Consider the following 144,179-nt stretch of genomic DNA (forward strand, 5'->3'; position numbering starts at 1 on the left):
AAAAAATAAAACAACTCAAAAAAAAAAAAAAAAAAAAAAAAAAAGAAAGAAATAACACATGGGGTTTTCAAGCCTTGCAGAAATACTTGAGTTTTAATTGTTCAGTAATGCAATCTAAGCAACTTCCTGGCATCCCAGGCAAATGGTTTATGGAAGGCTGGGGAAGAAACTCTTGTGGCAAAACACACAACACCCAGGTCTGTAATCCTTTTTCCTACAGAATTCCTGCTTGTTTGAGCTGCATTGCTTAGTCAGCAGAATTTATTTTACTGCATCTTAAAATCATTATATTTTTTACTTTCAGTTTAATTATTTTCCAATATAAAAAAAAAGCACTTCATAGCTTTTACCAGTATTTACCAAAAAAAAATTACTGTTTTGAATATAAATGTATTTGACTATCTGATGTAGGAAATAGCTGACAATAGAGCAGATGTTCATCATGTGCAGTAGGACACTTGAAGCCAAGTTTTTCTTATATCATGGCTGGTGAACAATTTTAGATAAAATTGAGTAGAGCCAGCTGAGGTGAAGTATATATATATTCTTGTGCATCTCTCAGAAATAACAGATTCCAATAGGATGCTTCTTATGGAATATCACAATAGGACAGGAAAAGAAGGCTTGGACAGAAGATAAAGTATTTCAGAGTTGAAAACAAAGAGACCTCCATTCTTGAAGGTGCCCAGGTTCAGTACCTGACTTCTCGAATCATGAGTAAATGGAGATCAGTAGAGCTAGTGGGGCCCTGGTTGCAGTCGTAGCTGTGAAGACCCAGCTCATTTTCCAGCTAATTAGAGCTACCAACACCAAGCAGATCTACTGGTTCCTAATCATTGGAATTTAATAAGTAGATTATTTTGATTAATTTTGATTTCAGAGTATTCTGAGTCCTGCAGAAAAATGAGAGTTCAAATACTGTCATATCAAATCAGGATGCCAGTTTCTATCAGCATTAGTACAAAGAGATGTAATAGCAAAACTCAGTTAGCTCTGTGTTGCAAGTTATCTTCAAAGAAGATAGGTCATTCCCATCTAAAGCTATTTGTTGTTTCACCATTACTTGCTATCTAAGTTGGCAAAGTCTTATTAGAAGGCAAAGATCTGACATAAAACATACTAAGGTTACTGTGCTTGTCCCCACTAATTTCAACCAGCTGCACAGAAAAATTAACTTAGAAAGTATTTGGCTAAACTTGTAATTTGAAAGGGACGGATCATTAATCTTGGGATCTCTGAGTCACATGATACCTTAAGGTCAGATTTCATTCCTAAAAGTCTTAGTTTGAAATTGTAGTCTGCAGCCTTTTTTGGTAAATTGTCAATACAAAGAGTTTTTATGTCTCTTGTTCATTTGTTCTATTAGAAGTGACATAGAGTTTTCCTAGTCTCATTACTGAAGCTTGTGCTGTCTTAATAACCTTTCTCCCAGTTCTTCCTCAGCCTTTTCCTTAAAGGACAGAAAACAAATTTGCAAAGACAATGCCTCATTAATCAGATTGATTCTATGTTATTAATGACTGCTAATCACAAAGCAAGAAAAGAGAAATATATTCACTCAACCATTTTGCTTCCTTCCAGAGACCTTTTGAAAGTTATTTCTAACATAAATGTGTTCAAGCTCATAAGAAATATAATTTAATTCTAATATAATATCATTTTAGATCAAAGTTCCTACAAGAACATAACATGATTTTGCTACAGTAAATGGCTTGTGTTTCTGCTACATTCATATTCCATTTATTTTCTTTTGATTTTTAATGTGGCACAAGATAGCTTATTGTTCATTGAAACACAAATTGCTATTCCAGTCAGAGCCCACTTGCCCTATGTATGAAAAAATTAAAACCTTTTAAATACTTTGTGAAAATTGGCATCTTCCTTTCCTCACCACTTCCTGAATGCAAGAACAAAAAATCTTTACTTCACAGCCATGTTTCATATCACATTATTAGAAACCTGCCAAAGCAATTAGGACATGGAATTCTGATAATGTTAAAGCTGGAAAGTAAGAGCATCACCAAATTCAGATATTATTGCTAAAGAAGGAGAACACAATAACTTCCACACAAATATATTAGATATCTGTCTATCTGCTAGAGTCCCCATGGTATTTAAAACTCAAGAAGACTCACTGTTAAAGGACTTGCTAACTTCAGTGTGTCAGGAGGCACTCATAGGAAACTCTTAGTCTTCCTTTAAGAAATGAAGAACACAACTTGCATTGGTAGGCTCTTTATACTCCTTAATTCCTATGTCCACAGTCTGGCTCTTATCAAAGATTAGAGCTTTATATATGGGTATTATTGGGAATGGTCCCCAATCCTCACCAGAACTTTTTGATAGCATACTGTTCAATCTTTCCTCATATAGGAATAAGCAAGAAAAAGCAGAAAACTTCTGCCTGCAGCTTACTGCTGTTAATGGAAAAAATATTACCTAGCACTATGAAGTATGCAAGTTTTTAATATTATGGATGGCAAAGAAGTGGATTTTTAATGAGAGAGATGAAGTTTTCTGAAAAGTAAAATAAAAAATGCTATAGGGTTTTGTATCAACAAATACGAAAAATCATGCATGGATTTTAAAAAAGAAGTCTGCTTTTTCATTTAAAATCATAGGAAAGAAAGCTGACAGGACATATGATGTGGGAGTGAAAGCATTATTGACTGTGAGATGTAGATCACAGAGGGAGAGGGGTAAAAGAGAAAATAAATGGAAGTTTTCCCCTGATAGATTGGTAGTTGTCTATATTCTGTCTGTGAATAAATAAACAGTGTGAAAAGAAGTGTTAGTCTGAATTGCATATCCATGTTAGAGCAATACGTTATCTTAAGCTTTTTCTTTTATGGCTTACCCTTCAGGATATATTTTTGGGATTATTCAATCAAAGTTTAGTTAAAGCACGATGGCAACTGCAAATACAGAAAAAAAGGAACAGAGAATTATAATTAAATCACTCAGAAAAAAAGGCAAAGTTCCAAGTAAATAATGATGGCCTTAGAGGAGTTGCTTGGGAAATGGAGTGTGTGTGGTGTTTATTTAGCAGAGCATAACTGTTGTAAGGACTGATGTGAGCACTGGACAGGAGGGAGCTCCAACATTTTGGGGTCAGACAGAGAAGACACTGCAGGCAGCAGGAACTGAATTTAATGGCATACAGGTAACTGAGATCACACTGATCAATGGCATGTGACAGGAGAGTGGGAGTGGGAAACAGCTCCATAAAAGATGATTCCTGCATATATTGCTCTTTAAAGGGTGATACATTTTTCCATGTATTCACATCCCAGTTTAAACTAAAGAGAAGTCAGTGTGAAAGTAGAGACCACAAGTGGCACCAACAAACATTTATAGAGAAATTTATATACATTTGTGTTAAAACAATCCCCAAGATATATCCTTTCTGGGCAGCATGAAAGAAAACATCTGTTGCAGAGAGCACGAGAGCGCTGCACTCAGATGGTGCTCAGTCTTTTATGCACAATTTGGTCTTTTATTCATATTACGGGACATTTTTAGTGGTACCTCACATAAACTGTGTCTCCCTTGTGGAATCTCACATTGGGGTAGGTTATTGGAAGCCAACAGCCATTACAGTGGTAATTTCAGTTGGGACAGAGTAATGGCACAACATTATGAACCAATAACGGGATGCTAATGTTTGTAGTATGCTCTTGCAGCGCATAATAATGAAGGGGAAGTAAAAGTTTAGAATCAATCCTTAATTAGGCAGATGACTTTCTGATTCTGACAAACACTGCAACTTGCCCTGAACTTCAGCACAGACTGCAGCATATCTACCCTAGGATGCCCAGGTCCCTACCAAGCAGTACTGCAGGACCTGTTTGCTTTAGCTTTTACCAAATAAAGCCACCTGATCCTCTAAGCAGCTTTTCCAATCCCTTAGATTTTCATACAGTTTTATTCCTGCAGTGTCAGTGATCTTATGCCATTTGGCAGCACTTACTGCTGTGGTGAACACATGTCATGATTTCAGCAGAGTGAGAATGGCAATGAAAAATAAAAATGTTAGCATTTGGGGAGCAGTCAGCTTGCTTTTGATCAGTGGGAGGCAACGGACACTTATGATGTTTCAGGGGCTAATGAAAATTATTTCAGCATATCATCTAAGGTTTCAGATGTCCTCTAAAGTTTCACATAGAAAAGGCTGAGCACCTTCCCAGAATAGTTCATGACTAGCTACAGGACACCTTGTGTTTGCGGGGAGCGGGGACGGTGGCAGGGAGGGCAGTGTTTAAATCAACCTCCTGCATTATATCCAGTGTGAATGTCAGCCACAAGCATGCTATGAATACAGCTCTTTTTGCCTCCTGTAAAGCCTCAGTGTTGTGGTTTAGTCATATGTGGGTGAGGAAATGATAAAATAAACAAACATATGGAATGATTAAGCCTGCCACAGTACTTACAGACTGGCCCAAATTCCCTTCTGCTGCCCAGTGGTCTCCATCAGCGTTTATAGCAATGAATGGGGAGTGAAGTTGGGCTCCTTAAAGCTGAACTGCAGAACATTTATTTTTCTTTTTAACTTCTGTTTGTAGTTCTGTTTTAATAAGCTTTTTTTTTTTTAATTTGGAAAATTGTTTTAGTTATTAACTTTGCATAAGACTTCTGTCTGTGCTCTCAGGTTCAGCTATACCTGCTTCATAGTCCATTAAACTTAATGTCCCTGCTTTTATAAATGTGGTGTAAAGTTAGGGAACTCTAAAAAATATCTAGAAAACATATTAAAATCTGAAGATCAGAAACACTCTACATGGAGCATGTTCATCTGTCCGTGCCTTCAAGCACCCGTGACAGCTGACTGACTGCATGCCAGGCCAGCATGCACAGCACAAAAGAGACAGGAGTTAAGTGAAGCAGGAAAGCTGAGCAGCCAAAAGAAAGCTGCCCATTTGGCATTTCCTGACTTATATGGTTATATTGGGAACTCCTTCATTTAAATTCTTATTAGAAGCTCCCCTGCTGAAGCCTCTGGGTCTTCCTAGAAATTAATGGAAACGGATTTAAAATGGTAATCTTCATTGGCTAGGAATTATTAAATAAATTATTTGTATTTTCTATAGATAGGCATATTCTTTCAGAACACACATCTATTATCAGTGCTTCCAATTTGTTATTTACTGCCTGCTCACAGGTCAGGTCAACAAATTTAATTTTTTGTTGTCTGATCCTGATTTTAGGTCATTTAATTTAGGGCAATTAGGAAGTTGCCAAAAATTTCAGCACATTCCAGGTCAATTCATTAAGTTTTATAATTCTTCTGAAGTTTAAATTAACACTTTTCTGCTGAATTACAACTCTAATTAATTATCTTCTATGCTACTCATCAAAAGGACTCCTCCAATCTTAACCTGCTAATAAATGTCAGTGTTTATGAAGAGAAAGGTGCCAGATTCTCATTTGCACTAAGGCTCTTCACAAGGAATGACAGGAAAAGAGGCAGAATAGGCGTGTAAGATGCTTTGTCTCCAGTTTTAAAAACCTCTCTCTATTGATAGAACGGCCAGCTATACTGACAGTGTCCAAAGGTGCAGAGATATAAGATTTTGTGAGTAGAACAGCAAACGGTCAGTGAATGACAAATGCTGGTTCTAGGATTTAGAACTCATTACGTGAACATACACTATGACCTGTTTGCTAAACTGTTCAGTTATTACAGTAAGAATAAGGGTTTTTTGTCAATAACCCTAGGGATATGCCTAATGCTCTCCCTGTTGATAAGACTTTTTAAGGCCTGTATTTTTTCTTCTACCAGCTCCACTGCTTTTAAAAGTCAGTCTCAGCAGTTACATAAATTGAAGGGGAGAGGGGCAGAGATTTTTTTGTTTCTCTGACAAACAGGTATTTCCAGGAGCATGCTGACATTTTATCATCCTCTGGACTATTGTATCCTGGAAGAAGGGCTATATTTTGTGGGTGATTGCTTCCAATACACAGTTAGAGCTTCATTGCTGTCCTGTATTAGTTGAAGCACATAACCTATTTGTCACAAAATTATTATGAGCTGTTTCAAATGCAAGGAAGTAGAAATAAGCAGTAAGCAGAACTGTCCGAGGCAGATATTTGCACAGTTTCTGTTCCTTGTCCTGAAAAATATAGAAAACTTGCAGGAAAGAGATTACTTTTAATCTACCACAACTGTCAGAGGCATTGTTGTTGTTGCTGCTTCCTTTTTGTGAATATTTCTTTATATTTTTTTTACTACTTTAGTATTCCAATCTTATTTCTCTTCCTAAGAAGACATATCTAGTTGAACAGCTGCTGTATGCATATCCACTTTAGGAATTGTGGTGGCTCCCTGGGGAAAAGCAGTGCAGGAATGGGCAGCCAGGACTTGTCCCCCATTCCAGAAGGGCAACCAGGGCACAGGGACAGCCCCAGCCCTGAGCAGTGTGTACCTCCCTGGGGATGGAGATGGACAGAGGCCACTGAGGGGGATTTGTTAAGAGGCAGACTGGCAGCTTTGCTTACAATCCACACATCCTAAACATCTGTCAAACTGTATCTCACCTGCTGCTCAAACCTTCAGGTATCTGTCCATCCATCATCACCTACCTACCCAAATGCTGCAACCCGAGTACACACCAAATAGTCACACCCCAGCTCTTGTAGACAGGAACCATCCACAGCTCACCCAGCAGAAAATCTGGACAGTCACATCTGTCACATCCTGGAACTGCTCTGCTGCTCTGGATTTCCCTGAAAGACTACTTTTTTATTTTTCTTTTTAATGAGGTGAGTGACACAGCTATTATACTGCCAGGGGGGCTCAGTTAGTGATGCTAGAGCTGAGCAGCTGTTTTCCATCATGAATCTGTGTCCAACTGCAATGAAATTGGTCAAAAGATAGCTGGTGAAGAAAGCACTATGAGCCTCTGGGAGGGGAAGGGAAAGGCAAGGTCTGTGCTGGGAGGCAGTTATCAGTTCTGTGAAAATGTGGATTAATAAGAGAGAAAGTTTTCTGGACCAGACAAAGCTGGCAGAATTCAGAAATGCCTCTTTTCCTTTCCCTACTATTCAACTTTATTTCCTTTGGAAGGCCTATTTCTATCCTCCACAGCTTGTAAGGGATGAAATCACTGCTTGCCATTCCTCCCTCATCATCGCCTTACTGAGCAGCCGCTGCTTTTTCTCATGCCTTTGATTCCAGTCTAAGCTCCTTTTTGCAGCCTCTCACAAATGGCACAGAGGTGATTCTGGCCTCCCCACAGTGAATATGTTGATGATCCCTGCCTCAGCCTAGGAAAATCATGATCTCTGAGCACACTGTGCCTGCTTCTGCTCCCTCCAGGATCCTCCTCAGCCTGTCTCACGCTGGCCTTGCGGCAGACAGGGAGAGCCTGGCCCCAGCTGGTGCGGGGGCTGTAAGCCCTCTCATCCTGCAGCTCTCTTCCTGTAAGTTCAGAAAAAGCCAAGATCCCTTTACTGCCATCACCACCTGGCCTCTGCTTGGCAAGGGGCCACACATCTGCAGGCTCCTGTGTCTGCTGGGATGTTGTTTAAGGCTCCTCCTCTGGGGCAGCATTGCTGCATCTTGGGGTTTCATTACATGGTTGACATAAGCTGCTGTGTGATCTTCCACTGTCCTCTCCACACTTCCCAGTAGCTCTGTCTTATTTTTATTCAAGGAGAGACAAAGTTGGCTTCCAGCCCAGATTTGCAGCTGGTGTCTTTAGAAGAAAGCTTACAGAGGGGAAAAAAACTACAAACCAGTAAACAAATAACCCAAATTCCATGCTGAATCTGCAGACTATGCAGTTGGATTCATTCAGCCTTATAAGACATAAGAGGTAAAGAGAGAGACTGAGAGGAGGTAAAGGCTATAAGTGCTTTCTCCATGATGGGAAGAGCAGTAGCAGTTGCTCTCTCTCCTCCAGTGGTGTCCAATAAACTGAGGATCCCAGGTGGGATTTTAGCAATGCTGTGCAGTGCAGGAGATAGAGCCTGTCAAAGGAGAAAGAAAATAGGAATTTGCTGTGATGGCTTAGAGAAAAGACACTGTGTCACTTACAGAAAATATCCCTACTGCCAGAAATGGTTCTCTCTTTCAAAAAACTTTCAAAAAATGTAGCTCAGGTGGGGACCTGACTTGCATACAGAACAGCACAGCACACAGATAGGGTGATTCTCCAAAGAGGAGAATGCACCTTTTCTACCGTGCAGCACTGCACTTTGGTAACATAAATGGACTCACAATGTTATAAGTTGGAACAATTAATGGCAGTGATGGATCATCAAATTGTTTCAGACAAGTGCCTTCTGCACAGTCTGGGCAGCATCTTTTCAGGTTTTCCTTTGAGAAACTTTGGGTGGAACATCTGTTACAAAGAGCAGAAAATTGCACCTCCAGCTACCTACCCCAGTACTTCTGCCTGATGAATGGATTTGGAGAATTCAGCTGTGTGGCTTCAAGACGGAGAGATGGCCTTGAACCTCTGGAAATGTCTGGATCTCCATTCTTACAGGTAGATTAGCTTTTATGTTCCTTTTTAGAATAGTTTAACCAGTCTTTCTGAGGAACATGGTGCTCTTCCATCTACCTTTCTTCCATGAGATAAGGTTCCCTGGCGTCCAGCTCCATCAGAATATTGCTCTGCACTGATAGGACTTGAACCGACGGTAAACTTAAGGGCTCAATTTTAAGACATTAATCTTGCAATTGGATACCCATGGAAAAGAACCCAACTCATATGAACAGACCTTTGACAAATCACAGGATCTTACTTAAACATTAGACTGCAGGGCCAAGGCCTGTGAGGAAACACCCTCAGCCATTCACGAGCTTTCCTGCCTTGTGGCACAAGATAAAATTTCTCAGCTACCACACACCAACCAGAATCTTAAGAAGGGGAATTGGTTATACATGAGAACTCTTTTTTCTATTTTGTATTCTCATTATATGATTTCTAAGTTAGTTGATCACACAGTTGATGAGCAAACAATGGAGCAAACTAATTTGATAAATCTTACAAATATGAAGGTGTCAAAAAGGAAGATGGGCAATCAGGAAGACTTGGTGCAGAAAAAGCATGCTCCAGCCATTACTTGATTTAATTCACAGGGGGTTTAATTGATGTAAAAACAAAAGAATATGAAGAGATTGTGAAATACTGTAATAAAATTTAGACAGAAGCATTCTAAGTAATACGAGTAGGAATTACAATCTCTTTGCATTTACGTTACATTCATTTCAGTGGTCCCAGTTCTTGCTTTGCCATTTTCAATTGTCTTGGGACAGGAGACAAGTCTCTATGCTTAACTGTACAGCATTAAACATGCAGCTCATGCAAAATAAATATAAAAGTAAATCATGACAGGCATTCTGGGATATTAAGTAAATCAGCACATACCTACTGCATAGTCATTCTTATTGAATGCCCGTGGATGACTGAGGAGCCTGAAGAAAATGACACATCTTCAGACCTGTGAGAAAGCATCAACTGGATAATCCTGTAAGCATGGGACAGCTTAAGACCCTGGTATCTTACCAGCTGAAAAGAATCCTTTGATCATTTAATGGTTACAGTAAATACAAGATATAATTCTTGAAATGGGCCCTGCATAATATTGCAGTTTTGCTGAAATTTTCTGCCATCAAGATCATGATGGGATGTAGCACACATCCAAAGAGTATTTGTGGGAGTAATATGACCCATGAATTTACAGCTATGCTTCCTACGGTGGGGCATTGATGTGGTTCTGGAGATGAGGCCCTTGATGGCTGCTATGAATTCAAGCAGGATCTCAGCTCCTGAGCACCAGCTGGGAACAGCTCATTGATCTGGGAGCCTCAGTTCCCAGGATGGCCATCAGCAGATCATCAAGGTAATCATGTGGGGATGATGAATTTAAAGCACATAAAGATCACATTGATCCCCAGGTACTTGAAGATGGGGGGAAACCACTCAAATAATTTTCAAAGCAATGGAGAAGTTTTTTTTTTAATTCTGTTCTTGACTTAATTTCCCTCTCCTTCATGGCAGTTTCACTTTGTGTGAAGGCTTACAGAGGGACACAGAAGACTTTGGAAAACTTCTGTAGCTTTTCAGAAACACTGATGCACAGCTAATTTATCGAAAGCTTGTATGTGTAAGAGTTCTTCTTGCTTCTGTAGCTGACAGAGCAGCATCACTACTTGCCACCTGGTGAGATGCCTATCACAGATTGGCTCAGACAATTGCTGTTTACCACTGTCTGGGATTAAGACAGACTCACGATGAGTATTAAAACATAGCTCTTGTCAGGCAAGCTTGATTCATTATTCCTTTCAAATGCACTAAAGAATTAGTGGAAGAAAGGAATGGGACAGCATAATAATTCCTGATTTCAGTGTCAACAAAGCTTACTTTTAAAATGAATTCAAATTGATTTGGGGTGGAAGTAGGAAGCTGGGGAAAGATGATGATCAGTTTTACTGAGATGAGGGGAAGGGCATAGGGATCACTGCAGAGATAACATGAGTTTTTCAGAAAAAAAAGAAAAGAGTTACATGCTCAAGTCTCAGTAAATGCCACAGGGAATTTGAGATTTCTTTGTGCCTTTGAAGACCTCTTTCATATGTTTTGCTTGCCATCTTCTCAAAGTTAATGTTCATGAAATTTGATTTTTAAAAAAAAAGACTCAAAAATAATTAGAACCTGAGAGAAAAGTAAAATATGACTGAACATTTGAATAAAGCAGCCTGGTTAGAAATAATTGAAAATCTGGGCTGTATATTTCCAGGAAAAAAGTGATGGGGGAAAAAAGTGAAAGAAAAAAGGTAACATGATTTGCAATATAAAAGCAATTAATAATTCTATATATGGAAACATCCCACCACACTGCAGGAAGGGAATAATCTTTTTTCCTACCTCTGTCCTTCCGTTACCGACCAAAACTAGAATATGTGCATCCTCTTTCCCAAAACACTATTGAACAGTTGGAAGAAGATCAAGAAGAGTCATGAGACCCATTTGAAACAACAGTCCTTAATTTGACACAGAAGCTTCAGGTAATTTTTCACATTTATGTAGTGCATTCAGTGACAAAAATAGAAGTCAAGCCTACATTTTCATCAAAGAGCAAGAAGGTGCTCTTTAATTTTTCCACGGGGACATTCAGGATTGGCATCATAAAACCTGTGGAAGAGCAACTTTTTTCCTGAAGACTGGTCTTAGTTCTGCAAGATGGTGAAAGCAAGCTTGCCCTTGGCAAAGGATGCACAAGGGCCCCTCATCCATCCCACTACAGAGAGAGAAGTACTACTTGACATGTCCTGGAGGGGCTGGGGCTTTGAATCCTTTGGGATGCCTCCAAATCCATAGTGGCATGGAGGACTACTCTTACCCTCATCTTCTTTAAGCTCATTTCTTGACTGTGTGGCAGGTGTTCAATCACTCAGCAGTCACCTAAACTGCTCGTGTCAGAAGCTTACTAATGTAATTTAAATCAGGGGTAGGTATAAATCAGAACAATTCAGGGCCACACTGTCAGTGACTATTTTGTGCTGCATTGAAACAAATACTACCTTCAACAGAAAAATGACACCATATGAAACACACAATTCACCTAAATAGGAAGAGAAACAGGGAATAAAGCTTTTAAGGGTCATTGATTGATAGTTTTCACAATTCCTCCTAGGACAAACTAGCAATCCAGCAGGGATGAAAAATATTCTATCAGGTGTTGCCTGCTCTCAAAACTTTACATTTACTATGGACAGTATATATTTCTTAAGAAAACAATCTTTCAGCAATATATCAGGAGGAATCTAAGTTTAGAGCACATTATCAATTGATTTGTGTTAAAATAATGAATTGCATGCATGCTAAGCAGATAAGAGGTAAGTGATAGTATTTTAGAATTAAATGTTGCTTTGGAATCTGGAAAGATTATTTATTGCATATTTATGATTTCCATTCCTTTTATGTAAATTTAATTTACTTCTTGTTACTGGTACTCATCTGTTCTGGGGTGACTGCTTGCTAAAAATTACACTGCACTGTAATTGAAACACTTAACATGCTCACTGCTAGAACTTCATCTAATATGTCTATGAAGGATTATATGAACTAGGGTCTTAGAACAAATTCCATCAAGCTATTTCTACATTTCTTTTTTATGTATATAAAAGAACATAAAGTAACATTAACATGGTGAAGAAACAGAAATTTTAATAGGCAGTACAACACAGAGACATGGATATTCCCACTATATCCATCTGGTCAATTATTATTTTTTGTAATTCCTTTTTCTTATTATCTGAGGCGAAGAGATGGCACAGTAAGAACAGGAAGAGTCCCTAGGGGAGGAGAAAACTCTCAAATACTTTTTCTGTTATATTCATCACTAGCTGTATTGAGTCCATTTGTGCTTTTCCCCGATGTGCCTTACACAACCTAATGCCTGCAGCTGAGGATTGCCAGGGTGCCAGGCTGCAAACAGATGGGAACACAGTCGGTGCTGTTTCTCTTCTGGGCACTATTTGTACTCTCTTTTCTCAGCACACCATTTCATGCTGTCACAAGCCCAGTTTCAAAGAAGGAAGAGTTTGCTAAAGCAGGAGAGATTGCCATCTTTTTCCTATGGTTCTACACATAAGAATACTGGGGTTTGGTCCACTGAATGGCTGTTTTCTGTGCTAACAGTAATGCTCCACCCGAATAAAACAAGAATCCCACTTCAGATAGCGATACAAGGTGTTCTAGTAAGATGGCAAGCACCTGCTACAGCCTGAAACAAGCTGTATATCCTCATGAATGGGTGTATGGTGTGAGGAAAAGCTATTCTAGCTCTTGCCTGCAGCAGCCTTCTGGGTGTCCCTCTCTGAACTGGGGTGTCCAATTTAGCTGCAGTACCAACACACAGCAGGTGTAGGGGGCCAACAGGGCACTGACAGCAGCAGTGGTTCATTTATCAGTGAATAATGACTTTGTGGCTTGTTTCACTGGAGGACTGGTCTTTGCTAAAGGAATATGGCACCTGACAGTCAGAAACAGAGCACAAGCTGGAGGGCAATGTGACTTTGCCTTCCAGCTTGTACTTTGTGCCAGCAGTGCTGAAGTTATTCAAACCAGTAACACTGCCAGTGTGTCCAGCTTTCCCCATCAGTTTCCAGTGTAGTCTAATCTCTTCTGAATTTGAACATGTGTCTTCACGCAAGGAACAGATAAGCTCTTAAATAAAAGCGTATGGATGTCCATGGTAACAATGAAAAAGAGAGGGGCAGAGTAGAAAATATGAAGCAGGGTGGAAGCCTCTTCTAGAGAACAGATCCTAGAAAATGAGAAACTACTTGCTGGCCTGTAATATATAAGCTGAAGTAATGTGTGAATGTTATTTTTATGATGAGCCACACCAGTGGTGCAATCCTGCAGAAACCTGAAGATTTCTTGGTAATTTCTGAGCATCCTAAAGAGCCTGGTTCAGGACATGAGTCACTTGTAAACATTGCCCTCTCGTTACTAATTTGGGTTTTCCACCTCCAGTAGGAAGTATATTTTTAAATATCATTATTTGAACGAAGACAGCATTAACAAGTCAAACTATATTGCGTAAGCACTATTTTTTTTACAGGAGCCCATAAAATTATGCATCTTATGCAATTTATCATATTGTATTCATTTAAAAGAAATCAAAGTGAATTCTGAAATTCTATTTTAGAATTAATTTCAATTATTCTAATACATAAACATTTTTGTTAATGCACTAATCCTTCAGTAACAGACTGGTTGAGCATGCCATTCTGAGCTTTGCTCACATGTTTTCAAAGGTAAACATCACTGTATGGCAAAACTATCTCTAGTCCTCATCATTCAGTTAGAAAAATAAAAACTGCTGCATGTAACATCTATGATGAGGGCTGAAAACTGACTTGTCTAGTGAATAAATATGAGCAATATTAACAACATTACTTTAGCATCAGATTCTAATTAATTACTCTCATGAAATATTAGCTTAACTGGGAGATTACTTATAAAGGAAGATTTTACTTTTATCAGTTTCAAATGTTTAATCTAGACTATACCATTCCATATTTCTGAACATGTTAAATATTAATAATTAAACTAATTGGAAAAACATAATGGGATATTATTCCATGTTGAGTTCTCAATAAGACCATAATGTAAGGAATTGTGTTGGTTTAGAAAGAAAATCTGCAGAAGCAAGAATTCTATTGCTTTCCTTCCAGAAATGTGCTTGCTTAATTTACATGTTAAATTACTTCTTTGCATTTTTTTCTTATTTAAATTTAAAAATAAATTTTATCAAAGCAATTATCACTTAAACCTATCACTAAATTGTTCACTAAAACCTGCCTAGTCTTTAATTACACTGAACCAAATTTGCACCCATCTTTGAAAACGATGGAAAGGAGGTCCCTGGGAACTACTGACCTGTCAGCCTCACTTGTTTGTGCGGGAAGATCATGGAACAGATCTTCTTAGAAGGTGTGCTATGGTAAACAGCCAGCACAGCTTCACCAAGGGAGCAACATATCTATCTGCACTTACGTAAGGCCTTTAGTCCCCACAACATCCTCCCCTCTGACCTGGAGAGACACAGATATGATAAGAAGAAAATACAAGATTATAAGAAAGATGCGGACAAAGGTTTAGTAGGGCCTGTTGTGAAAGGAAAAGGCTTAATGGTTTTAAACTAAGAAGGTAGATTCAGACTAGTTATGAGTAAGATATTTTTTATTATGAGGGTGGTGAGACTCTGGAAGATGTTTCTGAGCAACGTGATTTAGTTGAAGATGTCTGTGATCATTGCAGGAGGGTTGGGCTAGATGACCTTTGAAGGGTCCCTTCCAACCCAAAGCATTCGATGATTATAATTGAGGATCAACCAATATCAGTATTTGGATTTGTTTTGGGTTCTCTTTTTCAGAAAAACGTTATCTTCATGAGCTTCATACAGAGTAGATATTTAGAGGCTGACTACCCAATAAAAGGCAGAGATTGGCTGAAACCCAATAAAAGGCAGAGATTCCCATGGTAGACTATTCCAGTGCATAACGAAGTGAAAAGAAGAGAAAAAGAAGACTAAAATGAAAGAAGAAAAAACAGCTATCATGGGAAAATTAGAAGAAAGTAAGACAATAGGAAGTAATCAATTCTCCAAGTGCTTCTAATATACAATTCTCTTGTAACACCTGGGAGCTTTCAACCAACCATAGCCATCTCAACACCCACAAGCTCCCCTGTTCCACTGAATGTCTCAGCTTGTGTTCTCCCTAATTGTCTGAAAACTGTAGAATAATAACTACATAGACAGGGTTGGAGCTCTAACTGGGTGAACTGGACGAAAAGTGTGATGGAATTAGAGAATACAAACAAAGGATTCTCATGACCTGTGTTTCCTCCCCCCTCTCTCTGCCTACAACACATTGGAATTTTTCACTCTGAAAGAAGGACAGTATACACTGTCTAATTCCAAAACCAAATCACTTCGTCTTTAGATGCTACTGTGGTTACCAAGTAGCAGTAATGTCATTCACGTGCCACGTCACTCACATGCCTCATGAACACAAGGAAAGTGGTTATCAAAAATCTTACAGTACTTATGCATTAAAAACACATATCAACATATCCGTTCTCCTCAAGAATGAATCAATATGTTTTGAGAAATTTTAGGCAGTATAATAAAAGAAAAAAACAGCTCATAAAAATATTTATATACTGACATATTAAAACCAATAGACAGGTGAAAAAATCACCTAAGCATTCCTCAGGGAGTTACTTCCTGGAATACTGAGAATAACTAGGAAGGCAAAGCAAACCTCCAAATTCAACAACAAGGTTTACTATGAATGCTCAAGATGCTGTCCACATCTAAAATGTATAATCCCAGGTGGAAACAAAGCTCTCAGTATTAGTCTTACTTTGGAATAAGTAAAACTAGAATTGTATCCACCAGAGGATAAGTGATGATTAAACAGCTGGAAGTTTCATCAGGTAAAGAATAGGAATCCAAAGATTAGAAAAGATAGAAAGTAAATTATAACCTTGTCTAAGAAACATTAAACTTTCAAAAGAAAGAATGGGACTTTTGGACCAGGAAGAAGTAAGCAAGGAACATAAAGACAAACCTGAGATGCCAAATGGTCTCATATTGGTCTGTATCAGTTCAGACAAGACCTACCCCAGACATGATTCTTCAAGTTATTAAAATGTAGTCAAAATATGTTGAAGCCAACTAATTATCTGAATAGGAGAACAACTAGTTCTATATGGGCTGATAAAAGAATTGGTGAATGAAGTTGCTTCTAAAAAACTATTAGAAGTTTTTTTTAAAGTGGCCTTTTAGAGGACTAAAAACTAACACAGGTATCAGGAATAACCCTGGAAATTATAATTCAAGAAGTCCTCTTTACTTTAGCTAAAACCATTTAAAAAAGTAAAACCATTTTAGTCAAACCATTTAAAATTACCATAAGACATAAAACATCTATTCTGACACAACTGCGCAGTTAGTGCTATAGAACATGTATAGAGATTAACCCTTCTAAATGTGGATGTGTACATTTGTGTACTCATAGTAATAATTTGAAATCTGTAAGAACTCAGCAGCTCTTTTGTGAACTCCAGCAGTCCTTACCCATTTCAGCTGTGGCTGTCTGAACCACAGCTGTCTTCTTGGTGTTCCTGTAATGAGAAAGGAATTTATTTTCCCGTATCTGGGCTGAGATAACAGGTTTGCCATACAGAGCTGACTATTCACAGAAACTTTTCATTTGTAAATGTAGCACACTCTGCTGTGGTATTCTAAATTTTCTATTTCTAAGCTGATTTTTGTGAACTTGTCAAATTGGAACTGCTTTCCGCTCTGCTAGTAAAACCACTCAGTTTTTTAGTTTATCCTCTTCTGCTTCTTAGCATAACTCTCTTTCTCTTAGGGTCTGTATGGCAGTTCCAATTAAACTGCCCTACCCTAAAGATTTTCTCCCACTCTTGAAATATGTTTTTGTTTTGTTTTTTTTATTTCCAGCAGAGTAGTTACGAAAATACTAAACAAAAAGTAAAAACTTGCTTGATTCTATTTAAAAAGGAGAAGCAATAACAACAGCCAAGAAAATCTACTAGATGGTTCTTTTAATAAATACATTAAAGTCTCTTTTATTTTTCTCCATTTTTAGTGACTAACATAACAAAAACTTTCAGACCATCAAACCAGTTTTCACAATCTGCCATAAATTTGCATTTCACAGAAATAATCCTGACAAGCACTAATAGATGAACGTTGTTGGTGCAATAATAAACAATATAAGGCATATTTACACCATCCTTACATACAGAAAGAACACTGTACACACAAAAAAATCACAGATCCAGAACAAAGTAAGTTCAATCCCTTAGACATTTTACGTTTATAGGCTTGGTATCAAACAAGTAATTCTCCAAGCAACAGACAACCTCTTGCTCTTGTGTGATTTATTTGTAATATTGTGCTCATGCAAAAAAGGTATTTGATTTATTGCATTAACATTGAGAGAATGTTGGGAATTAGTTCCAAAACCAGTTCAATTGAATTTTAAACCCTGTTTGTCTTCATCCTTAGCAAGTCTGAGTCATTTTTAATGGTGACATAAAATGAGGTGTTAACTGATGATTGAGATTTTTATTTGTTATGTTCCAAAATAATAATGAAACTCAACTGACCGTGGTTCAAAAACCATCTTTCTTGACCATGCAATTTTTTTCTTTGCTATTATGAAGTGGTTTAGATGAGACACCTTTTGCATTTTTAAAGTTTCTATCTTCATATATATATATATATGTATATATATTTAAAGAAAAACATGTACTATCCAACATCCACTGTTCACAGAAAGAAATAAGCAGCAGGAATAGCTCTGGTGGCAGAGTCGGCCAGGAGGAGGACATCAGTAAGAGGCAATGTAACAAACATCAAATGCCTCAGAGATACGTCAGGAAACAGTTGATTACTATAACCCATATTTCTGTAAGAGTTCAGACTGCCAGGGACGTTTGCGCTCTGGAAAGTAATCTGGAATGTGGATTTTTTTAAAATCTTGAATACATTTTCTCATTTCTTCCTCAACACTCAGCTTCTCACACACCTTCTTTTTGGAAAGGTTTGTTTCTCTGGACTTGCTAATGAGAGTTTGAAAGAGTTCACTGTTCCTGCGTTTGTCTGGTGCTGGCATCCACTGCACCGGGGCCTTCTTGGATGGACGATCCAATGTCAGAGTATTTGGCTGGTGGGCTGTGGATGGCTGAGTGCTGGTGGCATTGTCTTGAGGGGTGCTCGCTTCTGAGTGGCTGTCGCAGCTTGAGGTGGACAACTCATTACAGGAAGTCCCACTTTCACTGCCCTTGTCCAAAACTTTGTCGTGCTTCCTTTCTTCATGGTCTTGTTTGGGGGAAATGGTTCGCTGGGGGGGCCCTAATAAAAAGTAGGAGAAAAAAGTATTAAGCAAGCACTGCTTTACACATAACACTGATCAGATAGCATCCAGAAAAACACGATTCAGAGTCTCAGCTGGCAAAAGTTGGTCTCATTTCCTTGTAGGCAACAAAACTATACCCAACTGGGAAAGAAATTGAAGGTCTGGTCCTCAAAATTCTCACTCCTAAAAATGTTTACAGCAAAAATAACTTCACTGCCTGCCTCAGAATCCAGGTAACAAAGCGTGCATGATGCTCACAAATTAGCTGCGCTGGAAATCCTCGCACGCAAGTTTAAATGAACTGGTTTCCTGCAAGAAGTTTATTGTGATAATTAGATTTGGTTGTATAAGGGAAATACTACTGTACAATTTGCAAACTCTTCACTTGAATAAAAATATTCCAGGGATTTTAGTTTTAGATTTTAATTTTTTTGGAAGCTCTTAATTCACCTTCCCTGAACAGTCTACTGATACTGTGCTCTGCAGATGTCAAGTCTGCAGAAGCCCTAGAAAGAGAAAGGAGCATTAGTCCTAGGATAACAGAGAGATCGCTCACTGCTGACAGAGTCTTTAGGGTTTGGTTTTTTTAATCCAATAATGATTGCACTGCACTTCTTACTGTCAGTTGTTGCCCAGACTTGGTGCAAGCTCAGAATTCAGCTGTACACCTCCTACAGCACAGGTTGGCAGGGAAAAGCAGGTTATGAATTTATGAGAGAGGCACTCTGCCATGGCAGGGGGAGCAGCCCACCAGCCTCTTGGCAGGCACTGCTCAGCAATTCACATGCATGAAAATCAGATCTAGGCTCTTATTCCCTCCATATATCATTTCTGCTTTGAAGTCTTATGCAGAATACGAATGTGAAAAATAAGTGGTAGCCACTAAATCTGTACAAGCATTTTCAATTTTGAAGACTTATTTGAAAACTCCAGCTGTGAAGTGAAATGATGCTATGCTGACATCATATAAACGTCACAAGCTTAATTTAGGACACTATCTAAAGATGACTGAAATATCTATGGAGTTTAAGGAGTGTTGAACTGGACTAAAGGGAAAAATTTCAAAGATGTTTAGGGATCTGAATGAAAACAGAGTGGGGATTTAGTGGCAACTGTGTGTTTGTTATAAATCCTAAAAGCATCCAAACAGGCTGGGTATCTAAAGATCTTATGAAAACTATTTTATTCCTACAGTCTATCCAGACACCACCAGCATCAGTTTAGTGCCATTGCCAGTACCGAAACTCAGACTATGACAGCTCTACCTTGGGTCACTGGGACAGAATTGCAAGATTTTTGATTCACTTAGCATTTTGTTGTTCAGAATTACAAAAAATAAATGCAATTACAATTACAAAAAAATGCAGATGCAATATGAACACCCCAGTGGTCTTTTTGACAATGCAGTTTTGTGACTCAAAGGAACGTAAGAAGATTGCAGTATTTTATATGAGATGGGGAAAAACAAAACAAAGGAACACACAAAGGAAAGGAAAGGAAAAATTAGTCTAAACCAAAGATTAGTCTAAAAGAAAGATTAGTCTAACAATAGCAGCATTCAACAACCTGCTTTTCTTTTGTTTTAGCCAGCATCCCAGGATGCTGTGTCCCATTTCTGCAGTCCATCTAGAGAAACCCATGAATAATCAAGAGCCAAAGAGAGACAAGAATCCTACAGGGCTTGTACTTACATTATGTGGAGTGAAAAACAGAAGCAATTTTCTACTTCATTATATTCAACCCAAATATTTAACACATGGCTGCAGCGATTTCCCTCCTCCTCTTCCAGAAGTTTGATCACCTTCTTAAATAGATTTACATGCCTTCCTTCTATTGTTGTATCTAGCATTTCATTTCATACCTCAAATGATTATATGAATATGCTAAATTGAGAGTCAAGCTGGCATTATGGAACTACTCCGGCTTTGCAGCATGTAATTATCAAACTGAGTCATTAATCAGACAGTGATTTCAGTATTGTTACTCTGATTTTCAGTAACATGATTAACATCAATATCTAATCTAGTTTACAATCTTGGTTTCTTCAAATATAACAACACACTCTATGACTAAGAAACTAAAGCCTTTTGTTTGCAAGACTCAGTAGTCTTCAAATCTCTTTCCTGCCCATTTCTTTTGCTGCAACTTCATATATCAAGATGTTATTTCTTGTTGGTTGCTTTGTACTTAGTTCTTTATTGGTACTCCTTCCTTCTCATGGGCTCAAACCCGCAATGTACTAAGGATCTATTTCAGAAAAGCACATTGAAATACACCTTCAAGAATATAAAAAGATCCATCTCCTGCTATAAGTTTATTCAGGAGCATGACAATAGGCAGGTATTTAAATGCTTTTTTGGATCACAGCCCTGAGGTTCAGTATCTTACAGCACTGAGCTCCGTATGCTCCACTGAATCGCCTAAATTCACAATGACTTGGATTGAAACACAAGTTTCTCCCACATCTCTCCTTTTAAAAATTAACAAATCCTCCCTCACAAAGAATTCTTTATATACCTATGCACTGCTTTCTCAGTAGTGTGTTATTAACAGAAGTTAACAGTTCTGCTAGAGGGGAGGTTTTCCTCACAGTACTTACAGTATTTTCTGCCAGCTGAAACCCAATAGAATTTTAAAATATATACAGAAGGATGTACAAAAGATTGGTTGAATTTTCAACATCAGGGATTATTGGATAAATTTAGCTACATTTCTAATTCAAAATACATCTCCTTATTGCCCTTTGTGCTGCCACACTTTTCACTGTACCTCCTCAGCCATTCCAGGATAACATCAAAGACATTCAAGTAGTTCAGTCTATCTGAAACTACTTATTTTCCAGGAGTGCAGAATAGTTCTTAAAAACTCAGAGAAGGTATATTTTCTCCACTGTGCACATAGAATCATAGGATCATTTAGACTGGAAAAAACCTTTAAGATCATCTTATATGGCTGCATCTCTCATAGAAATATAGAAAGCGAGCTAGCCCTTTACCTGGGCTTACTCATCACCTCTGCTACAGTGGTGTCATGGTTTAACCCCAGCCAGCAACCAAGTACCACACAGCCACTTGCTCACTATCCCACGAGCAGGATCCAGGGGAGAATCAGAAAGGTAAAAGCCAGGGAACTCATGGGTTGAGATCCAGACAGTGCCAGAGGGAAAGCAAAAGCTGTGTACATGAGAGAAGCAAAACAAGGAATTAATTCCTGCTTCCCATGGGCAAACCCATGTTCAGCCACCTCCAGGAGAGCAGGGCTCCATCACAAGTAACGGTGACTTGGGAAGACAAATGCCATCTTTTCCAATGCCCACCCGCTTCCTTCTCCTTCCCTCCACTTTATGTACTGAGCACCATCTCACATGTCTGGGGTATCCCTTTGGTCACTTTGGGTCACCTGTCCTGGCTGTGTCTCCTCCCAGCCTCACACACACCCCCAGTCCCCTCACCAGTGGGGCAGGATGAAAAGCAGAGAAGGCCTTGGCTCTGTGTAAGCCCTGCTCAGCAATAACAAAAACATCTCTAGGTTGTCAACCCTCTGTCAGCACAAATCCAAAACACAGTTCAAGCCACTGAGAGGAAAATTAACTCTACCCCAGCCAAAACCAGCACAGGGGGCTACTAGACTCTAAAGACTAATAGACTTGAAAAAATATCTCAAAGACATTTCTATGATCAGGAAGGCATATTACATTTACTTTGACTGCATTTACTCCTCATCTGTGCTGCTCTCTGTGCAGATTTTAGCCAACATTTCCTGATAACCAACTAATAAAAGAATCACTCTCAATCGCTAGAAAATATGCATGGAAAATTATCTAGAAACTTATAAACTTAATTCCCTGAAATGAAAACCTGCTTCTATCAGTTATGACAAGCAAAACAGAAACCAGAAGAAATTCTCTCAGATGTGGTCAAACAGTAACTGAGCAACAGAGCTCCAGTCAGAGAAAGAAGAGGCCAAAAACCACAGCAAATCATCCAGAGGCCAAAAATTATTGGTTGAAAATTGTAACCATGTATTTACATAAATTGCTGCAGATATTCATAAAGTGCAGTCTGAACAACTAGTCAAAGACTTTTTGTAGCCTATCTCCTGCATCAGAGAAAAATACCAAACTGGAAACATTAAAAGCATAAAATAATGATATTCTGCTTATCTATATTTCAGTTTTTGTATACACTTATTTTCTTAAATATTTGTACAACAGTCTTAAAACAAAAGAAATCATATTCAAGCACTGTTACCACAGAAGGACTTTGTCAAGAGATGGAGTGACAGGATGGAGTGACAGGATGGCACTGACTCCAGGCCTGGTGGAGGAAGGTCTGGTTAGCACATCCTGGGTAATGCATCCAGGAAAGAATTTCCTCTGGGGCAAACTGTGTAAAGAAGCAACTTCTCATGTGCATATCACATATGCGCATCAAAGATCATCCCAATGGGGTGATGGGACAGATGGTATCTCTGACCACCAATAACCACCGAACCCCGCTGCCAAATATGCCTCTGTGGATACCTGGAGCTTGGACAGTAAGATAAGCCACCACGGTGGGAACTTGAGATAACACAAAGGCGGTGCTCCTGTCCACGTGTTACCTCAGACTGAGGGGCAGGCTAACAAGGCTTGGGGAGAAGGATGTATCACTAACAATGGGCAAAGAGAATGCAGAATTTGGAGGACACAGGGCAAGCCAACTCAGCAATTATGTTGAAGTCAGCTCCGACAGGGTAAAAGTTCTGGCAGGGGGAGATTGTGACTGCCAACTCATGGCCCACCAACCCAAAAGAAGAGAAAGACTGAGCATGGGACTAATTAGCATTAGAAGTGAGGAAATAATTTAACCAGTAGAATAAGAGTACTGTGTAGACAGTAAAAAGTGTTTAACCACCTTGGGACCCTCACCACCAAGAAGTCCAGGGTGAAGAAGGGCCAACAGGATGATGCTGGATTTATGGGTGGTGACTATCTTCTGCTTGACCTCTCTCTCTCTCCCCCCGCTACCCCCTGCCCCTCTTTTCTATTTATTTCTATCTCTCTACCTCACATTTACTGTTAAATAAAATCTGTATTATTGACGTTGGCATGTGGACTCATGTGCATCCTAATTTGGGCAGAGGCATCTCTCATCGGATCTTAACAGGCTTGTAGCTCAGAAAGTCAACTACACCCTGGGCTGCATCCAAAGCAGCATGGGCAGCAGGGCCAGGGAGGGAATTGTGCCCCTCTGCTCTGCTGAGATCCCACCTGCAGTGTAATGCCCAGCTCTGGGGCCCCCAGCACAGGAAGAACATGGACCTACTGGAGCAAGTCTGGAGGAGGCCACAAGGAAGGTCAGAGGGATGAAGCACCTCTCCCAGGCAGTCAGGCTGAGAGAGTTAGGGTTATTCAGCCTAGAGAACTGAAGGCTCCAGGGAGACCTTTTGCAGCCTTCCAGTCCTAAAGAGACTACGAGATAGATGAGGAGAGGCTTTTTAGCAGGGCTTGATGCAATTTGACAAGGAATAATGATTTTACACTAGAGAGGGTAAATTTAGACTAGATATAACAAAGGAAGTTTTTGCAGTGAGGGTGATGAGGCACTGGAATGGGCTGCCCAGAGAGACGGTGGATGCCCGATCCCTGGAAACATTTAAGGTCAGGCTGGATGGGACTCTGAGCAATTCAATGTAGTTGAAGATGTCCAGCCTTCATTGCAGGGTGGGGTTGGACTAGATAGCCTTTAAAGGTCCCTTTCAACCCAAATAATTCTTTAAGATTCTCCTTTCTTTGGTCAAATGCCTGGTTTTCTTTAGGCACAGTGTCAGATGGATGAATTAATTTCCTCACTCAGCTACTTTATTCCTACAGTGTCTCAAAGATAATTTTTTTTGTTTATAATTCAGTTTATTTTTACTGCAAAATGTAAAAAAGTTGTGAACATATGCACAGACTGCTGCAGTTAGCTATTTTAGTAACTACTGTGTTGAAATGATAACGGAAAATCTTAGCTCTGGAGTACACTGGTTATAGCTGGATGCAAGACATGTAGATGAGTTGAAGCTGATGTACGAATGGTCATTTGGGAAAAAACCATAGCCAACACTTTATATGTGTTCAATATACACTACCTCAATCAAGAAGGATGAAATCTGCTGAAAAAATGGAATCTTTTACTGTTGTTTCAGAAAATATGCATAAAAGAAGTTAACTGATTTGAGTTTTATGAATTCCCTAGCTAGCACTATAAAATAAAGCCTGTTTGTTGATTTAAGTAGAAACCTAAACCAATTTAAAAAATCAAACCAACAAAACCAAAATCTTGAGTCTTTCTGTGATGTAATTTTAGTAAGAAAAAGTTCTTGAGGGTATTTTATTTTCATACTTTCCTGTTTCTTCAAAGGTACTTAAAAACCCAAACTCAGCTGTACTTGTTACTTTCTATTGAATTAATTAAATAATCCAATTAATTAAATAAGTTCATTTGAAATGATAGAGCCATAAACAAAACTAACTCCTACATAAGCAATAAATATTATTTCTTTATATTTATTGAGAACTTAAAAAAACATCTTTAAGAACATTTTTTCTTTCAAGAATATCTTTAAAAAATTGCAACAAAATTGTTATCAAAATTATGATGTAAAATACTGAAACAGTAAATAAATTTCATATTTCTAGTAGATTTAATAAAAAATGAAAATAGGAGGGCAACAGAGTTTTAGACTAACATTATATTGGATGGATCAGAAACATAATAGCAATTATTGCAACCATAGCAATGAGAACAAAAGTTATTTTTATTTATATCTAGAAGAAATTATATCTAATTCAACAATATTATTTGCAGTTTGATTCATAATTTTTGCAGTATGTGAGTTGTACATGACTTTGTTTAAAATCCAATTTTTTCCACATTGTTTCACATAGTGAAAAGTCCTTATTTTTAGAGGCTACATAGGACCTTTAGTCTGGAACGCAGATATGTTAAACTCCTGAATTAATTTCTCATCCACCTCTTCTCTCAAAATTACCTTATAGACAGAGTGAATGTGAGATAAAACCTGTTGCTTTATGATTTAATATTTAGAATTTAAATAAAATTACCTATAATTAATATAAAATTACAGAAAAGAATACTTGTCTAATCTCACATTGATGACTTACTCATCTGATATATCTAGGTTTTTTATTACCTTTCACCAAGACTGGAAGTATTACACTAAACTGAAAGCTTAGAGAGAAGTCACCTGTGAAATCTGATGACAGATTATGGCTACTGTGGGAACACTTTCATTTCCATAAGTTTGAGTACTTAATATCACACTTCAATGGTAAATGATTACCTTTTATGTCTAATTTCACTTTATTTATAAAAATGATTACTTTTAAGAGCTGTGAAAGGATAGCTCTAAACCCCTGACATTTTCAGTGGCACATTAATAGAATTTCCAGTTTTAGAAGAAAATCCTGTTCTTAAGAGCTCAGTTCAACACATGAATTCACTCCGAGACCTGCACAGGACTCTGCTGGACCCTTACCACTAGATCTGTAGGTTAAAACTGTACCTACAGATCTAGTAGGTAGATCTGGCAAATTTACAAGGTGCTTCCTGACTACTGCACTCTGTCCTATTTATCAAAAATCAAAGCTAAATCCACTCCTTGGACCCAGCAGTAAGAGTTTATGTGGGTTTTACTCCATTCAGTTTGTCAAGAAAACTTCACTACTAAGTTTAGTTACCACAATTTACATCTCAGTTAGTTCTGGGGGACAAAAGGAAGGCCATGTCCCATTGAATGTCCATTTTAAGGCTAATATGCAGGCCTACAGATGAATTAAGTGGTGCACAGTCCTCGGCTGTGCCTCTGGCCATGGATGAACTTTATAAATTATGAACATACCAAACAAACAATACTAATAACTAAATAACAATACTAATACATAGTGTGAGAAATATCTAATATTTTATCTTGTCAAGCTCTGCTCTAGACAGCTTATGGGAAAAATTGAAGAGCTCAGCACAGAAATTTCCATGGACTAAAACTCTGTATAGGAGTCCTTATGCTGTGTGGCATCAAATTGCTTCAAGTAAAAAAGCATTCAGTTTCCAAACCGGGTTTCATCTGGTGCAAAATTCCAAACCACTTCTTCAATTAAAGGCTTGGTCCAAAGAGTGCTTAGTATATTATAACAAAATATTTTTTAGAAAGGAGGACTGAAATTCAGCCTTTCCTATTTTCTTCCTCCTTTGGGATGAGTGATGCATTGCTATGGATAGCCAAATGCTCACCCTTTTATGTTTTTTGACCCAACTGGGTCTTGGCAATAGTCAATGCAAAGTAGAATAGCTTCAAAAAACCTGAAAATAATGTCCCTTTCAATTACTTCAGGGTAAAATATTCATTTTGAAGAAGTAACTTACTTCCCTCAGGCATAAGGGAGAATTGGTATCTGTGAGGCTTTGACTTATTATGTGCTAAGTTCTGAACTCTTGGGTAAAAGGCCAGTGCTGTTGACATATCAGCTTCAGGACTTTGAGCAGAACCTGAATTTTATGTGATTTAAGAAAGCCAAGCATGTTGGCCTGCAAATGAGACTGCCACAGAGAGGCTCGTGAATCTCAGCAGGGCTTCTCTGACATGAAGAACAGCACTTAGGTTACTCACACTTAATCAAAACAGTTTTGTAAACATGCCCTATGTTCTGATAAAACTTCAAATTCATATCTACAGGGCATGTAAATTGATTTGGCTTCACTAATAAGATGATTCTGAGCTATGAGTCCAAAACTGCAAAAATTTTAAAGAAATTTTTAGACATAACTGTTGATCCCATTTAAAGACAACATACTCTGTGACCTTAAGTTAAACAAAACTTATTAAAAAAAAAAAAAAAAAAAAGCCTGTTCATTCTAGTGTGAATGAAAAAAGACCTTATCAGAAAAACAATTTAATGGAGAAAATAAGGTGAAAAAATACTGCGTCTTCTTAAAAAAAAAAAAAAAAAAAAAGAACATTTGTATAACTTTTCTGTACTTTGCTCAGAAAGCATATTTTTATTGGCGTCCCTAGACAATTAATCTTTAGATGAAACAATGCAAAATTACTGCAGATAGAACTTTAGTCCAAATGTTTGAGCAAAAACATATGAATATTATGTTCTAAAGAAAACTTCACCACAGACTTAATTATCAATTTTGATAGAATATAGAACCCATAATAATATAGAAATTATGAGAAAATTACAAATAAATCATGATCATTATAAGAGATGAAGGCAAAATATACTCCTTGATTACTTGGAACTGCTTTACTACATTCAGAATTCAGAATAGGACATGCAAATTATCCCACAATATTTCCTGTCCTCTCCAAGCCCATGATGCATCTCACACACTTTGATTTCAAAACAGAATTTCAAAGTGTGAACTGTGCACTGAAGTCTTCTTGGTAATGTTTTGGAGTACTAAGATTTTTAGGAGTGTTTGTTTTCTATTTCATGGATATTTCAATAGGAAGAATATGTCTGTGATTGCACTCTTGATGAAGCCTCTTATTTAAATCTCCTTACCTGCCATGGAAAGATAAAAAGACACTGTGTAGTGACAGCATCTGTACTGGGCATAGCTCCCACAGGGGAAATTACCCTTTAATAGTGTTAAGCTTGATGGTGTGTGAATGGTTATGTGGTACTTGAAGTGAATGAACCAATTCATCTTTCAGATTAGGGCCACATGCCTGTAAGTGATAAGTGTTTTGTCTCAAAAGAAAAAAAAAAGAACACAACAACATAAAAATATTTTACTGTCACATTTACTACCACCTGATGTTAAACTAACTTCTAGAAAGGGTGCAGTAGAATGAGTGAAATAAATCAATGAGGAAAATTTCTTTGCTTCTTTCCAGTCAAGCTGTATTTTAAATATTATCATTATTCACGACATAGAAAGACTAATTAATATATAGAGAGGGAACTATTTTTGTTATATGGAATGACAGAATAATAAATAATAAATCCTCTGTGTCCAGCTTGAATTCATTAGATATTTCACCTGAATCTTATTTTGAACAAAGAACCAACCCACATTCTTCCATTTGTTACTTTTCCAGCTCGGTTTTGTGCTAGGCCAAGCAGTACTTAAATAGGAGAAAGACAGGGAAATTCTGACATAGGCAGTTTGTTGCATTCCAGTAAAACCAATGAAGATACCACAGTTTTTTATTAAATACATTAATCTGAAAATTCTGAAGTCATTCTGCAAAGTGTCTTTTCTAGACAGATAAGCTAAAGATGACAGGAAAGACCACTGGTTTTCATATCCAACTGCAAACGCTGAAGACGGTATTTTTACTTGTGAAGTTAGAGATGGCTATAACATTAATGCACTGCTGGACATACAAGAAGAAAATGAAAAGTTTGGAACAGGAAAGTTTGGAATAGATGAGGCAAGCTGAATCTGTAGCAAAAGATTCAAAGTCAGGAAACCACCAATACTGCCAACATCCATCCAACAAAGTAGTATGTGTGACAGATTTAGCCATTTCTAGATTATATCACTAGGTCAATATTTTGCAGCCAAAGATGTCAAACCTTCTGTTTACCCTTGAAGAAAGCACTGTTTAGCAAACATATTGCACAATCTTCTGCAAAATCCTAGAAGCAAAATTAAAAAGTCTATCCCAGCTAAAGGAATATTGCAAAGTCACCTGCCAATTTCCTAGCAGGCAACACAAACTTCCAGAGCCAACCAGATGGTTCACATTTTCCATGTTATGTTCTGGGTAAATCATCACATTCTTCAGTGGTGGTCATGTGCTATATCACTCTCCATTAACAGCAGAGTAATAGCAATAAAATACAAATATTATACTAGCAGCAGTATGACTGAGTGATTTGGCTATTTTACAATGAAAGTAATTTGATATAAAAGTATTTGACATGTAGAATGGTTTATTTTTTTTTCTCTCTCCACCTATTAAAATATTTTTCCCTTGCCCAAAATCTGAAAATGTAGGTACATAAAATAATTTTGATGCTTGAAGGAGAATCTCAGAAATGAATGCATTGGTATACACAACAATGAGTACAGCTTTTATAAAAAGCATGCTTCTTTCATAACTTTACTTGTCACAGTGAATAGGCCCAATTGCTTTATTTCAGTAACATCTTGGCAACATCTGGCAGATGTTCTTGTCATTCATTTACAAACTGTAGTTGGTTAATGTTCAGCTCTGATCTTGTATTTTTTTGACTCATTATTTTTGACTGGTTTTCAGTTAAGAACTAAAATATTTTGTTCTGATCATGAGCAATGCTTATTAGTTACCTTTTAGATGCAGTATTTTCCCTAAAATAAATAGCTAATTGATATTAAATGCCACCAAATTATAAATTTGGCCTTTGGAAGTCAGTAAGACTTATCTAGTGATACTCTCAATACACCACAAAAAGGAGTTAAGGGAATGATCAAAGGCAGGATATTTGATTGTGTTGCTCTTGTAAATTCCCTTAAGATTTTGGTGCTTCTTTCCTTAACTAGTGCTGGGAGTAAGTTTACTTTGCTAATGCTGATCACTGGGAGAGTTCTGTGACACAGACCTGTCTTCCAGCTTCTACTTGAGCCCTTGTAGCTAAAAACAGAGGTACCTTCTTTTATCTTTCAACATCTAGGATACTGGACAGTGCAGAGAATCTCAGGGGCAAGAATGTTCAGTGTTTTTAAGCTGCTGTTTCTTAACCATTTCCTTCACCTCAGATGCAGGCTTGAGTTACAAAAAGAAAAAAAAATTGATTAAAAGCCTTCAGCATACTTGCAAAAGCTCTAAAAGGGCAGAAGTGACAAAAAGACAATCACTCCACATTACAGAAACACATCCCAAATGCATCTCCCTCCCATGACTCACAGGACAAACTATAAATGGCTGCTTAACCTGTGGGTTTAGATTCTCAGTTCGATTTCCTATTCTATTTGGTATCCTCAGATAACATTCAGAGGAAGTAGCTGTTGAGCTGGGGAGGGATACTGACTTCTATATCCCTGTTTATCCCTGATGTAGGGCCCCATTCCCTGGGGGTGCCTCTGAGGTTGCCCACTATTATCATTCCCCTTTCTCACCTTCCCCTTTCTTCTAAGAACATATTTATCTGCTGGTCAATCAGGCATTTCAGTCTGTAGTCAACCACATTACTGGCTGCTGCATTCTGCTTTGTAAATATTAATATTGGTTGGGCATCTGCTCAAGTGTGAAATAGTCTTTTAGCCACCAGGTCTGTGCTTGGCAAAGCCCTTATCAGACTTCTAAGCAATGTGAAGCTGAATCTCTTTCCACTCAGATAAGCAAGACTCTTCTTTGAGCCACTCACATTTCTTTTTTCCTAAATTCATTTTAAATTCTCAGCTGTCAGATGTGGCTCCCTATGTGGCCATATAAATGTTTGTGCCAGAACAACAGGCACCGGAGGGAGGATGGGAAAGTGCATTGATGGGAAGGACTGTACCTCCCAGTGATGCCTTACAGCAATTTGAAACATCCATGAAGCAATTACTTGCCTTCTTCTCACACACACACACCCATTAAATACATCGACTTTATAATGCCCCCAAAAATACAGTTTACTTTCAATAAAAATTGAAAATGGAATGTAAAAAATGCCATCTCAAATAAGGTCTAGCAGTCAGAAACATATTTCAGTAGAACTTCAGGGATTCAGTCATGTTCAAAATCACTGCTTCTGTTAAAGGCCACAGCATGAGTTAAACCAGAGGGAGAGTGACCAACACAAAGTTTCAGGAATATTTGCTTTGACAGTTTCTTTGAAGGAAAGTTTATTCATAACTTATTGGTACAAACTCTCTTCTTTGGGGATTGTCAGTGGCCTCAAATACTTTGTTCCAGCAGTATGAGCAAGAGATTAAAAAACAATAAAAAAGACAAGATCAATCATCATGTTTGTGGCTTGTTTCCCCATTCAATTTCAGATACTACACTAGCAGTTTAGTTTTCCCTGATAATTTTTATTTCTGTTTTTCTCAGTATCATCTCACATAACTTTTCTGCGTCAATTACACTGTCAGTTGCTTTAAAAAATAGGAAATCTTCATTTCTTCCTTCCAGCTCTTTCAATTTTCTTTTTTGTCTTTCCTACCAGCATGCAAAATAAATTAATGCAACTTTAGAGAATGTGTATAAGACACAACAGTAGGAAGTTGCCAAAATACCATGCACTGGCTTTGGCCTTAGAAAAAGGCTTATGTTAAAGAAATATTTCAGACATCAGCCACCTTGGTGGCTGATACAGAATGATAACAGGCAATAAGCAAGTGCAAAACAATGGGAAATGCACACTCAGTAAAGTTTGGTTACCAAGATCTAGCAGTGAATATATGAACTGGGCAAGAGTCCACAGTGAATTACCCTAAGGGTTGAAGCATTAAGACCAAAGCAATTCAGAACATGCACAAGATCATATTTGTATAGTTTGTGCCCTTCCCTGCTGGTCCCTGGGATTACAGAAAGTTCTCAACCTGCAAGAATTCTGTGAAAAGACCAGAAATGTTTGCTGAAAGCTTTCCTTAAGTAGCAGTGCTGGTCATCAGTGAGATCCTTCTCACTTCAGTGTATGCAGCCTGAAGCATATTTGAGACTTACATTTCAACTATAGCAGTGCCATTCACCTATTTTATCATTGAGGTCCAGTACATGAAAAATAAAGTAACACAAAATTATATGTGTGGGGCATTCCATCCTAAACCATGTAAACACATCCCAGTAATAACAATTCACTAATTTAGATCCAAATTCCTAGATCACCCTAATGGAATAATTCAAAGCATTTGTTCAAAGCTACAGAAGATATGAACATGCATGCAGAAAACAAAAATTATTTATATGGTATATATTTAAGTAAAAAAAATTAAAATTAAAAAAATTAGGTAAGGGATAATGAATTCACTTAGCACGGAACACCTCATTTTTCCTCTATAAAAAGCAAAATAGTTTGTAAATAATTTGTATGTTAAAGTATTAGATATGCATATGAACAAAGTATTATGACTATATAACATAAGCCCACAAACAGATAAAAAAGCCCTAGAGGCTGAATTCATTAAATGAATTCTTCTTGGGAAGCAGTGAAACAACACAGCCAAGCAAACTGAAATCTGTTTGTGATGACAGCTGAGGTGGTACTTCTTTCCTGTCACCAGCCAGAGGTGACAAAAAAAGACCAGTGTTTGTGCCTTAGGACTGGCAGGGGAGAACAACTTCAGTGTCACTCAGATTTCCAAGTACAATCTCTACAGTGATATATCAGGGAAAGGGATGTCTGTTCCCTGCTCATTTTTAGTATTCCCCAGAAAGGAACCCAAGATAAAAATACTCCTCTCTTGCTATATTCACGGGCCTCAGTCTTCCAAAAGTGTATTATTCCAAAAGTGTATATTCTGCTTCCTACATACTTGTTTTTCCTCTGTTTTGGTTCCCTTATAAGCTAAAACAATTTAACCAAGCTTTATCAATGGTATTGTATCTTTCCTATCCAGCTGTACATTGAGCTTTCAAATTCAAGGCAGTTACCCTGAACAAATTGGTTTTCTTGCCTGAAATTGTAATTTTCTTTTGCTTTTCAATGTCAATATTAAAGTCAGAGTTCTTCTGTCTCACTTCCCAAGTTTCTCCACCTGTAAAATGTAAGCCATCCTTTCTGTAAAAAGCTTCAAGACCTGCTGCTGAAAATATTAAATAACAACTGGATACTAATAATTTATTAGATTAAATTGTGATGGTTTCTTACAAAATAAATTCCAAATTTATTTTGGGGTTATAATGTACAGCTGAACCAAGAGAAATTAAAATCCAAACCATAAACTAGGTAACAGTTTTATCTCATGTGACTGTAGAAGATGTCCCCCTTTTATATTCATACTACTATTTCTGGTCTGCTAATGTGTGTGGTATGTCACAGTACTACTGTGTATTGAAAAATTTAGGAGAGCAAAGGAAGTCAAAATCCTTAGCAGAAAAGATTAATGGAAGCCCAGGGATGACAAGTTTGACTCTCCAGGATGCTTCTGATTGACTTTGTCTAATTTTCACTCTATAGTCAAAAGTTTATTAAATTCTTCCAATTTTTTAATTAGACTTAAAAATTGTAAGCAAATGTTGATAAAAAGAAGAAAAATATGCTGATATAGAGTCCTACATTCTTCTTACAAGATACTGTAATTTGCACATTTCAGATCTAGCTTTTGTGTCATGCTTAATGTGCACAAAGGGCAGAGCTTTAGAGCTGCCTGTATTCCAGGCAAGGTCACAGATGGGAGATTTGCACTGGCAGGGACTTTTAGTGATGGAAGAAAAACTTTGATATGTCCTTTTATTTCCCCACAACCAAGCTTCAGGGACCCACAAGTGGGAATGGTGCCTGCACTATGGCGGTATTCCATTGCTCTAGCTGGGTACGGTTTTGCTAATTATACTAACATGAATTAAGAGGCACAATCTTGGCTATAAGTTCTATTTCTTTAGTGAAAGACTTTGAACTGGATTTTATGAACCAGTCATGAAGTGCTTTCTGACACAAATACCACCAACTGTTCCTTGGATCAGAACAAAGACCTCTCTTCACAGAAAACTTAATACCTTTTTGACTGTACTTTTTAACCTACTGCCAGTGATAGTTTATATTTTACACTCCTCAGCAGAAGTTCATAATAAGAAAAGAGAAAACACAGGGTTTTTTTTAATTATCCAATCATAGCTGATATACTGCATTTTTTAAAATATATTAGGGTCCAGAGGACAATTGTTTCTTCTCTTGCTCAGGGTGCGTTTTGACTTCTGTATTTTGTTTTAAGATATGTTTTTTTTTTCATTCCAGCAAGTGAAATGCTTGTATTTTTTAAAAATAATGTAAAATAAATGGGGAAATCCCTGTAAGTTAAAAGAAAAAAAACCCTGAAGTTATTTAATAACTTTCAACACTTTTGGAAATCACCTGTTTTTCTTCTTAAAACTACCTTTATTTCTCTAGGAAATAAATTAATTTAAATCTATGTACGTAATGTACTTTAACTTTTGATGAAATATATTTTTCACTGAAAAATATTACAGTGGGTTTTTTTGATTTTTAACTATATTTTCCACATCTTACATCACTTTACAGTAGTCTGTGACACAACTGAAACAATAACTCCACAGATCACTTTTATGATATTTGTCTGAAGCTCTTTCAATGTCTTTATATGAAAGAACAGAAGGCAGAAAGGGACAAAAATTGCAGTAATTTTAACGTGTATGATAAGGTAGTTAGAATAAGGGTATCTCTTGATTATGCAGCACCTATGGTTAATACAGATGCAGTACTAGAAGTATAGATGCAGAAATACATTTCTACTAATGGCAAAATATTATATATCCATATAACAAAAAATGACACTTATTTCCTCAGCAGGTAGAGGCAGCCAATATTTCACAATTATCACCTCCTTGCTTCCTACTGCTATTGTTGCACTCAATAATGAGATTTTCAGTTCATATGGTTACCTTTCTTATAGCATGGCTCAGATCCTGAACACAGTTACCCTACTGTGAATGCAGCTTCACACCAGCAGTGTTGATGAAGGTGCTCTGGTCCTCACCATGCTCACACATAAGAAGACAAGTTAGGTGCTGCTGTCTCTTTTATTCCCATACATTAACCTGAATATGTGCAAGACAGACATGCTCCTATATTCAGCAATGCTACAGCTGAACCTGGAGGTTCTCAGCTCCGTTTTAGCATCTGCTAAAACCTCTTGGTTTCCAAAAACTTGGAAATGTTTTCACGGTCATCATCAAAAAACTCTGTTAGGATTATATTCTGTACTGGAGCTATTGTGTTGCCCTTGCAGTTTATTTTTTATAGTTTCTTTATTTAGATATGTTTTTTAAAACATAGCTGTTAGAAAAGGATTCATCTTTTAGATCATTTTTTAGATGATGAATTATTTTCTGCTTTGTGGAACAAACTCAGTAGGCAGTCCAGGCTCAGACATATGGACAGCTAAAAGCCTTGAAAGAGGGAAACTCTGCTAGAGATTGCAAGTGTTTCCAGAGTCAAGTGATAGCTGAGTTGAGTTTCTTAGGATGACATGCTGCACTTAGCTATCTAAGTTCAACCACATATGCCTAAATCTTCTCTTTTTGATGTGGATTTCAGTTTTTCCTTAGCTGGAATACAGCTTAGAGATATTTGCCACTCTCCTGTCATGTAAGCAATGAAAAATTTCAAGGTTTATCCTCCTCATGTTTTTTTTGATAAAGACTTTACTAAGCACATCAAGCATTTCAGTTTAATGATAAAGTACAGGCGAAAGCTTACGGCTGGAAGTGAATGCGTGAAAGAGGTTTGGAAATGGCATATGCAGTACCTGATCAGAGACAAAGCTAACAAAAATAGCACTGGATGAAATCCACACAAAAATCCTTCTTTAAGCAGTACATAAGTGTCCACAAGAGTGTGCCATGCTTCTTTTCTGCCCTGCCTGCCACTGCAGGTTCCTCATGTCACTGGAGGGTGCCTGTCCAATCCTGCTTTGATGAACATCCATGTAGGAGAATGGGCACCTGCTTCCTGCAGAGAGGTCCACTGCAGTGCTGACCCTGAGGATGGTGGGGCCAGACATCCTGCCCATGTTTCACACATGGCTCAATGTGTCAGGACACAGCATCACCCAAGGCAAGAGCCCTCAGGGAAGGGATGGGAGGTAACACTCTCTAAGGAGAAGCATCCATGCTGACCTTCAAGACATGTGGCAAACCTGCTTCCCACTCCCTTCTGCTCAGGGACACAAGCTAGACAACCATGTCAGTTATACTTATTGTTTTTACTTGAGCGTTTTTTCAGAAATAAATGAAATTATTTCGTATCAAGGACACGCTGAGAATGGGCTCAATTTATAGAGAAGCAAGTATTGTCTGATGTGCATGACTTCAAATGAAAGAAACAGTGATAGTCACTGAATGGCAGTCTGCAGCATTAAACTTACCCCCTCTGTGAGCAGCATGTCTTTCCAGGATTAACAATTTATGAAGTTAATGCACATGTAAGTATGCAGCTGTCCTTTTCTATTTTTAATAACCAAAAAGAAAATGTCACCAAGTAAAGGAGAAAAAAGCTGTTTCTCAGTTGGGACTGTACAGAAAACAGTGGCAGTTATTCTCTGTGCTGTAAAATGGTACTAACCAATTTCGTCATGGAGCTTAAAAATAGCAGATAGACCAAAAAATTTAAACTCTCTTAATTTTGCTTTTATGTTATTGTTGAAGTGTTCTTTGAAAGAACTTATTTTAACTTCGATTGTAAAATGATTCCTTCTCTATGTGTGTAGCTTTGTATAAACAAGCATTAAACAAAGCTGCCTGAGATATTTCACTACTTAGTTGCATTTTCTTTCTGTTTTACACAGACAATACAAACAATCCCTTACTTTTCTGGCATGTATGTATGAAGAATCCAGAAGTGCTTTGCAAAACTACATATATGAAGGAAAAACTGTCAGTGTTTAAATGCAGCTCTCTGAGGAGGTTTATATATAAGTGTGTATTTTCTGCTTGCCACCAGTTTCTAGATGTGCTATAAATACTTTGATAGGAATAGAATCTGCAGCTGCATGAAAAGACGAATTTTGAGTAATAAATATTTTGCTAGGATATCAGTACAATTTCTCACTCATTTGAAAAGTATTGTGAAACTTGTGCAGTAATGGTCTGCAAAAAGCCAGACAAGAAGAGGACTTATACAGGAATACAAGGGTGGCCACAGACTTGACTACATGGGAAGTGAAGATGAAATTGAATCATTGAACTAGAGAGAAGTGGGTTATTTTGTTCAGAATCATACTTGAGAGGAGTCTCATTTCATATCTGTAGTAATGACCTTAACAAAGAAGCATGCTACAGAAATGTGGCAACACAAAGTTGTAAAATATTACAGAGGAAAAATCATACTGAAAATAAGGTGATGCTGATGACCTAAATAATAGAAACAGGATGAAAAGGTGATGGAACAAAAAGGCATCTTGGAAATTATCAACAAGAATTTCTTCTTTAAGCGTCTGAGTGGAAAGAAAAGGAGAGCAAAGAACTGGTTGTGCTAATTGATCATAGTTCCCCTGAACAAAGTAATACATTAATAAAGAAGAAGTTTTATGCAATTCCAGAACATAACAAGTGAGGAATACCCAGAAGGAAAAACTGTACTGCTCTGCAAGGTACAGGTAAGACCTGACCCAGAATACTGTGTTTAATTATGGTTTCTCAAACTTATAAAAGACAATTCGTATTAAAGAAAGTGCTTCTGGCTTTTTTCCTCTTTTCTTTTTTTTTTTTTAATATATTTTTTTTTATTTGAAAGCCCAAAAGAAGAAAAAGCAATGTAAACAGAAATCACAGTGTTTGTACAAAAATAGGTTGATTTTAACCAATTATGAGTTCAGAAACTTTCTAACAAGCCAGAACAGCAAGGTTTTGTAGTTTGATAAGTTTATACACATATGGTTGCTTGAGATAGTTCAAATTCAGTAAATTGGGAATTGCCTTCCAGTCACATCTATGATGATATCCCCAAATTAGCTACAGCTTCGGGCTGGATCTGCACAGATAATTTTCTTATAGGTACTTCTCAAAATCTTTTGATAAATTAAGGCAAAAGAGAAGAACAAAATCAAAACCAAGTTTTCCTTGAATTGCTTGTGCTGTGGGCCGACAGATTTTCTTTCTGGGAGTTGCACACTTAGAGCTTTGCAGCTCACATCCACTCAGTGCACCCAGGGAGGGCACCAGACAGAAGCAATCGTGCCTCCCTTTGCCCAGCCTACACTGCCTACAGTGCAATGCACCAGCTTACAGAAAAATGAATGCAACCTGCTTTCTGTCATGACTCACAATGAAGCTGGTCAGTTATAAAAAACCCAAAATTTTATAAGCCTGCATTTCGCCCAGAAAAACAAACAAAAACCCCCTACCTAGCAGGTCTTCCCAGGAATGTGCTCTACAGTTGGAAGTAGCGCCTGCATTGTATACATGGTGCTACAAACATGGTGATTAACAGCCAAGCTCTCAGCAGAGCATGTGGAGTCAAGACAGTGTGCCACTGACAAGACAGGGCTGCAAATTTTGGATGCAGATGAGAATAATAATCCAAACAAAAAAAAAAATATTGCACAAACTTTATACTGGTAGGAGACAGGATGAGACTGTGTTAGAAAATCTGCTAGATTCAAACAACTTTTATCATCTATTTAAAACTATACATGCTGCTCTTGATCTTTTGGAAACTGTCTTAACAACTCTGTTTATGTGTAACGATAGCAGGACCACCTTTCACTGAAACCCTGTCATCATAATTGGAGAGTATGTACCCAACATGCTGTTGATTTCATAAGACTTCATCACTTCCTTGGCTGTCAGTCTCAGCAATTGCAATGTTATGTTCCTTCCTCCCACACTGTAATTGCTTTAGCACAGGGCAGGCAGTAGAGCATGATGTTTATGCTGCTATCTCCACTGCTGCTGCTACTTCATCGAATGCATCTGTGATACAAGTTGCTCAACCATTATGAGAATAATAATGTATTATGAAGCAGGCTACTTATTATGCTAGAATTATTCAGTAATGGTATTTTTAATGAATATTTAATTTCCATCATCGCTACAGTTTGCATAGAGCTGCCTATAAGTCTCAAACCAAAACAAATAATTGTAATCCAGAGTCATTAGTGCTACAGTTATGAAGTCAATTCATACACATATGAAAACCTTTATTGTTTCAGAAAGGTAAGACTTTTGGGGTTATGTTAATAACCTGCTTCCTGAGCTTATCTGCATTAAGGATCAATTACTGTGTTTAGAAAAAATAGTAAACTGTGTTTACTTTTGGGACAAGATGTAACATACTTTTCTCCTTTGAAGGTCTCAGCAGCAACTGAAGAGAATATTCACTGCCACCAGACCCTAAATATCTGTCCATTGAAGAAGAACCTTTAAGGTTTCTTCCATATTCCTCTTGAAAAACATATATTTGTATTTATACACCTGTGTTATGGTTCCAGGAGGGAAAGTTAAGAGTTAAAATCCCTCTGGAAGCCAAAGCAATGTACCTTTTTGTAATATATTTATAAGGCAGATACCTGGCACACACCAACAGGAGTGGTCGTTAAGAGGAGCAAAATTCAAAGGACATATATAAGCAGCGAGGGCAGACACCATCTGATAGATTTTGCTGAAGGGGGACAAAAGATCTAAAGTTTAAACACTCTGCTGTTCTCTTTGTATCTCTGGAAGAGGTTATTGCTCCCTGAAACAATAAAGAAAATAATGCACTGGCACCTCTGCTGCCTCAATTCACAGCCCTATAACCAAATCTATTAATAAAACAACATTTCAGTGTTGCATTAATAGATATCACTTTTGTTTGGTTCTGACACTGCAGATCAGACACGTTCCTTTTATCACTGAGATACCATGTATTTCCAATATAAACAACAGTGCCGCCTTTTCATTTATATTTTAGAAGCTGTTTTGCTCAATAATCCTGTAGTCTATAGATAATATTCTTGGTGAGCAGGTTTCCTGATATGTAGCAAATACTCTACCCATAACAGAATATATTTAAGATGATGACTTTATATTCTCTATTATTTCATCATTAACACTTACTGAAAATTAAGAGAAAATGTAGATAGGTACAGTGTGGCAGCAGCTCTCTGGCCACAGAGAGGAACACATAACTTTCCCAGACCTTTCTGGGAAAGGCTGTGAGAAAATCACAGCCCTATAACCAAAGAGAAAAGAATGAGAAATTCTTATCTTCACTTACTATACCTGTTGTTGTGAACATGTGGAATGTGTTATGGAGATTTGTTTACCAAAGGGTAGTTTCTTAATTAGCCAATAGTGATAGTGTTTAGATTAGAGGACCAATCAATTCAACCTGTATCATAACTGTCTAAAAAAGCAATAAGTTTCTTAAATAAATAATATAATATAATATAATATAATATAATATAATATAATATAATATAATATAATATAATATAATATAATATAATATAATATAATATAATATAATATAATAATATAAGGATTAATCAACCTTCTGCGAATCACAGAGTCAATGCTAATTATTACCCGGCTGGGGGGCCCACTACAACAACAGTGTGTGTGTGTATATATATACATATATATATATATATATATATATAGGTTCTGACACTGCAGATCAGACACGTTCCTTTTATCACTGAGATACCATGTATTTCCAATATAAACAACAGTGCCGCCTTTTCATTTATATTTTAGAAGCTGTTTTGCTCAATAATCCTGTAGTCTATAGATAATATTCTTGGTGAGCAGGTTTCCTGATATGTAGCAAATACTCTACCCATAACAGAATATATTTAAGATGATGACTTTATATTCTCTATTATTTCATCATTAACACTTACTGAAAATTAAGAGAAAATGTAGATAGGTACAGTGTGGCAGCAGCTCTCTGGCCACAGAGAGCAACACATAACTTTCCCAGACCTTTCTGGGAAAGGCTGTGAGAAAATCACAGCCCTATAACCAAAGAGAAAAGAATGAGAAATTCTTATCTTCACTTACTATACCTGTTGTTGTGAACATGTGGAATGTGTTATGGAGATTTGTTTACCAAAGGGTAGTTTCTTAATTAGCCAATAGTGATAGTGTTTAGATTAGAGGACCAATCAATTCAACCTGTATCATAACTGTCTAAAAAAGCAATAAGTTTCTTAAATAAATAATATAATATAATATAATATAATATAATATAATATAATAATATAAGGATTAATCAACCTTCTGCGAATCACAGAGTCAATGCTAATTATTCCCCGGCTGGGGGGCCCACTACAACAACAGTGTGTGTGTGTATATATATACATATATATGTATATATATATATACCCACAATAGTGTAATTAATTAGCATCACAGTCTGCAGAAAACACGACATAAGTGCAACATATCATGTACTATGGAAAGCTATTGTGCAGATTATCTATTATGACTTCTATTGGTACACTAGATACAGTATACAAGATGGTGCCCATGTAAAGTAGTTTTCATTGATTTAACTGATATCAATGCTGTTATAGCTGCTGAAAATATCCACTTGGACTTATTTTTCTTTTTCAGAATTTTTTGTAGCCCAGTCCTACATTCAGTACTCTGCACAGAGTTAATTTTCTTCAGCCTACAACCTAAATTAATGGAATACAGTGAAATCTGTGAATTGTAGCATAAGGCTGAACTGTCCAAAGAAAACCTCTACAGAAAAAAACACATTAATAAACACAAGCAAACTCATGGAAAAGTCTACTGGTCAAGGATTGGCCAGATGCTGTTAATTTTGGCAGTGTTCCCTGAACAATGATATACAATGCCAACAAGCTCTTTTTCAGTGTTCAGTTTTCAGTGTTCGGGCACAGCTCTAACAAGAGTGAGTCAGGGTCTGTTCCGACCTTCTCACAAGGTCAGTTGCACATGGCCACAGTGGTTTTGGGTGAAGAGATGTTTAGTGTATAAATGGGAATCTTTTGTCTCAGAAACAGCTTGGGTTTTTTTTAAGTTGGTACAAAGAACACAGTAAAGATGGCCAAAATTGACTTAGCACTCACTTCTGCTTAGCTTTCTTCTATTTTTTTGCTGAGAAGGTTAAGAAATAGTTCATGAGGGATCAAAACCATACAACCTAACTGGTGCTGGACAAGCACTTCTGCCTGTATCTGCTTTGCAGCTGTCCTTCACTAGTGACCAGCTGCAGACACAGGGAGCTAACAGGCATTACATAACCCTACAGTAGCTCTGACACTGAGTTAAGCTTTCCACGACAGCCCCCCATGCCTTCAGTGCTGCAGTGTGCTGCAGAGTCACTCTTCTGAAGACTAAAGACACCTACTGGTACAAGACACTCAGGACAAGAAGTGAGGGAACAGCCATTTCTCCAGCAGTACCTCCAAATGCAACACATGTGCATTACAGTTTAGCAAGACATTACAGGTGAAATCATTAGGAGTTTCTTGTTGCAAAATGGTTTGGAAATCTGCTTGAAAGCAGATTTACATACAGGAATTTAATTTATCAAACTGTGGGATGTATTTTTGGAAAAAGAGAGAACACAAACAAAGCAAAGGAGAAGCAAATTTAAGATGATTATGCCTTGCAATTACATACATCTTTACGCCCTGTACTTATCTTCTGACATGTAGAGCTTCTATATTCCAAATAAAACACCTCAATACCTTAATTGAAAACAAGTATGTTGAAAAATAGAGGAAGAAGCATTTCCTAATCCTGTAAAGTAAAGTGATATAAAGCCTAAGAGCACAATAAGATAAGGAATATGGACTAATTGGTGATAAAATGTCAATATTCCAGTAGATGAATACCTGCAGTCCATTAGATTTAATTAGGCTCTCTCAGCAAGTAATAAATCATGTAAAAGATTAATTGAGAAAGAAGTCAGCTGACTGCTGGGAAACACTCATAGGTTGGTGTATCAAGGCTAATCTTTAGAGCAAATTAAGAACTAGCACAGACATGTTAAGCAGAGAATTCGAAAAAAAAGAGCAATGTCTAATATTAGTACAGGATTATGAGATTACACAAAGGTACTGTTGATCTACTCAGGTTTTAATTATGATATCACTTATTGCTATAATAAAAAAGTATTAAGAAAGACTCAAATGAAAGGAAGCGCTAGACTGGAAAACTGGGCCGGTTACACCCAGCCCCATTCTGAACACCAGTAACAATTATTGTGCAGCATGTGGACACTGCAGCTTCACCCTGTGTTCAGCAGGGCTCATGGAGCTGCCCCTCTGCACTCCATCACCTGGATTAAAACCCACAGTTTACAGGGTGTGCATGGAAAATGAAACACTAATGAACTGGTGATCACATCTGCAGGATCAGGGTAGAAGAGCAGCAAGTGCAACACACGCTGGCTGAGCACACAAAACCAAACACAAAAAGGGAAGATGATAATGAGAAAATAAATGCAGTAGTTCTTGCAGCACTGAAGAGTGAAAATGCAACATAATTTAACGCATCTGTTGGAATAAAAACTTTTTTTGCTGAGATCAATGATGGGATTTTATTTTTTCCATGGCTCTTCTCAGTTCTTCATTAAAAAGATGTCTGAAAAAGCATGTGACATTTTAAAAAAAGTTTAAAAGCACCTGAAATACAGCGCACATGAAGGAAAAGTAGGGGAGGTTTTGGGTTAATTTTTGGTGGCGGCCAAGGCACAATAGATATAAGATGATACAAAGAAACATATTTTTAGATTTGCTCAGAAACTAACAACTAATTTTTAAAATTGTTTTGTTTTAGCAATTTAATCACAATGTCAATTCTACTTATTTAAAATTGATCCAATGAAACTTGAATAGAACTGACACAAAGTGTCCACAGGAGAGACCTTCTTTTGTCATGTATAAAAAACAATAAATACTCTTCTTTTACTCAAAAGCAATGCTATGACAGTTTGCATCATGCCTTGAGATAGGCATTTAGTTGCACATTACAAACAGAATGGTACTCACGAGAGGAGAAGGCTGAAGACCAAGTTTCTATGATAATTGCCTTTCAGGAAAAAAAATCTGTATTTTCTTAAACTTCTGCTTTTCATCTGCCCTTGTAAGACTTTATAGTGGAAAGGAAGAGAGAGAAGAAAAGTCCTCCAAGTGTTTGTAGATTCAACAATTATTTTGCATTTGCCATTTTAATATATTATTACTCTATGAGATCAGCTCAGTGGTAGGTAGGTAGTTAGTTAGGTAGGTAGGCAGGAGCAGGGATTTATTTTCTTAACTTAGGTACAAAACCTTGGCTTGTTCCGTGCTACTCTTCAGTTTGAGACCATCCAAGTTACTGACAGCTAACACATTACATCAAGAATTATCCATGGCATATTTTCAGAGCTGCACCTGAGCACCAGGGCAGCAGTAACACACATCAAGTGTATCACTTCTGGCATCAGACAAGCTTCATCAGCACTTGCTGGAGATGTGCTCCACTGCCCTGTGTAGACCTGTCCTGTGGGAGGTATAGAGTGTCCAGGATCCACTATGCCTTCAGCAGCTCATTCTTCTTCATTTTGTTTTTTATTAATTTGGAGATGTCCTTTTTATTTTCAAATTTTAGAAATGGTAGCATATCCACGCAACCTCTGCATGTTTGCTGTGTTTAAATGCACTATTACTGCGACAACATCCAATGTGTCCACATGGCAAGGGGAAATTTGCTCAGTGATTTCTTTTGTATTGTGCAGGTTTTGGAAGACTGGAGCCTTTTCCTGGCATTTTCTGATAAATAAGAGCTGCTAAATGTCTATTTTTCAATAAATTACCTGGTAAAAATTGGCGGGATTTCCCCTATTCGATAAATATTTGATAAAGGTTTAAATCTCCATGTAAATTTATTTGTTGGATTTTTTTTTTTATTATTACCCTTTAGAATGTAATTCAGATGTTAGATAATAGCCTTCTGGCAGTACTAAAGCACTTACTGTTCAAATTCTTTAGTGAAAGAACCCTCAAAATCATTTAGTTAGTATCTGCAACCCAGACATGCAGCCATATCCTCAGACTCATATAGAATGTATATAGAGATAGAATATTTTTGGTAATAACCTGAAGATTTGTTTGGTTAGCTAATTCTAGTTCAGAAGAGTTGACCTTGCTGTGACAGAGTGCTTGATATTTGCTCAGTTCAAAATTATGTACAGTAGCCGAGGTTTGCTGATGTGTTTTTGTGTTTTATTAATGCCTACTAATACTGTCACATTTTGTAAAATAAATAATTTGCTTTATAAATTTTGAGAAAAGGACATCAAACTCTCACCCAAATTAGTCTTTGTTTCCTGCAACAACCTTGCACTGAAATTTACTTGACAAACTTACAGAACAAGAATTAAGAATAATTTGATTCTTGCAAACCATCCTGTAGATTAATTAAAGAAAATTAGTCATTACAAATCATATGTCTAACAGAAATTGGTTATTTCAGAGAGAATTTGGCATTTAATTTTTGTTTCAAGCTGTTCATGTAGGAGAAAAAAATAAAAACGAACAGCCCCACACCAGATCAATACGTAATAAAGTAACCCAGCTGAGGAAGCACTTTGGTGATGGTTACCCAAAACTGCTTATACACTTCTGTTGACGCATACATGGAATCTTTTAACAATCACAGAAAAATAAACTTTATTTGGTGTTTTCTGACACTGAGTCTGTACTTGGACAATAAACAGCATCGACCTCCTACATCACCTGTGTTGGTACCTTTAAAGAATTTGCTGGTAATAGAAGAAAAGCTGTTTATGCTACAGAAAGCTCAACACTGAATGACAAGTGTATCGGTATGACCCAGAGCTATTTGGCTAACCCTTAGGTCTTACCTTCATAATCTCTGGCAAGGCTAAAGTAAACATATAGGATTGCTGAGGTCAGAATGGGACTCTGGGGATCACCCAATCCAAACTCCCACTCAAACCAAGATCAACTACAGCAGGATGCCTGGGACTATGCCCAGTCAAGTTTTGAGTATCTCCAAGGATGGAGACTCCACAACCTCTCAGGACAACCTATTTCAGTGTTCAACCATGCCCACAATAATAGGGTGTTTTGTTTGTTTAAATAGAATTCCTTCTCTTACAAATTGTGCTCATCATCCTCATCCTGTCACTGGGCACCTCTTGGAGGGATCTGGTTCCATCTTCTTTACTTTTTCCCAAAGATATTTATACACATGGATAAGTCCCCTCCTGAGTTTTTTACTCTCCTGACTAAACAGTCCCAGCTCTCTCTGAGTCTTCCTATGTGACACAGGCTCTAAGCCTTTAATAATTTTTGTGTCTCCAGTATGTCCATGTCTTTCTAGTATTGAGGAGCCCACCACAAAAAACAGCACTCCAGATGTGTCTCACAGGGCTGTGTGGCTGAGCAGTGCTCAGTATGAATCCTGGGCATTCAGGCATGAAAGAAGCCTGCTATTTTCTTTTTTCAAAACAACACCTTTGAAACTCTCATGACATTACAGGAGACATTAGGTGATTCATTGGGGACTGTGAAACAATGCTTAACAAGAAAGTGTGAAGATGCAGACATTAATAGATTTTATTCTAATTCCCTCTCTTTCATTAGTTTTGCAGTTTGAGTTAATTAATTTCAAACTAAATGACTGAAAGCACATTATACTTCTTCTACCCATGTTGCCAAAATGCTGTATCACTCTGGCAAGAAATTTTAGATTCTCTGAACTAAGCAGTAAAGGTACAGGGGGAGGCACCACTTTTCTTATACAGAATGGGAATCATCTAAAAGTATCATACAAACAACTTCCAAAAATTGATAATAACTTGTTATTACATTTTCTCTATCAAGAGCTTTGCACAGGATCCTTCTAGAGGGAACCATGTGAAAAACCAGCAATGACTCAAGGAAGAGCTGTCAAAGCTCCCCAGGTAACACCTGAATCACACAACCACAGTTAATGCTTCCCAATCACCTTCTGGGTTAGAATGTGGCTTACTGAAATTCTTTTCAGAATGAGCTTTGTTGTGGGAGGAGGGTGGGTGCACACAGCCTCTGTGTCCAGCCTGGTCTTCTGACCCCATGGGGAAGATGAGTGTCCCGGCTGTAGCCTTGCTGCAGCATGCGGAGAAAACCAGTGGCACACGGAGCCTTGGCATTCCCAGTGCAGAAGATGCACCCAGAGCTGCCATTAGTGCAAGAGCTTGGACAGGGGAGAGAAATGAGAGCTTTACTGACTCCTTTGTCATGGAAATTCACAACACAGTTGGCCAACAAAACAGCAGCTTCTTACCATTTTTTGGGCTGCTGGAAAATTCATCAAACTTTACAATTAATGTATGCTACTTTTGGGGAGACCAGGGTGAAGCAGGTTATTTTAGTCTCCATTTCCAGTACAGAACACAGGAAAGGGTAGAAGATATAGGAGGGTTGTAATAGGTTATCACATTTTTGTACCTCAAGAACTTAACAACTTCGTACATAGGGTCAGAGTTACTGTGTCTACTTCAAAGATTTCTGTACCTCTATTAGTATACTCCCCATCACCTGTGCTTTCCTTACACTTTCCTTACACTTTCCTTCAGATAAAGAAGTAAAATGCATTGATACTTCTAGTAATTAATAGTTATAAAGCAGAAAAACTTCTTTCAAATTGTCATTTTTATCAAAATATTAAACCATTTGTAACAGCCATGCCTGCTAAATACAAAGATGAGGAAGATGATGTATTTTCCTACCCGTACATTTCTGTGTTTCATCAGAAATTTGTTCTTCAAAAAGGAATTCAAAGTACCTCTGATTTAAGTTTTTTTTTTGCTATCTATCATACCATGTGTCACTGCATCATGGCCTATATGGCATTACACTATACTGTGAAGAAAAGTGTTTTATTTACTAACAGAGGAACATAGGCAATAAACATCTATTTAGAAAATGGAAAATAAGTGACTCTGAATTCAGTACCTATTGGAAATATTTTGAATGTTACACATAGCAGTTAATTTCTTTTATTCATTGACTGTTCATCCAGATAATATGAGTATGTTCTAATGAAGCTAAATTTAACACCTATAAGTGTTCAGAAGGAAAGTGCTTTTCCTTTGGGATGCATATTCATTCATTTTTTCTATCTAACTAGTATCAGCATCCAGACAAATTCCATGATGAGAAATTGATACTAACCATGTGTGGCATAAAGTTGGTGATTTGTGACTGAATACTGATTTGAGTTTTGCAGATATGAGACATCAATTTCCCAGTAGTGGTCCTTCTATAAGAAGCTAAATAATTCTGAAGGTTACTACTTTCTAAAGTTCAGAAGATTTTAAAGCTTAAAGAATTTTATTTTTTTTTAAATTGTAGAGTACAGGAAACCTGAAGGAGGTTTTTTAGGCTGGATGACATGAATCAGGCAGTGATGACTTCAAAGTTCTATATACAAGGCTGTAAGCACTTAAAGATCACAGTTCCCTGTCTCAAAACACTGCCAAGGCAACAAGAGGAACTTGTCATAAGATAAGCCCTGAGAGCAGGAATTTGAGATAAGCATAGATAGGAGAAATTTTCAACAGGATGGCACTAGTTTCAGGTCTAGTGGATGTGAGGTCTGGTTAGCACATCCTGGTTAATGCATCGAGGCAAAAAGTTCCCACTGTGGCAAACTGTGGGAAAGAAAGCAACAGTCTTTGCTTTAAAAACTGCTAAGTTGAAGAAGTACGAAATCTCTGTCCCTCACAGCACAAACCAAGAAAAAATAATATTTAATAACAGCAACAAATAAATGTCCTCTAAGGGGCTGATAAACTGTCTGACAATAGAAACTTATAGAATGAATCCTAGTGAGCTTAAATTACTGAATTTTACAGTGAATACTATTTATGAAAAAAAATCTAGTGTCTAGTAATAATAATTTGGTCTTCTCCTCAGGAATTTTACAGTTACTGTGGTTATATTCTGGGTGCTGAAAACAGCAAAATAATAAAACCTAATTGGACTGAAAGGTAAAAATGCTAAGTCCTTTATTCTAACAGCTGAACTCAGTAGCATGAAAAGCACTAACTTATCCTAAAGGCTTATTCTGGAAATAATTATTTCACTTTTATATAAAACAAAGCAATTAAAAATTATTTTCAAATGATCTCACTTATACGCACTTATCCATTTCATTCCTGCCACTATATTGTGCCAGTAATCGGCAGTGGCAATCATATGTTTTCTGTTTCCATTTAGATGCAGAAGTCTTTTCAGCCTCTTTGATGAGGTTGTGTGAAATACAACCTTCTCCTCACCTAACAACCATGTCATCCCAACAGAGAAGCTTTATCATCCTCTCAAGATGAAGAAATATGCTTGTCCATATGACTGTCTTTGATTGCATTTGGTCACAATAGGATTTTTTAATGACGAGTCAGAGAATATCAGATGCCTTCTAGACCACAGCAGTGATGGGGAAATTAAGCTCAATAATCTTATGCTTTTTGGAGTCACCAAAATGCTTAATTCCATTTCTCCCCACTATTCTACCGGTTGCCAGAGTTCACTCACAGCAAGAAAGCTGTCTGGAAATAAGAACATAAATGGGGAAACAAGTACTGAATCTCTTCCTGAAGAGTGGCTACAAGTGAAAGTAAAAGGTACTTTGCCTTGTTCAAAATCAGGTTATTAATTAAGAGTTTGAATTTTCTGCACACAGCTTCAAATTCTAAATTCCCTGTTCTTTGAATCCCATGACCTCCAGTCATGGAACAATCTCTCCAGAACAGAACACGTTTCTTCAGCTATATTTGCAAATATACATCCACGTGAACAAAAAAACCAACCAACCAAAAATAACCCCACTTCTTCTACCTGATGTAACCTAATAGCAAACGTGACCTACAGACTGAGCTGTCAGGCTGACTCAAGCAACTTTGCCTAAGACACAGGTGATGCTCAACACTGCAAGGTGATGGGGAAGCCATCATTAGAGATCAATACCAAAGTCAGCAGTGACTGCTGTAGTTAACTTAAAGCTACCAAGATCCTATTCCACTAGACATTTAATTACAGGTAGAGCTGAGCCCAGGCTCACACCTTGAACAATGCTGTGAGCCTCACAGCTACAAACTCTGTCTTGCAGCCAGGGCAAGCAACAGCAAAGACTGCAAAAGAAATAAATCCTACTCCTGGAAGAAGGCACTGAAGGTGTGAAGTTTACTAAAGCAATGAAGATTGATATAAATCTTGCAGCATCATTTCAACATCTTCAGTTTGAGAGGCAGGGAAAAAACAAATTAATTTATCCTGAATTTCCTCTTGCTCTTCTTTATGGTGTGGAAGAGACAACTGTTGACTGCAGAGTGCTGATAAATGAAGGACTAGTTGTGTTGAAGTCTCTGAAATTACAATTTCTGAAGTAAATTCCAACTTGTATAGCAGTCAGAAGCAAAAGAGCTGCCAGAAAGATTTACTTCTCAAGAAGCAGTGTTTGGTAGGATGGTAGATCAAGTTTTATGTTCTTATCAAAACACATGAATTCAAAACTGATTTACACTTTAGGGATGAAAAATTATAGACAAAGAATGTTTAAATTATCATAAGTAAATAAAAACCATAAAAGATGAATAATTCACTTTCATTAATGCTTTAGGCTATCTTTCTCTTGAGAATTCATTCAGGAAGAACAGCTATTTGTCCACTCCAGCCCAGTACTACTGAGTTGGTTCTTCCTATTCAAGCAGTAAGGAAGCATCCTCTCAGATCAGGCAGTACAATCAATTGTCTTTTGAAAAAAAAAAAAAAAATCATTAGTTTCAGTTTGTATGGGCAGGTTTTGAAGAGCAAATAACAAATTGATTTTTTTCTAATTAATATTCTAAATAAGGAAATTGCTATGTATAATTTATAGCCCAAATGATCAAATACTTGGTAGACAGCTCTGAAACAGTGTTTTCAGGGTCTCTCTCAACTTTTTTTTCCTGATGCCCACTGTACCTCAACCCCAAGCACAGAACACTGTCTCAGGTCACCAATACATTTTCTCTCCTAAGTCAGACTCTTCATGAATGCCTACAGCTGCTATCTCCCCTTAAGGAATACAGTCAATACATATTCAAATTATATTAAAAAAAAATGAATTCTAAGCCAATATTCACATAATCAAGCAGTTATGTCATTTTACCAGCTCAAGAAATGTATTTTACTTCTTTCTATAAATATCATTACTATTATTATTATTATTATTATTATTGTTGTTGTCATTAGTTCCAGTTTGTATGGGCAGTTTTGAAGTGCAAAGGACAAATTGATTTTTTTCTAATTAATATTCTAAATAAGGAAATTGCTATGTATAATTTATAGCCCAAATGATCAAATACTTGGTAGACAGCTCTGAAACAGTGTTTTCAGGGTCTCTCTCAACTTTTTTTTCCTGATGCCCACTGTACCTCAACCCCAAGCACAGAACACTGTCTCAGGTCACCAATACATTTTCTCTCCTAAGTCAGACTCTTCATGAATGCCTACAGCTGCTATCTCCCCTTAAGGAATACAGTCAATACATATTCAAATTATATTAAAAAAAAATGAATTCTAAGCCAATATTCACATAATCAAGCAGTTATGTCATTTTACCAGCTCAAGAAATGTATTTTACTTCTTTCTATAAATATCATTACTATTATTATTATTATTATTATTATTGTTGTTGTTGTTGTTATTTTATTATCTTTAAAGAAGGCATAGAAAAAGTCATTAAGTAGCAAACTTTAGAGAGTCTTGCCATTTTTTATTTAAAGCCCCTGATGGTTACAGGTACTGTAATCATAGAGTCTGATTAATAAAAGATCTTTTTATCTCTTGACAAATAATATTATGGCAATTTTTAGCAACTTCATTCTAAGGAAGAAGATTAACAGAGTGCATGATTTTGTTAGAACTGGTGGATCTGTGAATTCTGTCTAAAAAGGATTTTATTGCAAGTGGAATGAGAAATATTTCACATCCTCTGCTGTAACATGAGAGGAAAAACATTTTAAAGGAATAATATATACACACAAGGAAAGAATCTCCTGAAGAAAAAAAATCAAACAAAAGTCTCAAACCATTAAAATAAAACAGGTATTAAGTGAAACTTAGGATTATATCCATAACTCTTGAATGGATGATTCTGGAGTGCATTGCCTGTAAAGAAGGGAAAAAAAATTAGAAAAAAAAATAAAATAAAAAAACCACAAACCACCCAACTATTGGTACCTGCAGGCCTCCAGCAAAGCCAAAGCACTATGAATTTGTTAATCTAGAAATGCACCATTGGATACTGATTTTCAATACACTATACATGACTTGCCTATTTTCTCATGTGAAGCCTCCCTGTAACAGATCAAGAACCACTAATGATAGACTGGGAAATTTCCTACAGATGGAACAGTTCTACACACACACACACACACACACACACACACACAGAGAGCACTTGTCACCTGTGTTTTGAGACAAAACCAGGCAGAAAACTGTGGCACGAGAGGAGCACCTGTCCCAGGTAAAGAGCTTTGCTGAGAGTGCGCATTCCTTGAAAACCAGGCTCAGCACACGTTGCAATGCCCAACTCTGAGCAATCTGGATGGAATCAGAGTTTGGATCAGAGCTTGCTCAAAACATGGGCTGGTTTCATCTGCATCAGCCTGAAATGCAGCTCCTCTGGCCTCCAGGGGAAATTACCCTGGTGCAGAGACCACCTGCAATAGGGTGTGCAGACCAGAGGCTCTTTAATGCATCTTGCAGGGGCCTCAAGCTTCTCAAGTACCTGAGTCACCACCAGCTGCCTTTGAACAGCTTCTGAAAATCAGCACCTCTACCTGTACAACCTTCAATACCAAAATATACAGTGGTAAAGATTTTTCTGTCAGAGCAGTTATGTGAGTATTTCTTCACAGAAAATTAAGAATTCCCAACTGAACAGCAGCAAAAGATATAAATGGAGACCAAGATGTTAACCTAAAGTCTTCATATGCTTTATTTCACTAAAGTCTTAGTATTTTTCTCTTCATTTTATAAGAAGATTTATGTGCATCCCTGATAAAATATCATTTTCAGAAAAATTCTATCTTCATCTACTGGAACCAGAAGACAAATAAATTTTAAAATCCTAATTACAGGAAGAGAGATACTAGTCTAGACGCCAAATCAAACTCAAAAAAGCAATAAGGGCAGATGGCCTGAAGTAAGAATTTTTTCAAGCAATGAAAAATCTCTTTAATCCTTAAAATGGAAAAGCCCCCAGGGCTTTCAGAAGTTTTTGGCCTAAAGAGTTATATTTTTAATGTGTTAACTACTTCTGATGTTTTTCTTTATACAGTGTTCAGTGTAGGTTGTAATGCATTTTCAAATATCTGCATGCTAAAGTGGGAGAATACTTTACTTAAAACATTTTCTCTGCAATAAGTGGTTTAACACTACTTCATTGTATTAAAAGAGCTCCACCTCAGATAGCCTTTGTTAAAACTGCATTTCCTTTTTGGTAATATTTCCTATATAACTTCTTTTTAACCTCTTCCATTTGGTGACATCCTATTAAAATTGCAAAATATTTCATGAAGACAAGGCAAGATGCATTCTTGAAAATTTGGGATTTTCCCTAAGAAATGTACACAGTGGATGGAGGCAAAACATAAAAGAGGACCACTATTTTCTGTGTCCAGCTTGGGACAAGCTTGGGAAAGTAATGGATCCTTAATACAATGCAATAGAATGGTGTAATATTTGTTTTTTTAAAAGCTATACATTGCTTAAAAATCATGGCCTAAAGATTTTCAAGCTTTTCAATCCATACCATATGGCTCTGGATTCCCAAAAAACTTCCAAGGAAGTTTTAGGTGAATTAAGTTCTTATCAGGGTCTAAAGTTTATGACAGCAAAATCCCCATAAATAAACCCCAATTTACAAGTCCTGTTATATTAACTAAATAAAGTGAATAGTAATTGCAACTGCTTGCTTAGCTGGGAACTGCTCTATTGAATCCTTCCATCTCTTGAAACAAATGGCTGTGATGTGTTAAACATGAATCAAAAAGGTACATGACTGTTTCAGATAATGAGGGCTTAAATGCTTAAAAAACCCCAATTGATCCTATGACCTCAGATATTTGTCTTTTCAGCACTTTCCAGCATGTCTACAAAAGCTGATTCAACTCCTACCACCATCAATTGGCAGGATTAGGTGAAAATGAATACCTGGCAAAGATGTTTCATTTATTTTATATCATTTCCTTAAACATATATACATAAATCACCACAGCTCTTTAGAAAATAGGAGGTTTCAATATTGGACTCAGAAACTGACTTCTTTGACCTTATTTTGTAAGGAACAATCCAGATAGTGTAACCTTGCTGTTGGCAGCATTAGAGATGAAGCTGATCTTAATTCCAGTTAAAGTCTTGCTTGCTCTTTGATCACATGAAACAAGGTCAAACTTATTTTACCTGAAGGTGTACCCTGTAAAACTCAGAAAAGTGCTACAAAGAAGCAATAGAATCATTCATAATTTAAATGACAGCATGTTTTATACAAAGGACTGTCAAGGAATATGATAAGGCTATGAAGTAAATTGAATAGAATTCAAGGAATCAGTTGCAGGTGGTAGAGCTAAATGAGAAGGATTAAAATCATAGTTAAAAGAAAGGGCACTGGAAATGAAAGTAGTTAGAGACAGATGTAAAATCACATTGGTGATTGCCTAGCATATTTCAAGAGAAAATAGTTAATAATAGCATAATAAAAAAGAGAATGGAAAGAAACTAAAAGAACAAAAACACTCAATAAAGAAGATGGGGCAGCCTGCAAACATATTTCAGTTGTAAGTTGAGGTGCTTTTAGTGATTGAAGTTTTCTTACTAATGAAAACATTTAGAGCCTCTTACACAGCTCACATTGTCTTGTATAAATGTCAGCAAAAAGATGCTCTATAAAGACATTATGCAAGTGAAAATGGAGTAGCTAAAATTCTGATTTTCCCACTAATTTATTCAGGATATTTTGTGCAATACTGAGGAATATTGTATTAGGTGTTTTATTTGACTTTTTAATGGTAAATAAAGCAAATTCTTATTCCTGTCTCCAATGCATGCACATACACAGAGCAGTCTTATAAAACATTAAAATACCAGAAGAAATAATGTAATGTTGCCCGATTGCTTATCTCAATATAAAGCTTTATGCTCTAATTACCAGCAAGCTTCATAAGAGATGAAACTAAAGTAGGGAAAATGAGAAGACCCACTGAGATGAAGCCCTGAGACATCCCAAGTTTCTATCAGTATCCACGTCCCTGAAATGTTCTTATTGCCTGGCAGTATCTCATTAAGATGAATGGGTCACTTCACAAGTCTTTGGAGACTTTCTGAAAGGGCATAGAGTCATGAAAGGGGGAAATAATAGCATTTACTTTCTGCATAATTTAATAGATATTTACTGCCATGGCAATCAGGTGCTTTATATTTAAAAAAAAATGACACAGAGAACCACTCAAGTTTTTTGAGATTTTCCACTTTTCCTGCACAAGCTTTCACAATTGAAACACACACACACACATTTAATTTTTTTTGTTCTGTTTCTTCTAATTAACTAGCTTAAAGTTTCATATTCTTGGCAGTTAAAAGCTTCTATTCATATTGGTACCTCTCAAATATAGCTTCATGAGAGCTAAGTGCTAACATACCTTCCTTGTGTATAGGTTTCTTTGAAAGCCTGTTAATGCAGCCCTCTTCCTTTTTAGTACAGGTGTACCTAATGTACCTCTCCAGCTGCTCTGAAAGTTGTTAGTTTGTCTTCAGAGCTCACACTGACTGAAATAAAAGTAACCCTAAAAGCAGCAGGATAAGCCTGCTATTAGCCTAGCTTAACAGAAACTTCAGCCTCCTGATCAAAGAAATGGGAGTAGGTACAAAGACATGGTGCTAACTGAAGATCTGGTATGCCTCTAATTAGGACAATCTTATTTCCCAGGGAGCTGAGTAAAGGCTTAGACAATTTCATGTCCATCTCCTGTTCAAAATTTGCTGAGATGGTACACTTTATCCACCACATGGTGGGGATCTAGCCAAGCTCCTTCCCCCTTGAACCAAACTGCCTCTTGATAAGGTCAAGATTCTCTTGGTGCCCTAGAGAAGTGAAACAGAGTCACTACTGCATCTGCTCTCATCCTGTAGAGATTCTTTCTCCGCCTTCCTTCAAGGAAGGTCAGTCATGCTGCTATGCCTCCACTGCTAGTTAGTGGAGATAAAGGATTTTAGCAACACCTGCCAACATCTTATCCAACAGCTGTAAAAGAGAAGAGATTGGTTAACCCCACAGTTAGTTGATGGGTAGTATCCATGTGGTGGAACAAAACTCTTCCCTATAGAGACAGACAATGTAATAACATGATGAAATCTTGTAGCAACATTTTGCGAGATTCAGGATGGACACTGGGAGAAACTTTCGCACAGCACAAGCTGCTCAGACAAGCTGTGGAACCCCTTCCTTTGCAGTTTTCAAGACTCAGCTAAGCAAAGCTGGCCAACCTGTGAGGTGGGTGACTGTCCTGCTTCAGGCAGCAGGCTGGAATCCATGACCTTGGGAGGTTCTTGCTGACCAATATTCACAACATTCAGTGAGCACTGTACCCTTACAAAGGCCAAGCTGGATGCCTTAAGGCAACAAAAGGAACTGAGTCTGTAGAAGTGTCAGAAGGTACAGAGGTATTTGAACCTGCCGCTTATCTGTGGGACCTTTGGGATTATGAATTTATCTCTAACTAGGTCCTTTAAGCATATTCTGATATTCTTCAAAGAGTCAAAATGGTCTATTAACTTTGTTAGCATAATAAAGCTTTAGCTTTAAGGAATCTGTAGCTTCCTTAGCGGCTTTGAGAACATGAGATCTATATTCCTTTCTCACATCTTTAAAATCATTGCCAATGCCAAAGTGTGTTAAAATACTAAAAAGTACCAGAGAGTCTTCATTATCCTGAATTGGAATTTTTCATATCCATATTTTAACAATTACTTGATATAACATAGCAGCCAAAGCCTCAGCTGATAACACCACCATTTGACGGCATATTTATCACTACATTAAATTTGCATAAAGGCAATCATTTAAACAGCTATATAAATAATAGGTTAGCTGAAATTTATCTATATTACTGAACATAAGAACTTCTCAGCATTTTCAGACTTGCTCTGGAGGATCAAGCCTTCAATACTGTAAGATTTTGTGACATACACTGCAAACAAAAATAAGGAAAATGCAGAACACATATTCAATATTTTACAATTATTTCAGGAAATATTTAAAAGATTCAGATTTTTAAAGCATTTTCAGTTAATTGGTAGTAATTTTCAAATAATCTGAAGTAGCTAATATGTTGTGAAGTGCTTCATAAAGTACCATTTCATAAAGAAAAATATTCCACAAAATCACTTCTCTTATGCTAGCATTTTTCTTTACTAATTTATATTTTGATTTGGAAATCTACAGTTACATTTTTTCTTAAAAGAAAGTGAAGTTCAAAAATATTTTTTAGTTTTTTCTTTTGAGAAAATAATTTTAAACTGAGTTTAAGTGAAAGGCTGTTCATGCAAACAATTTCCCAAATAAATTTACTAAAAATATCACTAGCTTTTATGAAAAAATGTTGTTCCCAAGGCCTACATTCCAACAGTTTTATAAATAAAAATTCACTTTACATAGACATACATTCAAAAAAATATTTTAAGAGATACTTTTAAATTATATTTTACATAGAACTTTTTAACAAATGGGATTTTTTTTATCATCTCCCAAGTCTGATACATTATTTGTAATACCTGAGTATCATTTTTCTATTGAAAATACAGATTACATGAAGACTGCTTATCAGATCTGTTATTTTTTTTATCAATGTTTCTAATGTACCACTGTTTTCTGTTAAAGAACTGAAATAAAAAAGAAAAATATGCACATTAAGCCAGTTGGGTTTAAGGCACCTTTGCCTGATTAACTGTTAGACTAGAGAAATTAGCATATCTTGAGCAACTGAAATAACATTCCATTTTAATGACACAAAGCCATGTATCTATGGGCATTAATTCTGTAATTTAAAAAAGTGACAATAACATTGTAGAGCCAAAGGACACTGTTTACTTTAAAGGGTGGTTTTAGTAACTCACAGATAAAGGAAGCAAAGTTGGCATTATCTTTTCTTCCTGTCTTTCAAAAATTCTAGTGAAAAGAGCAGCTCATATGGAGCCATTTAACTTTTCTTTTCCTATGTTGATGTCAGCTTTGCAGTTATACTTGGCATAACAGCTTTGATTAAACATTTTATATAATTGTAAGCTTCCTGAGGGGACTCAGAATGGAACTATCAGGTGCTTGGGTTACATTCCAGATGGCAAGAGATTTGCTCAGCTTCACACTGCTCTTCCCACTGATGATACTAAACCACAGTGGAATTAATTTGCAAGTAATTCCAGGAACCATCAGGCTGAATTTCAAAGAATGAAAAAAAGTCAGCAACTCTGCTTTTAAAACAAAGCAGATGATTTGCAGTATCTGTTTTATAAACAATTCCAAGGCTTTCCCCTGAGCAGTTTTTAAACCTGTGTCTGCAAGGGTTACTGCTGTTGCACTAAGGTTACACATGAACTGAAATGGCTTTTCAGTGTTAATCCCTTCCCACTCCTGATCTGATGTGCAGCTAAATGGATACTTGAGTCAACAACCTCTAGAAGCAGACACATTTGGTAAGGGCATGCTGAGAAGTCAGCCTACAATCAGATTCATTTGGGCTACCATCACAAATGGCCACTACCTAGACAAACTTCATCTACCACAGCAAGTTAGATTCTACAAGCAGCTGGGAGAGATCCAATCTCACCTGCAGAAATAGCAATACCAAGGCACACCTACAGGACGTTCAGGGACAAACCTCAGGACAGCTGCCCTATATTCTAGAAAGCATCAGATGTGGAGGGCTTGGAGGGCAATCACAATGACCACTCTCAGAAATCCCAATGTGCCTGGACCTTCTGTTTGCCATTTTCCTGTTTCCAGCGAGCTGTCAGTTGTTCATACCTGTTTCTCACCTGCAGATAGAATGTTTTAAAGTGTGGTTATACATGCATAATGATCGAGCTGGACTGGCTTCAGGAGTTTTTCTATCCCATTAAAGTGGACATCCAGAAGGGGACTTCATCACAGTGGAAGTATTTCCACCCAAAGTTCCATCCTAAAAATTCTCCCTGGCTACTGAATACTCATAAGGTCACTATTCTGAGTTCAGACCCAAGACCAAAGCAAGACTGTTTCGTGTCACGCACAAAACTGAACCAGGTTTAACTAAATACTGAATTGGACTTTGTCTCATTTTAGCATCCTAGAAGACTTTATCTGCTGGATTTTAGGCCCAACACCCAGCGGCAGACTGGCTTTCTGCTTCCCATTCTCAGTAACACAAAGCTGTGACAGCTTGAGGATGCCTGAGGAAGAACAAGCAGCCATGGGGAAATGAGTTCTGGTTTTGTATTTAATCAAAAGAGAATAACAATAATGATATGATTGTCCTGCTAGAATACACTGGAAGAGTGGTTACAGACACAAAGTCAGAGGAGAGGAATGTGAAAACATACTTTTTTTCTAACCTGTAACCAAAGTTGTGTTCTGTGTGTGGAGCACAGCGGTAATGCAGAATGAGAACTGAAAAACTACAAGGAGTTATTGGCTAAAATAAAGGTTCACCAGAGAGTATGTGCAGATTCACTCAAAGGTAGTGCAACAAACAGCAGAAGTAGTAACTGCAGTGAAATTAATGCCCGATTTGTTGATCCCAATTCCTTTTACTCACTCTGTATTATCCACTTTTTTACTGCTAACAAGGAAAGGTAGAAGAGCAAATACACAAAATTGTATAACTTGATTCTTGTCAAAAGCTACAGAGGAAATGGAATACCTTGGAATGGGCTTCCGTGTTATGAAGTAAATCATAGTTTCCAAATAAAGATTAATCAAAATACTGTCAGAATTCATCATCCTCTAAAAAACAATCAAGAATTTAACTGTGGGTAGTAATTTGAAAAATTAACATCAGTAATCTAATGTTGGACTGTCTTAGGAATGTAAGGTATGATTAAGTAACTCTTGAATGTCAGGTTATTTCAGGACACAGTTATTCCAAACCCCACTTCATTCTGAGTAAGCAGAATATAGAAACACTGCACTGGAGCGTCTTAACATAATAACAATATGAACATGAACAAATTAATTTTGTGAAATGACCTCTGCTTTCTTATCAATATAGTTTGCAGATACTCCTTTGACTGATGGGATGTAAAAGTCAAAGCAATATCTCACTATAAGGGATTCTTTGAATCAAAGAATTTAAAGTAATGTGAAAGAGAATAAAGGTCAGATATATCTGACCTTGAAAGATAAGAACGAACTGCAACTCTTTAAAGCTTCTGAAATCATAAAAATATATTTAAAAGGAAGGTCATAATGGATTTAGTCAATTTGCTTATGAATAACACTTTAATGAAAAGTAAAACTTCTGTTTTATCACATGAATAAAATGTCAAATTACAGATCTAGCAACATAAATGAGAACTAAAAGAACATTCTTTCATCTCATACATATAGGAAAACTATTAAAAGATGTAAACAGTAATATTCACATTTAAACATTTTCTTTCATGAAAATAATGCTTAGGAAATAACATTGTAATAACAGGAAAAGTCATATAAAGTTAATTTAAAAATTAATATATAGCCTAAAGATGTAACTTCAATTACATTTTAAGTTTTAACTGTGTTTTGAAATTACCATGACAGGCATTTAGAAGTGTTTGTTTACAGTACTGGTATTTTTGTTGTAGTTATATTTAAACCTTAGTTCTGAAATTTGATCAATCAGTTTGTTGGAGGGTTTTTTTAAATATTAAAATACGAGTCCTGAGTTTGAATACAGTGAAGTCTTCAAGACATAAGCATCAATTATAAACCACTGTTCTGACTGTCCTATTGATTTAAAAATAAAAGTGGAAAAACACTGAAATCATAGCATAGTCTTATGCGACAGGAAGCAACCCAACAGCAGAGCTACAAAAATTACTATTTTATGCCACTACAGAGACCTGAAGTGAAAAAATTTGTGAAAAAATTCAGAATTCTTTCAAGAAACAACTACTTGAATTTAAATAACAAAGGATTATATCTTCTGTAGCTCTTACAGAAATCTTTGTGCAAGGGAAGAATCAAAAATGGACAGTACAACATTAGTCAGGAAGGAAATGTTCAGAAACACAATCCCACATCACTTCTGAAAGGGATGATTTTGCTTACAGTTCACTTGATTTAAATCTACTCATTTCCTTTTCTGTCCTCTACTTAGAAAATTCTTTAGAAGACAAGTACTTTCAAAAGAATCTCTGGAATCATTCTCTTTCCATAAATAAAACTGCCAATAAATATCTCATACCTTCTAGAAATGGACATGTAATTATGGAACAGCCCAAATTTTGGAAAGTTACATTTCAATGTCACAATGTCTGAGATTACTTGGAGATTCATGGACTTCTAGTCTGCCATATAACAGAAAAAAGTAGCTATTATTACTCTGTTTATGCAAAATATTAATCTCAATTCTTAATAGGGTAGAAGTACTCATAAAATAGACACAAAAGAACTAAGTTTAAGCTATAGTAATTCTTCACATAAAGCCATTTTTAGAATCTGTGAACTACACAGCTATTCATAGTCACATTTTGTCCCTGCCAATACTTGACACAAAAGTATTCTAGGAAAGCTCACCTCAGAGCAATCTTCATAGTTTTTATTAATTTATGTTTTTTCAGTTCTTCTAAAATGCTGTAAAGTAACAAAGTTTCTCTATTATTCTTGAATGGATTAACAAATAGGTATTTGGAAGGGTTTGAGAGCATGTGTAATGGCAGGAAGTTAGGATGACAGGATAAAATTATTTGCAGCTAAAGTGATGTTACCATACTTATGTCTACTTAAGAAACAGCTTTGTCATGCCGCTTACAGTACTTATTTAAACATTAAATACCTGAAACCCCAATAATTTTTAAAACCTAAGCCATCTATTGTGTGGACTCTACTTCTTTTAACCCAGCAAGGTCTCCTCTGTTGAGTTTTACAACCTTCTCCCTACTCCTGAAACAGAAAATAGAGAAATAAGATGGAAAGTTCCATCAAGAAATTATTTATCACATGAATAATTTTATACATAGATAAAAAAGACTCCTCCCTTTATAAGAACTGTGAGCAATCAGAGGCCAAGATTGCCTGACTGACAAGCTAGTCATTACAAGTAATCAGAAAATCTGTGAGGAAAGACTTATTGATGATGACACCATTTTAATCCTTCCATGTTTTTCTTTTCTTTTAGTGCAGACTTGTATTGCCTGTTGCTTTTAGGTATTTCAGGAGACATATGTGAATATTTCAGATAAAAATGTAGCAGCTTAGAAATCTGCATTACATATGTTTCAAAAAGCAGTTATGGGTCAGATGGTAGCTAGCTGCATAGAGCTGCAGAAGGGAATAAATCCTCCTCTTGTGCACCCCTCTGGGAAGAACAGCAGCTCCGACTGAATAACACACCTGCTCTTTCCACATTTTTGCCCCGAGAGAAGTTTCTGGACTGATTGAAGCATACTTGGGAAGGCAGAAAGAAGTGAATGTTCTGGTCTCTTTCAGCACATGTTCCTTAAGGTGAGTATTATCTGCACACTGTTCCTTTCTGAGGTCACTGAAAGGACATGGATTTTTCCGAAGGAATCTAAAGGAAAAAGGGAAGCAAACCAGCACGCTTGGTTTGTTAAAATACTGTTCCTTGTAACAGTCAAGTGTAAATATGCCTAACATTCCCTTTAGCTTGTTCCTCTGTAAAGGAATCAGAAAGAAAAGTAATTTCCAGGTACACTGAAACAGGGAAATTTGGAAGATGAGGAAAGAAGCAATTTCTTGGTTTCTGACTAAATGAAATAAGGTGAAACTCATCACTTCTAAATATTAGCATAGTACTTACCCTCAAGGCAAATGAGACAGCTCAGATCGACAAAAAAACCCTCCCACAGCAACCAGTAAAAACAGGTTTGGCATTTTTAGGACAGAGATTCTGGGACTGCCTACACAAAAGATTCATCAAAAATTTACTGAAGCCGGTAATAGGGCAGCTTTTTTCCTCATACAGGACTGGAGTGAAAACCCACAAATATTCAAGCCTTTCTAAGAAGAGCAACAACATACGCTTGCTTCTGAATGGACTCTTGCATCTGTATCATCTTCATATGTCAAAAATAATTTGATTATATGAATTTTTACAATGAATAAAAAGACATAAAAGAAAAGGAGAAAATACAGGGAAGTGTAATACAGCCAGGAAAGGGAGAGCAAGGCACTTTGGGATTCTGTTTTAGGGCAACGTTTTTATTAATTAATCTCACAATCACATAGCATCTGTCAGCTATGGAAAAACATTAGGGAAGAATGAATGAAAATTGTACTAGAGAGAAAAAAATAATGCATAATAAGCTGATTACGAAATTATCTCCTGTAGACCTTCAGAAGAATAGTAGGTTGAATTGTACAAGGAACAAACTAAATATGTTCATACAACCTGTGTTGGGAATGAACAGAACCACATCTGGCTGAGGCAAGGTAAAAATGCTACCTCGTGCTTTTATTCTCATGGGCAGAGCAGATTGACACTTTGGGTGGCTTAAACCACAGAGCTAAATATTCATTCGAAAAGACATGCATTGCAAATGCAGGTAAGCCTCTTTTGACACAATGAACCATTTGCAGGTGTACGTTTCCCAAATGTGTTCATTCTTTTAATGATTCAGACAACTTAGCTGGATATACTTTTACTGGGGAAAAAATCAAGAACAGACTGCCTGGACTGTTTTTGCTCCTCATTTTTGGCATAATACTTGGAACCAATAAAATAAAATAAAGGATCAGAAAACACAAGAATGGTTTTCAAGAGGTACTACCAAAATGCATTCTGAAATTAAGGTTTAAGATGTGCATATTCCCCTGTACAGACCTCCCCTGTATAGTGAATAACAGATACAACTAATGTGATTTTGATACGAGTTTTAAATGACAAACATTCTAAAAAATATTCTCAAGTCCCAAGAATTTTCACAGGCAAATAGAAATTTTCTGTGTAATTATATATAATGAATATTTTGACACAAAAATCACAACAGAAAAGCTTTAATTTCTGGAGGTGTTTTAAATTTTACTTGTATCACTAACCACATAACTATTCCCTGTGCATCCCAGAGGTCTCTATGAATCACCTTTTAATTACTTCTCATTTACTAAGAACTACAAAGAAAGCTAATGTTGCCCTTTCATATTCTGTGCACTTCTTTTTCAAGAACAGAGAGTTATTTTAGTGATTTCCTTCAGCTGAGTCCCTGGCCATATTGCTGTGGTGTGTTGGTATTCACGGTGCAGTGCCAGAAAGATTCCCACTGTCACTTATATCATGGGCTGATTCTATACCATTAAAAATATAGAGCACCATTGTCAGTTGAAGAAGATAATGAACTGAAAAGCTCCAATGCATTCTTAAAGGAGCGTTCTAGTAAAGGACCCCTAAATCTCAGTAACTGCTACGTGGCTATGACCAGGAAAAACACTTCCATGGACTAAATCCATGGTGACACAGTGGTGAATGGGACTGCCCAACTGGCTTCTCTTTTCCTTCCTGCCTATTACAAACAGGCTGGTTTTATTTTTGTATTTCTAGTCTCTTTATTCTCTAATACATTGGATATCAAAACATGGGGGAAAACATTTCCTAACAATACCAAATCAATTATTAAAACTGAAGTTGTTTTATTTGTCTTGGCCTCAACTACAAAGCAGATGAATTTCCCTTAATTGCACCTGAGGAATTAGAACTGTGCTGTTAATGTGCAATTCTGCTTTTAACATACTTTATTTAATGATATTTAAATGAAATATTTGGTGCACACTTTGTCCCTAAAAGTCAGGCTTCTTTTTTATTTTCCAAGATAAACTAGTTTTACATTCCATTAAAGGCAATCATTGTAGCAGACAGTTTCCAGCTGAATACTTCCCTCTCTGCTCAGGTGTTTACATGTCCCTTCGTGTGTGTCTGCTTTCTTGTAGCAGCACAACATTTCTCCAATCTATGGTATATGTCACAGCAGGTTATCAAATACTGTGACTTGGAGCTATGAAGGCAAAAAAGTAAAAGATAAGGAAGTTCTCGCCTGTATTTATATTTCTTCTTATTGCATTCTTTCTGTATTTCCTCTTTCCCACCTCACAAAATCATAATAAACTCATCATCCACCCTGGGCCCAGAGATGCTGGGAAGCAGATACAAGCAAACCAAGGAGTCTCAGGAGAGGCTGTCCCCAGACACATCATCAGTGTGTCTGTCCAACAGGCCAACACTGCTCAGTACAAAATGCTTCTGAGCCACTTCTGCCAAAGGAGAGCTCCATATTCAAAAAGCCTCCCATGAGCTCTCATGGTGAACTCACTGAGATGTGGAACAAAACATAAAGGAGTCTGACTTAAAAATTACTCATGCAAGCAACTTGTGACTGTGTACAGTGTTCTGCCAGCCAATCAAGCTTTCTCTACAGATCTTTTTTCCACATAGATGAAACATCTTCCATTCCTAACATGATTTGTTTTAAACACCTTATTATATATGATTAAAAGTTTAACGATGTTTTGATACAAAAGAGCTTTTGCATAATCACAAGAGAATGACATGAAGCTAATACTAAATATAAAATTTTGTCTCTCATTCTATACATGAAATTTAGTTAAGCTTATACAGAGCACCTGCAAAGGTTTCCATGAATTCTCAGTGTTTGCTTTGGTGTGAACAGGGTTCATCCCTCTAAATTATGACAGCTGCCAGTAACTTTAAATTATTCACAGCTAATGACACAGAGGAAAGCCCTCAGCACTCTTGAGGTTAGAAGGACAGATGTGGTGTTAAACTGGTATTCTGTCAGCTGTGAAGGCATGATGCCTGTACAGCCACTAAAACAGCCTTAAACTGCTAATATGCCAGTGAAAAGCACTGGAAAGTAATGGCTCTGAAGCCCCAGGTTTAGTCCATTGTGTTCTGAGAATCCTGTAAACAGTGAAGTGGATACAGTTCCTGCTACAAAGACAACACTCTAGTACTCTAATAAACTAACAAGTTATTATATGCAATCTTTTAAAAAATGACCACTTTCTGGCCTCAGTTATACTGCTTCTGAGCAACTGTACTTCCCTGTAATTCATTTATCAGTAGTTTGGGCTTTTTTCACAAGGTTCCAGAGTAGGTATGAAATACATATTTTAAAGTGTGTTATATAACAAGCAAATATCATCAATTTCCCATTAATTCCCACTAATTTCAAATACAACAATTTGGTTCCCTACAAAAATTGATTTAGAAAGCATAATTCTTTGTATATTTTGACTGACCTATCCACTTTTAAATCAGTCAGTTCAATCTTCTGGATTTCAGGATGCTAACAAGACATCTAGACATCCATAGCAGAAAAGAAAAGTGCTCATTGCGAGACATGAGTTCATGCTAGACATGAGTGCTCTGGTAAGAAACACCTTATATGTCACATCATCTGCTGGTGACAGTGTCCAGCCATAGCTCTGGGCTGCAGATTTAGTGGTCCCAATAACGTACAAGCTTTGTATTGGAATACAAGACCATGAAGATACTATGATAATTATTTGTTCCATGTGTGCAACCATCAGTGAACAGTGTCTCAGTCATCTACTGTCTCCCAGCATCTGAGAATTCCTGTAGAACTTTTCCCACCTTTCCCCTTGTTCCCTTCCCAGGAATGTGCATTTTGTACAATAGTTCATCTCCCCTGAAATTGTGAAATTGTAAAGTATTTTGAATACAAGACATTACAAATGCACTACAACCTTAAAAAGACAAATGAACTCACTATATGAAGGAAGATAAAATGATTGTGGGCCATATTGAGAAGGAAACTGGAAAATCAGCTTTTTCCTGGTTCATCGTCTCCACACCCATGTGGAAACACCTGCTGAAATAAACGGACATAAAAGTACACACACACAGGATTGCTTGCAGTTTCTTGTAAAAAAACATTTGCAATGCATTCTAAAAAAGTGATGACCAAGGAATGAAGTAAATGATTTTACAGGTGACTCTTTTTTTACATTAATAGAAATTTAATTTTTTAATTTAATTTTTACCTGTACTGCAACTTGCAGTAAGATTGAGAATTTCTGTTAAGTTTCTTAATCTTACTTGCAGTAAGATTAAGAATTTCTGTTTACCATGTAGGATACCTTAACTATCTAAAATGGCCACAAAAATCACCCTTTACCAATTAGGGTTGTTACAAGTTCTTTGCAATATTTCCATAGATCTTGAAATTACAAGTATGCATTAGATAAAGACTGTAAAAAAGAACTTACATTTTCCTATATATGAATAATTCCATCGAAACAGATTTTTGGTTCCATTCATAGATGCAAAGTTTAGCAGCAACCAGCAGGCTGAAAACTTATACATCAAGAAGAAATTTTAAAAAATATGTAATAGTACCAGCCAGCAATGCCTATTTAATCATGTCCTAATGACAGCAACCTTGCTGCAGAATTCCTCAACACAAGCCAAACATTTCATTAGTAAAAATTAAAAATCTCATATCCTACTTAATACTCTTATTTACACTCCTTTATAATAAAGCCATTTCCTTTTCCTAGAATTTTTCTAAACAAGTGAATGATGCTTCTTTATGATACATTAGATACATGCACTGTATTTTTGTTGTCCTTTATGTTCGTATTTTATTCTGAAACAATTCCCAAAGGTCTGCTACTATCAGGGGACAACAGATGGAACTTTATTCTTTTTAGTGTAAAACTTTCCAAAGTAATATATGTCTTGTTCAGGTATTCATCACTCAGCTCTGATGTATGCTGACTAGTTCTCAAGTTAGAAACATACCTACACAGAAATGAAACTGGATATACATTCTCTTTCTAGTAAAGATTTACTCTTCTGAGAGGTTCAAGGGAAGCCCTGAGACCACTCCTTCAGCACTGCTGAACACTGCTGGTGAGGATGTGAACTCAGTGTCTATGAAGATGCTCTAGACTTTGAAGCTAAAATAGACCTTTATAATTAGAAGAAGAAAAAAAGAGCAATCTATTACATGCATGAATAACCTAATATTAATTGCCAGCAAATGAAACCAGCTTTTTCTTTTAATGCCTCAGTCTTCTACATGTTCACTATAAAAAGCTGAATTTGTGGTACTTGCAGGCAACTGAAGGTCAAAGAAACCAATTACGAGCAGTAGAACCAAATGGACACCTTTTGACTCAGGCAAGGACAAACAGTGAAACAGTAAATGCTTTGATGGAAACCTCAGCTGGAGTAAGAGGATACACATTATGACAGGACATTCAAAGCACTGAATATGGCACTAAAGGTGCCAAGAGAAGGAGGATGGGTTCCATTCACCTTGGTAAAAATTGGATGATCAGCATTGTGTCAGTTGGAGATTTTGGTATATTTTCACATTTGTCTCTAGATGAAATGAGCTGATTCCGTGACATTAACAGAACATTCAAATAATTTTTAATTAATTTGGAAAAGTCCTATTTTGACTTCAGAACCCACTGGATTTTCTGCATTTTTCACTCACCACAGCAGTTTGTGACAAGTTGAGTTCCTGTGTGCTCTTTTATAGGATTGTGTGTAATGGCCTTGATTTAGAGTAGGTTTTCTGGAATGCCATTTCTTAAGTTTTAGATTTCCTTTCCAAGGAAATCTAAATTATTTCTTCTTAATACCATTCTCTTCTCTCTATATATCCAGTTCTGTTTCCATGTGCATGCACACCTTTCTGAAACCCCTCCGTTTCAGAAGCCATAAGAATATGATTACTTTTCAAGTAACTTTCAGTTTAGTAAGAATTAAAAAAAATTCACAGCAGGGTTTACTGTTTCACCTTGGGGCAGGCTCCTTGAACTTTCCCACACCTCCCTCCTGGATAAATACTAAACTACAAGTAGGTTCTCCATCCCCTTAGTGAGAAAAGCCAGAAGCAAAAAGAGAAGGAAGCGACATAAAAGAGAAAAAGGTGCCTGCAGCTAAATTTTACCTCTTGTTGCTTTCAAGCAACCCAGCATAATTTCACTAAGGTTTTCAGTGGGTGACAGGTAGCTGGTATCACTCGCAGCTCACTACAATGTCAAGAAAGCAGAGGGAAGGTTGAAAGCCGCAGAACTGTAGCACTAAGAAAGGTTAATATCATGACAATTTTCAGGAAAAAAAAAAAAGAAAAAAAAAAAAGCAGCCCTAAATTTACTACCTTTGTTGCAACTTAAGACAGAGTTTGCCAGCTCTAAAGAATGAGAGACATCACTGAACACACACCTCCTCACCTGTTTGAGTAAACTTGACTTTCTCCTTAAAGGTGTATCTACTCCCTAATAACTACTGTTCTCCAGGGTGGTTTAGATTATGAAAACATTATGGAATATTTCAGTTCTCCATACAGTGTCCAGAAATGATTTAGCTATTCTAATCTATTTTAACAGATGGACTTAGTCAATAGCTGAACTTTTAGGTTTCATCCCCTTTATGAAACATAAGAGGACATAAGCCCACAAAGGTGAACTGTACTTAATGGCTAGTCTAGGGAGACAAAGAATTTTTATACAAATAATACTAATTCCAAGCATTCAAATTCAAAAGAAAAGCCCACAATCACAACATTGGCTTTAAAATCTTGAAAGGAAGAAGGGAAAAGGATTTGTTGTCTTTGTTTAATCTGACTGAGGTGAATTTGTCAATAATTTCTTTCTAACTTACAAAAGCCAGTAACCACTTTAAAATAAAATAATAATAATAATAGTAATAATGACAAACAACAAACAAAGCTTAAATTCTGAATTATAAGGTGAACCCAGGAGTTTTGTTGTAATTTTTTGAGAAAGAATACCAAAATTGAATGGAGGATGAGGATTCTTCGTAAATCAAGGAAACTGTCATAGAATTTAGAGTAGGTAAAATGTTACATTACTCGATTTTTTAATAAGGAGATATATTCATGTATGTTATACCATACTAACTCTATATGGCTTTTAAAGACATCATCTCATAAACAGATATCAAAACACTTTTTGACAATAATGAGAATCAGTACAGCTACTTCACAGATGGAAAAACTGGGACAGATGTAAAAACTGGGACACAAAGGACTGAAACTACCCAAGTAGCCAGCAAAACCCCTGCACTGACCTTATAGCTCAAAAATCCAACAGAAGTATTCTTTACCCAACAGTATACCAAAACAGGTATTTCTACATTTACACATTTCACTTGTAGGCAATAAATAAAATGTCCAAGATGAACAAAATGCAGCTTATTATGATGTGCAGTGTTGTGCAATTATTTCATGTATTTTTTTCTAAAAATCCTATTTCTACGCTTAGCATCACCACCTGGTAAGGACCCTTTCCTGCGACCTTCAGATGTAATCTAAATATAAATACCTGTTCATTTTGTGCTTCTGAATATGTAAAGCTACCCAGTTGTGAAAATATAACAATTAAATTCAAATTGCTTTGACTCGGTCTTTGACACCCAAGAAATTAAGTAAAAGCCAAGTATAAAAAGAGAACAGAAGAAAGGACAATTTCAAGGTAATATCAATGTCTTTGCCCTAAGCATGGAAAAAAATCAAGGCATGGCATATGATTAAATATAGTTTACAAATTACAATACTTTTGTCGCTATTTAGTGTAAACATTTGGCAATCAGCTCCTAAATGTTATGATTTAATCCTGGGAAGACTTATGTGCAAACTTAAATATACTCCAATGCTTAAAGTTTATTGTGTGCATAAATCTTCAGGATCACACCTGAGTCATCCATTTAATCCTTGTGATATAGAACAGTGTGTCACCATATAAAGTAAAGTATCACTCATCATTTTTAGAATAGGAACTTTGGGAAGATCACTCTGACTACATGGGATAAAAAGGCATCATTTCCAAAACTGCACAAGAACACTTCACATGGGAAAAACTGGACATGCAAATAATCAGATATTCAGAATTACAGCTCATGTTTACAAATCTCAGAGACTTCAAAATCCAAGATCATGTGGCTGATTATTCACAGATTACAACTCTTGCCTCATTTTGACCTCTCACATATGACAAGCTATTATATTCTGAAAATGAAAAAAAAATTTTCATATGAAGCATGGCCCTATAAAATAAAGCATAAAAATCAACTTATACTTGCAAACACTCTGAACTGGAAAAAGGCTGTATTCACAAACAGCTTCCGTTCATTATGGAGCATGTTTCTAATTTCCTACTGCTGATTCACAGCAATTAAGCCAGAAAACATAGTCAAGATAGAAAGACAGGCAATTCACTATTGGCACATAAGCTTATTCACAGTGTGAATTTGGCTCCCAGGACAAGAAATGAGGTGTCACAAAATCCTAGAAAAGCAAAGTTTCTGTGAATTTTAATTTAAAAATTACAGCAAATGGAAAGAGGTATATGGAATAATTAGGCTGACAACATTATGGTTTTAGTTACAGCAGGCATAGCAAACACAGGCAGCTGAAAACAGAAGGAATATAAAGCACCGAATATTATTTTAGTGATGGAATAATCTGTCACCGACATCAAAGAAAATGTTTGGGTAAAAAATGCATTACTCTGACAATATTAAGCACCACATGCAAACAAAGAAATAAACAAACGAAATGTAAAGTTACAGTGGGCCAAAGAACAAAAGAATCAGAGTCGTAAATGAGGCTTTTGCATGCAATCTCATGAGCTAAGTATTCAGAGCCAACAAGTTATCAATAGCAGGGCAAATACACATATACACATGTACAGAGGTTTGCTTAATACTCTACTATAGTAATAGCAGGCATATTTCAAGCATGTAAACTTTCTTTTATTCATTTAAACCAGCTAACTGTGAAGCTAACTGTGCTCAGCACCAAATAAGACTTCAGAGAAGTTTCTGACAGTCAGTTGCAGCCCCTCATACCAGTGTTTGCATGATGCCACTTCACACCTGGCTGTAGCACAACAGAGAACTCCAAGATCCCAAGGGAACTGCTGGTAACCAGAGAGCTGTGATAAAACACTGGTACCATCTTCATCACAGTCTCATAAGCACGACCATGGGAAGAGTAAATAGCAGAAAGAGCTACTTCAACTTTTTTAGCTATCTACCCAAATGTAACTTGTTAACTTCTTTACCTGTATCTGGAAAGGGAGGAGGAGAGTGGATGATTTTTAAGGTTCATTCCAAACCCTCAACATTCTATGATTCTGCATTTTAATATGTTTTCATTTGAATCCAGTTGCCAAGGTATGCATTTTTCATAGGAAAAGGTCTTTTAAACTGTGAGAGGGGACACCTTGCTTAATTTGCTTCATACAGCTAATTCTTCAAAAGTCACTTTGGCTTCTGTTTCCAGAGCTGGCTTTTTCAAAATAGGTTTAGTTTTCAATGAAGGGCATTTCACAAAGGAGCAAATGCCCTGCACATTCCTGTTACTTCAGATTACCAGCAGTACAGCGTATTTGATGTTTTAAGATCAACATGTTGAAGAACACTAAGATTATGTTACAATGGTCCTTGCAAGAGCTGCTGCTGCATTCATCATTAAAGCATAAAGTGCAAAAACTGGTCTGGGCAAGCCTTCCAGCACAGATGGGCTGCCCCAGAAGGCAGGGATTTTCAGCTAGCTGAAACAAGATAAAATTATTTTCCACTTTGCTCCTGAGCATTTAGAACCAAACAAATAAAAATCAATCTTTGATTGGTAGTTAAGTGAAGAAAGAAATACTCGTTGCTAGTGGAAACACAGGACAGGAGCAAACACTGTGCCTAGTTTTCTAAGTAAAAGTAGTGTCTGAAAAAAGATACATAAAATTTACATAACTACATATATAAGACTAGAGTTTAAAAATATTTTTACAGTCAAATGCAGAGAGGGTTATAATTTTTTTTCTTATGCAGATGATGTTAATGTCCTTCAGCATCTTCATGCCATTTAAAACTTGAAGTACATAGCAACATTGTTTAGAACTTGGCAACTATTTCTCATTCTCAAGGTCAGATGCTTATCAACAACCACAAGACTTCAATCAGCATCATTTCTCTTTAAGAATAAATATCTTAGGCCATGGATTATCTTTCATAAGATGAAAAAAACCTGAGGGTGGGAAATTCCATCTCTCCTGCTTTCTATAAAAGCACTTCTATCTCCATCCTTTGAGCATAATTTTTTTTCTTCTACTTTTCATGTTGCCATTGACCATTAAAAACCTTATTCTAAGTTTATAAACATGTACATTTAACACTCCTTTTCATTGTCACAAACCTTATAGTATTTCATTTTTAGGGGAAATTATAATATATTTTACATGAGCATTCTCCAATGAAAGAATTTCAGTATCAGGGGTTCTCAGAACTCCAGACAGGAAATTACAGAGACAACTGATGACTGAGACCCTAATGTTCACAAAAACAAATTGTTATTTATTCTTAATTCTTCTAGAAGAGGGGTGTATAGAGTCCCAGTTAAGGGTCAAAAATATCCCACCAGTCCAAACATTTTAAGCATTTGTAAATTTAATAATGATTAACAAAGAAAAGGCATACCAGCTCAAAATCATTAACTTAAACCTAACTCAATTATCAACATCTGAATTTTGATACTGGGAAAGTGTTTGATGTGAAGTATTCATGAAGGAGAGAAAAAAAACCTGCAGATAAATTATGAATTATTTTCTCAGCTCTTTTTCAGTGACGTTCTTTGGTGTCTCCAAGTTTCCTCTGCTTTAAACATAAAACATTATCATATTTTAAAATTTCATGATCAAGTCATAATGATATTACAAAGGATCAGTGAGTAGCAGATACTTCAAGAGTATTTTATATAGCTAAAGTTTAATGTTGACTTTAAAATGAATAGTTTTATCATTTGCCAACAAAATTGTCTACCTTTTCCTGGTCAAGCTTCTTTTGAATAAGATATATTAAATTCTAGGGAAAATACATAGTTTGCAAAATTATTTCCCAAGGTGTATCCAGACATCTATTTTTAGGCCTCATGCTTTGGTATACCAGCATCTACACTTCAAATATTAGTATTTTTGCACATTTATATAAAAGTAGAGGAAGTACCACTATAGGATTATCAGAATTCATACACCTTTCTGGGCATTCGCTATTTGACATTGATCTTACCCATTATTCTTCATGACTCTCTCTTTTGCAGCATAAGCTTTAAAGCATGTGCACTTCGTTTTACTACATGACACCTTCTGCCAGAAGACCTTACTTTTGATACTTTCGAACTCTGTTTCTTACAAATGGTTAAAGAGCTCATTTTGTATTGCAACATTATAATTAGCTCCATATCACCTCTTAGAAACATTTTAGACTTGTTAAAAATTACAGTTTTATTCAGATGAAGTTTTAATTTTAAGAGAATGAACTCAGCCCCAGCTGAAATCAAGGTAACACTAAAGGAGGTCATGTCATTATCTTAAAATATAGATTGTGCTGGTTTTGAGCTAATTTTCTTAACAGTGGCTGGTATGGGGCTGTGTTTTGGATTTGTGCTGAACACGGGACTGACAACCTAGAGATGTTTTTGTTATTGCTGAGCAGGGCTTACCCAGAGCCAAGGCCTTCTCTGCTTTTCATCCTGCCCCACTGGTGAGGGGACTGGGAGTGTGTGTGAGGCTGGGAGGAGACACAGCCAGGACAGGTGACCCAAAGTGACCAAAGGGATACCCCAGACATGTGAGATGGTGCTCAGTACATAAAGTGGAGGGAAGGACGAGGAAGAAGGAACGTTTGAAGTGACAGCATTTGTCTCCCCAAGTCACCATTGTGTGTGAGGAAGCCCTTCTCTCCTGAAGATGGCTTGAAATTACAAGTGAAGAAGGTCTTATGTGAAATGTGATCTAAATGCAGTAATATCATAGCTCCAAAGACATCGATTTGCACTTGGAAATATTTATTTCAATTCATTAAAATTGTGTCTGTATACCTAAAAAACAAATTAATGGGATGTGGTTGAAAAATTGATTCTGGATAAATAGTTTAGATATTAATAATATATTATGAATTTTGTTTAGATTTTGTATATTGTGTTATGCATTATTATTTCTTAATTATGTTTTGTCACTGGCAAGTAATTAATTTTCCTCATATTTTTTACTTGAAAGACTTCAAGAACCTTAAGGCATTCTGTAAAAGCTTTGAACTTTACATTTCCTTTGTTCTTTCCATTTCTCTCCCTATTCTGCTGGTTCATACTTAAATTCTGAAAAACATTGCAAAAAAAGGTCAAAAGTGAAAAAGAGAGCTGTTGCAGTACTAAAACAATACAGCATTTGAGTAAATAGAATGAAAAGTAAATCTTTATAGACATAGTTTATGAAGGCAACAGAAACTCTAGTTGAAACAATTCAGTAAATTGGTTTTTAGTCACACAGTTATCACTAGAACTTACATCTCAAATCTGAAGCTACTATAGAATTGAACAACCTTGGTATTCAAGTTTTCTAAACCATGAGCTAAATTAATTTTGAGTCATCTAAGCCCTTATGTTTTTCAAATTTCCCCAGGTATCTCATACTTTCCACACAAGAAACTTTTTATTTATTATAGACCTCTTGGAAACAGAAACCATTAGTTATTCCCAACTAGGACTGTCATTTCATATATAAACTAGTAAAATCAGCCAAGTACCTTGAGTTTAGTCTTCTGAAAGGAAAAGGCCACTGAGTATTTTAAAGCATTTCCAAACAGCCATAGGTACATGAAATCCAGGTGGAATGATCAGCTTTCTGTAGCAACAATTCAACAAAGCATGTGCAATGTTTTTGTAAAATATTGTTATTTAGGAGCAGGGTGTAGTTTTGAAACGCTAATGGCAAGACTTGACATCTGCCTAATTTATTGTAAGGATCACTGTTTGTGATACACTTAAGGGTACAGGTATACTACCTTAGTTGTATTTTGTATCTTGTTTAATTCTGTAGTGTTATTTTTCATGCAGAGAATGTGTCCAGCTATAGCAATATACTGGTGTTGTTAGCTAAGCATCTAAAAAATACGGTGTCATTAATATCAACAACATTAAATAGTTTCCATTAATTTATTAAAATACTGTAAAGTTTCAAGAATTACAAAAGGCAATTAGTAACCAGCAAATTTATCTATTGCAAACAATCTCTCTCTTCAGTGCCAGAAATGCCATAAGTGCAAAGAAATGACATATGGTCATAAAACCAGACAGGCTGATAGCTGGCAACCGGGTAAGTGAACAGTAACAACCTAAGCCAGCACTTACCATGACAGGCTGTCGGTTTGGTTTCTAAAGAGATGCAATAACTAAAGAAAGAAAGTTTAAGAAAAATCTCACTATTGACAAATGCAAAGAAAGAGGTAACAGCAGTAGTGGTCATGTTGGACTTGTTGATGTTCTCTCTGAAAAAGACACCAGATTCCCATATAGTCATAGAAATGAAAGCAGAAGGCAGAAAACTCTATGCATAAAAGGCCACCTAAATTATATGGGGTATAAATATCCAGGTAAGATGCCATTACTGCATATGCAAAATATTGTTTCTGGCCCACGAAGAAATTCTATCACTCACAGCTCCTCCCTGTGAAGGTGATTTTGTTCATACTACTAACCACCAGAAGTCACGCTTGTTTGCTGCTGGCTTCTTCACTAAGATATGTCCCACTCCACAAATACAGCCCTGGGGCTCTAGCAGGAAGGGTGTAATCCTGCAGAAGAATGAGCAGAATCAGCAGGAATGTGCTCCTTCAAGAAGGAAGCAGCAGGCCTGAGAACATGCAGCAAGCACTCATAGTCTGAAGAGCTGCTCCAATTACTGAAAAAGAGTGCCTGGAAACTGGATCAGAATACCTGAGATGCACTGAGCAACTCAATATAAGTGCTTCTGCATTTCAAATTTGATTTCTGAATTCAAGAATAATTTTGAAAGAGAGAATCTTCCCAAAATAAACATGCTGTTCTTTCAACTGGCTACATTTACCATTATACGCACATATTGCACCTGATGTATGGAAGAACAAGATATAAGATGAAATCATAGCCAGTTTTCTGTCTAGACATTTCTATCTACATCCTCTGTCATTGACTGGATATTTCAGTTCCACAAATTCAGCAAACTGAAAGGGGTACTGCTCCTTCCACTGCTGAGCTCTGAGAAATCTCTGAATGCTGCAACACTGGCCATTCCTTCAACCACGTGTTGCGGGTCTGCACTTCCTCTGTGCAGTACTTCAATCACCATCCTTTGTGATGTCCCACTGCAAAATGCTGCTGGATTGTGCCACTCCCCCAGCAGCAAGTCTGGATATTCATTTCCCTCCTTGGCCAATCAAGTCCTAGAAACCACCACCACACAGCCACCACCAGAACATGTTCTTCCTGAATATTAAGCAAAAAAAACTGTTGGAAAAATTATTCAGAAGAAAAAATCATGTCACTACATTCTTGAAGAGATGGTTGTTGAGTAACATTAGCCATGTTACACCACACACCAAAAATTCTGCGTTTCAAAGCATATCCAGGAGAAAGTGTTAAATGAGTGAATCACTCTATGATTACTCTGTGTGAGACGTGAGATGCTATCCAAGAAGCTGTTGTCTCGAATCTGTATTGATGCCTCTGTGTTTTTCAAAAAAGAACACCCAGACTGCAGCAGATTCTTACTTGAAATGAGTCAAGATCACAAATAACTACTGCAGCAGTTTCTACTCTGTGTCTGGTGTGACTAATGAGTTACCAAGTCCTGTCATATCCAGCAACAGACTGTCATATCTAATGAATTTGAGGACTTTGCTAGGAATCTCACTCATTTAAGCTTCAAATGATCAGGCTGAATAAATGATGTAGACAGTTAAAAGTGTCTTACACAGAACTGCCAAGGGAGACCAGCCAACAAGGCTTGTCAGATCCCTCATCTGTAGCAGGTCACATCCACAGCTGGGAAAAGACAATCTCTGAGCAGCAGTACTACAACACAGACTGCACCTATGTCTCTGTTGAATGTGTGGGATTTTATTCCACCATCAAGCAGCAGCCCAACTCTCCTTACTCTTGTTACTCAAGAAAGACAGCGATGCTGTGCTTGCAGTACAGGGGGACTTGCAGTCTCCCAGAAAACTTACCCAGTTGAGGGTGGTAGATATATTGCAGATATATCTCTATCGTTACATGTGCATGTTGTAGAGATGAGTATTTCATATAAGGAGAAGGAATGTGTATGTACAGGAGAGACTACAATTTTGGTGAATAGAATGAAAGTTTACACAGCTTGTAGGGAGATAATACAAATAGAAATGAAAGAGTAAAATCTGGATTTAAAGATTGTCCCAGAAACCTCATAGACCAGGCAGTAGAGGCAGGAAATGGAAAGTTATACATACGTGGTATGTATATTTTTTCATGCTGTGAGTAATTGTACAATTGCTAACCATCTCAGTGGTGGTGTAGAGCATGGAATAATCCTGTATTTGAGCCTCATTGCATGTGGGTTAATCATCAAGTTGCTTTAGTAAAACAGCTCTATGTATCTGCTGCAGAGACATTTGTCATCAGTGGACAAGGTCCTGGCTAAGAGGGAACAGGTGAGAGATGGGAAGGTTTTATTCTCACTACTGCAGGAAACCTGTCAGCATGTGCACTGCAAGTTTCAAAGAATCTAGGAGTGCAGGGAAAGAATTTTAGAAAACTTAATTTCTTCACATAATTTGATTTAGAGGAATGAAAGACTGTCTAGATTATTTGTAACCTATTTCTGTACTTTTGTTGAGTGTGAGGGAATATTCAGGGCAAAGATGGTGAGAATGTTGTTCTTCTTAGTCCAACATCCTTTTCTTTCAGTAAGGGGCCTCTGACAAATGTGCACTGGTGAGAGATACCGTTTTCAACCCCATACAGTTTCAGAGCCAGGAGGGATGAGCAGAGTTGAATGCATCCCTCTTCACCAGCTGTTGGCAGGCAGAGCATTATTGCACGCCCAAGTAGACAGAAACAGCAGACAATCACAAATCAAGTCATCTGTGCAGAACCCTGTAGCAAGCTTGAGAAGTTGCAACTAAAGGTGAAGATATGAGTACAGAGAGCAAGTGCAAGAAATAAGGAACAAAAGTCACTGTTTGGAAGGCTTGGTATTGATGGTAGCTTTGATAAAATTTGTATCTTCATTAATTTTATCTGTGCTTCTTCTAAAGACTGGGAAAATGGTTCAGGGTCCTTACAGCTCTTATTCCAACCCTGCCTTGTCCCTCCTCTTTCTGTTCTGTTTCTCTTATTCCTATCAGCTTGGCCATGTTCTGTACACTTCTGGTGACATCTTCAAGGTGTGGAGCTCACCAGTCTGCTAGGGCAGTGTCCAAAAGGTGAAGATGATAGTAAGAACACAGTCCAACCCTTACTACATAATTGCTGAGACAGAGAACTGCACCCTTGCTTTCTACGTGTTTTGTGCAAACTTTACAGGCTTGTAGCTGCTTCTGCATTTCTGTGCTCCTAAAGGATGAGGTAGCACTCAAGATGGATGCCCAGGTCTCTCAAGTACATCTTGTGCACCGTAAAATTAACCTGTCTGGGCTTGTCTGAAGCAGCTGCATAATGATCAAATGTAGCACTTGACTTGTGTGGATTTTAATTGCATCTTAGACATCTAATTTCCCATCTTACAACACAGAGGGATATACAGGCCACCAGAAGTTGCAAATACTCATGCTGGATGGGCACTGTTGAGGACAGTGCTTGAAAATTGATCTTAATAGGAAGGAAGGGCACAGGAAGGTGCAAAACATTATAAACAACACATAATGGAAAGGAATGCAAAAGCTGAAGCTAGAAGAGCTGTCACTAATGCTGACAGACTGTAAATAGGGATGGAAGAGAAAAGGCAGATTAAACAAATGGGCATAGATGAAAAGCAGCTGGTTGTGCCTGGGAAGGGTGATGATTCAACAGCTCAGTGCTACTCAGCAAGAGACAATCTTTGTGAACACACAGCTAAAGTGAACTTATTATTTATACTAAAGCTGCTTGAAACAAGTGTGAAAATAGGTCACAACTGCAACAGCCTGAAGTACCATGGGAAAAATGAGCATAGCATGTTCTGCTGTGAAGCAAAGAGTCAGAAGTCTGAAATCTGAGCAGTTGTATGAGTGAGAATTACCAGGAAGTGCTCTTAGAACAGAAGTAGCTGTATCTTCACTCAATTCTCCTTTTAACATATATTAATTTGCTAAAGATCATGACGGATGCATCTAGGAAGTTGAAGACAAATAGATCATTATAAGGGCAGAAACTTTACTTGTGGTTGTGTGCTGTTAATGAGAAATCCTGAAAACTGAAGATTTAAATATGAAACACCTACTTATCTTTATTGCCATATGTTTCAAAAACAAATCCAACCTATGGTGCTATTAGCAACATCAAAGCTTTTGAAATTTTTCTGGAAGAATTACATTTTCCATTTGGCTCAAAGACACAGAGGAAGGCCTTTCAAAGCCTTTGGGAATATATCACAAGAACAGTTACATATATTAATAAGAAAATGCCCTGGCCTTGTAAGAAAAAGACCAGCTTGCACATTATAGCCAAGTCCAGAGGGACATGTGCAGGTGGGCTGAAATACAGGTGGACTAATAAGCAAAAATACTGATACCAGCTCATTTCCATTTCAACAGGAGCCTGATATTACATATTAATGAAAAAGTTGGAAATCTTTCAAAGAAAAATGTGCTTGGTATTTCAAAAGCAGCTATCATTTTAGCATATTGTGTGGAACTAAAGGCCAGAGGAAAAGATTACTTTTCAAAATGCTCACTCTTCTTTTTTTTTTTTTTTTTTTTTAACTTGCTTAGCTGCTCCCCAGCAGAAATAGTGGAAATGTAGATTTTAACCTTTCAGATATGTACTTCACATGATTTCACTGATTGTAATATTACACTTTCATATTTCTCTGTGAGGCAGGTGATGGTATTGATGAAACAAATAGCATCGTATGATTACAGACATCACTCCTTTGATTGACCAAGGATTCAATTATAGACATTTCACAGAAAGAGTATGAAAGATTGCAAAGATTTAGCTGGTAGGTAAAGTCATGTGCGATGCAGTGTTTTGACACGCTTTCCATCATGAAAGTAATCAAAAAAATGTAAAGCTTTTTACATGGACTTGGTGAGATCTTAGATGCTGGACTACAACCCAAACATAAATGGCTGTGCTAAGCACTTTAAATGTTGGCCTTAGAAAAAAAATAGTTAAAAACCTGTGTATTATTAGTAAAATATACAATTTCATTTAATAGCAACATAAGTACTTCTCATAAGTAGATTTCCATTAGACTACTCCCAAATGACTCTGTCTATGATAGTCCATAAATAGAATGCCAACTCACAAGACACAGACTGGATTTTGTGCTTGAGAATCAATTGGTCTGACAGTGCCAATGATGCCTTCTGTTGTTATTAAATATAGTTCACAGCCAAAAATTACATATGTGAACATATGTGTACCACTGGCACTCCAAAATTCACCGCATGTTATGGTGAAGAATTGGAAACAACTGATGAGAAAGTTTTAAATTCTGAATGTACATGTACAAATAAAAAAAAATGGAACTTCTTGTGAAAAAGAGGTGAATAAAACCACACAAAATTTAAATCTAGCGCTACTTCCTATTTATTGCAGAGTGCATCTACTCCATGCAAAGTTCTGAAGTGGACAGTCACAATTTTTGTGCAGAAGAACTACATTGCAGAAATGCTTTAAATTCACCATGTACCAAAAGACCAAGGCAAACAAAACATCTAAGTAAATAGTAGTAGGAATGTCTTTTTGACTCTAGAAGAGATAATGAATCCTATCACTAAAACACAGCAGTAAGCCTAATTTTAAAGTAATATGTAAGTTGTAACTTTGAAATTAGCATTTTTTATTTCATTCCTACTTTTAATATAGTTTCCTAGTAAATTGGTACATAAAAAATGTCAAGAGCAAACAGCAGGCAAACATCAGGTCTTCCTTATACACTTTCAGACTCTAAAGGGGTTGGATAACCTGGGTAACTCAAACTCAAGTACGATGCCAGACAGATGTAAAACTTGGTCATAAGAACACACCGCAAGGGTGCAGTGGGAGGAGGGCAGTGTTGCTGATGAGTGTGGAGTGGGGAAATCCCCCAGCTGGCACCTAGCAAGCAGCTAAGAAGGTACTGTGCACTCATCCTGGGCATGCCTGCACTCCCCCTGAAATGAAACCAGCTCCTGCAGAGCCAGCTCCGGTGTCTCCGCATCAACAGCACACTGAACCCTGAGTCTGGAAGACTTATCCTTGGATAATCAAGAGCTGACTGTATCTGGATGAGCTCAGCCCGTTTATTAAACACACCACCTCTAACAGTGGCTACAACAAGCAAAGGGAAGCTTTCCCTTGCCATATGCTGTTTACTGAATGAGGTTCAAGTGCTCGAAATCTCCAGTGTGTTAGCTGCTGGTTCAGCTAAGATAACACTTCTCATAATGACTTTTCCCAGAATTATGGATGTTGCTTTAGCCTGTCATTTTGCCACTGTTAGTTTTCGATTTTTTACAAAAGCTCAGCATGGAGAACTAGTTTGCACTGAAAAGACTAAAAGTATTTTTCTTCTTTCCTTTTTTTTCTATTTCAAGCACTTAAGTTTATTCATGTAATTTCTCACCTGTGATTTGATTCTGCAGAGCACTGCAATCTCCAGTTTCTCACATGCTTAATGTAGCCCTTAAAAGTGCTCTGCAGATTTGTATTTTATTCTCTGATTGCATTACACTTTACTTAAAGGAAAAGGTAATCTCACATGTCCTGGAGATGATATGAGCACTAAATCATATATTGAAAGTGCATTAAAATCTCAACTGTGATGGACTTAAACAAGTCTTAAAATTGTCTTACTAATACTCACCAAGAGAAATAAAACTAATTGCTGGTTTTTATCTTCTCATACCATTGCACTTTCATTGTCTCTGATGACAAACATTGCTGCCAGCCTATCTGTTTAGCTTCAATCATAGTATCTAGAAACATTTTTACTCAAACTTTGGGAACCACTATGAAGCACAAAATATGACTGAAGACTGCTGCTAAAGTTTTAGCTAATTTGACTAAATAGTCTTTTAATGTTTTTATTTACTCCTGAGAAGAGTAGAATTCTACAAATTACAACCTAGAGCGCACATTTCACTCTAACACATGCTAAATTTATAATTTCCCCTTCAAACTACTAATGTTTAAAAGAATAACGTAATTAGTATCATTCTTTAACCCACCAAGAAAGCATACTTTGCTTTTAAAACAGTCAAATGTTCAAGAATTCTATGCAGCTAATTTTCTTGAATCACTACAATAAAGTTCAGTAACAACAATATCCAAATCCAAGGAAAGAGGCTACTATGTAAAAATTTTAAAATATATTTTAATTCAGAACAATTTAGAGCCAAATATATAATGTAAAATCATTTTAACCCTAATGTATGTATTTGTATGGTTACCATAGTTAAAAACACAGTTAAAAACTTAATTACACCAATCATTTTCTACAAAGAAATATGCTGCTATTTTCTCAGTGGGAGATAACACTGGCCTTTAACTTGAAATAACCCTGCAAGTTACCTTCCTGATAAACAATGCAATATTAATATCACAGCTGGGAGCAGTTTTCTGAACACTCACAGCAGGTATCAAATTTGTTGCTTAATTTTTGTTGGAATTGTAGCATCCCTTTCTAATGGATATCTTTAGCATCAGGTAAGAGGAAAAAGTAGAGTTCAAGATGTCATTAAAGTAATTTCATATTAAGCTAAGGTACAAAATTATCCACAGAGAAGCAAGTATTAAATCATGAAAAGCATGAAAGTAACAAATTATTCAAGCCACATTTTAATGGTATGATTAAAGATTCTTAGTTACCAGTAATAGAAAAACAAGTGCATAAAACCTGAAAAAAACCAAATACCTGGAGAAACCCTTGTGTCTTTGTTCAGCTTATATTGAGATTCCAAGTCAAAATGCATGGTGTCATAGATAAATTTTAGGAGGGCCTGTTGCAATAGGACAAGGGTAATTGTTTTACACTGAAGAAGGATCAAATTAAATTGAAGATTTTTTTTTACCATGACAGTGGTGAAACACTGAAACAGGAGGTGGATCTCACAACACCCAGAGGTGGTGGATGCCCAGTCTGCTGGAACCATTCCAGGTCAGGCTGGACAGGCTTTGAGCAACCTGATTTGGTTGAAGATGTCCCTGCTCATTGCATCATTGCATGTGGGTTGGAGTAGATGTCCTTTAAAAGATCCTCTCCAACCCAAACTATTCTATGAATCTATAAAAACAGAGATCTCTATTAAAAAAAAAAAAACAAAACAAAAAAAAAACAACAAAACAAAACAAAAAAAAACCCCAATAGATTCTTAGAACACAAGAACAGATTATCAGTGACAATAAATTCTTAGAATTGAAGAAACACTGCTTTGACTAGAAAAGGGCAAAAGCCTGCCAGCTATTTCTTCCACTCTGAACACCACTAATCTCAACCAAACCATTCCACACCTTTTAGTATCCACCAAGGTGAGAGGCTCTCTTTTTGACAAAAATCACATTATTTGGTAACAGACTAAAAATCAAATGTAACACAGATGCATAGTAAGCCACTGTGCTCAGTTATGAGATTATTCCAGATTGTATCACCAAGGAATTACCTTGAAAAAAACAAAAAAAACCCCTGTACTTATAGTAAGATTTCCATAACTAACATAATTGTCAATTAGGAAGTTGTAATAAATGACAGTGAGTGTTCTGATGCTCTTTACTCTCAACTTAATCTTACCTACAGTTCATTCTGGCATTCATTATGTTTTCTCTTACCTTCTGCTAACACCTGACATACAAGATCAGGGCATTGGTCCAAAGAAAAAAAAAATCAAAACAGAAAACTATGTTTCCCAAGGAAAAACAAAACTGCACTCAAAATTTGAAAAATATTTGTTTTGTGTTTGATGTTTATGACAATCACATTGTAAGGAATTTTCTTTTACAGTATTTAGTTGTTTGGAGTTTTGGGGTTTTTAAGTGTTTTTTCCCATTGTTCCTGTAGTAGCTCTGGCAATTTCAAAGAGCAAGGAGATTTTATAGCTACAGAGTGCTCAGCAGTTTATGCACCAGAACAGTCAAAAAGAAACTTCTGAAATCCCATAGTCAGCAGCTCTTATCTACATTTCCTTTTAATACTACATAAAATAAAGTGAGATTAATGAGAATGTCAGCTGTCAGTGTTAAATACTGATGGAATAAACACATGGAAAGTAGAGCCTGTGTGTTATTATAACATATTGATGTTTTGCTGCACAACCAAAAAATGCCAGTCAGTGATTTTCTGTTGCCTTTCACAGAATCCTTCCTCCTTTTTCTCTTTTGTAATCTTTGGTGTTGAGATAAGATATATATATGTCTACACACACACTTACACGCACACATATATATGATGTCCAAAACTTATTCTTAAATGTATTCCCCAACACTAAACCTATATTCTTTAACAAATATAGGTTTACATTCTTATAAAAATAATGCAAAAAATCCCCAGTGAAGACTGGCTGTCAAAACATCTGCACAGTATGACAAACAACAGTGGATCTAAAGCTATATGAAAAAGTATCTGGACTACCCCACTCAAGTAGCCACTAAAACGACATGTTAAAACATAGTTTATAGAAAGGGAAGTACTAGGTCCTGCACCTGAGGCCACACCTCAAATCCTGTGTACAGTTTGGGCCCCTCACTACAAGAAGCACATTGAGGAGCTGTAGTGTGTCCAGAGAAGGGTAACAGAGCTGGGAAAGAGTCTGGAGCACAAGGCTTGTGAGGACCAGCTGAGGAAGCTGGGATTTTTTGGCCTGGAGAAAAGGAGGGTTTTTTATCACTTTCTACAACTACCTGAACGGATGCTGTAGTCAGGTGGGGATCAGTCTCTTCTCCCAGGCAGCCAGCAACAGGATGAGAGGACATGGCCTCAGGTTGAGCCAGACAAGCTTCAGGTTAGACATTAAAAGAAATTTCTTCACAAAAAGGGTTTTCAAGGATTGGAATGGACTGCCCAAGGATGTGGTGGAGTCACCATCCCTGCAGGTGTTTAAGAAATAACTGCATGTGGCACTTAGTGCCGTGGTGTAGTTGACAAAGTGGTGGTCAGTCAAAGGCTGGATTCAATGATCTTGGAGGTCTTTTACAACTTAAATGATACTGTGATTCTGTGAATTTTATATTAAAAAAAAAAAAAAAAAAAAAAAGAGCAGCTTTGCATTTACCTGGCCACACTGTCCCGTATCTTTAAGTTGTGAAGGCTGCAGCATGGTTGCAATATTGTGATAAAAAGACACAGCAGCCTATAGACAAGAAAAATCACCCAGAAACAGAAGAAAAACCTTCCCAATAAGAGAGGGTTCAGACAAGTTAATAAGCTAGGACCAAAAGATCATCAAAGAATCAAAGCAGTGTGAAATGTAATGAGGTGAAATGTAATACTACTAGCAAGTGAACTGATTGCTGCACTAATGACAAGAAATTTGTCATCTGAAGAAAACAAGGCATGTGAAAGACATGACTATCTTAATCAGATAAAATAATGTCTGGATGATTTGGCTTTGTGAAAATAATGAATGTTATCCCAAAACGTGTAAAAGCCACAGCAACAATAAAAACTCATTAAATGTAATCTATACAATTCTCTCCTTCTTCAGAAAATGAACAGTTAAACAGAATCAGATGCAGAAAATGATCTACTAGAGATCAGAGGAATCAAATAATAGCACATGACAAAATCATATCTTGTGCATCCTAGCAAACCAAAACACATAAAACATCTGATTGTTCTTTTAGTGGAAGAAGACCTATGTGAACTGTAGCAGTAGCAGCACTTAAAAAGAATAAATTGTCTAAAGAGAAGGCTGGACATTTTAAAGTGTTTTCTAACCAACAAAAGTAGTGCTAATGAACAAAGTGATAGTTCTTAAATTCATGCAGATGTACATTTAAATTGATATAGGATGATGTACATTTACTTACAAATGCAAAAGATCAGCTCTTTAGAATTTGGAACATCACTCCCACATTTGCATCCATCCTACTTGCCTACAAGCCAGCTAGTAAAGCTGGAAGTTGCACAGAGAGAACAGTAAAAGAAAAAGCTATAGGTGTCTCAATTGGTCACTAGAGGAAATCTGCTATTTTATCTTTAACCTTGGTCTTAAGATACAGAATGTATTCCTAAATGAGGATTGAGAGAGGAAATAATCTACCTTACTCAATTCTGTATGATAATTGATTGCTTTCCTATAAAAGGAGATGCAGTATTATATATAAAATTAAGATTCACTACTAACCTACAGAAAGGAAGACTTAACCTGTGATAAGAGGAATATCTATCACTCCACTCCCACACAGCCACACTAGAAAGACCTAAGAATCTCTAATCTTTGCAGACCACATTATGATATGATCAATTATATTTTAGCTCACAGAAATAAAATTATTATTGTATCTCATTAATTTAAATACTCTTTAAAGCAAAAATGAAGCAGACTGAGACTGATTTGTGGCAGACCTCAGTTAGAGCTAATCCTTCATAGTCCTCCTCAGCAGAACTACTTAAGCAACCATGAATGTGTGGGTTTGTGGCTCACTGCTGTATTTGCAGGAATTGTACCAGACCCAGAATTACTACTTTACAGGGACTGCAATTCCAGAGAAGAGAATAAGGAGCATCCTTACGTCACCAACTGGGCAACAAATATTAGCAATTTTAAAACACAAAGATATACAACTCCAATAGTTAAGGAAAATAAACAGGTTTTCAAACCTTACATATTATGCTACATTTTTCATAAGAGAACTGTAACAACATGAAGCTAAAGGTTGCAGCTCTCTTCACTGGCTCTTCCATTAAATACAGCAGATGAAAAAAGCTTCTGTGACAACACAAAGCTAAACTTCCTTCATCTGCATGTCACACTGATTGCTGCCTGTATGGCCATGACCAGTCAGAACCCAGTAAAACCTGAAGCAAAATTCATATGCCAGACTGTTCTATTCACACAGATAACAGAAGCATGTAATAAAATCAAACTTCTGCAAATATTCCATACATGTTACTATGGAAACTTAATAGGCAGGTGGGTTTTTTTTTCTTTTCACACATTTTCATTTACTAGAAAATCAAACAATGTCATAAAATCACTTAACCATTTTTGTTGGTAAAGACCTTTAAGATCATGAAGTTAACCTGATGCTGCCAAATCTACCACTGAGCCAAGTGTTTCAGGAAGATTCAAAATCTTTTGCAAGCAAAGAGGAGGTGTGAGGTAGCATTCATTATTTATTTTCCTAAAAACCATCACACTCAGAAACAAGTTCCACCCTCCAGTCAGGGAAAGGAGAATTACACACAAATTCAGCAACCCTTGCATAAGGATTTTTGGCAAATGCTTAAAATAAAAATTAACATCACCCCCAACTTAAACTGATTTTAAAAATGCAAACGAAAAGGAGGAAAAATACATGATATGTGTTTAAGAATGGAGGAAAATCTATAATATGATTTGGGAAGTAAACAAGGAATTGGGGTTTTGTCTCTTCATTGCATCAAACAAATCTTCTCTAGCTGTTTTGAAAGATTTTTAATTGGTCTCTCTGATACAGTAAATAAATAGTGACTGGTACTAAAAGATATAGATTAAAGCTAATGAAAGAGCATGTTTTAGGGTGGATGTTTCATTTTACAAGATTTAATTCCACTGATACTTTAAATGTCAAAGAGAGAAGTGAGTACACTAAGACCCAAAATGATAAATATCAGGCACGTCCATCAAAGTCCAACAGGAATGTACTTATGACTCCATCGTGTTCTGGGTTTTGTATTAGCAGTTGATCAATTAAGTCATTCTCAGCCATTTAGAAAATAAAAATGCTTTCTCTCACCTTGCCTTACTCTTGTTTCCGGCCTTCTGTGTCTGCCCTGACTTTCTGTCTCTAAGAAGAATCTCACAACCCGTCCTTGGACAGCAGCCTGCTTTGCTCATGCCTGCCTCATGAGAAACAGCACCAGCAAAGGGTACTCACTGTATCCAAATGTCAGAAATAGAGATGTGGGGAGCAGCACAGCCAATGCCAACATGCAGCATCCCAAACTGTAACAAGCTTCCAAAGGAAGAAAAGGAATCTTTTTAACAGTGGTAAACAAGTTCCACAGGACCAGCCATTTTGAATATTTAAATTAAAATGCCAGATCTGTTTTTGCCTTCTGTCTGTATACACTGCTGTGATCATTTCAGATAAATATCCTGTGTCTTTTGTTGTTGACTTCTTAAGAAATAGCATGATTGAATATGATTGTTCCCTTCCCCCTCAGACAACTCCTCTTGAATTTTAATGCTTCATGATTCTCTTGTCATCTTTGTAGAGAACAGTATTTTCCATAAACACTTGCTTCAATATAAAATTTCACAAAGCTAAAATGACAACGAAGCAATGCTAAAATTACATACCTAAACTGGAAAATCAAGTCCACAGGACACAGTATAAGTAATAGAAATAGCTGATAGGTATTTAATTCTTAGGATAGCATTTAAAATTCTTTTAATAGGATAACTTTCAAGTTGAGTAAAATTGGCCATTTTCCTTTTTACTTCTTAGAAACTTTTTTTAAAGATAAGAAAATTCACTACATAAGGATGTAGCAATATTAGCACAAATACTATTACATTTCAGTTTTGTAAATTATTGCCTCTAACAGTGGGAAGGACATGTACCTCAGTAACTTTGCTCCAATCATTAGACAGCCCACTTAAATTCTGGTGACTTTCTGAAATGAGGCAGAAAGTTTAAAAACTGCAAAAAACAAGGAAAAAATATAGACTCCAACATCGTATTAGCTGCTATTTAATCATTTGCCTACTTTTTGTATGTGTGTCTGCCTTAAGAAGCAAAAAGGCATAGAGCTTTATTACTTGTGCACTGCAATGCCAGCCACAACTTACCACATGCACCAACTTTTTAGCAGTATGCCATGTCAATCCTCAGGTCTCCACTTTAAAAAAAGTGACATAACTGCTCCACATCTGAAGGGAATAGGAATTTGCTAAATAAACAAAACAAAAACCCCTACACAGATTTCAATAGTAGCCACAGCCTGCATGAGAAACTAGAGGGCTAAACTTGCCTTGACTTAGCTGGTGCAGGCATCTGCCTGTACAGCAGGAAAACATTCACCAGAGAGCTGGGCTGGTGGGAACTTGGACATCCCAGGGTATCTTGCTGCCCATAATCTCCCTTTTGAATTTTCTAGAGAAGTGGCTGCACCTGATGAGAAGGGTCCTTATGCACCAGCGAGGGACCTGCAGACACTGCTGACCAAGGTACTGACTGTGAATAACCCAGGGCAGCTGAAATGACAGCATGAAAAATGCTGAACTGGCTGTTGTTGAAGAGCCCCCAGCAGAATGTAGTCACAGAGCTCTGCAGACTAAAGAAGTTTCTCATTTCTCCAGTTGAATCTGTACCTTCTCTCTAGCAAACAACTCAGTTTTTTCGAGATGGACTGAGGAATTGTATCGACAGCAGCAAACAAAAGTAGTAAATAATTCTGAATATGCTGCAGAATTTTATTCATAAATAGAATAAATTAAGACAGCATAAACAGTGAAACTGTGTAATTCAGCCCCTATTAAAAAATATGAATTGAAAGAAAAAGAATGAAGCATAGCATTTTATAAAGAAAATACCAATCTCTTGTTTCTATTGTGCCACCCAAAGAACTTGCATTTATTTAAACCAGCATGTGACTGCAGGAAGTAACAGTTAAGGAATGCCAACAAGGGAACCAGCTGTTTTCTATATGTGGGGCATGATGGAAATGAGAAAACAAAGACAATTAAGAAACAACCAAAGCTGATGTCTTCTAAAGGTTTTAATTTTTCTACAATTTAAATAAAATGTGATAGAGTGGACTAAACACAAAAATCACACAGTCTTCAACTGCTGGTAGAACAATATATTCCAGTCAGAAGAAATTGTATAAGGGAACAGAAATGTTTTAATTAATAGTAACAAAAACACCAAAATGCACACAAAAAAACCCCAAAACAGAAAAGAAATGTAAAAGAGAAACAGTTCCACAGTGGAAAACATAATGAATTCATTTATAAGCCTCTGAAGAGGAGCATGACCAACATGACCCAGCAATGCACATTCAAAACCCAGAAAGCCAACCTCATCCTGTACATCTTGATCCTCTCTCCTCTTGGAATTTCTATCAGCTGAACACAACTGGAATCATGAGTGGTAGTTAATGTCTGTTCTTTTCTGTATCTCTTCTGTATCTCTATTTTTTTCTAATTATCGCTTCTCAGAATTTTGAGTAACATTTTGAGAAATCTAAAGTCAGACAGGCTTGGAGTTTGCTAAGCTTAATGGGCTAATCTAATGTTCTGTGGAATGTTTTAAGTTGATTGAACGTTGCTCAAAAGCTTTTGCCAAAGTTCTCTGATTTTCTAAGTTGCCAGTAAAAGCTTTTTTTGCTGTTTTGACCTCTTGAGAGTATCTCATTGGTGTTTCTCCCATGCATCTAAGTCAGAATATGTAAAGAAAAGTAAGCACTTTTAAGTGTCTCATCAAATGAGGTTTTAGTGGCTTTATTGCCTGTTGGAACAAATCTAGAACCAAGCTGATCACAGGGCTGGAGCACCTCTTGTAGAAGGACAGGCTGAGAAAGTTTGGGTTGTTCAGCCTGGAGAAGAGAAGGCTCCAGGGAGAACTCCCCTTCTAGTACTTCAAGGGGATCTGCATGAAAGCTGGAGAGGGACTTTCTACAAGAACACGTAATGAGAGGACATGGGGAAATGGCTTTAAAGTAATAGAAGGTAGATTTAGATAAGAATGAGATATCGAGGAGAATTTTTTCACTGTGTGGATGGTGAGGCATTGGAACAGGATGCCTAGAGAAGCTGTGTATTCCCCACCCCTGGAGGTGTTCACGACCAGACTGGATGGGACTTTGAGCAATCTGGTCTAGTGAAAGTTGTCCCTGCTCATTAAGGTCACTTCCAGTGCAAATCCTTTTGTAATGGCAAGCGAAGAAAAGAAGCTGCATATGTCCAAGTAAGAGAGAGGAGGCAAAAATCAGGAAGACAGCAGGAGTACTTAATGAGTATTTTGCAAGAGTGTCTGACAAGCAAAGCCATTCAAAATTGATTGAGATTATGATTAAGATGCTTCTCCGAAGTCCAGTGAGTCAGAAGGATATCTTCCAGGCAATGGATGGAGTAATTCAAGTAGAATCTACAAAACCTGATCAAGGGGATGACATAAAAGCTGCCACATGAGAAGTGCTAACATTAATTTGGCAGGAGTTGCAAAGCTCTTGTTCCTGTGGTGAAGTTAGATTTTTAGAATCAGGAGGCAAACGAAAGAGTGGGAAAGGGAAGCAGTAGTATAAACCCATAAGCAGCACTAGCTAAAGAGAACATCTGTAATGTTTTCTTTGTGAATGCCTGATTATCAGAACTGGACAGAGTTGGCATTCTGTTTGGGTTTGTTTTTCAGGAACACAGCCAGAGTAAACCCAAGAAAACAATCTAGAAGAGCACAATGATTTTTTAGGAAATAGAAGTTTTAATCAGAAGTGTTTACATTTAACAAACAAGGGTAATCCTTATGCTTACAAAATCCAGTTCTTGAAGACAAACCTCCTGCTTTCGACTAAATCATGAATATGAGTAAAGACAAATCATTTGGGTGGTTTGAAGTATCCTGGCATTCATGTGTTGTTCAGATTCAATCAGAACACATGCGCAAGATAAAAATCTTCTATTAGAGTGAACTTCTCTCAGCTTGCAGGAACAAAAAAAAAAAAAAGGGTTCCTTCTGTTTTGCCAAGTGCTGGGCATGGATGATTAAAAAATGAAGGGGAAAATGGCTACAGAATGGCTACAGGAATCCAGTGGGCCTCCCTGCCCCTGAATACTCTCTATAATCCAGTCTTGAAAACTGAGAACTTTGAAAAAACTCCTTGCACCAAAGGCCAAAGGAAAGTCCCAGTTTTACCATCCACCACAAGTTGAAAAGAACCAGCCATGACAGGACACAAAAACAATCAAGTAATATCCCCAAGTTCAAATTTCTGCGTAATACTGTCCATATTTTTTTTTTTCTCAAACCCCATGTCATTCTTTCTACTGATGTAGAGAGGCCTAATTGGAAGGCAAGTTTCTGTTTTATGAAAATCTCTGAGGGAAGATATTGATATTCAAATTCAGAAAGAAAAAAAATCCCTGTTGCAAAAACAGAATAGGTACATCCCTAGACAATCTAACCTGGCAGTTAGAAAACTCATCTGGGAGGTGGGAAGTCTATACTCAATCATTTGTTCTCTCTGATTTAAAGAACTGGCAACTTCTACCTCCCACGTAACTGCCCCAGGACTAAAGCTCATTTTCCCGCACCAAATTCCAACTTAGAACCATTTGTTGCTTCCCCTAACTAGCAAGGAATCATCTAAGCAGTACTATCAAATATAATTTGAATTGCATTTTTATAGTAAGCCATCTGCATCTTTTTGCTCTGGCAGAGTTACGTAATAAATTATAGACAGGTCTATCACTTTCTGTGACATGCAAAAAATGACAGAAAATAGCAGCATATTTTGGAAAAATATTCAGTTTCTGTGAATGCTGCAGTAGAAGACAGAAAAACATCTACCGGCCTGCCTTCCTTCCAGCAATATTAATGAAATTTCAGCTATGGCAGATCCAGTGAAAAAGTAAGAGAAAATTTGTTTTCCTGTATTTCAATTTGGCTTTATCCAGCTCATTCAGGAGGGATGTAGCAAAAAAAAAAAAAAAAAACCCTGAATAAATAAGGCAGGAAATGCATGCAGTGAGGTCCCAGGAGCCACCAAGTTAAGCTAAATTTTCTTTAAGAAAATGTATTCATGGCAGTTTGCTTCCCAGCCTCAGGCAAGAGCCTTCCAGATTTTTAAATGTTTAACTCCAATGAAAAAGGTGAAGCTATTGCATCAAATTTTCCTTTGTGAAGTATAAATTGGACAGAAACTTGAAGCCATCTTATTTTTGAACAAACCATGAGAATAGTCTTCATAAATTTTACAAAAAGAAAATGTCTTTGACAACTCTTGACTTTCTAATTTTTTGGGATTTTTTCAAGAGCTTTTATACCTTCTTCCTTTCATCTATTCCTCATAGAATCAATCAATCCTATGTCAGGTGTCTTCTTTTTTTTCCTACTCTTGTATTGTAAGGTATTTAATTTCTCCTGATAATGATATGTCTATTTCTTTTGTCTTCACTGCAGAATCTCTTCGTATTTATTGTTTTAAAAACTTCTGTCCCCTCTTTTCAGAGCATTAACTGGAGGTTTTCTTTCAAGAAGGTTGCAAATATGAACAATAGAGACAGCTGCTTGCTTTAATAACCCTCTGTTTTCATGGACCTCATCCATAAATTTTGAACATTGTTTACTAATTTGAAATTGAACTCCAACTGCTAACTTCCAGCTTTTAGCCTTCACCTCTTTCTGTCACATTTACTCTTCCAGAGCCCATTTGTTTCCAAATATGGTGTCCCTCAATCTTCATTCCAATAACCTTTTAGTTAAAATACTACAAGTCAGCAAACTTCCAGTCTTTCAACTAACACACAATCCAGGATTGCATCCCAGTTTACAGGTGGAATTATGAGCCCCAGCAGTTTTCCAGCACTAAAACAGCAATATCTAGGTGCAACCCAGCACCTCCCAGCTTTCCACCACCACCCCTCCAGCACTTGGTTTTCTTGGAAAGAGAAAGAAGCTGTGTTTTCTCTCACTGATTTCTCAGTATAGACAACATATGGCTCAAAACTGTGAGGCAATCTGCTCAGAGTCTGGCTGCACTCTCAGCTCTAACTCAATACAGCTTTTCACTTGAAGTTTCCATGAATGCGATTCCTTGGGGATGGCATTGAAAGACAGCCCCAGTTCATCTCACATCCAGCCAAGGCAAGCCTGGTTCGATCAGCTTGAATAGACTTCCATTTGTACAAAGAAAAAGGAAAAAAAAAAATTTGCATTTTTCTTTGCCCATCTATATGTGGCTCACCAAAATCCAGTCTCCCACCTGCAATTCTTTAAGCTATGTATGTAGAAGGAAACACGAAACAGAAGGATTTCTTCCCCCCTGGATAAATTAAATCAACTCCCCTGTCATGCACTAGTGCTAAGGCACTGCCATCTAGTGTGGAAAATCAATATAACAAAGAAAGAGGAAAAATACAAAGGAAAAAAAAATAAAAAGCATTTACAAAAGGCAGATGAAGTTCTATTGACTTCCATCAATTCTGAATACTGATTCATGATATTCATAACATTCATCATTCCACTTTATGGTAAAGCACAGAAGCCCCCCCTTTCAAGGAAAATCCCTGACCTGATAGGCTGCAATGGATTCCATTAGGTGGTACTGCATCATGTCAGACAAACTCAGCAGAACCCTTAGTCCCAGCAGCCTCATTTGGTGTAACTCTGCGAAACTAAAATTCCACAGTATTTAATGGTGGGAATCTCTCGGTAGAAAAGAGCTTTTTCTTAATTGCCACATATTTTGCTGCAAATTTACAGTTCAAGACTCGATTCTTTAAATCACGTTATATGGAAAACATTGCAACATAGCAATCTGCAAGACCAGAAAATCAGAAATTTTTGGATTTTGCCACTTTGTGTACTAGCTGAAGATATTCTCTTGTCTTCCAAACATTCCCTTCCATGCAGCCCCAGTTTCCTTAGTTTTATGTCCCGTGAAATTACCTACAATTGTTCAATGAACATGCAAAGGATTTGACCTGTTTTGCTCAGACCATCTTTGTACAGATGAAGTTAAGTACACATGACATGAGCCAGTGGAGCACAGGATAAATTTACAAAAGTTGCAGAGCCTTCATAAAGACCAGTGATTATAAACACCTTTATATTATTTAGTATTTTTACAACTTGTTGTAATCTCTATATTACTGTCGTTATGATCAAGAATTTTAAACACTTGATTAGCACTGTTGCTGACTTCTTTCCAGAACTGCAGCAAGAGAGTTTTACATATTGCTGGTGCAGATATTCCATATCATACTGAATAAAACCCTCTTTAGAATACAAGCTACATCAATGACTGAAAGTTCACACAACACAACCCAAAGGATTTTGAATACCATGTCACTTAAGTTTCGATTTATATTTAATGAAGACACAGAGGGACAGACTAGCTGACACCATCAAGACATCCAGATGTTCCCTAAGTGGATGTAGGTGAGCTCATAACAGGAGTATCTGTACCAAACTGCCCAATCCCTCCATTGCAATAAATAGTGACAGAAATACATTGTACCTTAACAACATATGCCCCACCTAGAAGAATAACTTTGGAGAAGAAAACATATTACTAGGCATAACTGACACAATTTCATTGAGTGTTTTGACAACCTACAACTGACACAAGAACTTACTTAAGATCTTTTTATTATGCTGCTTCTCTATGAACATGTATCTATATTTAACTATTAGGTGTCAGTCAAAGCAAACAATATTTCTGTTTTAGTTTATTGTCGTAAGGGAATTTTTAACAGCACAAAGAACCTTTAGCTACATCACTTCGTCAATCTTTTCAGTAATGTGGGAAAAGCAAGAGGAATATCCAACATTTTTTTTTATAATCCTAGTTACTAGTGCCTCATGTTCCATTCTTACACTAAAACTTCAAAAAAGAAAAAAATGTAAACTGTTGAAATATCCTAATAATTAATTACTTTGTATTTACACTATGCATCCATTCCACAGTGTATTGCTAAAAAGTAACTCCATATTGTTCATATTTCCTTTACTATTATTTTTTCAATAGTAAAAAAGGCTACCAAAATAATTTTCTTTGGCATTTTTGCAGTTGCTACATAAATTGATTCAAGCTATGCTAGGGGAAAAATACAGAAGCTGAAAAGCAGCAGCAAAAAAATATATCACAATAAAGGAACTCAACACTGATTAAAACCATCAAAATGGAGAGAAACCCAAAGAAATCCAAGGCAGTCTGCCACCTGTATGAGAGATAGAACAAGAATATCTCTAAAGAATGACAATAAAAATTATTTGGAACAGTGGTGATTTTCTAAATTTGTGACAGTACTTTCTTCAAGCAACATATGATCAATAACGACAGCGTTATCCAATAAGTAGTTTGATTACTTTTTCAGATACTTTCTTAACTATAGCATATTTAAAATTCTATGGCTTTGAATTTGGGCCAGAAAGTCCTACAAAAAACTTTATCCTGAAGCAATTATTTCCATTCTGATAGGACACACTTATGCAAGTAAAAAGAAAACATAAAGCTAAAGCTTTGAAGTTTATGACTTTGAGAATAATCAGAATTTATGGCTTTCTAGCATCTACTTAATTTACCTGCAGCAGTTCACTTGCCCTTTTCTGAGAAGTGTTTTCAAGTAGCCAATGTCAATGTAAATCACATCAGAGAAGAGAACCAGAAGACAACCCAGGAGCAGTCCAGCCTCCTGCTCAAAAGCACGGTCAGTTATGAGGTTGGATCAGGCTCGCAGGGCTTGATCCAGACAAGTCCTGAAAGCCTCAAAGGACGCACAACACGCACAGCATCACTGCACAGGCTGTTCCAACACATCCTTAATGGAGGAAATGTTTTGCCTTTTGTCAAGGAACTTTTAAGTCCATTAGGAAGCTTGAAGGCTGAGTTTTATGTGCCTACCATATGTAATGTTTAACACTTAATTTCCTGATCCACAGTCTAAAACCATGTACCTTTTTGAATTCAAATTATGGCAACATGCTCTGGACCAGCAGTAATTGTCTAGTAATTTGCAATAGTCTTGCTACACGACTGCTTGATAATAAATAGCTTTTACTAGCATTGCTTTCACTGTTACAAACTGACCCAGTTGAGCAAATTAATGAATGATAGCTAACCACTGCTAGAAAGCAAGGTGAATTTCAAAAAATGTCAATTTCTGGATTGTTAAACCTATGCTATAACCACAGGATACGGAAGGAAAGAAATAAGTGTGGTTTATTGCCAGTCACGGAGGTGATAAGAAAAACTAAATTTTCCAAACCAGCAGTCTAAATTCAAATTTTTCTATCCCTGCTGCTTTCCTGGTACTCAAAAGTGCAGATGGAAATTTTCACTGAACTTGACTGGATTTTCTGAAAATACATTCAAGATTGAAAGCATTGATTTGGAGGTCAATTTTAGTCTCATAATATTCTCAAATGCGATTCATTACATGGTTCATTAAAATGGTTAACTACTTTTGCCAGTAATCTCACCATGATGACAGAGGATTATCCTGATTTCAAAATCACATATTAAAATATTTTTTTAAAACAAAGGATGTCTTCCCAATGTTCAGAATATTTTTTCTGTGTTCAGAAAATGCAGCCAAGCAACCACTCCAGGTTCCTTTGTACCTTTATGCATCATGTGTGACAATACAAAAACTCTTGCATACATCATTAATAACAATTATAAACTAAAAAATTTGCCATCATCTAAAAAGCAAATATTTTTTCCATGTTTTAAATTTCAGATTACTTATTGCAGTTGTCCCTCCCTACTTTGCAGACAAACTGCTTTTGTCCCTCCATACTTTGCAGACAAACAAAGAATATTTAGATTAACTGTATTAAGTTTGAGGTTACTATTGAATTTAAGCTGCTTCAGCAGCATGGTTGCAGGAACACAAACGGTGTGCCATAACACTGCATAAATATTAATTAGATGCAACTCTGGTCTTACTGGTGCCTTTGACCAAGAACTCTGGTTTTCATGCATAAAAATAACTCAGTTAGTGATTTATCATGTATTTTGTGCTATAACAAGTTTTTAAATTGTGGAATGCCCCCACCCTGACTCAGTGCTCTGGCACTGAAGCACATCTGTGACTATGGTGCCTGGCCAGAGGTCATTGGAGGATGCAGCTCTTGACTTATTTGCTGGTGTTCACAGAGAGCAGACATGGGAAACATATATAAATAATATAAATAAATATAAATATAAATATAAATATAAATATAAATATAAATATAAATATATATGTATGTATATATATATATATATATACACCACAACCCATTCCAGCCATGCCCCCTGGGGATGGCAAAGCCCAAAGCAGCAGCACAGACACCCTCCAGCTCCCCATGGCCTTACACCCACCTTGCCAAGACCACCCAAAAGCACTATGAGCCCCACACACGCTTTTGGCAAGGGTGACCAGTGTTCAGCCTTGCTCCTAAGTCCACGTCAGACCCCTCAAACCAGAAAAGCAAAACATCTTCTGAAACATGGACTTGCACAGCCATGCAGTTTTTATTCCTGGCATCCCTAGAAACGGGATTTAGGAAGGAAGCACTGCCAGGAGACAGTAGCTGGGGAACTGATTAGACAGAGAGCATTTAACCTAATCTCCTCTGCCACGAGCACATTCTGCTTCCTGTAATTAAATGTGATCTCAGATGCAATTATTTAGGGGCATAATTCCACAAATTTAGGCACCAAACTACCTTAGCTACAGGTGGGAAAAATAAATACTGAAAGCAGAGGAATAAAAATGTGAGTGTTGTTATGACTGGAGGCTGAACTACTAGACAGCTGAAAGTCACATGAAGATATACACTTAGCAGGTTATGAGGTAAAACTTCAAAAATTCTAATAATCTTCAAGCATCTAAATAACAAACAGTTCTGAAAAGTTCTTCCCTTCAATCCTAAAGAATTGCAGGGTTATTTTGAAGCCAAAGGAAGTCATTATCTGCTAGTCCATATGTTTTAGGGGAAACAAAACCACACAGACTGTGTCTCTCTCTAAGATTTAGAGAGGTTATCTTCACTTCCTGTATCCCCAGAAACAAACTGGCAGTGTGAAGATGAGAAATTTATATTTGCAAGCTATGACAACATTAAGATAGGTAAACAAGCACAGCTTTCTGAGAGATTGGTAACAGAAAAATGCAATCTATGGGTCCTGGAAAAGTAAAAAGTCCAAGCAGGATTGCTAATTACAGTGGTCTTAGCTCCATTCCTTAAAGAGCTTTGTTTTACTCTTTAAATATGATAAGGTTTAACTACACATAGTTCTTCTCCAAAGAAGGGGTACTTCAGTGGTAAGTCAAGCAGAAAGGCAGGTGTGAGATTTGATGCCAAAATTTTGAAATTAAAAGAGGACAGAAACAACCTTGCTTGGACAACAGTCCCATTCTATCTTGCATCATAAATAGCTGAATTATTTTGTTCTTTCTTTTTCCCCCCTGAAGTCCATGTAGCTTCAGCAATATTGATCAGCATTTGTAAAAAGCTCTATAATGGTATTTTTATAAGAACAGAATGAGTGATATTTATATTACCTAACACTGGAAAGAGACAAAAATAGATGGAAAAGCAAGAGTAGCCATGCCTCTGCTTTGTTTGAGAACTGCTCAAAAGCCACAGTAGGCATTAACAACAGAAATAGTAACAGCTGTCTGAAAAGAACAATACTGGCGAGCGACTGCCTATAAAAGGGTGACTGTGAGAAGAAAGGGAAAGAAAATGTGTTTACCAAAAAAATCTAGCAAAAAGTGTTGTTTAGTTTTAATCTTTCTCTACTGTATTATCTACACATTACACTAATTAAATTGTTGGCACTCAATTTTACTGATTTATTTTATCTGCCTTCCAGCCCTTCTGTAGTTGATTTTCATATTATTTTGTATTCATGAGTTTCAATGAGAATGAAAAAGCTTGGATTAAGAACCAGAGTGTTAGAGAGTACTTCTGTATACACAAACTGGACATTTGTCATTACTCTCATAGTTTTGCAAGTATGGTGGTTTTAATGATGACTTGAGTAACGAAAGAGAGGGAATCTCATTTAATTAAACTGTTAGTAGGAGGTTATGAAAGTAACCCTTTTGCAGAAAAATTATTTATATAATCATGAATATATGCAATACAGGGCCTTTTTGCTCCTATCATTAAATAAAGAGTTTCACAGATTCCTGTGACATATAAAATACTCACTGATACAAAGCTTTTGGAATGATAGTACACTTCCAATAACTTCTGTGGAATACACTGACATAGCTGTAATCTTTGAAATAACCTATGAACATCTACATTCACTAAAATACAGAAGAATTTCACTACTAACTTAAGTTGCAGGAGACTGTTTATAACAGAATGTGACAAGAGTCCCTGAGCACTAGTACTTCTCTCTTTGGGAATATTTGTTAATACTACTAAAGGGTAAAACCCAGCAGGCATGAAAGAGAGAAGATACAAATGCATCTGAAGGTTATTGTTTGCTTATGCCAAAAATAGAATATACTGACATAGTTTCTGAATAATATCTTTCTCCGAATGCAAAGAGAACATCTCTATAATTATTAAATACAACTGAATGTATGCTAGGCAAAGACTTGGAACCTTTACTTTCATTTATAAAAGTCAATGATGATGTTGATTTTTCCCCTCAGTTTCCCAGCCCACACCTTCTGTCCCTGAAGAGGTGTGCAGAATACCTATTTCAGTGCACTAGGTGCCATGAGCAGTTGCACTTGTAACTGAATTGCTGTCTCTGCATTGAGTTATTCACAGTAGTTTTTTAAAAGTGTTGTAGCATTCCCTTCAAAAGAAAGTACTATTATTTTTTATTCTATAAGCTACTCTAGTTTTCTTTTTTTGCTAAGTGCATGTCATTGGGATAGAAAGCAGGTCAGGTACGGGGTACGTGACTGGAGCAGTGCAAAGCCAAGCCAGAGGTGGTGGCAGTCCCCAGAGGCTGCAGCCCCTGTCTCTGAACCTCCTGCTCAGAGCCTCTGCCACAGGGTTCAGGCATGTTAGGAACAATGAGAAAGGGCACAGCTACATTTTGACCCAGCTGCTCTCAGCTGCAAGATATTAATGAAGGAATCATTGCACCAGCTGCAACTCAGAGCAGTCTTCACACTGCTCGAGGCCAGGCACACCTCACAGCACAAGGAATGGGCAAACACCCTGTTCCACATCCCTGAAGGCACAGCTCCTCTTTTGAGCAACCCTGGGAAAGACAACATACAAGAAACCTCACAAAGAAATAGTATTTGCATAAAAGTTTTTAAAGCATTGAATTCATCTTGCTGCTAGAGTCATGAAGCTCACTAACAGCACTATGATTTTTACTGGTGAAGTTCCCAAAATATTTAGAGCTGTGATGATACGAATGCAACTGCACCTTGCAGCAAGATGCACCCTTTAGTTTGTCTTCTGTACACTGACAAAATGCAACATGCTTTATAAGTGTAGCTTATAAAATCTTATAAAAAGCAACCAAAATGGAATGGCATCAGTTTCTAAAGTTGCCTGAAAATTACAAACCATCACTGCTTAACTCCTGGCAGGATTTTGTGTAATAGAAACAGTTACAAAGCCAAATTACCACTCACGTAATTTGAATTTCACCTTGAATTTCATGTGAGGGACTAGCACAAGGCTATTTGTTGCTTCAGTCCCAGTGAAGTTGCAATTTTGAATGGAACTTGATTATTCTCAGTTTCACACACTGTTGATCTTTATATATATGATTAGTTCCATTTACGTCAAAGAAAAAAAAGAAAAAGGAATTAATTCTCTTAATATTCTTGAATTTTTATGAGATAAAAGCTAAATGTGCAATTACTGGCTTAAAAATAAAAAAAATTTAAAAATACAAAACATTTAAATGAAAGTACTCAAATTCTGCTGAGAATGATATTTTACACATAGGACTAACATTTATTCAATATATGAATTTTAAGTAGAGTATAAATTACTTCTTCTGAAAAAGAACATGCAGTTTGATCAAGCTGGAGTGAACAACCTCCACAGGAAATCCATCATGAAGCATTTGATTTGCTAAAGCAAAATAGAATTTGCCTAGTAATTTTTCTAAAGGATTTTCCACTGGACTTCCAGTGCCTTGGTTTGTAAAAGAGCTATGATTTGAGTGGCATTAGTACTCCACATGCTTTAGGGAAAAAAGCATGTCTTGTGAGGAGAAGTGAAACAGAATCATCCTTGGATATAAAAATCACATCAGTTTGTTAGGTTAGGATCTTAGCTGGTATAGTGCCTCCAACTTTTTTCAGTCATAGTCAAATAACCACCAACCAAATAAGCAGTCTGTAGTGTGAAAAAGCCCTGCAAACGCACCACGGGCAGCTTAACTCTGTAACAGACTTCTTACAGTAAAGTGCTCCAAAACTGGAGGAAGAAAATCTGAAGAAAAATCTGGGAGCAAATGCAGAGCAGGGCTGCACCGTTCACCTCTCCTGCAGCGTGTGACAGCCAGGACCTGCTGAGTTGCTGAGACAATGCAGGACAATGCTGAGCTGGCTGCAAGCTCCACTAAGCACCACACCAGTCCCGAGCTGCTCAGGACCCCAGCAGGGTGAGATGGATGCACACCACCCTGTGCACTTTCTTCTTGACCCAGCTGGGTATCCTGAGCTCATCCTCAAACTGGTGACACACCAGAACACAAGCAATTCCTTCTGGCTGCTTTGTGCAGGCCATGCTGGTGTGCAGCTGGACCAAGAAGAGGACCTTTCCTTATACTCTTCCCTCCTCCACAGGATCTTACTTCTGACCTCTGAGGAGCTGTCTGAGCAGTTTTTAATTTCTGGACACCTGTGTGTGGAACTATGGCAAGAAAGGGGCTAATGTGACAATCAATGAACAACCTCATGGTGCAAATCCCTGAATTTTTGTTTGCCGCACAGATTCTCACCACAGTGTAACAAATGTGGTATTTGCAGCAAAGAAGGCCAGCCATAGTGAAATACCAGTCATATCATACTGAGAAAGCAAGCATTGCAAAATATGTTTTATTAGCAGTAATGTTTTAATTTTAAATCATCTTCCTGGAACAATATTAAAATAAAGCTTTTGTATGCATAACTTCTGTGCTTGAACAGTAGATAACTAGAATTTTGTGTTGACACTAAAGAAAAAATAAAACATGATTTGCTCATCTTACTGTGAAAAAAATAAACATTTCCCAGCAACTACTGCCATAAATCCTTGAAAATCTATAAAATGATCTGACACCAAGAAGTGGTTCTCCTGCAAAATATTACAGATCCAGCAAAGTCAGCTTTTCTAACACTGTCACTTTTTCCCCCAAGTAATCCACAAGAAATACCAGTCTGGGATAATATCAAAACCCACGTGTTTCCATTTCCTGACATCTGAAATAACAGCTGCTTCCATCAATTCTTGATTATTCTTTATCTAGCATTGATCCTGGTATATAATATTCAGGATAGTTGATTTTCTTAGTTAATCTCTAGTTCTATTTTTAAAATACCACACAACATTTTCAACACTCAGCTCTAAATATTTAAAAGGCTCCACAGTACTCAAAATATGATATTACTGTAGTAAGACCAGAAACTGGAGACAATGGATAAAATATGATCACAAATCATTGTATTGAGTTATGCATATTTTGAAGGAAGTGTAAAAAAAAATCAAGAGGTTCCTGGCATAGTTTTTCACTGCAGCAGTGTTTTTTTATCAGCTGTAGAGGAATGCAGGTTATTTTCATTTTTTATTAGAAAGTCAAATCTGTTCAAAGTTCTTTATAATCTCATATTTTAAAATAATTCTGAGATAAAATGTATTGCTTGAAATGATGACAAACATCAGAACACCAGTTTCAGTAGACTAGATTATCACACATTATATCAAGTGGCAGCATAAGAGCAATATTCTTATATTATTAATTATGACTGCACACTTTGATTCATCCCTTTGCATTCAGGAACATATATTTCAGAAGAATGACAAGATAAGAAGCAGTCTATTATTTACTTAATTTTAAACTGTATTAAGAGTTGAGCTGAAATTATAAAACAGAACATCATGAAGTTCTGCACCAGTTTTCCAAAGTCAAAGGACTGCCTACAAAATGTCTCTTTAAAGGGCTTTGCTCAATAGTCCTGTCAGAAACAACACTGTACATCTTGAAACTGTTAGAAATCTGAAGCTTTTCTACACTGTGCTTGTGATACTGATTTAATCCTTTACATCATGCCACCACACTAAAAATTTGTACTCTAATCTTTGATGCTCTGGTTCAGGTTCAAAGTAAATTGTCCCAATTTATCTCCATGTGCTACATAGATGTAACTTCCTTGGTCTCATTTTTCTCCTCAATGTCTTACACGTATTTATTCCAGATTAAAAAAATTTTTTTTTTTCAAAACACCATATTGCCTCCTAAAAATTCATTTCTTCCAACTGCTTATTCCCCATCTGATTACAAAATTATTATCACTTGTTTACGACAATTTCCACAGCAGCCAATGTAATCTCAAAGTGCTGTGACTTCAAGTGGAAAATAAGCATCATAAATCCATGCTAATGTCACCTGTTATAAAACAAAAACAAGAGAAAAGGAAAACAGAAACTGGCATATGTGAAACAGGAGTGTCAACATAGAAAGCATGTCAACATTTTCAGGAAATAATACTGTATTCTTCTTATAATAAAGATGTCAGTTCAGCACAGTAAGCTTTCAGCTGAGCACAATACTCTCAACACCCCTAAGTCACATTGCGTAGCAGATGTTAAAAGCAAAATCCATTAGGACTAATTAGATTCTGCAGAAGAAAAAAACTAGTAATAGCATGCACAGACAATCCTGCATTACACAACAGTACTGAGAGATACCATGAACCACAAAAAAAAAAATCCCCTCAAAAAACATTAAACATGTAAATTTCACCCTTTTTTCACAAAGATGTACACTAACTGAAGACATGTTACAGTGTTTGCAGCCACAGGAAGAAGCGAGGTCTCCTGTTTCCAGTTAGAAGCAACTTCTGTGATGGCCATAACCTACTGTATATCAACAGGTAATTAATGAATCTGTCATCCTCTATGGCAGTGTGGAACTAAGCAGCAGAAGAGTTTGAGCATCCTTCCCAAACTGCATATGCATTTCATGTTACACTAACCTGACCCAAGTCATCCTCATGTGTACTAAGGTGAGAGTGTTAATAGCATGGAGCCAAAAAAAAAATCAGTTTGTGGTACTCTCTGATGGAGCCTTTTCACTACCAAACAGAAGTTCACTCCTTTAACTGACCATTAAGAGACAGAGACAGAATTTTTAATGGACATGTGGAACAGATCTATGAGCACTTTCCAAAATGGATGAAGAAGAGCTTGACATGGTCACAGTAACCATCTGCAGGATGGCTCTCACAGCACTCTGCCCTTAAAAGAGCAGTTTAGGGTTACCTGTCAACCCACCAACCCCTCACTACCCCAGTGGGATGCTGAACTGGATTTGGTACTTACAACACCTCAAAGTATTTTACATGCAATGACACAATCAGTGTTGGTTAGGTTTCACGGTTGCTGTTGGGTGGGGTGGGGAGGGGGGGGGGGTTTGCTGCTATCATTTTGTTTGGGTTTGGGTTTTTTTTTTTTTTTTTTCAAAAAACCAATTTTCCCCCCAAATTCTTATAATAAAGATGTCAGTTCAGCACAGTAAGCTTTCAGCTGAGCACAATACTCTCAACACCCCTAAGTCACATTGCGTAGCAGATGTTAAAAGCAAAATCCATTAGGACTAATTAGATTCTGCAGAAGAAAAAAACTAGTAATAGCATGCACAGACAATCCTGCATTACACAACAGTACTGAGAGATACCATGAACCACAAAAAAAAAAATCCCCTCAAAAAACATTAAACATGTAAATTTCACCCTTTTTTCACAAAGATGTACACTAACTGAAGACATGTTACAGTGTTTGCAGCCACAGGAAGAAGCGAGGTCTCCTGTTTCCAGTTAGAAGCAACTTCTGTGATGGCCATAACCTACTGTATATCAACAGGTAATTAATGAATCTGTCATCCTCTATGGCAGTGTGGAACTAAGCAGCAGAAGAGTTTGAGCATCCTTCCCAAACTGCATATGCATTTCATGTTACACTAACCTGACCCAAGTCATCCTCATGTGTACTAAGGTGAGAGTGTTAATAGCATGGAGCCAAAAAAAAAATCAGTTTGTGGTACTCTCTGATGGAGCCTTTTCACTACCAAACAGAAGTTCACTCCTTTAACTGACCATTAAGAGACAGAGACAGAATTTTTAATGGACATGTGGAACAGATCTATGAGCACTTTCCAAAATTGAGCCATCAATGCAAGGTACAGGCTAAATTCTGGCCATGTACTAACTGTGTAGACAAATTAATCTGTCATTGCATACATGATAGCTCCAACACCACTAGGGGCAAAGAACTTAATTTTTTTTTATAGGATTTATACATACTAAGGAGGAAATCTGGTTTTGCATTTGTCATAACACATGGCCAAAGGCTGAAGCATTATTTCCTGGTAAGCAGTGTCAAATAACTCTGGTTCCTCAATGAGAATTAGTCTGCATCTGTCCCTAGATATTAAGCAGTTCATAAATGAGTTAAATGCATATGCAGTATCGCAGATGAATTTAATCTTCCAGAGTGCTTAACAATATAAAGTAATTTCCATTTTTTTAGAAAAGTGATAGATGATAATTTCAACTCAAAAAACCTACCAAAGTTTGAATGATCCTAGAAAAAGACCTGAAGTATGTTTCACAAACCACATATTAAACCTTTGTCTTTCTTCAGTAGCTCTTGGGGAGAAATTCATTCAGCTACTTATGGCCTCAGAAAACAGGCAGAATGAATATGTCCTCATGTATGTTTCCAATCACTTGACTATCTACCATTACTAGGAAACAGATTTGTCCACAGTCCTCAGGAGAAATGGTGAAAAGTAAGTTTACGTGACTGTTATGGACTTACAGACCAACAAATAATACAGTTGCTGTTGGTTGCAGATGCTCATGCTGTGAATAACAAATGCAAATGCAGGTACAGCTTTTTCCAGTGGGATATAAAACTGGGTTTCTTCTTCGCTAGCACCAAATTAAGTCTCAGACACTGTCCAAAATTGCAACTGGTTCCCTAAAGTCTTTTTTCTTGATATTTTTTTGCCTCTAAAACACAGTCCAGGGCTGAACACGAGAGCTCTTGAAATCAGCAACTTCCCACCTAAAACTGCTTCTTCTTCAGGGTTCATGGGGACATTTGGTAAGGAATGAATTGAAAAGCAACTGCTCTTCTTCTTGTGTACGAAGCTCTGCTCATGAGCAAGAACGTGGCCTTAGCATAGGCTGTTGAAGAGCTGAGAGCCAGTAGCCCTGATCCCTCTTGCCACTCTTGGTACAGAGCACAAGGCTTCCAAGGCTCGCTCTCCCTTTGCTGGGTTCTTGTGCAGCTGTCAGGCAAGGCAGCAGCACACACGCAATCCATCCAGAGCATGTTATAATTATTATTATTATTATTATAATAAAGTGCTGTTTTATCAACAGCCACCATCAATTGGACATCTAGTCAGACTAAAAAAAAAAAGATAACAAAAAAACTAAAGCATTACTTCAGGCACTGTTTCACATGTTTGTCTTCCCATTTTGGTGATTTTCTTTAGTGTTCTGTCCATCTTGCTATATTTCAGAGAAATGTATCTGAACGTAAAACAATGTATAAAGTCATTATACAAAAAAGATTCTAAATGCATAACAAGCAACCAAAATTAAAATATGGCCAACATCTTTTCAGCCTATTTCTATCTTAGCCATTTTTTTTTGCATTCAGAAGTAAAACAAAACAAAACTCTCACCTGAAAAATTAAGCAAAACCATAAATTCAGTTAACTGTATCAATTTAAGTAATTAACTATTTTACTTTTCACATCAGAAGCTTGAAGACTAAAAACCAAAACAAAAATCATGACACACAACATCCAGTTCATCCCTGGCATTATTCCAAATAAATCAGTGGTATTACACTGGGGATTAATTTGGAACACTGATGTGAACTGGAGGACTGTTCTACACAGCTACCTCATTGTAACATACACACAAAAAAATAACCAAGACATTATGAGCATCACAAATGCACATGAAAAAAATTATGCACCTACAAATCTATTTATAAGCAAACAGTACATACTATTTCAAGGAAATTTTATTATTTAGCAAATAATTATGTCAAATTTTCTGAGAAAGAAGGTTTAATAATCATGTAAAATACTTGATAGAATTCCACCCAGGAGAATGTGAAGCTCCTTTAGTGCTCAGTTTTCACATATCCCACTGAAATATGACCAGTGGTAAGTTATGCAATTAATCTTCAAAAACTGTTTTAATCCAGTTTCAAAGATTGATCTGAGCACTCAAGTCTGTTCAGCAAATGGAAGTCACCACCTATACAATATAGAGCAATACAAACTAATCTCTCCTCCCAGTAGAATATCATTCACATTTCCCTCCTCTGTTAAACACCGTGCCTAAGTCCAGTTTTGCAGTGCAAACAAGTTGCTTCTGTTCAGCTGCCTAACCAGCGAAGTTAGAGAGAGGCTGCATCTCCCACCTCACCAGAGAGGCAGGCAGATGCTCTGCCAATTCATCCCTCCTTTGCTCAGGGAGCGTGAGACCACACAGAGGCAGGAGAAGAAAGAAGTGAATGCAGAACACATCTCTCCTCTGCCGGCTCGCTCGACTCTCAAACACATCTGTAATGTTTAAGGCTGCCTCTGCCTTTCGAAGACAAATCTCTGCCAGGGGATGGTGTTGTTGATCCAGCTGCAGTTTCATGACCCGAACCCGCTGCTCAGCCAGTGCCCTACATAGCACTACATACTTTGCCAGACTGAAACTCATTCGTCATCGCTCGGTTTTCCTATCTGCGAGTGACCCAAAACCTCTAAGGCTACCCACAGCCAACCAGCGAAGTTGTTTAGGAGCTGTGTAATGGCCATGGAGTGGTTAATTCCTCTTTTCCAATTTTCGTCCACCTTGGAGCCAGACTCTTTCTTGCTCCTTGGGAAGTTGGCTGTGCCCTCGCTACCCCTTCCCTCACGGGGACCGTGCCCAGGCGCAGTGCGCTCACTTGAAAGAAACGCAGCGATAAAATATTAAAACCCTTCCTTGCTCGGAGATCTCTGCGTCGCCTCGCTGGCGGGAGCACCGCAACGCTCCGCGCCGGAGCCGCGCCCGCACCGCGCCCGCCCAGATGGGCAGGGACACCCCCCCGAGGTCACAGCCCCCCGATCCGTAACTAGTGACCCTTTCCCCGGGACACCGCGACATATGGGGGCTGCCTCTCGGCACTAAAAGGCGGGATCAGCCCAGGCTGCCCCACAGAGTGTGCGTGGGGAAATGCTCCCACGCCGCGCACCGGACGGGGCAATTTAGGCAGTCCTGTCTCGCCCTCACAAAGCACAAAATGAAATTTGAACTACGGCGGTGACAGAGTGGAGTGAGGGGAAACGGGGCAGCCCCCATTTCTCTCCAGCTACGTGTTGCTTTGGGACAGCGACTGCAGCTGTACTTTAGGTGCACCTGCCGGGGACGAGGGCGAGGGGGACGACACCGGGGCGCGGGCAGCACTTACTGAAGAAGATGTACTCTGTGTAGCTGCTCCAGATCTTGTCGTCCCTGTACTGGTTGATGAAGGCGGCGGTGCCCGTGGAGTTGCAAGCCACCATGTGGAAGCCCGCCTCGGAGAGCCGGTCGAAGGCTTGCTCCAGGTAGGTGAATTTGAGGTAGAAGCGGGAGGTGTACTTCTCGGGGGGCCGGTCGGGGTCACGGCTTTCGTTGAGGGTCTCTCCGAAGACTTCCTTGGCCAGGGCGATCCTACCGCACACCATGATGCGGGCGACGCGGCGGAACTTGGCGTCCGCCTGGTTGTCCCGCACCGTGGTGTAGGAGCCGCGGTAGCCCACGGTGAGGAAGCCCGAGCGCTTGTCCAGCGCCGCCCGCTGAAGCCGGTCGCTGCTGCCCTGCGAGTTGCTGTCCTCCAGGTCGCTCTGGCAGCCCTCGTCGTTGAGCGAGCTCTGCTTGGTGACCTTGGGCGACAGCAGCTTCACCAGGTCGCCCAGCTGGAAGTACTCGGCTTCCCGCAGGAGCCGTTCCTTCTCGGGAAAGTGCTCGGGCAGCGCCAGCTGCTTGTCCCGCAGGTAATCCAGCACGTACCTGAAGAGGAAGCCGTCGCGGTCGATGAAGAAGCGCGCCCGGCTGTCCCTGGGCAGCTGGCGGGCCGCCGCGGGGCCGCCCCGGCACGGGGAGAACATGGTGGCCAGCGTGCTGTCCGGGACGCTGAGCAGCGTGGAGTGCCTCGTCACGTACACCTGGCCCCCCACGTTCAGCTCCACCACCTCGGGGAACGGCGAGCCCGACGGCCCCGATACCATGTCGCTGATGGGCAGGATGCTGCCGCCCGCCTCCTTCAAAGCCATGGCTGCGAGCGGGCGGCCGCGAAGGAGGGTCTCCCTCCTAAAAAAGCCGGCCTCCCTCCACCCCTCCTTCCCTCCCCTCCCCTCCCCTCCACCCACACCTCCCTTCCTCCTCCTCCTCCTCCTCCTCCTCCTTCCCCCCACACCAACCAGAGCTCGCTGCGTACGGCGGGTTTGAAAAATCCCCTTTNTCCTCCTCCTGCTCCTCCTCCTCCTCCTCCTTCCTTCTTCTCCTCCTTCCCCCGCCGCCCGGCGCGCCCGGAAGCGCCTGGACGGAGCCGCTGCTCCGCCGCCCTCCGGCTCGGCAGCGGGCGGCAGGACCCCGGCCCGGGCGTCCCCTCTCTGCCCCGGCGGTGGGACAGCCTGGGCTGGGCTCTGGGCCGGCCCGGCCCGCCGAGACCCGACCCGAGCGCCCCCCGGTCCTGCCCGCTCCGCCCGGCGGGGCGCGGGGCCCTCAGCCGCGCTGGCCTCGGGGCCGAGCGGCCGCCGGAGCCGGCTGCCACTTTGCCAAGCGCTGCCGCGCTGCCAGGCTCGGCCCAGGCAAGAGCCAAGCCCATACCGGGCTCCTCCCCTCGCTTCGGCTGGCTGGCTGGCTGGCTTCGGTTTGAAATTAATTTTTTCCCCCGTTGAAAATCTCCCAGCCTCCCCCAAATGCCTCTGCCGGTCTTACACTGTCGCTCCGGTCGGCACTTGCAGTGCTAAAATGATCGTCGTCCTTCCAAGAGTGCCATCCAGCAGGATGCATATGACAGCATTTTTGCCCATCTTTATCAGCATGCCTTTAATATGAGTGAAGAGGGCATATAATAGAGGGCACAGAAGAAACCAGCGTTCTGCTGTGCTCGTGGCACAAATCTAATGGGTCCTGATGGGACACAAATGCTGTTTTTGATGTTGTGAGGATTCACTGTGGCAAGGCACACTGGGATCTTGACTTTCAGAGAATCTAAGCATGCTCTTTAGATTGACGATGGAATTGGGGTGATTCAGAGCAGAAGAAAAAAGCTGCCTTTAAGATCCAGATGACAGACACTGATTTGGAACACATTAGTGTCTGGATTCTTGGCTGTGAAACATCTCAATTTATACTATATTTAAGCAGTATAGAGTTTTTAATTTTTATCTGTTCCTAGTGAGAGCCACAGCTCACCTGCATCCAGATTTCTGATGCATGTATTTCCAGGCTGTGCTGCTGGAATATATTAGAGCCCAGATTTGTGCTCATGCTTGTGCCGGGCCTAAGTGTGACTGTTAAGCTGGGTGTTTCATACATGGGAACATTTTAGCCTTTTTTGGTATGAGGCTTCAACCATTAATTGTGCCACACAGGCAGGAGCCCAACTTGTTCTTCATTTAAACAAGAGTGACTTCAGGCATGAGGGGTAAAAATCCTCAGCAGGTAAATAGATGCAGTCTATTACTTCCTCACTAGTGTGCTGTGATCAAGATGACCAGTCATCCAAAGCTTGGCCGGGGTCTTTGAACCACTAGTACACACTTGTCTGCTTTAAAGCAGTAACTTACACATCTACAGCACTTCATCTGACCTGTCTTAGATATCTCTTTCTGGGTGGAAGGAATCTGTCCATGGTGATATTTTCCTCACTTCACTTGCTATAGACTAGCCCTAAATCTGTGTTTAGAGAGAGCTCCTTTAGCTTTTACATGGCTAAATTGAGAAAAGACTCCTAGAAAACTAGATATGTTGTGCTTCAGACAGAAGAATTTTGTGGAAGTTAAGGGGCATGCAAACAAATATGCAGGAAAGATTTCAGGAAGGATTTCTGCAGTGTTCCTTTTTAAACACTTAACCACTTACTGAAACCAATTAATAGCTTTGAAAAAAGAAATAACTGTAAGAAAATAAATTAAAATTTTGTCCCTTTTCTTGTTTATTTTGTTTGAAATGGTCTTAAAGTCTAGAAGAAACATTCAAACTGCTGGGCAAGAAAGGGCATCATTGTTTATTGACAATTTTGCTGTATGTTTCTGTAGGTTTAATTCCTTGGGATATGAGAGGAGTCAGTTTTCATTGTCTTGTTCATTTCTGCAGGGGATGTTGTTTCTCTTGAGGATTCAGATGAAATGTTTTTGCTGATTTCTAAGAGGACAGATTTCCTTTCCACTGTATTCTGTGTAATATAGAATAATAGTTTGCCCACATCTAAGACAACTCACTCCAGAGTATTTCATGGCTGTGGCACTGCAGCACCACACTTATGGACAGCACTGAACTGTTCCTATGGTCAGAGTAGTGCCATCAGCAAGAGGATAATTGCATTTGTTTTTCTCCTTCTGCTGCAGCAGAACTGTATCTTATACACTCTCTCTGGTGACTTGTGTTTGCAAGGATATGTAATCTAAGAATAGATAGTTCAACAAGATAGAGTGAGATCACTTGCCACACAGAATTTACCAGAGTTTATCAGTTTGCGTAGAAGTCATGCATAAAACAAATATTAATGTATTACTTATGGAAGTACGAAGTTTCTTCTCAGGATTATCAGTGAAAGAAGGAACAAACTGTGCTACATTCTTCCTAGGCTCAACAGCCACTTGGACACTTGAAAAATCCATACACCAAATGTTACAGTCACTTCCATACTAAGCTCCTTTATGCTGCCTATTATTTGGTCAGCTCATGGTTCCCTCTGTGAATAAACATATACTAGGCCCATCAATGTCTTTGTTTGAGTTAATGAAAATAGCCCATATAAACTCCAAAGGTAATTTTTCATGAGAATGGACAGAGAGAACTTGTTTGTACTCTGTGGAGTAGGAGCCACCTTCTTACGGGTTTATATTATGTAGTGTAGCAGCATCCTGCAGTGCTATTTGGGTGAAGTCTAAGGGCAGTACAGTGGAGAAAAGTAAATGTTGAAGTACATAAGTAAATATCCTTAAGCTTCAGACATGTAATGGTTTCTGATGCTTAAAGCAAAGAAGAAAAATGCAGGTGAAAATCTGTCATGATTTGTTTCTTTATCTGTCAGGACTGTTTTGAGATTGGGCTGAGGAATTCGTGTTAGTTGGAGATTCCCTTAGGTAGGCACACTGGTGCAAGCAGCAGGCAGCAGCAACAACAATCCTTTTGGAAGTAGCCTGGAGGGGCACAGTCAGGATAAGTTCCTCAGATAAAAATCTTCTTTTCACTGTAGTCCTTCCTGCCCTGGAGTCGGTGTGCTGGTTTGACCAGTCTGCATGATAAATCTCATCTAACTGGAGAGGATCATGCTCAGAGAGGGGGAAAACAGAAAAGAGGGTCAGGAAGATCATCTGGACCACATCATGTCGATCAACCAGGTCATTCTAATGAAACATTCATGTTGATAAAAGTATGCATTTACTGCTGCTCAGACACTTCTAAAATGGAAATTAGGATTTCAGGAATTAATGCATTTACTTGGCTTACTGCTCAGCCAGGTTTTGAACTGATTTACCCAGGTAAAGGTAACTTTTTTACATATAAAAAATGCTACACTAATCTCTTGTGAAATTCTGTTTGGTAAAATTGTTAAATAAAACAGCGTTTCTGAGAAGGAGAGAGGTGAAAGTGAGAGTTTTCTTCATGAGAGACTTGTTTTAAAGACATTCTTGAGTATGATTAAAAAAAAGAAAAATCATTCACTAATACAATACAAGGTAATTGGATAACATGAAATAAAGCATACATAACCACTTTTCAAATTAAATTGTAAAAAAAAAAGCTTTTTTCTCTATGAAAATGAACAACTAATAAAGGATAATGTTTAGTAAAAGAACAGATACTCCCTTAGAGAGAGAGAAATAGAAAAAATTCTTTAGTCCCAGCAAGGGAATGAATTAAGTGAACTTTTCTAGTAAGGAGAAAATTCTTCTGGTGGGCCCCTGGCGAAGTCAAAGGGACTTGGTTCTTTGTTCTGAGTTGCAGGATCTGGAAGGAAGAGTTCCTGCAAAAGAAGTTCGAGATCATTACTATGAGCATGTCTGCAGTAATCACAGAAATCAGCTAATAAGCATTTAAGATCATTATGTTGTCTTTCAAACAGTAGTCAGCACAAAAAATTATATTAAAATTGTGACGAACTGCCAGCAGAATCATGTTTCCAACACTGTTGTACTCTGGCCCAGTAAGCCTACAAGTCTTGGCCACTTTCACAATTCCTTCTTTCCTTTCGGTTGTCATTTCTGTAATTTTTACAGATATTAATATTTTCCTGTTAAGAATTCTTCCTGTTAAGGTCTTACTTGTTTCTCTGTTAGCAACAAAACATCGTTCCAATGTACTGATTTTTCTAAAGACTTTGAGCTTGTCTGTTTTCCATCCACCTACCAGTCAACACTTCAATACATATGTTCTGTTTGTTCCTTATTAGCTCATTCAGCGCATTTTCCTTCCAGTCCTAAGATTCATCCTTTTTAAACCTTAGATGTATTTATATCCAACATTTCATTATTCTGAAATGATTGGAATTCTGTCCTACAAGAATTTAGAAATGTTTGTATTATATAGCTAATTATCAGAGTTAAAGAGAAGCACTCACACATGTAGATGTGCTGTGGGAATTTGTACATTCAGGACCTAAACGACATTGTATACATTTGGGTTAGGACTATAGATTATTTAGTTGCAGTACTGGGACTTAAATCAGAAGAAATTAGCCTGCAGCCGGATTCTGGGAATCTGGGAACTTTCTTTACAGTCCGTAGTTATTCATAGCTCTAATTTAAGTTGCATTTGACACATAGCAAGCAATTAAGGTTTTGCAAAATGATGCATTCTCAGGGAAAAAAAAAAGGCCTGGTGAGAAGTTTTGTAAGCCAGGTTAATCAAGAAAGAATTTAGCAACTTTTGCTTCCCATGGACTGGAAGTTTTATTCACTTATAGTTAATTTATCTGTTTTCTGACAGTATTTACAGAGGTTACCACTGGGAAGTCAGCTCTGTCATACTGTGGCTGAAGTGATTTGTTTGAATTATTCATTACAACAGCTACATTAGCTTTACCTGACGAGTTGTTCAGGTTGAGAGTCACTTTTCACTTATGAAAGTTAAAATGATGCCTGTGTTTTCATTCTGTAGCAGTTTGGAGTATTCCCTACTAACAAACTAGTATTCCCTGCTAACAATACCAAAATGAAACTAAAAGAAAAACAACCCCAGGAATTATAAACCTTTGTGAGAATATTTCAACTGTATTTTTTTACCCAGACATAGATAAGAATAATTTAATATTTTATATTATTGGATTTATTCCATGAAAAGTGCACAATTTCTTTCATCATTAAGATTAGCACTCAGAATTAGCATTCCAAAAATATTTCGTTCATAGTTCCTTTTCAGAGCAGAACTGTGTCTTCTATGTAAATTTACACTAGCCTAAATCTGACTAAATTCTAACTTCAATGTGTCAAACTCTGCATTTAACATATTCTGCCTATAAACACCCCCATAGCAAGAATCTGTTCACTTGCTGTTAATTAGGCCTAATAGCCTGAACAGTTATGCAAGTGTATTCCAAGTATGACAATGACATTTTTCTCACTTTTCTCAGTGTAGGCTGTTTTTAGCATTTGAATGTACTATTTTTTTTCCTTCTTCATTCATTTATCTTTTTGAAAAAACATCTTTTAAATGTTGATCAGTGTGAAGTCATTTCCACAGTAGTGCTTATTGATGTTCTGCTCAGCTGCTCATTTCTTTCTTATTCTCCAGCAGCAATTTACCAGAGCCTGCTGAAATGAACAGCTTGACAGACATGTACATATATATATATGGTATCATATGGTTTCCTTATAGTGAAGTTAGGCTGTATTTCATTAATACTTCCTCAATATTAAGACATTTAATATGGTCACTTACTATAGCAACAGTTTTTATGCAATTACACACCTTTTTGCTGTCATCAGAACAGGGAATATAATATTCTCTCGCTGCCACTTTGTTATAAACCTAAATTGAATGAAATACGGAAATCTCAGGTAGTGAGAACATAGGTGTAGTGGTACACACTTGTGCTGGAGCAGTTACAGTCTAACTGTTTTGTGAATAAAGATTTTGATTATTCTGTGTTTTGATAGAGTCTACACAATCACAGCTCCTTTTGGTTTCAGCTTGTGTTTGCAGTGTTCAGGAGTTCTGACAAGTAGGCACTTAGTGTCTGAGTGGGTATGTATCTACAGTCTAGCACACAGAGATGAATGCAGAGTGTTTATTTCAGGAACTCCCTACAGTAGTGCAAATTATGGCTTCTCTAAATTCATTACAGATTTTTCCTGTTTGCTCTAGGTTATCTAATTTTGGAATAGATAACAATCTTTTCCTTCTTCTTTAAGGGGGAAAATTTCAAAGCAAATATAATGCACAATTATTTTCCAGTTTAAAATTATTCTTGAGTTTCTACATGCACAAAACCAAGAAAAGTCATTATTCTGGTAATATCCTAATTTGCCATGTTTATGTCAATGTTTCTGTTAGTTAAGTGAAAAAAGAAGAGGACATGTCAGATAAGGCTCTGATTATGCAAAACACTTAAGGCCACATCTATAACAGAATATTCAAAAACCTTTCCCGATTCACTAAATTTAATATGACTGAGGTGCCTAAACAGGAGGTACTATTTTGGCACTGGACATACAAGCATTTTTGCAGTATCTGAAGAGCCCTATTGCTTATGATGAGAGTACTAATTAATGTAAAAAGTATGCACATACAATGCAGGATCGGAGATTATGCTAAGTCTTTGCTTCTGTGTTAGTTATATTGCTGTTTAGTTAGTATAAAATAGTATTTCTATAAAGCTTAAAACAATAATTCATAATGTTTTAGAGCTTACTGTCTACTCATGTCATTCACAAGAGGCAAAATAGCAAACTGAAATATGATTATTTTTTTGTAATTTCCATATATTTTTATTCTTTCTTTGTGTACTTGTTATTTTCTTCCTGATATTCCATTGTAAAACCAAATCAGAATACAAAGATAGAATTTCTTTGTCACACAGGGGGCTGCGTTCACAAAGGAAAGCAGCAGAAGGTGTTATAATGATAAATTAATGATAGCTTTAAAAGAAAAAAAGTATGGAAGTGACAAAGCTCCGAAGAATAGCACAGTAAATTAACACATGAGAATGAAAAAGTCAGTAGTACTAATAACAGTGTGCATTTGATTTTACAGCCAACCTAATTGTTATCACTATCAAAATAGTATTAGACCGTTTGGAAAAAATAAGAAAGTAAAATTCATAGAGGTGTCTGCTTCCCACAATTTAGAAGACAATAAAAAAAGTCAGGAAAATAGACAAAAAATAGACACATAACACAGTTAAAGACATTTTGGTTCGAATGCTGCACCACATTATTTTCCTTACTGTCATGTTGATAGTTTGAAACTGTTCTATGTTGCAATTGGCAGACTTTTTTTAAGGGTATAACTATATCTTAAAAGAAATCAAAACTACAGAAGCTTGTCATACTTGGTTGCACAAAATGAAAGCTGAGAGGAGTACAATTACTGTACATGACTACAGTATGAGTTCTGAAATCCTGAATGGCCAGGCTGGCCCAAGGCCAAATAAGTTGAAACTGATCCTAAATACATTTATGAAAAAAAAAAAAAAAAAGAAAGAAAAACCTGAACCAAACAACAGCCTCAACAAAGCAGCCTTAATTTGTTTTAAGATGTTTCTAGGAAATAATGAAATAATATATTTGATTTGCTATTCCAGTCTCATATTTCTGGTTTCTCTGTTTGAATTAGAGCACCATATATGGATACAGAACTACAATGTTCCTGGCACAGTCAAATTTCTGGTCATTGGTTCTCCTGGCACCTGCTGCAAAAGAAAGGGCATTGGGGAGTTTTTCAAAGGGTGTCAGGCGTGATGCAGGTACTGGAAGGACCAGCCTGGGGTCATGCTGTCCTGGATGTAAGAACAAGGAGGAACTATCAGGGCTGAAACAGTGACTAAGAGCCATCATTGTAGTGATGGGTCTCTAGTCTTACTTTTACTGCTGATGTAAGTCTGGAAACTGTTCTTGTTGCCCTTGATGCCCTGGTCACATTTAATTCTGTCAAGGCATTACCTTTCCTAACCTCATCTCTGGCTGGTAGGAAAGTCTGTCTGTATCCCTCCAAGGCTACCTCTCCTCGCTTCTACCCTTTGCCTGAGCAGCAGTCTTGGCCCAGGCACCTGTAGCAGACTCCCACTATGAAGTCACATGTCCCGGCCCTGTATTTCATCCTGGATCCTTATATCCAACCCATAAGCTTTTGCCTGGCTCGTCTTCCACTCCCAGGGGGAGCTCCATGCACTCCAGCTGGTTTTTGACAGAGAGTGTGACACTCTGTCCTGCCGTGCAAGACTCTCCTGGAAGCTGTGCTAAGGCACATGGAAAATAATGAGGAGATTGGTCACAGCCAACATGGCTTCAGTAAGGGCAAATTGTTCCTGACAAATGTGATGGCCTCCTACAGCAGGGTGACAGTGTTGGTGTATAAGGAAAGGACAACTGGCATTGTCTGCCTGGACTTGTGCAAAGCATTTGACACTGTCCTGCACAACGTTCCTGTCTTTAAACTGGAGGTATGTGGATTTGGTGGATGGATCACTTGACTGATGAGGAATTGGTTGGATGGTCACGCTCAAGGAGTTGCTGTAAAAAGCTCAAAGTCCAAGTGGAAGCCAGTGATGTGCCATGTTCCTCAGGAGTCAGTATTGGGACATATACTGCTGCTCAACATCTTTGTTGGTTACACAGACAGTGGGATTGAGTGCAGCCTCAGCAAGGTTGCTGACAGCACCAAGCTGAGCGTGCAGTCAACACGCTGGAGGGAAGGAACCTTGACAGACTTATGAGGAAATAGATGATCTTTGAGGTCTCTTGCAGCCCAAACTATTCCATGTGATTCAACCTCCCTGTCTCTTGTGAGACTCTTCAATAGCTGCTAACCCCTTCTCATTTAATATATCAAATGGGGAGGAATGACTTCTAGAAATTATCTGAGTGCATCAGTAACTCAGTTTCTTAGGTATTGTAATATTAGAAGAATGTCTTATATAGTCAGCTGACCCTATTCAAGCAAACTGTAGTCTTACCTTAATGTGGCCTCTCTAACAAATTCGTACATAGAGAGGATGAAAACAAAAAGAGTAAATGTAAGCAAGGGTTTGGGTGGGTTTTTGGGGTGGAAATGTGCTATATGACAGATTAATGGGACATTTATAGACATTAATGTACAATCATGTAAGCTCAGTAATAAAATGAATATATAAAAATGGAAATATGTTTAACCAAGTAGATGGGAGGGTGAAAGAGCTAGCCATATGAGGAGAAGTAGGCCATTATGGGAACAACTTAAATCTGGCTTGAAGATTACATTATCTGGGCTATTAGAAATAACAGTCACTGATTAGATGAAATCAGCAGAAATGTGAAACGAAAAGTTTGTGAAATGGGAAACCTTTGCCTTCCTTATGAGCAGCAGTCATCAGGAATGAGACCACTTCATTCCTTTTCACTTTGGAACAAAGGAGAAGGTAAAAAAATGTTGTAATACCAACTTAAATGAGCCAGAAAATGCAATGTGAAGAGGAAAAGTTTGTGTTTTCCTTCCAGCTGATCCAATCCATGCTATGAGAAAAGGCAGAGAGGAGTCAAAACATTCCCTTATGCATTCTCTCCCATGGCTGGCTTTCACATAGTCATTGACTTCCTTGTTACTTGAGTGAAAAACAATTGTGACCTGGTCATTCCTAAGGCTGCAGTGTCATTCAGTGTTGAATCTGAATTGGTCTCAGAGAATAAACTGGTTATACCATTATGCTGTATTTTACCTTCTCCCAAAACAAGAGCTCAAGTGTGAAATGACTGAGTAAATTAAAAGGCATATGGAAAGGTCAAGAGAGCTGTAGGAGTAATGAGAGGTTTTCTTAACCTAGTCATAGATTTGAGAAACTCAAGTGGAAGAAATGAAGCTGGTAGTATATATATATATATATATATATATATATATATAGCAATAAAACACCGCCACTATTTTCCTACATCATAAGATTCAAAATAGTTTTAGCACAAATACTGCTGAGAATTACAAATCCCACAGATATGAAGAAAGAAAGCATGGAAGATGTCAAGCATAAAGATGAAATGAAAAGAAAAAATTGAGGTGAAACAGAGATGAGTCCTATTAAGCATCAAACCGATGTGTTTCAGGAACTAATAATTAAAATCCAATGGCTTGAGGTACTAGGGAATACAAAGATATTTCAATTATTGAACATACTAAAAGTGCTTAGTGCTTCAAGTAGGTAATAAGTGTAATGTAAATACCAGCACTAATAAAGCATTAACACAGAATTAAGAACATGGCCAACTAATTTTAGATTTGACTAAAAAATGTTGTCGTAACATTGGTTCCAGCTTTATAAAGTGCACTTCATATTATAAATCATGAAATATTATAGTTGTTGCTCATTTTTCCATCTGCTGTAAATTGGGATTTGAAAGATCATATTTCTGAAGTCTTACTCTTTTTTTTTAATACCTAATTTATTTATTCTTTGTGTATGTTGCAAATGCACCTGTCATTGGCAGCCTGTGTTCTCTCAGCTCCTGGGGTCAACACAGCAAAATTACTGCTGTGGGGTTGAAGTTTACTTAAGATTAGGACATAACTCCTTGCAGGTGATGCTGATCAAAAAAGGTTGAAATCATCACTTCAGCTGAATGTAAGATCTATCTTTCTCACAACAGTTACCTACTTTTACCATCTCAGAGCTTTTTATAATGAAAAATTATCAAGTAAGGCCTTCTGTGCAGTAACTGAATTAGTGATGGAGGCAGAAAAAAAATTCAGTACCATTTTTATTTTTTCAGACTGTGACCTACATGAATAATGATCTACATGAATACTTACATGCTTTTTCTTTGTTTAATTTGTATCTGCCTGGCTGGTGACAGGTTTTGTTGGCATGCACAAGAGCAATGTCTCCGTCCCAAAGTGAAATATATCTTATTTCTAAGATGTATTATAGAAAAAGGGAATTTTTCTAAGGCACGATAGGGTAAAGGAGCACATTCTAATTAGTTAGCCCAGGGAGTCTGCATTGCATGTAAATCATAGAAGAATTTGGCCTATGGAGCCATGTCAGTCTCTGGGAGAAAAAGCACATCTTCATCAATAATGTCAAACAAGCAGTGAGCAGGACCAAACTTTGCGTGTGTGGAGGGTGTGTTCTCAGCCAATTTACTCATCTTTTAGGCACTATGTTATAGTATTAGGTTTCTACTACATAGGTAATCATAGAGGTTGGTTTTTTATGAGGTAAAGAGGCTGGCTGCCATCCAAGAATTTTTACTGCATTAAAAGAAAATTTGATGATAGTGCTAAATTCATATTATCTGTATTGAGAGTATCCTACCTAGGAGCACACAACACTACATTTTAACAATTATATCCAAAGGATCAATACCTTTAAACTCTTTTACTTGGAAAGAAGTAGAAACAAAATAGCTATTTTTTTTTCTTGAAAGCTTTTCAGCTTAGTTTTCTTATGGTTATGTTTAGTGTTACCTATATTAGCTCAGTGATGATAATGGGCTCAGAACATACAACTTAATGGGCACTAGCCAGAGCTGACTCTTGAGGAGTGGTAATAAATTATGAGTTGGACCAGATATATTCCTAACAGAGCAGTACACCAATATATTTTCATACTGATGAGTAGGAAAACTTCCTAAATAATTGAGACTGCCTGATCTTTGGGGGGTATATTTGTAGGGAAGAAAGTGATTGCTTTCAATAGCATGGAAGCCACCTTGAAGAAAGCACCTTTGTATTCCACTGATCTCTGTGACTGGCTGTGTATAAACTGAAAAGGAGAATGCAGCAACAGAAATTTAAATCTTAGAAACTTAAAAAGCAAAGAAATCAAGTAAAAACCCAGTTTCCCAGAAATCAGCTGCAAAATTCTCATTTGCCCTGATGGGATTTTGCCTGAAAAAGAGTTTATCTCAACTAGAACTCTAATTTAATAGAAAATAAATCTAAGTAGACAAATTCAATGTTATTATAATACAGAACAATAATCTAAAGTCTCTAACCTGCTATGAAATTACTTGCTTTCCCATCCTCAGCTTTTTCTAGACCAATGCTGGCTTGAGGGGATTTGTTACACTTGGATGAAATATGTGAGACAAAAAGCTAAATGAATCATGCAAAAAAAAACCCAGTGAAAGTGCTAGAAGGTGCAGAGGGAAAGATTGCCTGTTAGAGAATTAAACAGAAAGGAGAGTGGAAAGGACTCATTTTTTTGTACATGTAAAAATATCACCTGAAACAAAACCCTCCAGTTCTATAAAAACATGCTCCTGAGACTTCAGGAAAAACTAGTTTTAAACGTAGGTTTTTTTAATAATCTTTTTTTTAAAATAGAGGTTTATATGTGACCTATAGCTATTAATGATGAAATTCTCATATTAAGAAGCAGTACTGGACCTGTGCATTCCTTAAATCTCACTTAAACCTTCCAAATTAGGTGTGAGACAATAAAATGCTGTGCATTTTGTGAATAATGCCATAGAGCACATTTTCCAGTTTTTATAATGAGATTGAAATACAAGCAATTATTTTCTTCAAATGAGCAGTGAAATGCTTTCTCCATGGGTCAACCATGTCCCATTGTTTTGTTATCACCTGCATGCTTTAGACAGATACTGAATTTCATATTCAGTTGCTATACTGCATAGACTTTTTATACAGAGACTTCTCTGAGTAAGGTTATGTTTATATTCAAATGACAAGTTATGATTCATATTTAAAAATTTTGTTTGATAATGCTAAATAGCCTGATTAGAAATATATCATTATAGTACATTATGTCAACCAAATCTTTATGAGGCAACAATGAAATTGCCTTTAATGTTTATCTTCAGTGACGTCCAGAAGCAGAGACTGAAGCCAAGCATGATCATGCTGAGAATGGAAATTCAAGGAGTTGTCCTCATTTATAATAAACACACCCAGCTGGGTGCACAGCTGCTAAGTAAGGAGCCAAAGCACAAGCTTCCTGCTGCCTTGGAGGGTCTAATTACAAAACCCAACTGGACTGGCTTTGAAAACTACAAACATAGGGTCAGGATTAGTTTAAGCATAGTCTGGAATACTGTCAAGGTAAGACATCTAAAACAACATCATATCACTAAGTGGGGATATTTTATACAGATCCAAAGGACTATTAAGTGAAAATAAAGTACTGTACTTCCTGGGGTACTTAACTTCAAAGTCCTAACTGACCCAGTTTGCCTGATCTCCTTTTACATTACCATTTGGAAAAAGAAAACAAAAATAAAAAAAAAGAAGAAAAAGCACACCATGCCAATCCACAGGTTCTTCTTGAAAATGGAAGTCCAACACATAAACAGAAAAATTGTCCTTTTCAGTCCAACTTATTTAGCACATCTCATTAAATGAATATCTAGAAAATCAGATAAAAATACAATGTATGGGTCCATCTTCCTTATTCTTGTTGTATAATCCAATGGTAGTGAATTAGGAAGCAAAACTGTCTTCACTATATTTAGATATTATTGTAATTTCACCACCCTTTTCTACATTTTGGAATATTTTAAGATAGTACAGGAAAAGGATTTCATAAAAATTAAAAACTGAATTTAATTAGTGTCTAGTGAGTTAACAACAGTTGTGGACCAGCCATTCTAATGGGAGGACCCCAACTGTAAAGTCTGCATTTCCTCTGATATCTGCCATATCTGTTCTCCCATTCTGCAACTTTATCTGCTGTCACTCCTTGCCTTACCCCCTTACTGTCTTCTCTTCCTTAAGCTTCAGGAACCTCCCGCTTTTCTATGGAAGTGTCAGGAGTCATCCTTTAGAAGCAGCAGGTGAAAATTCTTTGTCTTGCTTCTTTGCTTAAAAAATTGGACAGGTTGTTGTAAGAAGGTCAAATCCTTGCTCTGTCTCCCCACTTCCTTTTGCACCTGCATGGAAAGGACAGTTCTCCCAGAGGAAGAAAATAAGTTTCTCTTTTCTTAGTACAGACTGATAACTTCATGACATATAAAGTCAGAAAGGCTAAAAGCCTTCTCAGATACCTTTTAATGCTCTTTGGGATTACTTTGCCTGGTATTTTACCAAACAGTGAGGCATGCAAAATTTCAAGGAAAGAGAGGGGAGTTTTCTACTTTCTTTGTCTCTTGGAGCATTTTGATCACTTCTGAGTTCTTTGACTTCAACAGTCAGATGGTTCACTAGTACAAGAGAGAAATCTCGAAGGAATTCGTGAAGTGCCCTTGCCCACACTGTCAAAACTTTCACATGACTTGTAACATGTTTTTCATGCATTCTGCTCTTGAGCAGCTGCAGAAGAATATCACATTCAGACAAACTAAGGAAATGTTTGCATGCCAGAGTTCTGTTTAAATGAGATTTATATACCCCAAATCACATCCAAAGGATAGCTTGATCCACGTGGATTTTTGGCATGGGATTTGTAGTCACCATGGCTTTGAAAAATGGCCAGCACTAAGATAGTATCTTTAAAGTGCTTATGTTGTTTTCTTTCATGTTATATCATAAGGTCATGGCAGACAACAACAAAAGTTCAGGCATCTGTCTTTCAGACAATTTAAACCCTTTGATATAACTGTCAGTTTTAGCCTCTCCAATCACAATTTTGTTTTCATTCCAAATCAGAGTTAAAGTCCAGGTACTTGTTTTAATTTCTGCAGTTATCATTGAAGGATATTTTTTTTTTCTTGCAGTCTGCTTGCCAGTGTGTTTTTCCTCTGTTACAGTTACTAAGAAAATAATTTTCTTAAGCACTGTTTTGGCTTAATTTCTGCCCCATCTTCCTGTTCTTGCAGATGCTTCCTGCACATTCTGGAGGGCACTCCTGCAGGTGCCTCCACTGCTCGACCCAGGACTCCTGGAGGCTGAACATGGCTGAAGAGCATCTGGGGAAGCACCTCCAGACTCGAGCAGCTCTGATGAACAGTCTGGAAGTGAAAGGCAAACTGTTAAATGGAGGAGAACATTATTTACCCTTCTTCTTAGATTTTTGCCATCATATTACATTACAAAAGGGTTCAGGACTCAGGAGCAGATGCTGACCTGTGAGAATGCAAGGCACAGATTTTATATGCATTTGCAAGTGTTTTGCATAGGATCAGAGCATAAAAGCAAGTTTAATCTTTTTAATTAATTAATTAATCAGCTTCAATTTTGTTTTTTTATGTGTGTGTAAATTTTCTATTATCTAGTCTCTAGACATCAGCTTCCTAGTGATATTAATGAGAATGATGTAAACTTAGTTGTCATGACATTAATTTAGTTATGGAAAAACATTGTTCCAAGTAATGTAATGGTAGTTTTCTAGGACATGTACAGTAGTAGTTTTCTACACATGTATCCTTTTTCATCAACAGATGTGCTTGTAGTTTACAGGAACACTAGGTAAATACAAAATAGTATTTATTTAGCATACAATATGGACAATTCTTTTTTTCCTTAGCATTTAATGACGTAGAACAACTTAATTCTGATTATTTGATACACCTGTACCTCATTGAAATGTTCTCATATTGAAAATTTTCTTCTGCAGAAAACAGAACTACAGATGCAAAGCGACTCATCTATTGCTACTGGTTTCTAAAACTATCCATTTGCTATTATCTAGAGTTATAATTCCTTAACCATGCCTTATATCTATGTTGTCCTAAAGTTTTGCTAATTTAGAATCTTCATTTCTTCTGTAGATGGAAAACTGTGTAAATTTCTGCCTGTTGTTACCAGCACAGGTATAGGGGAAAAAGAACTCAGGATTACACCCTAGATGGAAAACTGTGTAAATTGTGCAGCAGGCTCAGATAAATTTCTGCCTGTTGTTACCAGCACAGGTATAGGGGAAAAAGAACTCAGGATTACACCAAATCCTGACCATTCAAGTGTTTCTTGCTTTTTTAATGCAGGAAATAACATCCTCACAAAATCTGTTTTGTACCTGCTGCCAGATAATATTTCTCTGATTCATGGAGGAAAGTCCACCTTTTTCTTCCCCTCTTTCATACAGGCACATACATGTATGGCAATCTTTCATCTTGTTCTTAACCACAGGAAAATTCAGGCAAAAAAATGCAAGGCAGTGATTAAAAGTTGAAGTTTAGAGGTAATGGTTCTTCACTGATTCTAAGAAAGGTTGTTGCAGCAGCCAAAAGACACATGCCTATATATCACAGAGCTGTGCCACATCTAGCAAAAGAAGCTTGATGCTGCCAGCTTCTTGGTAAAAATCCCTTTTAAATCACAGTAAAAGGCTAAATCCCTAGCATAATACTTTCTGAAAAGAAAAATACAGCCTGCCAGTATCCTGCCTTAGCTGGAGGTAAGGAAGATTTCATTCACTGTTTATCAGTGTTTATGCCCATGCCCTTTCTGTACAGATGGAAATGTAGTGAAGCAGAAGCTATTTGGGAAATAGAAGCAGGCTGGAAAAGACTTACAGCAAGATATGAAAATAAAAGGCTCAGTACTATTTGTTAGGAATGGCAATGCAAAGTAGCTCCATATCTGGAATGAAGGCTTCACTTTTTCAAGTGCTGTTAGCTTGTGGGTTGTTTGTGGGTTTTTTCCACAGTTTCTAGTCTTGAATACTTATTAATAAGTGTTCTTAATCAAACGGCTGGTTTATATTTAAATTACATAGGAATGGAAAGCTACCAAGAAGGAGGAAAACTAAGGTGTCAAATTACTGTGTCTGAAGGTTTCTTGAACGATTTTTAAGACTGTTTAATGTGCCAGTGTCACTGCTGGTTCTAGCATGTATTCTTCTGGTTCCTGTACTAATAAATGAGCTTGATGTCTCCTGAGGGATTGGATATATTTCTTTTTCTATTAAGTATAGGATATCTCTGCAATCTTTCAGAAGTGTGTGTTTCAAAATATTGGAAACAATAATTGAAATAATTAAATGCTCATACCCAAATATACAGAGATACTTTCTCTTGAAGGCTAAACAAATCATGGATCCATAAAACAAGGGCAAGAAGAAAACCCTCAGACTCCTCTAAATAGGTCTACAGGCTTGAAGTCAGTGCTTAGAAAAGGCAGCTAAGCTTGACAGGAAAGCAAGAAATGAAAGTAAATATAGAGACATGCTCCAATCCCCAAGGTATTAACTTCTCTGCCCTTCCTCCACCTCACCTGTACTGCCAGCAGGCTTACCCTTGTGCACTGCACTCTAGTGCTGATCCACGACTCAAACTGCTTTTTTCCAGAGGAAAGTCTACTTAAGGGAGGCTGCCTTTGCCTGTGGCACAGAAACTCTTCTCATCTGCATGGATAAAGTGCAGGGTTAAGCTGAAGTAGTTAAAGCAGTCATCTTATTTAATTTAAAACAAGATGAAAAGCAAAATAAACAGAGACTGAGGCATGTGGTTTAGAATGTAATATCTCTGGAGTCCCTTAAGCCCTTGACAACTAAAACATCATGACAGATTTTAGTATTTTGGAATTTCTCCCTTTCTCTTGTTACTTCCAGAAAACCCTTGATGTTCAATATCAGGGAAAGTTTATAGGTAGTCTAGTCTGTCCCATGCCAGGATTATGTTCACTGGTATTATGCCAGTTTTCTAGCCACCTCCAGAGCAGCAGCTTGTTCTTGTTTTTTCTCTTAGTCAAGGATGGTCTTTTACTGGCAAGAATAGTATGAAAAAAAGAATGAAAAAAGTACTGCAGTATTTTCTGTGGAGACCAGCCACAAAAAAAAAAAAAAAAAAAAAAAAAAAAAAAAAAAAAAAAAAAAAAAAAAAAAAAAAAAAAAAAAAATTTTTTTAAAAAAATAAAAAAAAAAAAAAAAAGGTAAAAAAAAAGGTAAAATAATTGGTTTTAAATCTTAAAATAGCATTATGTTGACATATAGTTGCCAGAAGGACAAAAAGATAAGAAAATTTAGTCAATTTAGTCTTCCTTTTATTTTTCCTTTGTCTCAGTTCCTTGGTATTTTCTTGCCCTGTACCAATTAAATTTTTTTGCCAGACTTTTTTTTTTCCCCTTGAATAATTTTGTTTTTTTTACTTTTTAGCCAGGTATCTTAAGCATTATTTTTCTAGATTATTGGGGCATCCTCTCATTTTTACTTTTTTGCTGTGGTGAATCAACCTTCACTATGCATCAGTGCAGTGTTTTATTCATATACAGTGGCCACAATCTCTGGCTATCTACTAAGATAATTAGTTTTAATATGTCTCTTTTAAGTGATTTCTTCTTCCTGATCAAATAGATGGAAAATAATAACAGGGAATCAAAAGGCAAAACCAATTGCAATCTGTATTTCAAATGAAATGAGAATTGCTAGAAAAGCACTTACTTTTGCATATCTGAAGCTAAAAAAGTTTTCATTAACACGGGAATATGTGGACAGCCAAGGATGAGCAATAATTCTGAATCAAACCTTTTCTATAAAAGTATTAATTATTGAATAGAGTATAGCTATAATCCAACTTCATCAATATATAGAGAGATATTATTAGGAACAATAAATATGAGGAACTTTGCCAAGATGTTCAAGATTAAATTTCCAAATCTTATTATCTTAGCTATCTTTAAGTACTCTGTTCTTTGTAAAATATATTTCTATGTATAATCCTGCACACAAGAGTGACCCTGTGGCCATGAAAATTTTGGTCATTCTTTTTCTCTCAGAAAACTTTGAAAAAACTACATTCTCTTCAGAAGTGTATGTGTACATCTGCACTGTCCTTCACAGTATATGTAGCAACTAAGAATTTGTATCTTAAAGGCTAAAATAGAATCCAGAGTCATACAGTGATTTGGAATTTATCAGGTGGGAATTTCCAGGACAACAATTACTGTTGCTTGCAAATACAGACAAACACATCACATCACATCACATCTTTTAGAGTCCTCTCACAGATAAATCTTCCATTTTCTTTTCACAGCAACAAGATATTGGCATCTTATCTGGTGGCATGCAATGAGTTATTTAACATGAAAGCAATTACTACTACTACTACTTCTCTTTCATTTTCATCAGAAAAGCCCACTGTTTGTAGAAGAAATTCTTGCTTTAAGCTGCCAAGTTCATGCCCTCACCTTTAATATTGTAAATTTTCAGGTTTGCTTTAGCCTAAGGCCAGGTATTGAATACAATATTCCAGTCCTTCTCTAAACTGAAAATATTCATATGCGATGTCCTCACATTCTATAGCAAAAATCATGGAAGTACCATCAAAGTTGCAATACAATCAGTATGGCTTTTCTAATACAGATGAGATCTACAAATGGGGAATTTTTATTGCTGCTTGTTTAATTGCTGCAGGGTTTTTATTCTCTTCAAAAACAGTGGCAACTGAATTCAACAACAGAAAACACTCTCACATATCAGGCTGATAGTTCTTTTCAAGTCTTCTTTCAAACATTTTTCCTGTATTTATCAAAATTGGTAAAAGTTCAAGAAAGGTCATCCATATAACTTTCTCACTACAGATGGCTTGCTGAAAGTGCTCATTTTTTCCTACACAACCCTTCTATGTGAGAAAGCCAAATCTGCCATAGTATTGAGGACCACACTGTCTCAGGCTTTGGTGGGGAATGGCACAAATAAATAGAAATTGTGAGAAGATTTCCAAGAAGCACTGAGTTACAGGTGAAAAAATACAGCAACTCTTTGAAATATATAAAGTAATTCAAATAACATCCTAAACTCTCAAAATTTGTTAGCCTTCTTTGATTATCTGAAAGGTAAATCCTGCTAAATCTCACATATGCCTGCAACCACATGCAGAGACTGTAACAAAGTATAACACTGATTTTTCAAATTTTTTTTCCCCTGGGTTATTTTGCTTCTAGTATTATCTTATCTTTCTCCTAGCATTTCTTTAGAGTAGCACCTCTAGGGTAGTTTCTTCAGTGGTAACAACAGGGAGAGTGCTGTCTCAAGGTGGAAATAGTAGCCATTTAAATGACACACTGCTTACATCTGCTTAGCACAAACCCAGGTTAGATAACATAGTGGTTAAACTCCCCATAGCTAATACAACTTGTCTGCATTTATGTTCCATTCTAAATGCTGAATAGAGTCCTCAGGACAAAGCTGAAATGTTCGGTCTGTTGCTTAGATACTGCTTTCACAGGCTTCATATGAAAAATCTGTGTACACAGGCAAATAAGCAGATAAGTTAATAGGCTGAACCCGCAATGGTCAAACATTAATCACTCCTTTTGTACTATCTTTTGTACTATATTTCAGTATGTAAGAAACAGGTGTGAAATGCATAGAACACTAACACAATGCAAAATGAAAATATCCATGCTTTGCTGGGATGCCTCTGCTATGCACAGATATTTGGGGCCACTCTACCCTAATGAAACAAGTTACACGAATCTGCATTCATTTGACTTATCTTTGTGTATTCTTGCTGTATAGGATACAGAAATGTTTGTTTACTTATGTCACTTACAATGACACTTGAGTCACTTATAATTTGTGACATTGCAACAACAGATCAAAACCAAGATCATATCCTAAAGTTAGAAAATCACCTTTGTCACATACACTATGGGCTTTATTCCATAACTGGGAGTTAAATTTGAAATGGTTCAAATATTCTATACAGAATGCCCAAATTATATCTAGTGAAAACTGCTTTACTAAAAATAGATGCTGTTCTGCATAAGCATTAGATTGGTTCCTGCTATGCCATTTCCTCAGTAGAAGAAAAAAAAAAAGAAAAAGAAAAAAGGAAAAAGCAATTTTGGTATGTGTTCTGCTCTGCTAATATTCAAAAATTAATTTGTTAATTTTTTTTAGCACCAATAATTTATGACTTGGAGCAACATGCTCAACAAACTGGGTGTTACGTAAAAGCTGGCAGTTACAACGTCAAAATACAACAGCATTACTTATTATGTGGTTAAGGTGATACACACTAGTCTTGTGAAACATATCACAAATTATAAAGCATTTTGGAGCAAATCCATTCTGCTCTGATCAGCAAAATGAAATTGCTACACAAATTACTAGTTTTGCCTTTTGTTATATTTTCTTTTTGTTAATCCACTGCAAGATAAGTGTGTACTTTTACTGGCTTTGCATTAAGGAACAATTGTGAAAGCAACAGAAACAGAGCAGAATTAAATACCTAGATTCAATGCCCAGTACCTCTTTGCTGGAGGGAAGAATAGATAACAAAATAATTCTGAATTAGAAAACAGTTATGTTTTGTAAACAAATTTTCACTCCTTGAACTAGATTTAATTGGTTATTTTGTTCTGTCTTAAGCATTATTTTTATATCAGTTTGTCATTTAGCTCATATAATTACTGCAAAGATTAAAAAAAATCAGTCAAGCTATTTAGAATGACAAATCAATCTAGCTATCCGCATTAAATGTACTTTCCATCAATTTCTACTACCAAAGAGTATAAACTATAAGCTGCTATGTACCACTTCTGTTGCAACTTCAAGATGAACAATGTATATATGCCATTTTTTATATTTCTGAACCTGAATTTTTTATCTGGGAGTGACATAGTAACTATTGACAGAATTACTGGTCTTTAAAATTCTTCTGTAAAGAGTTATTGTAACAATAATGACATTCCTTACATTATATACTGTCTACAAAATTATCCCACAGTAGATTATAATTTTCCATGCATGGGTTTTGGTGAGAGAGACTGAATTTTAATGATTGGTTTCTATGTTTGCTTTTAGGAAATGAGCCATGCTCAAATATTATCATTATAAATATGCTTATTAAAAAAAAAAAGAACTTAATCTTCTCACCAAGAATCATGTCTCAGTAGAGGTAATCAGTTGTTTGGGTTCATTTTTCTTTAAAAGAATATTATTAAATACTGTATTTTTGTTAAATACCATGCTTGATTTTTTTTTCTCAACTTTTCCCTGAAATGTTTCCAAACTTTTTTTTGTCTGCAGAAATCAGTGGTTATTTAACATCTATTTTCCACTAAAAACCAAGAAAACAAATTGTATAAATCAAGAAAACAAAGAGACACAAGCATTTAACCAAATGTTTTGACAATTTATAATCAAACAAATCAAAGTCATATTATGAATTTTCTGCTGTGAATCAGGTAACATTCTTTAGTTCCTTCCACCTGCATGACACAATATCTGCCTTATTTTTGCCTCCCAGCAGTCCCTTACATTGTGCAAAGGGATTCATATTGAAAAGGGAATGAGGGAATGCTTTTACAGAAAACCAGTTCAATTATTTGATACCTATAGGCTTTCCAGAATGGAGAGGAGTCATTTATGTACCTAAATTCCTCACCGGAGGGGAGCACAGAAATGGGAGGCAAACATCTAGTCCGCCTTCAGGCCAGATGATCCTCGTGTGCCATGGAGATCCCTGATGGTTTGGGTCAGGTACTCACCAGGGCAATTGGCAGCTCCCTCCTGGCCAGTCCCTGCAGAAATCAGGGTATTCAAATGCAGGGAACTCGTGCTCAGGTCTTATCCTGGCATGGAGTCAGAAATCCTGGAGGGCACCTCTGACAGCATGAGGGCTGGGCAGGGTCCCCACACCCCACAGTGCGGCCATAGCCTGAGGTTCCTACTTGAGTTTCCTCCTTCTGAGCTTCTCTTTTCAGCCAAGGGCTGGATCCTGTTACACTATGAAAGCATCTATTTCATTATAAAAGGTGACGAGAAGTAAAGTCATCCTTATGGAAAGTTAATTTGATATTTAGAGTACCAGAGTGAGAGGGAGCAAGCTCATTACAGCACACCCTCCCACTGCAGGCAGATCCTGCATGGAAAAGAGGCCTCTGCAGAGGAGTGACTTTTTGCCTCTTGATATACTGTTTTAGGGATAGTGTAGGGGTACATCTTTTAGTGTTTGAAAGAATTATATTGTGTATATATAAGACTGTGGTTTCCTTTACTGTTAAGTAAAGTAGTTTGCTGCCTCAGGGCTAGATGGTTCCTTTCTGGTTTTAATATAAGTGATACAATATATAATACTGGAACTATCATAAATAAAGGTACTTCATAACTTATAATCAGTAAAACTCTACTTTTAATCATAAAAGTAGCTGTCCTTCAAGAGCTCATGAAATGGTAATGTAGACATAATGAGAGGCAGTGTAGATTATTATTTTATTTGAACATTTATTAATTCATCTGTTCATTTACTTACTCCTTCATTATTTGATTCTTATGATTCTTGCACTCATCATGAATAATGTAGTTACATTATAGAAGGCTGCATACATAGAAAGCTGCAGTTCAGCAAAAGTATGTCAACATTTAAGCATGTGAGTTTTCACTTTGATGTCACATGTATTACTGGTCAAACCACAAGGTAGTACAAGTGATCTCAGTCGTAGAGTTTGCTTGAAATCACTGGGTAGATCTTTCAGTCAGCCCTTCTGTGGCAGGACAATGAAAAGCTGACATGACATGTTTGATATAGTTTCTTTTGGCAAATAATAAAAACTATTTGAAAATTAATTTCTTTCTACTGTCATGAACAATCTGTTCAGAAGCTCTGTGTCCTTGAAGACAAGAATCTGAAGAATTCACCATATGGCCTGAATTAGATGGATTCATGTGGAATAATTCAAACCATTTACATTAGTCATCTGCTACAGGAAAATATAAAAAAATGTATGACAGAAATATATATATATATTCCACCAGTGGAGCTAGGCATCAGGACTGACTTCTGAAAGGCATTCCAGAATTCAGGGAAGATGTTTGAGGGTGACAGTCTCAAGGCTTGAATGAATGCAAGCATACACTGGTGAGGAGCCACAGCCAGCAGCAGGAATGTCCCAAGTTGAGAGAATTCAATGAGGACAGGGACAGCTGCTAATATTTTTCTATCATTATTTTTTATTTATTTATTAAAAGACAAACAACAACAACAACAACCCAAAACAAAAAACAAAGAAGGAAACAAGAAACTCATTATTTGTAACCAAACACAGGTCTTAGTTGGGGTTTTTTAAGTCCCCAAACTAACCTTAGAGCTCTTTTGTCAAACTGGGGAAATCTGGAGTAGATTTAGAAGTAAAGTCAATGAACTTTTGAATATGATTTTCTGTTATATATAATTTAGTACTCTGCCTACATATGGAAAATCAACTTAATGTTAATTTCAGTATATCATTCCAACTTGTATATAAGTTCTTCTTGTCTCCATTAGAAGCTTCTTGATAATGTGTGCACTGACATCTCATATCTATGAGCTGGTATGGAGTCAATACTCCTGGTGTGCTGACCAAAAGGGAGAGATAAGAATTCTGTTCATGCAATAGGGATTAATCTTCCACTGCAGTAAGGAATGCATCTAAATTGTACAAGATTCATCATGCATCCCAGCCTAACCCTTTTAAGAGTATGCACACAGGTGGGCAGCCCTGCCATGCAGCTACACTAACAAAACAACACACAAGAGATTATAAGTGTTCTACAAAGAGCAAAAGGGGGGTAATGCATATGTAGACATCTAATTCTGACAAAGCCACATTAACAAGACAGCAACATGAGAAGTACTAGAAGTGAGACGTATGATTGATAATAGGAGGGGGTCACTAACTTGAAGCAATTAAGTAGAAATTACCAGTGCAAACATCCGATATGGTGAAGTGGTAAAAAATTAGGGACAATAGGAAAGAGTAAATACAAAAAGCCTGTTTATTTGGGAGTGGATAAGAGTGGTAAAGGGAAAAAATTGAGAAGTTGAAAAGTGTGGAAAAGGGAATGTAAACAGAAGTGTGTCATTCAACTAGCAGTTTAGCAGTATCTGTTGGGTAGTCTTCTGTTGATCCCACTAGGAGAAGACAAATCAATCTGTTATTATTCTGATAATTTGGGCCTGATTTTTTCTGTGGTGAGTAGGGGTACTTGAGGAGTTTTCTCCAAAACTGGTGAAGGGATACGTGAAGGGGGTGGACCAATCCTAGTAGCTGTGGTACTGAACTTTTAGCAGAATCCATATTCAGGCTTAGGCATTGAAGCTCACAATAAACAGACTTACAAAGGCTAGCAAAGCAAACAATGTATTTCTAAATGCAGAGAAACACTCAGTACCTTATGCTAAGCTAAATTCAGTATTCAGTATGTCTGTTAGCTGCCAAAACTGCTTATCACTTACCTGCATTAGCATGGAAGTAGTGAAGGCACATATTTACTCAATCCTGTATTGGTTATATGGGATGGGTGGGACTCAGATTCAGTTCTGTTCCTTATTTGAATTAAACTCACATCTTCCCTAGCATAGTAAGAAATTATATCACATGGACATCTCCTGATCTCTTTTGTGATATTTTCTGCAAAATACTTCTAAACTTATTGGATCAGAATTTATGTTTACCAGTCTTCTTTTTATGCCTAGAGGCTTAGATAGCCTCACCAGGGTTATAAGGAAATTTGGAATTCATAAGATTGGAATGTGCAAGCATCACTGTAGAACCTCAAGCACATGTGTGGGTTTTTTGTGTGTTCCAGTTGTAATGCAAAAGACTCCAGATACCTTGTCTTGAGTACAGCTAACTTTTGGGTTGGGTTCATAATTTTTTGGAATCTGCAGGAATTTTGCAGTAATTTTATACTTTGCTGGTTACAGCTAAATGTCATACAATCGTTTTCTGAAACAGAAGCCAGTATACAATACAGAATTTTCTGTACACTACAGAAGCTCAGCATATGCTGTTTACAGTTTTACATTGCTTTCAGTATCATAAGGCTCCAGCAACTGATACGTGCTTTAGAAGCACTGAGAATTTCTGCAGGTTTGTGGTTTTAAGTAGTCTATGATTGTCCTGCTGTGAAATTACAGAAACAGCATACTTTGTAGCAAGTTCCATTTAAAGTTTTCCCCCTTCCAATTGTAAAAGCAACCAAATAACAACACTTTATTTATAATCTACTAAATTAAACAGTTGTGGAATTACTATAATATTCCCAGTGGCTTCCATGTTGCTGTATACAAGCTGATAAAACTGAAATCTTCTCATAATGTCCTGCTGGGACAGAGGCTTGTGTTTTGTGTTGATCTGAACATTTCCTATATAATTTCTCTCTTGCTTTTTATTCTATGAACAATTTTTTGTGCTGCTTGACCACTTCCCATTGTAAAAGTAGACAATCTAATTTTAAGTGTTCACTAACGTGGTAATTCTAGACTCATTAAAATTAGACTTCTTCAGATATTTTAGTGTACTCCTTGATGTTAAACTCATTTCTCATCTCAGATATTTACCTTGCTCAAGTTATTGGCAGTTTTGCCAATAAACAAAATTCACAGCAAAATGTTGAGAATTATCCTGATGTTAGAAAACAGAAGAGGTATTCACAGGCCTACAGTATATGTATCAGGAAGAGAAGTTGAGACAGCATAGTCTCACAAAGACAAGGTTAAGGAGCAACCTAATAACAGCCTACTGATTTCTGAAGAATAGATACAAAAATGCAGAGACAATCTCTTCTCATCTGTGGCAAATGGCAAGAGAGGCCAGGTTGAACATCAGAAGAAACATCACAAAGAGCTTGGTGCAACACTGGAACACCTGTGGATGATGTGGACTTTCTGGGAAGTTTTCAAGATCTGGCCGAGTGCTGGGGAGAGTAATGCTTTGATGGGGAGGATGCACAACGTGCCCCTCTGATGTTCCAAACAACATTTCTCCCACTCTGTCATGTAATTCTGTCATTCTGCCTGCTTAATTTAGTGGAAGTGCATGTGGAAAAGTTTTGTGGATATTTTTTTCTAAAAATGGATGATTATGTTAATTGCTAAAATAGTTTAACAGAACTTCATTTTTTTTTCTACAGAAAATAAGCACATACATGAAGAGCAACTAGGCCTCATTATACAGTAAAGCTTCAATCCATTCCTTCCTTTTTCCTGTGAAAAACATGGTGATAATGGAAAGTCAGAGTCTGTAAATTACCTACATGGAGCCTTACGTTCTAAAGGGGATATGGACTGCAACTCTTAAAGTCTTGGACATTTATGAGAGATGTTTTATTCCCTACCCAAAAACCTCTTTTGCTTCTTATCCTTCCATTATTCAAGGAGCATGACTGAATTATTAGCCAATGATAATAATTCCTTTCTTATCTAAAACCAAATCTTTATGCCTCTGATTAAAGACCACAGGGAGACAATAGCAGTAAAGGAGCATTCAGTGAAATCCTTTCATGCACATTCACACCCAATACAAACTACTGCAGCAGATGGAAAACTGGCATAGGAATGTATTCTCCCTCCTTTCTTGCATCCACTTCCTTCAGCCATATAATGTAATATTTGGGTTTTGTCATAGAAGAGCTACCTGCAGCAATGTAGCCAGGGGTATCCTAGCACTTAATGGCCAGGCTCTGAGCCCACACTGAGGAGAGCAGTGTATGTTTGCTGCAGTCTGTATTGTACAGAGAAGATGTGCATATGATGCAAATTTTTTAAGATTCATGTGAAGAATGAAATAAAACCCATGGGAAGAAATCAAATCCTGCATTTACCAATATAGCAAACACTATCAGATTAAATAATTAATTTTTCATTGGAGAAATCTATGTAGTTTGTGCATCAAACCTTGCTTGGGAAAGTGATTTTACACCCATTATTTATGGGATTAGTAAACAGAGATTACCCATTATGACTTTCAATCTTTGCATTACATTAATAGTTTACAAAAATAGCTTTAAAAGTAAGTAGGGTATACTTCATGATTCCCTTAAGAATATGTATGGACTTGCTATAGAGTAGGCATCTCCAAGAAACCTTTCAGAGCTTTAGCAAGGAAAAGCTTTTGGATCCCAGTCGAGTTCTTCAGTGTATAAGTCTGCTGTGCTAAATATGCATCTCATGAAGAGAAAGTTGGGTACTGAATAATGAATTCTGCCCAAGCCTCAAGCTTTGTTGGACTTTTCCCTATAAATTTCTGATGAATTGGTAAAGCTGCACTAAAGAAATAGATTAGAAACTGACTGATCCCCTCACAATAGTGACCTCAATTTTGTAGATGCTAAGAATCACAAACTAATCAAACAGTCTCCTTCTTTTCATTAGAGACAAGCATTTTATTTTACTTCTGATTTGTATTTATTTTTTCCCAAGGACCTTTTTAGATTCTATCAACAAGTAAGACCATTTTCCCTAAGGTATATTGTGATTTCTCAGCTTCTGAAGCAAAAAAGATATAGAGGAGGCTATGGCATAAGTTAATTTATTTACAAGTACCCGCTTCTACTGATTAATGTTTGTCTGAACCAGAAGGAATCTGATTTCAGGTTTTGTCATTAAAAATGTGAAAACAATTCTACTAATACAAACTTTTCTTTCTCAGGCATGTCACAGCTATTTTATAGTCCACAGAAAAGTAGCAAACAGTCTATTTTTCTGTCCTTAAACCTAACCCCTGCTGTTGACCAGCAGTATGATGTTGGCTAGACATTTCAGGTCTTGATATTCCTACAATCTACTCATTGATATTTGCTAATGGTCTTACTCCAAGCTTACTGTAGTACAACTCAGAGTAAAAGCCTATATTTTTTTCTCACTAGTTTCCCACTCTGGGCACTAGAATGGTCTTTATTATCATCCTTGGACCTTTAGGGAGTAGTAATTCCCCTTTCTGCAAGACCTTGTGGACAAAATTGTACATTCTGTGTCTGTGTCAGTTTGGAGGACAGCCTACTCAATAAATGCTCTCCATTACTCTAAAATATTAAAAAAAAAAAATAATTTCCTTTGCATTCATCAGCATCTGGTGTTTTCAACTTTAGCATGCCCACCTCCCCATTAATTTACCAGAAACAATGCTGAGGTGAAGCCAGCTTCAGTTTAGATGGTTGTAGAAATTCAACATTGTGAGAAAGCTGTGAGGAATCCTGTAGCAGAGTCATAAAGAAAAACATAGAAACATATAAAATCCTGCAGGAAACACAAGGAGTTGGAGGACAGCAGCTGGAGACTGGGAAAGACTGCCCAGCAGAAACTCGTTGTGTGTCTCCTTGACACAGCCCAGCAGCTCACTGAAGCCCCTAGATATCTCTTGCATCTGTTAGACAATGAAGGATTGCTTTGTACTATGAAACCAGATATATTTTGATCACAGCATCTCTTTGTGCATGGCGAATTGTGCCTGAACAGTATGGCCTGAACAGTATGATAGTTTCAAGAGCATCCTGAACCACCACCAGTATAAAAATCCTAATAACTGGTACCAGCCTATCTGCCAACAAGACTGATGAGCAAGTGAGAGACAAAAAGAGAGACAGATTTCCCTTTGTTCCTTGAGCATTTTTCCAAAAGTTTTAATAATATCAGGATAAGTGCTGATACCTATTGTACTCTATTTGGTGTACAGTTTATGAACAGTTGAAATGCAAAAGAGAAATGCGCCATCACTACCAGGACCTTACATATTCTCTGTTTTCATCGAGAACAATAAAAGGTCTACCATGATGCCAGTGAATCTAGGGAAAGGGTTTCTATTGACTTGCATGGGGGATGGAGTAGTATTCAAATGAGGTAGAAAATTATTTTCTCTGTTTGCTGTTTATCAGAAATTAATCTGAAGAACAGCTGACTTTTAAAGAAAATAATGAAAATAGTTTACTTGGCCTAATTGCTCTGATGATATAGAAATATTCCAGCCCAGGATCTGACTAATTAGTGTGAAAGAAATATTTTGGACTGACTGAAAATCTTCTTTCCTTTTCCTCGCTATTAAATTTCAGTTCACATTCCTTAATAATGGAATGTAACTTTAGAAAATGCCCACTGCATGGGAAAAGGGATAAGCAAAACGATACAAACACCTCTGAGATTAAGGCATTGACCGAGTTCTCTGTGTTTGTATTCAAAAGAATAAAGAATAGTGCAATTTCCTCTTCTCCATACTTCTAATTAACACTAAGCTATGCAATGTTCTTTCAGTGATCCAAGTTAACTGAAATTTGAGACATAGCAGCTTAAGTCAGCTTTGTATTCCCAAAATTGAAAACAGCACACCCTTGTCATTTGATTCTTTCTGGACATCTTACCTACTTGTGCCTATGCCTGCATCAAATTTGCATTCCACCAGTTATTTACTTTTAAATGTCATGCAGTTAAGCACATCCTGGACATACTAAGGTAAAGCAGCAAAACAATTTCTTCTTCCTCAAAAGTTTTATGACTGTTGAGATCTAATTCTCCCTCAAACTCGCAGGACAAAGGTTGTATTGCTGTTCATTCAGATGGAATGGAAATTTGTATTTCTATTTTGAACAAATATGAAGACTTGTAAAAAAAAAGTTATCTGGGACAAAAACTTTACACCAGATCTATAAAAAAAGTACTTGTGCATCTATTTGCTAAAATGGAGTATGCCCTATCAAGGACAAAGAAGTTACCATAAATAGTCAGTAATAAACAGAATATCAAGAGCATATGATGGATTGTAAAGAGTTACTGCTGGCATGCACATTGACTTGTCACACTGGACTGCAGAATATATAGTACTTGGTGGAGTTTACTGCAAAAATATTTCTGGAATGCATTGGACTGATTACACAGTAACAGATTGACCAACAGAGTTAAAGATATTTGACTGTTTAAAACATCACAGTCTATTTATAAAATAAAGCCTTTTACTGAGCTAGCTCACAGCTAATGAACTAATATCTTCTTGAGGTCAAAGAAGCAATTTGCTGAGCTCCATCTAATGGGGAACAGTGTGCTTAATCTAGTTCTGCCAGCCAGGCTGATTCTGCATAGCTGTCACCCATTGCTTTGGACAGCGACTGTGAGTTGAAAAGTCAGAAAACATGCAGAACATACTGAATTTTTACAAGAAAGTAGGATCCATCAGATATTGAGGATACTGAATGTCTGGGTAAGAGTCACACGGTAGCCCAGACTCAGATCTGGATTTCAGCAGTATTGATTTTTGGTAGAGTCCTTTTTCTGGCAGTTGTTGTGGGACAGAGGAGCTAAATCTTCCTGAAATTAATCCCACCTGACACAGTACACTGGCCAAGGTACACAGGTGTGAGTGCTGGGTGTAGATCTGTCTCACAGACCTCTACTGCTCTGAGCTGCCTCACACAGGATGCATCCCTCACGTCAATAAACAGTGTAAATATCTCCTAGTCCTGCTGTAGTTTATGTCTCTCATATTTTAAAGAGACTCCTGAGATTCCTAAGCAAGGAATGAGAGTTGTCACATTTGTTCATACCCATCTTGGTCTTAGAATAGCTGTGTTTTCCACTCCTCTGGTAGCTCCCTGCAGGTTTTAATGAGGATCATCAAAGGAAGACACACACTCTGCCTGAGGTCTTTTCTTTGCCCTCCCCACACTAGGGAGATGTGCTCACTGGGAGGATGTGAGGTGTTTTACATTGAAAGGGAACAGGCAGAGGAGAAGAATATGGCAAGCAGGAGAGCATCTTGCTGGCTGGAGGCTGCCCATGTAGCTCCACCAGATTTTGTCATATTCCATTTTTTGACATTAGGGCCACCCCATCTGATACAAAATCTACTGTGTTTAAAGACTGGGGAACGTGCATATTGGGGACCACGTGTACGAGTTAAAAGAAAATTTGCTAATTTGGGAAATGAGATTTCCCCTGACTATTTTTGTGAGAATTCATTATAGGCTGAACCATCTGAGTGCCTGATTTTTTTAAGAAAATTTTTAAGAAACTAAATTCTTCTCACAGCATGTTTATGAAATGTGAAAGTATCATTATCCTTGCTGAGAAGTCTCCAGGCCAGATGCTGAGAGATGCCTGTACCTAAAGGAAATCAGCAGGATATGTCACTAAGCACCTTTAGGATTCAAAGCCCAAATGTCTGCCCTGGATAGGAAATTCAGCAAAGTGCCCAAGTTGAACCCATGTGGACTAAGTCTCAACCCAGTGTATTAGACACAATTCCTTTTTTAACAGAAAAAACCTTATTCCCTTAATTCCTTGAACTGCTTGAAAAAATTTTGGTAAACATATGTAAACAATTTATGCAACAGCTGATGCTGTAGCTTGACACTGCCCAGTTCATTCAAATCTGAACACATGACGTTGTGTACATAGGGATTTGTAGGCACAAAGGATATTATTACTGTTGCCATGCATTGTATTTGCATTGTGATTTTCCTTAAATGTGCAGCATTGTTTTGTTAAGCATTCAGAATGCAAATACCACTGGCACAGCTAGAATACATTCAAGTGCCCAAGTACACAAAGAATGCAAACTGTGCAGTAAAGCACACAAAGCCCAACAAGCTCATTAGTACCATACTGCAGTGATTACAGAGCCAAGTGCCTTCTGAGGTGCAGTAGTCAGGCTATACAGAGGGAAGGCTTTGCAGTGTTTTAATGCAATGATATTTTTAATGCAATTGTGTGCTGCCACAGTGGTCATATTTCACCAGCATAAGCTGCTCTGGGAAAGAGGCACTATTCTCTCTTGTACCTTACCTAGGTATCATTCTTGATTAGCCATTAGGCACTGCATAATAGTCATGAGGATGAGGATAATTATTCTAAGGATAAGAATTATGATCAGCCAGACCAAAGCCCCATCTATCTCTGTATC

The 144,179-nt window shown here is 37.3% G+C and overlaps 1 protein-coding gene across 2 annotated transcripts; it reads right to left on the reverse strand.

Moving 5' to 3' along the window:
* Positions 1-17,082: 17,082 nt before the first annotated feature.
* Positions 17,083-111,653, reverse strand: KCTD8 (potassium channel tetramerization domain containing 8). Of its 2 annotated transcripts, none has more exons than XM_041459170.1 (2): positions 110,761-111,653; positions 17,083-18,414 (listed from the first exon to the last, which is right to left on the reverse strand). In XM_041459170.1, the coding sequence occupies exons 1-2, from the start codon at positions 111,602-111,604 to the stop codon at positions 17,954-17,956; spliced, it is 1,305 nt and encodes a 434-aa protein (XP_041315104.1). In that variant the 5' UTR covers positions 111,605-111,653; the 3' UTR covers positions 17,083-17,953. The 2 variants fall into 2 exon arrangements, with proteins under 2 accessions (XP_041315104.1, XP_041315114.1); XM_041459180.1 differs by lacking the exon at positions 17,083-18,414 and adding an exon at positions 51,873-52,167.
* Positions 111,654-144,179: the final 32,526 nt, after the last annotated feature.

Source organism: Pyrgilauda ruficollis, unplaced genomic scaffold (genome assembly GCF_017590135.1).
Source record: "Pyrgilauda ruficollis isolate IOZ18807 unplaced genomic scaffold, ASM1759013v1 scaffold1, whole genome shotgun sequence".
NCBI classification, from domain to species: Eukaryota; Metazoa; Chordata; class Aves; order Passeriformes; family Passeridae; genus Pyrgilauda; species Pyrgilauda ruficollis.

Coding starts and splice junctions, on each gene's coding strand:
- KCTD8 (XM_041459170.1), bottom strand. CDS start 111,604: ATGGCTTTGAAGGAGGCGGGCGGCAGCATCCTGCCCATCAGCGACATG. Junction 18,415..110,760: donor CACAGAGTACATCTTCTTCA/GTAAGTGCTGCC, acceptor ACTTTTTATTAG/GGCCCCCCCAGCGAACCATT.